At 45.4% G+C, this 144,179-nt stretch overlaps 1 protein-coding gene and 1 pseudogene across 1 annotated transcript; both read right to left on the bottom strand.

The window, feature by feature from the left end:
- Positions 1-20,389: 20,389 nt before the first annotated feature.
- LOC147448378 (25S ribosomal RNA) lies at positions 20,390-23,042 on the bottom strand (annotated as a pseudogene).
- An 18,535-nt stretch (positions 23,043-41,577) lies between these two features.
- LOC147448377 (chloroplast envelope quinone oxidoreductase homolog) lies at positions 41,578-122,662 on the bottom strand. Its single transcript, XM_086521016.1, has 5 exons — positions 122,439-122,662; positions 74,876-75,017; positions 73,644-73,735; positions 73,341-73,559; positions 41,578-42,204 (listed from the first exon to the last, which is right to left on the bottom strand). Exons 1-5 carry the CDS (start codon positions 122,511-122,513, stop codon positions 41,737-41,739), a joined length of 996 nt encoding a protein of 331 aa, XP_086377142.1. The 5' UTR covers positions 122,514-122,662; the 3' UTR covers positions 41,578-41,736.
- Between the last annotated feature and the right edge of the window lie 21,517 nt (positions 122,663-144,179).

The raw sequence follows: 144,179 nt of genomic DNA, 5'->3' as shown, positions 1-144,179 counted from the left end.
GTGAGGCGTTGTACCATGTGCATGGCCTTTTCTTTGCCTTGCAAAAGAGGACATTCTTTCTTGTTATGTTGGTCCAAAAGACATCTAAACACAAATTGTGTTTCTTTGCACGCTCAAAATCAGCAGTGCTGAGAGACCCATGCGGAGTATCTCATGATTGCTTAAGCTTCTTAGCCTCTTGTGGGCGTGGAGAGGTAGATTGTCTCTTATTCCTCTTGGAACGTGTGGGAGATCTACCTTGCCATTGGCTCTTAGTTACATTGCTCTTAGCTAAGTATTCTTAGAGTAGGGAACATTTCCTTTCCTCTCTTGGTCATCATATCTTTGTGCATGACTAATGGCTTCTTCCAAAGTTTTGGATGTTGGGTCTTAACATAAAGACGATAGTCTTTGTCAAGACCCCTATTAAAACCCCGTATCTTTTGGAATTCATCTAGACCTTCTAGTTTTAATATGATTTCCCGATACTTTGAAAGGTACTGTGTGAGAGAGAGGTCAGACATGCAGCATGCATCCCATGCTAACCAATTCTTATCTTCTTCATTGGAGTCCAAAAACTCTTTGGAGAAAGAATATTGAAACGCAGCACAAGACGGATGACGAGCATCTATTGGAAATGTCATCCATCACTTATAGGCCTTGCCTTTAAGAGATAGACTTGTTTCCATAGCCGTCTTTATATCCGGGGTGTGTCTCAATCTATGAATATCACTCCATTTGTGTAAGAACGTATTGACCGCATCCTTGTTGCGATCACGCTCTTCCCCGTGAAACTCAGGAATGGTGATATTCTTAAGTAATGCATTGCTACCTTCTGCATCTTTTGCAGCACTTGTGTCTTGGACTCCTTGAGTCGTGCGGGCTCGGTTCCCTGAAACCGTGCCACTTGTGGCTCCTTGAGTTGTCTGTGAATTCATTAATTTCACAAGTAACTCTGTAAGATTGGTAACATTTGCATTGAGTGTAGAGAGGTTTCTTTCAAGTACGCTTTGACGATGTTCCAAAGTCTTGAAAGAAGCCATATCTACAAGCCCATGATCTCCTAGATCATCATCATCGTGCATATTAGTGTCAGCAGCACCCGTGGTGCCCTGATTTTGATCTACGTGCTCAAAATCATATGTGTGTGTAGGTGGGATATCCTCACTGGCAATGGTAAACACACTCTAATGCAAAGAGAGAAAAAGAAAAGACAACTTGTACCTTGAGAAAATGAAGTCTTTGTATTTTGTATGCTCTGCGATTTGTGTTGCATGCGAACCTCGCCTTGCGGGAAGTTGATCGCTTTACTTGTCGTTCCTTGTAAGAACACCTTTGATGATTCTTCACAAAAACTCGTCGTTTTTGTGAAGGTTTTTTTTCAATTTGAAGCTACCTCCTTGAGGAAAAAAGAATTTTTGGAGAAAAATTTACCTTCCTCCAAGAAGTGAAAAGGAAGGGTAAAGCTACTTCCTTGAAGTTTGAAACTTTCTCTTTCCTTCTAGTTTTCTTTTCAACACAAGTAGACTATCTTTCCATGTTATACACAACAAGGGCCAATAGCGTGGCAATAAGGATACTTCAGGGAGAGATGTACGTGTAGCGGGAAGAGATATACCTTGTACACTATTTTTTCTTCTCAAGAAGGTTGTTGATAGAGCGTTGTTGCTTGAATGCCTTCAAGAGAAACAATTAGGACACAAGAGAGATGGAGGTAGAAGGAATAAAAGACATGGATATATAGGTTGGGTTTGGAGATGAAAAACAAAATAACAAAGCAAAAAGCACCTTACTTATCAACCCCTTTGCCAATTTCATGAAGATGGCAAGAGATAGAAGACTTCTGCCTTGATTGATTGGAATTGATAGTTATAAAGATGCTTTCAAGTTTAGTTAGCCTTCCTCAAAGGCAAGTGTAGGGCTAAAGGCTAATTTGGCATGAGTTCTCTCACTCCCTCTTGAATGATTTTCAAGGAAGAAGAGGTCCCCTTTTATAGGTGAAGGGAATCCCCAAGGATTACACAAGAAAGAGAGAAGCCAGTGTGAAAAGGAGCTGACAAAGTTTGAAATGGTCTAACCTTGCATGGTGTGGGCAGATTGGGGTTCACCATTTATATCATATCTCCTCAACCGTGGCTCCAAATAAAAAAATAAAATAGGGGAAATAAATTCAGTTTATGAGCTAAAACTCCCATTTCATACACATTTTTCAATTTGGATTGGAACACTGGGTCAAAATTTCACCAATCTAGGGTATCTTTCTGGCAAAAAAAGTCTTCTTGTGGTCCCCTTAGCTTAGACTTCCACTTGATTCCAATGAACACCTCATGCAATATGAAATTATGACATTTCTCCTTCACAAAGGTTTTTAAGCATCCTCTTAATTAATAATTCATTAGAATGAGTGAATCTTCAAAAATCATGCAAGGTAGTGTCCCACTAGGATTTGATTCCTTCTTAGTAGCTATTAAAAATAAATATAAGAAAAATATCTAAAAATATATTTATTGAAAATCACACTAGCTATAGGATCTAGCTAGAGTGTGGGGTGATAATGGGATAGTAGAAAAACAGAACCAATGCTTTTTGCCCCAAGTTAAAGAGGCAGAGCTATTAACGCTTTTTTTCCATAGTACTTTCTAATGGTAAAGTAAGAATATGTTACCTTTGAGATAAATAACAGGATGAGATAGAAAGCTTATTACTATACTTAGATATGCATATGTAGCTTATGGAAAATATACTTATGTATCTAAAAAGTTGCAAGATAGATAATGTAGCATTTGTTTCCACTATGTACGTGTCATAGCACGACACCATGCTACTCTGACTCGATGGACACCATGCTTGGGTATCCATATCGGGCTATTACCATTTTAGAAGCTTTGCTTTATTAGTGGAAGATGAGGTATCCATCTAGAGGTTGTATTACCTTGGTCTTAATTGGATTTTGTTGGCTCTTGTTTGTGATTGGTTGCCTTTGGGCGGAGCCTTGTGATACATGACCGATCTTTTTTGTTCCAGGTTGAGCTTCTATGCTTGATAACCATATTTGAGTGTTACCTTCATAAAATCTTGGTGCTTCGAGTAGCTTGACTGCAATCATTTGATGCTTCACCTGTATTTGTTGGGTAGCTTGGTAGAAGTATGACTTCGGTACCCATACGTATTTGACTGCTTTTTTTTGTGAAGGTCGTTTCTTTTGCCCCTTGCAGTTGTTCTTTTGAGGTGTTGGTCTTTCGTTGATAGCTTGGCTTGATCTTTGTAGGACATTTTGATTGAGGTGAGTAAGTTCAGGCTGTTACTTTAGGCTTTTTGGTCCAAACATTCTGGTTTCCTTGAAAGTAGCCTTGAGCAGTGATTGACTCATTTGATGCTACCCACCTGATAACCTTTTTCTATTGAGGTTGAACCTGTGCTTAGTGTATCCAAACTATAACTTCAACTTTGATGTGCTCTTTGGGTACTAACACTTGGTTGACTCTTCTTATCTTCTTTTGGAGGCTTTGTCATGATGGAAAATTTGGTTGATAAACTTTTTCTTAGGTTCCCATTGCATTTTCAATGATTTGGCTTTTGATGTAGAGGCTATTTTAAGAATCTAAGTGGAGATTTGTTAAAGGTAAATTTGAATTGTGAGATTGATCTGCTTCAATGTTTGCTTTAGTTTTACCTTTTATTGTATGAATGATTTTTTCTTCTCTTCAACGATGTGAGATTCTTCTAGGACTATTGGTGCTGTTTTGTTTGAGACTTTTGGTGGTTGTCAAAAGAAGATGTTTATCCAACTTTTTTCCAAGATTAGACTCTCTTTGATATGATGGGAGTCGATTCTGTGGAAGGTTTCCTTGAACTCCCCAATACTCAACTTGAGTATGGATTTGCCACGTCAAAGCGAAGAACTGGCATTTTTGAACTTGTGTACACCGTTTCTTCTAGCTCTTTGATTGACGTCTTTCCCATCATTAACCACACACCAAGAGACATTAGATTCCTTGTTACACAAGGATCAATGACAATTGAACATGTGATGTTGTGTCTTGTTTCTCCACATATATTGAATTTGATTGCCATAGAAGACAATCAATCTTTTGTCATATTCTTGTCCTTCTCTTGATTTTGAGTTTTTTGAACATCTGATGTGGAATTGTTTTTTTAACCTGATTTCAGTTGTGCTTTTTGTGGAGTGGGATTCTTTGAAATAACTGTTGTTGAATCTTCAAGCATATCAATGATGACATATTTGCATGGTTGCTCTTCTTCCTTTGTTTGCACTTTGGTTCATGACATTGTTTGTCTCACCTATTCTGCTTTCATGCTCACAAGTTTCATTAGATTCTTTCAAAACCTTTATCATAAAACAGGGAGCTATTTCATAACCATCCTCATCACAAAACTTTGTGGGTGTTATTTCATTTACGCACACATCTAAGATGTCCAAAATTTGATTCCACTCTAGGGGTTCCATTCTTTTGTCTGGGAAGGTTCAGGTATATAGTTAGGATCTTCAAATGACCTACCCCATTTACAATCCTGTTTTGCAGGACTATCACAGAAGCTCCACACATCTAGAGTTCAACCATGCTACTATTTCAGATTCTACAGCTGTAACCAAATCAGAATTCCCTACCGAAGTCCTCCGTACGTCTTTGTAGCTATGGTATCTTAAATTGATGTGAGTGGTGGTTTCCATGTGGTGCAAGTAGATATAGTCATAGCCCCAACCTTGAACCATTTTCAACTGGCTCAGGAATGGTCTTCCTAGAATAACATCATAGTTATTCTCAGTACCAAAATCTACTACTGCAAATATATGTTCATACTCAATTCTAGAAGGAGTCATCACCACTTGCTCTAGGATACCAAAAGGCATTGCAATGTAGCCATCAGCTAACAAAAATTTCATCCTTATCTTCCTAAGGGCCCCATTTTTTCCAAATTACTTTAGTGGCAATGGAAACTCCTGCACCATTGTTCAAAATAGCAATAACTTATACTCCTTGATGCTCTATGGGCAGTGTGGTGCTCCCCTCTTCACCTTTGCAATTATCATCAACTCTGTTTATAGGAACTGTCTTCACATCCTTTTTTGGTTAGTTACACTCCTCCAGTTCTGGACCTATTGTAAAGTGTTGGCCTCTTACCCTCATGGGGTGGGTTCAACCCTCCTTCATGCAAGGTTTAAGCGGGCCTTCCTACGCGCGCAACAAACGGTGCCAACGGAAGCCTTTGAAGCCTCGATGTCGTCGAGTTGCCGGTCGAGTTTGCCTTGGTCGCCCGCCTTGGTCGTGTGCTGTGGAGGGCGTAGATGGGGCGGCCGCGGTCGGCTGTTGCTGTTTGTCCACGCGCTGCTCGCACAAAAAACTGTTCCTGTCTTATTTTTGTTGCACAGCGGAGACATCGCTGTCTGCGGAACGTGGGGGAGAAGCAGGGCATTGCACGCACATGCAAGCCGCTTTTAGCCTCCTCCCAAAAATAGCTCGGATACCAGTGAAAGGGCGGTGGTAATGCGTGTGCTAGTCTCCACCCAACCGTGCTATCTTATAGCCTCCCCCTAGCGTACACACTGTCCGGCCGTTGCTAATGGCCTTGCCCATAGGACCCATGTCCTTACAGTGTACATCATGCGGAGATAGCACAAGTCGACGTCGCCTGTGAATCCGAGGTCGGAGCGCGGAGAAATGATCAATCAAAGTTGACACTGGATAGTGCAAGGGCAACTACAGATGATTTTCTCGTTTTTTGGCGGCCTCAAATAGCCAGTTCAAAAGGGTCCAAAGGCAGGGAGATTTTCCCATCCTCGGGACCGGCAGGCAAAGGTTCGGCATGGCTTAGCGGCTCGAGTTTCCGACCACTGAGCAGAATATGGAGACCGAGAGAAGGAAGGCAAAAAAGGGTTTTTTTTAATTGAAGTGGTGAGTTATTTAAAGGCCTTGGAGGACATTGTAAGAAGGAGTGCCTCAAAAACTGCCATGTGGCATGGGGTTAGTCCCATATGCGCAAAAAGGGCACAAGATCATGCGGTATATATACTACAAGTGGCGCCTTAATGGGCATCCAAAAGGGGGCGAGATCTCTTGTGGTGCTTGGCGATGGCAGCCCAAATGGGGACGCTACGTAGGCGGGCGTGGCCCTACAAGGCGGAGATGAACGCGGCGTTTTGGCCGAGGGCAACGCACCTGAGTGGAGGTGAGGAGGGTCGGTGCCTGTGGGGTTGACTGCTGATGTGGCAGGTGCCATTGAGGAGGCCATTCACACAGCCCTCGGGGCCCGAGCTTTTAAGAGAAGGGGTCACCCCCCCCCCCAATAGCGACCTCGCTATTGCGAGTCTAGGGGAGGAGTTCCATAGAAAAATGAGGCAGCGGGACAATGAGCATAGAGAGAAAGAAAGATAGAGCCCGAGGGCAGAAAGGAGCCCACTTGAAGGGTCGTCCAGGCAAAGCAAAGGCCAAACCGAAGCAAAGGGCAAAAGGGCCATTCAAGCAGGAGGCAAGCCAAGGCAAGGGCAAGGTAAGAGCCGGGGCCAAAAGGGAGCAAAGGAGGAGAGAGAAAAGAAGAGAGAGGTGATAGAGGAGTCGGATAGAGAGAGGGAAAGAGTCAAAGTCAAGCCAATACAGTAGTGCAAGGCTGAGCCCACAAAGGGGTAAAAAATGAAAGATAAAAATAAAAAATGAAAAAAAGCCAAGGGGCAATAGCGACATCGCTAATGCCCCCCCAAGTGCAAAAGAGAGAAGAAGAGAGCAGATAGAGCAAGGTGGTGCTCCCTTCCCAAAAAATGCCAAATTAGGGCACCAGACGGACCAATAAGAGGGCAATTTTTCAAAATTAAGAGTCCCCCATATAAATGTCAAAATTGAATAAAATTGGGGGCTTTTTCCTGGCTTTTTGGATGCCATTTCAAGCCTGCAAAGTGGAGTTCTCTAGCAAGCTAGCCCCTTTGTAACTTTTTCTTGAAAATGGCCATGGTGATGGAAGTGCAAACCAGTGTATATGCTTTTTGAAGTGCAATCAAGCCACTGTTGCCTCCTCTTGCTATTGTTTCCCCTTCCCCCCTTCTCTTTATCCTTCTTCCATGTTTCTCCTCGGTACCGGCTGTGTGGATGTGTGTGCCCCCCCCGGACCGACGGTGTTTGTGTGAGAGAGTGAGATAGACTGTATCGGGCGTGTTCCCCCATTCCCCCTCTCCAACATCATCAAAACATTTTGGTTGAGATTTGAGAATTACATAGCTGGTATCATTTGGAGCAACTTTCCCAAAAGAACTATATGCAAAAAAGTTGCAACAAGTGCTCAAAAGAGCCAAAAACAGTTCATTGTCAAAATTGTCACAGCAAATTGTAGAAGTCAGTTTTGGTAGGGCAAAACTGATCCAAACCCAAAAATTCTTTGTGGAGCAAGCTACAAACATCACAAGCTATCAGTACACCAAAGTTCAGATCCAAAAGTGGTGGAACATGGATCATAATCCATGTACCCCTCAAAATTTTTTGGGCAGATACTTCTCCATCCTGTAGCAGAGACCATTGTGAACAAAAGTCCCCGAAGAAGCATTGTCAAAAAAGTTCAAAAAGTGGGTGAAAAGAGCCAAAAAAATAGCTTATGATAAAACCCCTAAAATAGACCCAAGGATTGACTTTTGTCACACCTAAACAAGTCCAAATCTCACAAAAAACATATAGCAGGGATCAGGAGACCAAGGGAAAGCTGTGCGCCAAGTTTCATTACCATCTAACACATGGGTACATGGATCTCGATCCATGTTCCTTTGTCACAGACTAAGACCAAACTTGCACCATAGAAGCTAGAGGACATCCCAAGGAATCTAGTGGTCTTTTCAAAACTGAATTTGGAGATAAAAAACCAAACCAAAAGCCTTGAACTACCAAGTACTCTGACAAAGTGCCATACTGACCTAACTTTCAATCTAGAGGTTCATTTTCAAAAAAATTGATACCATAGGACTCACTAATCATCATGCTGAATCTGATGGTTCCAGATCATTAGTGCACACAAAGGAAACTTATCCCCAAGTACAATTTTGGGAAAATTTAAGCAAATTTTGGGTCAAAAGGGTGCAAAATAGGTGACAGACTGAAAACCGCACTGCAAACCTAGTGTTGGCTATTTGACCTATAAAATCAAGTCCAAATCCAAAAAGATTTGAGATTTAGCTTGTGGACATAGAGTGCAACAAGTTGCCAAGAGGTCAAGTCCAGATGTGGCTAAACATGGATCACGATCCATGTACCTCAAGCTGAGAATTTGATGAAAATTGGTACAGAGCCTGCATATTACCTTGTCTACACACAGTCAAAATTTGGAGGAAAAATTTTGACAAGGGAACATGGATCGCGATCCATGTACCTCAGCATAATTGGGGTATCTGAGTTGATGCTCTTGTAGACATACTGGAGGACATTCCAAATCTCAAGTTTGAGCTAAAAATATCTTTTGGAGACCAAGATACAAGCCAAAGTTCCTGTGTTCCAGTCCTGAAACTGTTTTGAGTGTTGTTTCAAGTGCAGTTTACTAAAAGTGCTCTAACTTTTGATAGACAACTCCAGTTTGAGTTAGATATAGCCAGGAAGAAAGCTTGTGGGCAATAGGACTGGTTTCCTAAATCCAAATTTTTTCCAGGTTTCCTAAATTCAAACTTTTAGGGTACCCAAAACTATTTTCCAGAGACCAAAAAGTCACAAATCTTAACTTATGAGAGACCTAACCAGTGGCAAGGGATAAGTGCAAAGTGGTATTGTAAGAGAGTATCTTGAGGGTTTTGAGTGAACCTTTTATTATGAAAAATCATCCACCAGGGTTCTCTACTCCACTCAGAGACATGAAAAACATCGCAATGCTGACAACAGGGAGATTGGGAGAAAACCTAGAGGACAAGCATCCTCTAATCAGCAAACTGAATGTAGGATTCATTAGAACCAATGAATCCATGAGAGTGCTTACAGATTATGCTCATTAGGGCTTTTATAGATTCACAAACGGGGATCCATATCTCTTCTACAAGTGTGTAGAGCCCTATGCTAGAGAGTTAACCACCCATAAGAACCAATATGCATTCATGCATACAGATGCCCACGGAGTGTAAGTTTTGATCGTAGATAAGTATGGACGTGCGTACAAACTTGTCAATCCAATTGACTTAGAACGATACACATACAAGGGTACTGTGACCTCTACTTACTTTCAGACAAAAATGATGCCATAGTATATATTAGAGAGGATTCCACCGGGATTTTCTCCAAGATGAGAGCATAGAACGAGAGATGCCTTTCCAAGAGACCACGAATTGGTTAGATTAGTGACTGAACCACAAAGATTAAGACCATATCAAGTGGCTCAATGTGTTAAAACCAAATACAATGGGTCAAGGGATCCATATGCTCATGTCTTACTCTTCAAACAAGTTTTGGGAGCTAAATATATTGCAGATTTCCATACTCAGTATGAGGGATTTTGATTGACTTTAGAAGGGATGGCTTTGAGGTGGTTCCAACCTCTAAACAAAGATAAATTTTTCCAAATATAGCACAACTCTTTACAAGAGTTTGTAGAGGAGTTCTCAAAAAGGGGAATCAAACACAACACAATCACAGATCTACACTTTCAAACAAAAAAAGGACAAAAGAGAAAAGGAAGCTTTGCTTCACTTTAAACAGTACATAGATAGATATCCTGGGAGAGAGCTATTGCAAGATGAGAGATTGTCAATTCTCTTCATTGAGGGCTTGGTGAATGAAACTCTCAAAAAGGACCTACATTTGAAAGGATGCACAACATTTGAGCAAGTCACTAGAGAAGCTATATATCTAGTTGATAATTGTAAGGCCTACGGAGAGGTGGCTGAAGATACAGACAACACGACCAGTAGTACCTCATCTCCAAAGAGCGAATCAACAACAAAGAGAGATTTTTAAACTCCTTGGGAACCAATCATTGATCAAGTGATTGAGAGGGTTATTAGAAGAATAAACCAAGGCTACAAACAAAACTTGAATGCACGACAGCATCAATTGAGGATATGTAATACTTGTGGAGGGGATCACCCCACTCCATGGTGTATCACTCAGCCAAAGCCACAACGTGTGCTAGGGCAACAACCACCTCTTCAAAATTATGGTAGAGTAGTAGTCAACTACACTCAACCAACACATGTTCCAAAAACCGTGAAAAAATAGTAGTCCATGGATGCGAGTACTCTCATGTTCATAGAAAATCAAGAGTATGGTTCAAAGACCATCTTCACCAGGCAAGAACAACCATTGGGTAGATCATCAGCTATGAAATAAGAAGGTCCATGCTATGAGTGTGGAGGTGATCATTGGGCACGATGTTGTTCAAACAAGGGTCCACAAATAGAATTATTTGTATTCTGTGAACATTGTGGAAGATACCATTCATGCCAACACTATGCTAAGAATCCAGACTATAGGGGAAAATCAATAATTGAACGTTGTAGGCATGATGCCTTCTTCAAGCGGATCCGAGGTCAAACCCAAAATACCTTTAAGCGTGATCACTCGAGCTCAAGCTGAAGAAGCTACCAAAAATGCAAGCTTTGAGGAGGAAGACACATTGCCTATTCAAATTGAAATCGAAAACATTCGGTGAGAACATGAAGAAAATCATGGAAATCCAAACGAGAAAAAATGAAAGCGAAGAGGCTACAAGAGAAAGGTGCCTTAGAAACTGAATTGAATAAAAAAAAAGAACAACTTAGACGAGAGAAATAAAGCAACAAAAACACAAAGGGACCTAAAGAGTCAAAGACTAACTCGGGAGGTTCAGTCTTGGTCGACAAAGTCTTTGAACCTTTAGATGCAATTTTGAAGGCCTATGATGCTAGGTTAAAGCCCAACCAAACCCAGAAGGATAGGTGGCTAAAGTACCCTCACCCGGGTGAGGTTAAAGATATGCAAGGAGCTCATCTAGACCACTCAAGCTCTTATGGAACCACGAGTTCCAATGCTCCAAGGACAGAGGTGTTCATCCGCGAAAAAAAAGAGTTAAAGAAGCAAGGGATTGAAGATGGAGACCAAAAATATTATGTAGATGAAACACCTTTGTATACAAGAATGGCAGCCAATACAACAGATGGAATGTACACACAAGCACCCATGCCAATTCCTGAAGTGGAAGAACAATGGCCACAAGATCTGCGGATGCATATCCAAAATAGAAAAGATGGAAGCACAACACTTCAGCCAGCCCCTATCACGGAGATCCACTTCGAACATGATCTCTACCCAAATGATATCCGATCACTGTATGGTGACTCAAGTACGGAGATATTGGAAGATAGCAAAGGGCAGTCGTTGAAGATGTTACCTTCATTCATAGGCAACCATGAAACCAGATCAGAAGTTTAAAAAGTACCATCTCAATAAAAGGCTGATCCTAAGATGATGGAAACCAAAACTCTTCATGAGTTGATGTCGTCCCCTATCTATTGTATGCTAACTCTATCGAAGTTACTGCATATAAGACCTCATCTTTGGGAAGAGCTGAAAAAAAACTTGGAGAAAGTAGGGCTGGTGATTCCGCCACTAAATGTTTCTCCAAAAACACTAAATAATCAAAGCTCAAAACAAACTAAACATGAGCTGGTACGAGTGAACAAGGCATGAGACTATTGTGAAAGGAAAGAAGGAAATACGACCTTGCCTGTGGAATACAAAGAAGTAAAATAGATAACGATATTGGATAGTGGAGCCGAAATTGCCATAGCCACCAAAGCAATGTGGGAAAAATGGGCAAAGCCTGCTCGAAGGAAAACTAGAATGAAACTTCAGTTAGTGGATGGGTACCTGGAAAGACCTATTGGCATTTCAAAGTAAATCGTAGTAACCTCTTTTGGAATCGTATATGCACACACATTCGTTATTATGAATTTTTGATGAGAGCAACAATTTCAATATCATATTGGGCAAACCGTTTATGGGTCAGCTCAAAATGGTACAAGATTGGGGTTACGACTATATCTACCTAAGAAACAAGGATGTCACTACGAAGATCAGTGTCACGGACCATAGTTATAAAGATGTGGAACGAACCCCTAGAGAGGAATTAAACTCCACAACTGACCAAGAAGGAGAAATAGTTGCTTGGTTGCAAAACAAAGCTTACCATTGGACATGTGGAGCCTCTTAGGGTGGTAGTTTGAAAAAATAAGATTGCATTCATGATAGGTCAATACAAGACGAGGCATATGTACCAGAGCCATTTCCAAAGGAGTTATTTGAACCCTTTGGATGGGATCAAATATTGGCTACTCTTGATGTATGCATAAATGAGGTGACCAACACCAAATTTTGCGATGAAGATGGCTATGATATAACTCCCTTATTTACAATAAAGGTGTTGAAGGAAGCTACTGAAGTTTGTGAGTGTTAAAGCAAAAACGGTGAGATAGATGGCTACATCATGGATCATGAAGCCAAAGTGCAAATGAAAGAAGCAGAGAAACCACGAGAATATGTCATCATTGACCTACCTGAAAAATAAACAAAAGATGTTTCAAAGAAGCCAACTCCAAAAAAAGCGCAAATGAAAGCAGATGAAGAAGAAAATTTTCCAAGCTCAACATCAAATGTTCAACAAACGCAAGATCAAAAGAAGGATAAGGATGCGACAAAAGATCGAGTGTCTCCAATGTTGATCAAATTCAGCATATGCGAATAAACGGGACTCAAAATCACATCTTTAGCAGTGATAGATCCAGGAGCGACAAAGAATCTAATGACTTATGGAACGTGGATCATGATGGGAAAGCCACCAATCACCGAGCTAGAGGAGATAGCGTACACAAGTTCTAAAATGTTAATTCCTAGCTTTGGCATGGCAAAAGTCGTACACAAATTGAGTACCAGGGAGTACAATGGTACTTTCCAAATAATTGAATCCCATCACATCAAGGAGAGCCTAGTCCTTACAAAAAGTTGGAGGAACATCTTCTTTCGACAACAATTAAAAGCCTTAACAATGACAACAGTAACACTCCATGAAGCTTCTCAAAACCATGCAAAGAAGAAATTGCCAACCATCATGGAAAAAGGTAAAGCAAAGGTAAACACTAAAGTATATCAACCTCACAAGACAACTTTACCCTCAAAGAGCTTCGATCAAAATTCTCGTAAAGCCTCTACATCAAGAGCCAAACCATCAACAATGCAATGGAAACCGAAACAAAAAGTCTATCGACCAAAGTTTCCATCACAAAAAACAATCAAGAAGAAGACGAAGAGAATCAATCACGTACTAGTATCCAAAGAGCACATCAAGTTAAAGACCCAGTTTTGATACATGAAGCACAAGTTCACCCTCAACAACATAAAGTGACAAGGTGGGTAGCATCAAACGAGTCAATCACTGCTCAGGGCTACTTCCAAGGAACATTAATGTTTGGGCCAAAAAGCCTAAAGTAATACCTTGGACCTACCCACATCAACCAACGTGCTCTACAAAGAACAAGATGCGCTATAAACGAAAGACAAACAACTCAAATAGGAGGAAGAAAAACCACAAAAGGCAGAAGAAAAGACCTTTCAAGCAAGAAATGTGACAAGTTTGGGTAGCAAAGTCAGATGCTAGTCAAGTTACCGAAGAAAAACAGGTGAAATAGCAGATGATTCCAGTCAAGCTACTCTAAGCACAAGGATTTTATGTAGGTAGCAATCAAATATGGTTACCAAAAGTTGTAGCTCGATCTAAAACAACCAGGAGAAATCAGGTAGCACAAGCTTCTACCCAAAGGCAAGCAATGACAACCAAGAGCCAACAAAATCCAATTGCAACCAAGGTTGTTGCAATCTAGAAATAGATATCTCGTTATCAACTGCAGAACCACGGCTTTTACAATGGAAACAATTAGTTATGGCTACCAAAGCCTAGTGTCCATCAAGTCATTGAGCAAAAGAAGCAAATACAAAAGACGGTCACACAAGGACCAAAGACAAGATGGGTTCAAAAATTGCTAGTAGAAAATCAATCACAAAGAATCCGCAACAGATTCAACCGCTTCTCATGCGAGATAAAGCAAAGACTACATCAGGCACTCGACAAGCACGTCAAGAGGAGCCAAAATATTCCAACCTACTCGACAAAATGGTGGCATACAATGACCAACTCAATGGAAGAGGCGTAAATTTCCAAAACTTATGGAATTGTGTTTTTGGCATTGAAAAGGTAAGTCCAAGTCGCCATTAAACATACATGGCATAAAAGTTAGAGTCGAGCATCTAAGACACTAAATGAGCAAGGCATTAGTCCCAAACCCTCATGTAATTCTCTGTGGTCTAAGTGTCTTAGTTATTCTAGGTACTGCTCAAGCTGGAAGAGTTGAGCATAATTATGTTGTGTTGCTCATGATGGCATAGGTGAGCATAAGAGTCGAAGTCATTGTAGTATAGTGGTAAGTGAAGGAGGAAGTCCAAAAGACACTCATGCACTCAACATAATGAGGAATGAGTGGAGAAGCTTCTACATCCAAAACCCTTCTTGGAAACATAAAAGCTATTGAGACGTCCTTTGATGTCACATGTGCTACATTTGTTCCTTGAAGCACCCATCAACTCTATCTCTTACACTACATCCTTTTGTTTGAAAAATTTCTTGTATGCATATACAGTGTCCCATAATTGGAACTTGCATTAGACACTTTCCTTTATTTCTCCCAAGCACTCACCTTGCATGATAGGTACTTGAAGTCCAAATGCTCAACTCCAATAAGAGCGTATACCAAAGGCACTTTTTTTCCATTGGGTTTTTTCTCTTCGGTCATCCAGGTTTAAAGACCCTAATCTAGAAACCCACATCATCAGCTTCTTGTATATATCCTTTCTACATCAACAATAAGAAAATGGCTACCCAAGTCATTTGTAAAAGAGAGAAATAGTTGTTTGCAGGTCTCCATATGCTTATCAAGAGTGTAACATTTAATGGCTTAGTAACTTGTGTGTAGTGGAAAATAGCATGAACATAGTGAGCATTTCATTAGAATAGATTCCTAATGAGCATAACAAGAGTGCTTGGGTGGAGAGAGCAACAAAAAGCATAGCACCTAGTTAGATAGCATGAACAACACTTCAAAAGAGAGAGAAATTAATCTATTTACAAGAGTTGAGGACCGGATTTACATGGAGCCGGTCCCCCCTCCAAAAGGCTTTGTATTATAGGTTTCTCCCATCAAGAGAGACATTTTACAATACAATTCTTTGTGTTTCTTCAATACTAGCTAGTGCAATGAAGATGGAAGCTTCAAGCACTAAGCAAAACACTTATAAAACACAACATCAATTCCCTCACGGTCTCAGACCCAAGCCCTCACACACCTTCAAAGATGGTGAGAGCTAGCGGGGTATGAGAGTAGATTGAGAGGAAGGAGTAGTCTTACGAGAAAGATGTACATCTCCTCACATAATCACTCATATTAGCATAGCATAGCTTAGTAATTAGCATGGTAGAGGAGATGAGCATGCATTGAAGCTTGGCTCTTGGTTGGATTTGCATCACAAAGCCAAGAGTTGTTGGTGTAGGCTTCCCTTCTCACAAGCCTGCAGTAGGTGATAAACTTTCCATTAAAGCTTGATAAGGAGACAGAGAGTCTTCTTGCTCCACACATAAGATTGTGTGAGTGTGTGTGTGTGTGATAATCACTTGAAAAATTCAGACCCCTCTCTCTCTTGGTCGACCCCTCTTGCATTTTACTCATGCTGACACCCCATTGGACCTCTCCTAGCTTAGCCAATGAAATTTAAGCAGCCTAAGTGATAGCCTTCTGACATGTTTCCCCCTTTACCCTTTTGTGAGAGCTTTAGGTAATTAATCAATGCAACTAAACTCTCATTGGACCCCTTTGTCTCCTGGCCAATAGGAATCAGGCAAGCCATTGGGTTGTTGAATGCTTATTGGACCCCTTGGGAGACTCTCTGATAATCTTCTAGAGAGCTTGATTCTTATTGGTTCTTTTATTAAGTGTTTTTAAATTAATTAAACTAGATTTACTCTAGCCTAATTCTCATTGGTCCACCTCCATGGCCATCCAATAGGATCTGAGTACACCTTGTGGGCATCTAGGCTAGGGAGCTGACATGTGTCCCTCATTCCCTTTGTGTAAAGGAAGCTTGTGTGTGTGTGTGTGTGTGTTTCTCTCTCATCCCCTACTTGCAAGGCTCACCCCCTCCTTTGTAGGATTTGTGAAGACTTTTTTGGTACACACACAAAGCATCCAACTTCCCTAGTGATCACCTTTGGACACAACCTTTGAATTTTGGAACCTTAGCAGGAAGTCTTAATGGGCTGAACCTTAGGGTCTTTAAAGCCCATTGTTGCACATTGCTCTTTTGCAGATGACCCCCCTTTTAACTCCCTATTTTTTCTCATGTGGGTCCCTACTGTGGCCGATCTGCTAGCTTAACCAATATTCTAGCTTTTCCTCCCCTGGCACTTCCCCATATGAAATGATCAGTTTTACATAAGAAAATCATTTAGGAGAATTAGATATTAGCTATTATGACAAAGAGCATCTCTTATCTTCAAGGGCAACAACAAAGCTCCTTAAAAACATAGCAAGTTAACGAATGGCCTACAATGACAAGCAATCATGACATCATTAAGAGATCTCTCAACAACAAAACATAAGGAGATCAACAATGTTGAAGCTAATGAAGTATTTCAAGTCAACCACAAAGGCAGACACATCAAGGATATCTTCACGGCCAAAAAGGCACCGACAAGAAGAATGAGCAACAGATGCAAAATTCCCTCGACAATTGAAGTCCAATCACACGCATCAAAAAGAACACAACAGATATGAAGAACTCAAGGAAGGGGGAGCATCATCAACGACAACGCACTTTCCAACATGAAGACAACCCTATGACAAATCTGCACAAGGTTGTGTCAAGGGACGACATGATTTAGGAAGGGGAGAATGTTAAGAGACAGATCGAAGGGGTGCTCACCTGGCCGGACACGTAGCCGGACACCACATTTGTACTCTATTAGTTTTTCGAGCTAGTGTAGTGATACTCTATGTAAATCCTAATTCCAGAGTAACAGGTCAATTCCATGAGTTGTAATGCTATCCTGACATTTGTAAAAGTCCATGTAAACTGGCCACTGGCCATTTAGAAATCCCTAGGTATAAAGGTCAATAACTTTAATGTGAAAGGAGGCTTATCTTTCAAAGAGAAAGAGCTCTGTTGTATGTACGCTCAAGCTACAAAGCTGCTCCAACTTGTAATCAACACAACTAATGATTGGGTAATCCATTTTCAGTTTGTAAACTTGCATTATGTTCCTCTCTCTTTGCTCTTTCATTTAAGTGTAAGCATTGTTAGTTTTACTGTGGTTCGGGACTACGCCTCTGTGAGTCTTAATTGCAAATTTGAGTGCTTAAATCACTGTTTATAGTCATTTTGACCATAGGAGAGTGTTCTCAGACCATAGGGGGACATTCTTGGTATGCTCTGTTACAGTTTTTTTAGGACCTTTTTTATGATGAATCGTGATTTTGTACCTTATTGGATTGCAACCGGACTTGGTAGGATAGTTCCCCTAGGTGTCCTAGACTCCTCCTAAAGTTTCATTGCATTTCAAGTCCGTTCGAGTGCCAAAATGGCGTGATGATCTAGAGCTATCAGAAAGGACATAGGCAGATTTCCTTGATCATTAAGTGTTGGCTTGCTTGTAGAGTTGTTGTGTTTGCTTGTTAAGGTTCACTTCTTGATATTGACGATCTCAAAGAGTCTGTGCACCATCCAAGTCACTTCCCTGAGTATCTATATTATGTTAGTGCCGATAGCTATGCTACAGACGTCCGTCGAGGTGACCCGCTAGCAACCATGTTAGTAGCAAGCTAACACGGACACCATTTTTTGGGGTTCTCTTTGTAAAACATTTATTATTTTGATAAATCGGGAATAATGTAACTCCTATTTTTTTGATAAACTTTGTAATTAATGAGCCGGGGCTACAATCTTCCAGATTGTATTAGCCAGTCATTTCCCAGCTTTGGTAGAACTCCAGAATATTAGTTTTGACCACCCAAAAACCTTGGCTAAGGTATAAAAACCACTTTTTGTAAGTTTTTTATAAGTTTTTGGATAAGAAATATATAGCGTGAGCTAACGGCGCTCACTTCTCTCCTTCTCGTGCTTCCTACTCCCTCTTTGGTTGTCACATTGCGATTGTGTTTGTTGCATTGCAACCGCAGGTAAGAGCTCTATGCATTGGCGTAAGCCATTCACAATATTTTGTAGCTTTTGGCGTCGCCAACCCATGGCCTAATTTCATCATAACTAAGAATTTACACTTTTAAATCAAAAACGAAGCATAGGCGGGATATTGAGGCATCATTTCTAAGCATTTAGATGCATTCTGGGTCGAAAACAACTAGGTAAAAAATCCACTGCTGTTAATAATCGCAATTTTGGAACTTGACCTAAAGTGGGATTTGAGACGATAGGCATGTGTGCTTAGGTCTTATAAACTTTTCCTAAAAGTTTGGTTAAGTTTAGATGTCATTTGATGCTGTAACGGATGTGATTTGCTTGTCGATGAGCGATTGGCTTTTGGTGATTTCAGTCACTTGAGTGTAGCTTGAGTTAGATACGAGTTGTTAGTTGTTTTGCGAGAGATTGACAACCTCTTGTAGCCTCCATGCACTAGTCGAGTCAGCTTTGTCCCATGGTTTGACAAATTAATCGTGATTCTCGCTAATACTGCAATAAGATAGGATGGTGAGGTTAGACATGCGTCCTACATTTTGCGCCGCTACCGGGGATCGAAGAGACCTAAACTAGGAAAAAACACGAGCGTCTTGTGTAGTTGTCTTTTAACTTCCTCTAGGTTCACCTAGAGTTCAAAACCTTCTTTTAGAAACCGCATAGCTTAAGATTGTCGTCTTTTGCTGTGTAGAGGTAGCTTGGAAGTAATTGTATTTGCTGAGTACCTTTAGGATTGTAGCACTGTAGATTTAGATTAGGATTTGGAGAATGATCGGTAGACGAGACAAGTCTTAAGATCAAGGCTCTGAAAAACATAAAAAACACAAGAAAACAAGCGTTTGTGGACACTTTCCACAACACCATTGCATTAGAATCTAGGAGTAGGGTAAGTAGGATCCGAGGTGGATTTCAGAACATTGCTCTCTCTGAAAGAATCAAGTGTGAGTTGTTATTGAAAGTTGCAGAATTTCAAGCCTACGGCTAGAAATAGCTCAAAAAGACTCGAATCCACTCAATCCGATTGGAGAGTAAGCCTAAGAGTTGTCTGAACCAGTTGGTAAGCTCAAAGACACTTCGAGGTAAAAATTTCAAGAGTTGGTCAAAACTCACATTATTTACTTTTTCTTGACATTTTAGGCCAAATTAAGTTTTGACTTGATTCATAGGCTTAAAATACATCATATAAAGACTGTCCTGGAGAAAATTGCAAAAAAGTGCTCATTTTAAGCCTAAAGTTAATAATCACGATTATTAACTTTCTACTCTAAATTGGCCAAGGTTCATACCATTGACTCATTGCATGTGTACAAACAACTTTTGTAAAGGCCCAAGACATTTGGATCACTAAACTGGAAAAAAACTAGGTAAAAACTAAAGTTTGTACTGACTTTTTGAATCTCGAGTAGAAATTGGGGAAAATTTATCCAAACTTGTTGAAATTTGATTCATAGGCTTATGTTAATGTGATAAACAATGTGTATATGCTCAATTGACCAAAAATTTGTAAAAATTTGTCAGAAGTAAATAATCACGATTATTTACATCTGTCCAATTTTTCAAATTTTTTGACCAAGTCAGCATACCACTAGCTTCACCATGTTGTAATAAGCCCACAAACCAAATTTAGTAAGATTTGGACCACTGGAGTGAAATTTGTGACTAAAACTGTAAAGTTACAGATAATTGATGACCATTTGACCAAAAATTGTCCAAACTTAATGAAAATTGGGGCATCCCGCTTTTTTTTTTTTTAATCTTGGTGTCGAGCTATTTTTCCATAGGGCCCCCCCTGCAGTATTGTTACCGCGGTAGAATTTCACCACCGAGTTCGAGATGGATCAGTGTGGTTCCTCTACGCCTAGGACACCAGGATATCAATCTCTGAGAGTGGAGGGGATACGCATAGATTAGGAAATAACTCACTAGTTCGAGTCTACGAATCCAGTCCGGAAGGACCACACGTCAGAGAGGAGAGGGGAGGGTGCACCTCCCAAACAATCTCTTTCTTGGACTGCTTCTCCGTTCATCCTTTGGATGGAGAAGCTTTACGAAATCTCATTTCAGACCCCTAAGCTAAGGGTAAGTAGTTTTGAGACTGATGTTGTCACACAATCAAAATAATAGGGGTGGCATTGCCTGATCGATTTGATCAAGTTCTACAGAAACAAAGTTCAGACCTCTCGGTCTATTAGGATGCCTCAACTGCATACATTATTGCACTTCTACTTAGCACCTATCGTAGTGAGAAACGGCTCGTCTTGCCGTGACCTTACCTCGGGTTCTCGAATTAGAGACTTTTGTTGCGTTTCGCGGGGTTGTCGTTGCCTCGGCTTTTTTCGCTCCGCGCCCAAAGCCTCCCAAACAAGTACGAGTGGGAGAGCACTCATCCTGAGGTGGGCTTCCTACTTAGATGCTTTTAGTAGTTATCCGCTCCGTACTTGGCTACCCAGCGTTTGCCGCAGGCACAACAACTGGCACACCATAGGTGTGTCCTTCCCGGTCCTCTTGTACTAGGGAAAGGTCCCCTCAATGCTCTATCGCCCGCACCGGATATGGACTGAACTGTCTCACGATGTTCTGAACCCAGCTCACGTACCGCTTTAATGGGCGAACAGCCCAACCCTTGGAACGTAGTACCGTCCCAGGTGGCGAAGAGCCGACATCGAGGTGCCAAACCTTCCCTTCGATGTGAACTCTTGGGGAAGATCAGCCTGTTATCCCTAGAAAAATTTTATCCGTTGAGCAACGGCCCTTCCACTTGGAACCGTCGGATCACTGAGGCCGACTTTCGTCCCTGCTCGACTGGTAGGTCTCGCAGTCAAACTCCCTTCTGGCTTTGCACTCGTAGGCTAATTTTCGTCCAGCCTGAGGAAACCTTTGCGCGCCTCCGTTACTCTTTGGGAGGCCTACGCCCCATAGAAACTGTCTACCTGGGATTGTCTCTTGGTCCGTAATCCTTGAAACAAGGTTATAATTCTAGTTCTTCTAGAGTGGTATCTCACTGATGGCTCAGGACCTTCTGGAAAGGAGCCCTCTTTGCCTTCCACCTAAGCTGCACAAGAAGAGTCCGAATCCAATCGTAGGGAACAGTGAAGCTTCATAGGGTCTTTCTATCCAGGTGCGGGTAGTCCGCATCTTCACAGACATGTCTATTTCAGCGAGACAGCGCCCAAATCGTTACGCCTTTCGTGTGGATCGGAACTTACCCGACAAGGAATTTCGCTACCATAGGACCGTTATAGTTACGGTCGCCGTTCACCGGGGCTTTGGTTTCCGGCTTATCCGTCAGCAGGTCACCAACTTCCTTAACCTTCCAACATTGGGCAGGCGTCAACCCCCATACATGGTCTTACGACTTTGTGGAGACCTGTGTTTTTGGTAAACAGTCGCCTAGGCCTGGTCGCTGCGACCTCCCGTGTGAGGAGGCACCCCTTCTCCCGAAGTTACGGGGCCATTTTGTCGAGTTCCTTACAGAAAGTTGTCTCGCGCCCCTAGGTATTCTCTACCTACCCACCTGTGTTGGTTTCGGGTACAGGTACCCACTTGTCAAAGGTCCTTCGAGCTTTTCTTGGGAGTGTGGCATGGGTTACTTCGGCGCCGTAGCGCCTAGTACTCGGACGTTGGCTCGAGGCATTTTCTCTACCCCTCAGGTTTATTAGCTTTGCGTCCTTGAACCGATAACCACCTTTCGGCTAACCTAGCCTCCTCCGTCCCTCGGGACCAACAAGGGGCAGTACGGGAATATTAACCCGTTGTCCATCAACTACTCCTCTCGACCTGATCTTAGGACCTGACTCACCCTCCGTGGACGAACCTTGCGGAGGTTTTCGGGGCATTGGATTCTCACCAATGTTTTCGTTACTCAAGCCGACATTCTCGCTTCCGCTTCGTCCACACTTGCGCGCACTGGTGCTTCCATCTGGGGCGGAACGCTCCCCTACCGATGTTTTTTGACATCCCACAGCTTCGGCAGACCACTTAGTCCCGCTCATCTTCGGCGCAAGAGCTCTTGATCAGTGAGCTATTACACACTCTTTCAAGGGTGGCTGCTTATAAGCAAAACTCCTGGCTGTCTTTGCACTCCTACCTCCTTTACCACTGAGCGGTCATTTAGGGGCCTTAGCTGGTGATCTAGGTTGTTCCCCTCTCGACGGTGAAGCTTATCCCTCATCGTCTCACTGGTTGACCCTTTTCCTTCGTTCCTTGTACTTGAACGTTACATCTAGTATTCAGAGTTTGCCTCAATTTGGTACCGCTCTCGCAGCCCGCACCGGAATGGTGCTGTACCCCTAGATGGTCTAGTCAACTGCTGCACCTCAACGCATTTTGGGGAGAACCAGCTAGCTCTGGGTTCAAGTGGCATTTCACCCCTAACCACAACTCATCCTCTGATTTTTCAACATCAGTCACTTCGGACCTTCACTTAGTTTCACCCAAGCTTCATCCTGATCATGGATAGATCACCCAGGTTCGGGTTTATAAGCGGTGACAATTGCCCCAGCAAGACTCGCTTTTGCTACGACTCCGAGGGTTCTCCCCCTTAACTGGGCCACCGCCTACAAGTCGTCGGCTCATTCTTCAACAGGCACGCGGTTACAGATCTCATTCTCCTCCCACTGCTTGGGAGCTCGCGATTTCATGTTCTATTTCACTTCCCGACGAGGGTTCTTTTCACCTTTCCCTCACGGTACTACTTCGCTATCGGTCACTCGGGAATATTTAGCCTTACAAGGTGGTCCTCGCTGATTCACACGGGATTTTGCGTGCCCCATGCTACTTGGGTTTGAGCGTGAGCTAGCTGTACTTCCGGCTTGTTGGGGTATAGGCGTCTGTGTCTTGCCCGGCCGCCCAGAGTCTGGGCACCCACTGACTTGTATACCTTATACATAGCATAAGTGTATAGGGGGCTGCTCACTCTTTGAGTCTCCCCACCCACATCATGTTGTGTGTCTCCTTCTCTCTCTCTCTCTCACTCTCCGTCTGTGGTGCTCCCCAATCCCCTTCAATTGGTATCAGAGCGTAGGTGCAGAGGGAGCGCGTGTGTGCATAGTCACGACGACAGCGTAGAGCCACTTTCATTCCCGAAATCGCGTCCGTGCGCGCGCGCACTTTTAAGAGTGCAAACAGGGTTTCGACTTCGGCATTGGCAAGTTCAGCTTTCCGAGAGCGTTTTCAGCAGGTGTCCTGCCGTTTTACCCCCCTTTCGAAGCCATTCGAGCCATCAGAAACCTCATTCGAGCTACGGTTGAGGAGCTGCATTTTCAGCCCTCTTTTGGCAGTTTTTGTTGCGTTTTTGGGCCGAAAACAGTGTTTTTGGCATATTTTGCACACCCGGACTCGGATACATGTGATCCAGGAGTCTACCTTGGGGTTTTGGCACGCTCCGGACGCGCTCGTCATATCAGAATTTTAAAATTCTGAACGTTGAATTTTTTGCAGCAGTAGTTGTTTATTGTGTGTCGAGGATTCCACACATGGTTTGCTCTCGGATGTGAGAGTGATATTTGCTGCAAGTTTCCTCACAGGTGGGAGGATACGATGTATGCCTTATGTGGTTTGATGCTAAGGGAGACTAATGTGATTGCATTTTGAGCTCGGCAATGTATGCCTCGAGCATGTTTTTTGGCAGTCACAGGTAGAACAGATATTTGTGTACTAGATTTGCAGGTGTTTGCAATGATGTATGCAAAGTGTGGAGATTGGTGCATGCATTTGGAGTGCGGTTTGATGTGCTTTGGTTGCTCATGGTTTTGAGCGTGCAGTCAGTTTGGTTACTGGTTTTGTGGTCGTTTTATTGACGAAACTCTGGCAAAATTTTCCCGAGAGTTTTATGCGCATCATTTGCGATCTAGGTAGAGATTGCGGGTTGCACTCAGCATTTGCGTGCGGTGTTCTCTGCAGGTGGGAGATTTGTGCGTGTGTATGCATCGATACCGCACAGTGTGGGCTTGGTGATTCGCTCACGGTTTGACAGGCGTACAGTTATCTTGACACACTCACAAGAGTGAATGTTGTGATGTATGCTTGTGTGGCTACAAGTTAGGTAGTTGGATTCGAGCACTAATATTAGGCTTGAGGTTTTTTAGCAGGTTTTATAGGTGTACAAGTTTACAAGCAGGTTTGAGGGCTTATTTGGGCGCTGAATTTTCAGCCATTGTTTCCTCTTTGCAGGTGTCCATGAATGGCTCAGTTGTAGGCTGATCTGGGACACGTTTGTGACTTGTTTATGCAGCTGTTTAAGAGCTGAATTTTGGGGCTGATTTGCAGCCATATTTTACAGCCATATTTGCAGACTTTTGTTGATGCGATTCGAGCCAGTTTAGGGCTGATTTGGTTGACATTTGCTACTCATTGTTGGTTGCTCTTTTGCGAGCATTATGGCTGATTTTTCATTTGACTTCCAGCGTTATGGTCTGACACAGTTTGATGGTGCAGATTTTGTTGCTTGGAAGGAGCATATGCTTGTTGCATTGGCGGATTTGGGGCAGGATAAACCCTTGTGTGGTTTATCGGCGAAGCCCAAGTCTATGCATGATGATGATTGGCAGGATCTTGATGAGTTAGCAATGTCTACGATTCGTTTGCATCTGGTTGAGTCTGTTGACTGGCAGGTCTCGAGGGAGACTACAACTCATGCTTTATGGCAGAGTTTACATGCTATGTACGCGACATCCATGTCTACAGGGGAGTCTAGTCCCACTTCTATGTCCATGGGAGAGATTGGTCCCACACGCAAGTCTCGACGGCATAGAGACTTGACATGTTGGCATTGTGGACATAGAGGGCACATTAGGCGTCGATGTTTCAGGCATTTGAGACAACGGAGGCGACAGATGCGTGATGCAGACTTGGACATGACAGATGCTAGTGAGATCAGTACGGTGGTTATTGAGTATGTTTGTGATGGTGATGTCACATTTACATCTAGCTTGTCTTCAGACGATCTTATGTCTACGGATTGCATATCGGATTGCACATTGTCTTCACATTGGTTACTAGATTCAGATGCTACTTTCCATGTCACGTCGCATCATGAGTGGTTTAGCACGTTTTCTAGTGGGAGACTTGGTTGTGTGCACATGGCTAATGGTGCTGTGTATGACATTGAGGATACAGGAGACGTATGTTTGTCCTTGCCCAGTGGTATGAGATTTACCCTGCGTCATGTGCGTTATGTGCCAGATCTGAGACGGGATTTGATCTCAGTCAGACAGTTACAGGATAGTGGATGTCAGATTTCGCTACGAGAGCGAGATTTTGTGATGCATTTGGGTTCGCTAGTGATTGCGAGAGGTGCCAGGAGTGGTACAGGTTACCCATTGCATGTGGATCACGCGAGAGACGGTGTTGTCTCTGTGATCATGCAGCCAGGTAGACAGCGAGAGAGCAGGCGAGTCTCTTTTGCTTGTGGGTTGCAAGATGCTTTGCATGGAGTGCAGAGTAGTGAGCTCGTTGTGCACACAGTTGGGGCACAACTTGAGCAGTCACACAGAGAGGTGACAGAGTCAGACATGCATGCTGTGCTAGTGACTGAGCAAAGCAGAGAGTCAGTTGTGCAAGATACTTCTATGCAGGATAGACAGGTAGAGCGGTCTTGCTCTAGTGAGTCACGACAGGTGGACGTTGTGCAAGAGTCTATGCATACGGAGTTAGAGCATGAGAGCTCTAGTGAGTCACAGCAGATTGAGTGGTCATGTTTATAGTGGATGATTGCAGAGGAGGCTGAGATGTCAGCGATTATGCAGTCATTCCTTTCTATGCTCGACAGTGAGCATGAGGATATAGTTGTGCAGGATATGTCTTCCAGCAGACACCTAGAGTAGCTGGTTTGCTCTGAGGTTGCACGATAGGGTGATGCGTCTTTTGCGGACAGTCAGGAGATGCATGTGGCTGACACGCCTTGTCAGTCAGAGATGCCTATTGCCAGGGATATATATGTTGATGCATGCTCCGTAGAGCTAGCAGGGCCTGCTAGCATTGTGTCGGCATTAGGTGGTCTCATGTATGAGATGCTGATCTTGAGACCAGATATCGCAACTGCAGTGGGAGCATTTGCAGTTGGGGTTGTCAGTCGTCTGTTGACTGATGATGGCATAGTGCACGAGGGAGATATGCAGGTATTGCGTACATACTTGCAGTACGTGTGCGGTACGTCTGGTGGTGTATGGACTTACACGGGAGCAGGACAGCCGGATGCACACGATCACAACCAGCCAGTGGGCATCGGTTGAGAGCGGTTTTCTCTCGCCTTTTGTAGTCTTTAGACTAGGTTCTCTTGCTTAAAGGCACAGTCACCTTTAAGTGGGAGGTTGTTGGGGTATAGGCGTCTGTGCCTTGCCCGGCCGCCCAGAGTCTGGGCACCCACTGACTTGTATACCTTATACATAGCATAAGTGTATAGGGGGCTGCTCACTCTTTGAGTCTCCCCACCCACATCGTGTTGTGTGTCTCCTTCTCTCTCTCTCTCACTCTCCGTCTGTGGTGCTCCTCGATCCCCTTCACGGCTACTCGACTATCACCATGTGGGGTGCAGCAATCAACTGCTTCGCCTAGTAAAACGAAGCCTTCATCACTCTCCCACAACCCCGTCTTCACGGTTTAGGCTCTTCCCGTTTCACTCGCTGTTACTAGGGGAATCGCTTTTGCTTTTTCCTCCTCCGGCTACTAAGATGTTTCAGTTCGCCGGTTGTCTCTTGTCTGCTTCTGAATTCAGCACGCAATTTGGAAGGTTAACCTACTTGGGAATCTCCGGATCTATACCTATTTTTGGCTCCCCAAAGCATTTCGTCGTTTGCCACGCCCTTCTTCATCTCTGGGTGCCTAGGTATCCACTGCAAGCCTTTTGTTGTTTGAACTTCGTCGTCGAATCCTCCGCCACCTCGATGCGCTACTCTCCCTGCGATGCGAGGATTTTATCAACGTTCATAGGGAATTGGTTGTGGGCCAAAGTGCCCCGCTCACCTCACTGGCGTATCAAGTTTCTTCCGTAATACTAATACTAGTGTGTGAGATTCCATCGACTTGAATCACAGGTTGGAGATAAGCGGACTCGAACCGCTGGCATCCGCCACGGGGTAAGCTACCGTCTTTCAGTCCTACCCAAGAGATTCTACCACGCAGGCCGGCGATAGACAATGACTTCCCCCCCGAACACGGCCTACGACTTTTATCGTACCGTGCTCTCTGAGGGAACTACTACCCCCGAGTAAAGTAAAGAGGAGCGGGACAGAATTTAGCTCGGGTCTCTTTTAGCTGGGTACCCCCAAATTGGGGGGGGGGGGTGAAAAACAAGGGAGGCGCTTTCCTTCCCCTCCCTCTCTCGCTCGATTTTAGTTTCAATACCAAGTAGTTGATCCCCTCCAACCCTTCCCACCAATGTAACGAGGCAGCTCGTTCCACTTGTCAAATTTGGTTTGGTTATATGGTCGGTCTGCAACCCTCGGATGCCTTTATCATCCATCTGAGCGATCTCGTAGTTCCTACGGGATGGGATCAATGGGGTCGGTCCATGGGTCCCGATTCCTTCTCCTACATCGTGCTCAAAGAGTTGAGGAGAGGTAGTTCATTAAGCTGTTTGCAAGGGCCAGCTCAATTCTCTTCCCCAGGGATCCGCCAAGTGAGGTAGCCCTGCGGGAGTCGCGGACTCCAACTACCGCCCATGTACAATCCATAATAGATCTAACCAACGACCCATCTTACCCTGCCCTACACGACAGCCCTTTCGTGTCCCAATAGAGTCTCTCAGTGGCATGTTTTGTTCCTCCTCCCACATTCCCTCCCAGGAGAGACGTTAGCCACCGGTTCAGGTGGGAAATACTACCGTTTGTTACCGCCTAAGCAATTAGGCATCCAACCCGTAAGCGCAACGACCCACTTGCAGGGTGGTGCTCTACCAATTGAGCTATATCCCCTATGCTTGGTACAAGTAAAGCATACGTGAACTGACCGGACGCTTCTTCCGATTTCCTTTGGCGAAACTAGGCCATCCTGGGTTTGAACCAGAGACCTCGCCCGTGAAGTGAATAATCGCACCTATACTATTTAGTATCTCACTCAAGTGGAGAATTAATAGACTTTTTTTTTTAGAGGCGACTCATCCTTCCCGAACGCAGCATACAACTCCCCGTCGTACTGTGCTCTCCAAGTGTCTATGTTCCATCTCTTTGCCGAGGGCAATGATAATACCTTCGCAGAAATAGACTTCATTTGATGGAATGGAGGGAAACAGAGGCCCACAGTTCATCTCTAGCTTTCGAAAAAGCTTATTCAAGATACTCGGAGTAAAAATCAACCTCTCTTCAGCCAATCACCCACAAAGTGATGGACAAACAGAGAGAGTAAATCAAGTTTTGGAACAGTACCTCCGTTGTACTATCAATTATCACCAGGATAATTGGGTTGAGCTCCTACCGCTAGCAGAATTCTCCTATAATAACAATTTTCATGCCTCCACCCGTCACACTCCATTCTTTGCTAATTATGGTCAACATCCCAAACAAGATATTCACAGACACTATCAAGTCAAGAATCCAGCTGCTATTCATCTTACACAACAATTATCTGCAATTCACAAAGAACTTACAGTTCATATCAAAGAAGCTCAATTCAAGTATAAAGAAAGTGCAGATCTCCATCGCATGCAATATCCAAAATACAAAGAAGGGGATAAAGTGTGGCTTCTCCAACGTGATCTGCGTTCATCTCGTCCTTGTCAAAAGCTTGACTATCGAAGGTTTGGCCCGTTTAAAATTATCCGTCAAGTCAATCCAGTCACCTGTCGACTCCGATTGCCCTCATCCATGAAAATCCATCCGGTCTTTCATGTCTCAGTCCTAGAACCTTGTCACACATCTAAAATCCCAGGAAGAGCCCTACAACCACCTCCTCCGGTTGAGATTCAAGGACATGACGAATATGAGGTCGAGAAAGTCCTAGATTCTCAATTTTCGCGTGGCAGGTTACAGTACTTGGTGCATTGGATTACATTAACAGTCTTGTATCTAGCTCTCTTAATAAAGTATTAAGTCTTGTAATCAAAATTAAGCTTATCATCAAGTCCGAAGTTCTCGTATATTGTGAGCGCCTCCTCTCGCTCTCTTCTAGCTCTATTCGCACTCATAACAATCGGGGCCTAAACAAGATCACCGTCAAGAATCGCTATCCCCTTCCCTTGATCCCAGAGCTTCTTGAGCGCCTTGGCAAAGCAAGAATATTTACAAAAATAGATATTCATGGTGCTTACAACCTAGTCAGAATCAAAGAAGGTGATGAATGAAAAACAGCCTTTCGGACAAGGTATGGACACTTTGAATATACCGTCATGCCATTTGGTTATACCTTGTGAGTGTTGTAACCACCTTGGCGACGATTCAAGACGCGGGATGTCATGAAGTATTCCAAATTCTTGTGATCTGTATAGACAGTGATCTTATGAGGAGCTCCTTCACGTAGGTGACGTGAAGTGTCGAAGGAGTCGATGATTGCTAAGAGCTCTTTGTCATGGATTTCATAATTTATTTTTGCAACTGAGAACTTGCGGGAATGAAAAGCCACTGGATGTACTCGACCACCCTCTCCTACTTGGGATAGAATAGCGTCAAGGGCAAAATTTGAAGCGTCTGTTTCTAGGATGAAAAGCTTTGTAGGATCTGCGTGAATTAGAAGGGGTGCGGTCGTGAAAGGTTGCTTGAGAGTCTGAAATGCTTTCGCAGCCTCTGAGTCCCAAACAAACTTTATGTTTTAAAAGTAGTACATCTAGTTATCAGGCGCATGCAAACTTGCAATTCAAATTTTGAATTTGAGGAGGCGTTTGTTGCAATATGTGTGTCGCCTTTCCCCTGCTCTTGTTGTTGCTAATGTCGTTTTTGCAAAGCTTGCTTGCGTTGTCGTGCTCACTTGCTATTTCTATCCTTGAAAATAGCATCCGATCTCAAACTTGAAATTTGTAATGAAGATGTCAAGTACGCATGACAAGTTATGGCACGAACAAGTGTGTGTGATTTTCTTGAGATGAACGAAAGTGTGAGTGTGTGTCTGTGCATTTGAGAGAGAGAAAGAAAGAAAGAAAGAAAGAAAGAAAGATTTTTAACGTCTATGTCAGGCCGAAATCGGCCTATGAGACAAATCAAATGTACATGGTGTGTATGTCATCCGTCTATCGGAAAGACAAATGAAACAAAACTGATACAAAACTGAACTGAATGTAGGTAGGTAGGGGAGTATCTGAGGAGGGATGGAGCTCTATCTCTAGGGGTATATGCATGTCTATATGCTCAAGGTAGTACAATCATGAGAATGAGAATGCATCAAGCTATCTAGCTCCATCCTGTACAAATTGGGGGATGTAAGATGTGGTACATGGGCGGGGCTGGTGCCAAGGCTACCCGGATGAAAGCTTTCGGGTCGGCCCTCATCTGAGCTACTCGCTCCTCAGTGGCACGGCGCTCCCGGGCTCGGATCTCCTCGATCTGTCAGTGGTGGGAGCTCGCGCCCCTGTAGCCTGTGACTCGTGGTCGTCGTCTAGCTCGGCTCACCTCCGCATGTGGGAGTGTCACTCCCCTCTGAGTGTCTGGTGAGGGAGGGGCGGCAATCCTTTGAAAGAAGTCTGTGAGCTACGACTGTCTCCCCTCTGTCTGTGTAGCTGTGCGTGGCTGTAGTAGTGTGTCCCGATGGCTCTGTTTCTCTAGTAAGAAGCGTCCGAGCTGTCTCTGATCTCGAGAGTCCATGATCTCTCGGAGAGTGGGCTGTCCTCTGAATAAGGCCTCATACCTGCCTCTGATCTCAGTGTATGCTCTGCATCTACATACAAAGTGCTCCTCACTCTCCACCTCCTCTGTGCAAGCTCTGCAGACTCGCTCCTCCCTGGGAACACCAGTATGTCTCCCGATCTCAATCTCTAACCTGTGTGAAGCCACTCTCAGCTGACCAATCGCCACCCGTGAGCTATGTGGCATATATGTGTCCATATAGCGTGGTCTCTGTATGAACCCCCCAGACAGTATGGTGAGAAACTGGTCTCTGTAATCTGACATCCTCGTCCCCAAGCCAGGTGACTCCCAGACTCTCCTGGTGTATAGCTGCCACAGATCCTGTCTCAATACCAAGTTCCTCTCACTGCGAGAGAGGTGAACAGATGGTGAGTGGGGGTCGTACTGGAATGGTGGTAGTCTCTCCATGTCAAGACCGTGTCCCTCAAACAATGCTCTGACCTGTGAGTACCATGCTCTCTCATGCCCACTCTCTGATAGCTGTATAGCTGCCTCAAATGCTCTACGAGTAAGTCTGTTAGGAGGTAGCTCTCTCATCCTCTGGATGAAGCAGACTGTCTGGAATAGTGCCTCTACAGCCATAGGTGGTGTGGCGAGCTCGGCTCTAATAATGTCATGTGGCACTGTCTTCTTGTTGCGGAGCAAGCGTGAGATCATACATACCTGTGGCCTCTCAAGCTGTGTCCACTGGTCAGTTGTCAATCCTGGTGCCCATACTGCCGCCGAGTACATCAAGGCCGGGGTGACTAAGGTGTCGAAAAGCCACCCCTTCGTGCGGGGCTCCTGAAAGTGTGCCTGGTGGCATCTCCGCTCTAGCATGGTCAGAGCTGCATATCCTCGGGTGAGCCTGTCAGCAGCAGCCTGCCTCATAGTGAAGGGTCCTGGTAGGCTGGTGAATGTGATGCCAAGGTAGACATAGGAGGTGACTACATCAACCTGTCCTCCTGCTGCTGTGAATGTGGCAGCGCTCCTCACTGCACTGGATGTGTGAAAGATCATGACCTTGGTTTTGCCAAGGTTCACAGTCAACCCCCTGTGTGTGTTGAATTCGTCCAAGGCCTCAAGATGGCGTTGCAAGCCCTCGGGTGACTCTGAAATCAACACAATATCATCAGCATATAACATGATGTGGACCGGAGTACCTGCCAAGTCGCTTTCCTCTCCCCCTGCTCGTAGTATGTAGTCGGAGATCTCGTCGATGTAGAGCCCAAAGAGTGTCGGGGAGAGTGGGCATCCTTGCTTAACACCAATGGTGCTAGCAATGGTCTCTGAAAAGCCGCCTGGGCAACGAACTCGACCCGTCACCCTCTCATAGAGAGTATATATGGCCCAAATCATCTCTGTTGGTACCCCAATGCTGTGAAGGCGCTGGAAGAGTCTCTCGCGTGGGACTGTGTCAAAGGCCTTGCGGAAATCCACAAAGCAGCAGTCAAGCCTCTTCTTCCGCGCCTTTGCCCCATCAATGAGGCAGCGCAGAACGAAGATGTGATCAGTGGTGGAGAAAGATCGTCTGAAACCTGCCTGGCCTGGAGCTCGTAAACCCTCGGTCTCTGCGTAGCAGCTGAGCTGTGCCTCAAGTACTGCTCCATATAGCTTGGCCATCGTGTGGCCAATCATGATAGTCCTGTAGTTCCCTGGGGCCAGGGTGTCGCCAGATTTGTGGATAGGCACTATGGTGTACTGTGTCCACTCCTCTGGGAAGCCCTCCCCTATAGCCCGGTTGAAGACATGTGCAATCAACGGGGCTATAGTGGAGGCCGCATAAATGATGTGCTCACTCTGTAATCCAGTATGGTCAGCTGATCGTCTGTGCTGCATGAGGCGTATGGCCCTCTCTACCATCTCTGCTGTAAAGAAGGAGGAGCACGTGGGGCGTGGCCCGTGTGGCTGTGGGATAGGAGGCTGCCCTGGCACCTCATAAAGGCGCTCTGCATAATCATGCCATATTTGTGGATCCTCAATAGCTGTAGTCGGACGTGGCTCGCGCAGGGTGCGCCAAGCCGTCGCGCTATCTATGCTCATGAATAGGCGGTATAGCTCAAGCTCCTGTGCCTCTTCGAATGCTCGCCGCTTTTGGCGTGTCAGCGTCTTCATATGTCGTCTGGCCTCTCTCTCTGTGATCTCTCCTAAGGCTCGCCGTGCACGGAGGCGTCGGTATAACTCTCTGCACTCATCATCATACCAGCGGTTTTGAGGCATAGTCCCGGGGGGGGGAGTGCGTCCTGTGTGAGTGGTGTGTGGAAAAGAGCTAATAGCTGAAGTGTGGAGAACGGAAGAGATATGTGATGTCTGAGAGTGGTGTGGATGGGTGGAGGAGGCATAGGCCATGCTCGACCTCGGCCGAGTAAAGAGAGGCTAGCTCATGTGTGAAATGGATGGTGGTGTGTGGAGTGTGTGCTGTGGAGCTGTGTGGGATGGTATCTCCGGTGATGGAGAAAGAGAGGTATGTGTGGTCGGCTCCGATGGGTATGGGTGGAATGGTGAAGGATGTGATAAGGTGTGTAGCCTCCCTGGGTCCCAGAATATAGTCGACTGTACTCCCCCCTCCCTCTGTAACTCCATGTGGCATACAAGTCAGGCCCCCTGAGGTGGGCCACTGGGCCATCCCGTTATAAATAACGAGACGGTGTTGGGAGCCAAGTCGAAGTAGGTGTCGTCCGTAGGCTGTGACTGGAGCTCTGTCTGCTGTATCTCTCATAGTAGCCTCCTCATCTAGAGTGTGTAGTGCCTCTGGGTCCTCGTGGTCATATGCCTCACACTGCTCACTGCGCGTACGAGCATTGAAGTCTCCCATAAGGAAGACTTCACCCAGTGTAGAGTACTCCATAATCTCCTCCGTGAGGCATGCGTACGGTGACTCCTGCTCAATAGGGGCGAATCTGGAGCCTGTGGGAGCAAAGTAGCAAAGAGCAATGTAGACGATCCTGTCTCGTGAGAGCTCGAGGCGAATCCACATGTATCGGGCCTGTGGGTCCCGGGAAACAATCTGTAGTCTGCTGTGAAGCCCCTGTCTAAAGAGTATGGCCACTCCTCCTGAACCGCGAGTGGTGTGCTGGCGCATACATCCCCGATGTAGAGACTCCCATTGGAATCCATGTATCCGTGGTAACCCTCTCTCTGGGCTCTCGTGTGTCTCTGTAAGTAGAATCATGTCTCGACCTCTCATCACCTCCTCAAGTCTCTCTGGGTGTGTCCATAGGTCTCCATTGCAATTCCAAACCGTGACATGAATCTCCTCGTGTGTCCCACAGGCCGTGAGTCCCTATGCGATGGTCTTGCCATCAATGATAACCCTACCATCTCGATATACTGCCTTCTTCCCTTCTTTGCGGGCTTGGTGGACTCTAGGCATGCACGCGCGGCGGTGATCTTGTTGCATCTTTGTGAGGTCATCATCAAGATAAATCGGGGGGCCTTCTAGCCCTCTCAAGATGACCCTCTTTCGGAGGAAAGAAGTTCGAGACTCCTCGGAGGCGAATTGGAGGATGAGAGCTCTCTTCTTTGGATCTTTGCCGGCTCTCCAAACTTTGGAGAAAGGGATCTCTTCTTCCTTGTATCCCACTTTCTTGCATAAGGCTTTCCCATCGCTCTCGGGTGTAGACCCTTCTTCTTCTTTGATGCCGGTCACTCGCACATTGAGACGGCGAGCTTGTCGCATCTTCTCCTCTTCGATGGTTGTGTGTACGATGAGTACCTCATCTTTTTGGGCTTCCTCTCTTGCTACCTTCTTGATGTTCTTTTTGACCACTTCGACCCATCCTTCTTTGGTGGCCTCTAATTTGTCCTCAATGCTTGCGGTGAGGGCTTTGGTGATCTCCTCCTTGAGGGCTTCCTTAGCCTCCCCTTTAATCTCTCCTTCCTCGGGGGTGAGGGATGTGAGGGAAGCATGAAGGAGATGGATTTGTGCCTTCATCTCTACTTGCTCTTTCCTCCATCTCTCCCTCTCCTTCTCGTTCTCCCGTTCCCTTCTCTCCTTCTCCTCTTTGAGATTTTGGATTTCCGCTCTCATGTCCTCCTTCTCTTTGTTCCATAGCTTGATGAAGTTGGCTTTCTCCTCCTTCCATATTTCTCTCTCCATCCGCCATTCCTTCATGTCCTTCTCCAATTGTGCAAGCCTCTTATTCGTGAGCATGAAGGACGTTGTCTTCGTTGTCGGTGTCGGCGTCTTGATGATGGGGGAAGACATGGTTGTCTTCGTAGCTACCCTCTCTTCATATTGTGAAGAAGAGGGGAGAAGGGGAAGAGAACACTCGGCTTGTGTGTATGCAGGGGGCAGCGGGCAGGGGATGGGGATGGGGTGTGTGTGTTCAGTGGATGAGCTGGTTGTCTTGACGTGCAGGGAGCAGCGCACGGGGGGGGGGGGGGGGGGGGGGCAGCGCGCGGGAGGGAGCAACACACAGGGGTGGGACAGCGCGCAGGGGAGGCAGCGCGCAGGAGGGAGCCACGCGCAGGGAGCAGTGCGCAGGGGAGGCAGCGCGCAGGGAGAGAGAGGGGAGGCGAGGGCTGGCAGCGCGCAGGGGAGAGGGCTGGCAGCGCGCACAGAGAGAGAGAGAGAGAGAGAGAGAGAGAGAGAGAGAACAAGGGCTTGATCATGAAGGCAGCCATTAAAGCTTGACGGTCTGATGCTAAGTTCAATGTCGTGCTACTTATGCTTCTTGTAGAACATGGAGAATCAACAGGAGGAGGTAGCTACAGGGCTTGGCGCAGTGGTAGATGCAGCAGGTATGTGGTGACGTGATGGCCACACTAGGAGGAGCAACCAGTGGCAACTTGTATTGTCCCCGCCCTCCTCTTCCTCTGTTCAATCCAATTTCAGCTATATTCATCTAGATCACAAGAAGATTTATTTTCTTACGTTGGCAACTTGACTCTTTCTTATATTTTTTTCAAAGAGTGCTATCATGAGCTTCCGCTCCAAAGCGCCCCATACCCTCAGGAGTCAGCTAGGTGCAGATGGGGAAAAGGGACCAAGATAGTCACAAAAGGGAAATAATGGTGGAAATTTGTCCAAAAGTTCTTGTGTTTATAAGCAGCCTATTCCTAACCTTTCTTCTATGTTTTTAAGTACTGTGTATTGAAAGAGTAGTGTGGAGAGCTTTAACCTATTCCTAGCCTTCCTTATATGTTTCTAAGTAGTGTGTATTGAAAGAGTAGTGTGGAGGTTTGAACTTAAGCTCGAGCCTCTCTCCCAACCAAGTGGAAATAAAAGGCTTAAAATTCATTGTAGCCTTAGCTTTCCACATAGATGGACAATTTCAACCTCCCATTGTAGCCTTGGCTTTCCACATAGATGGACAATTTCAACCTCCCATTTCCCATCTAGTTGCACATCTAGTTGCAGTGGAGGCTTGAACTTAACTTTGAACCTCCATACAAAGCACATAGAGAATTGGAGGCTTAAATTTTAGATCTAACAAGCTAAGAAACAAGAGGATAAAAATTGATTCTAGGTTTGAGTTTTCCACCTAGGTGGGTAGTTGCAGCTGCATATTTTGATTTCCATTAGTTAGTTGGTGAGAAGGCTCAAACTTAACTCGAGCTTAAGTTTGAGCCATAAGCCCACCTCGGTGGAAAGCACGACATTAAGGCTTTGAGCCTTGATCCAACCAGGTGGAAAACATGGCATTGAGGCTCGAACTTAAGTTCGAGCCACTCCACTCACCTTAGTGGGAAACAACATATTAAGGACCACTTTTCCCACCATTAGGGGGCTCAAACTTAAGCTTAAGCCCCGCATCATAGATGTCAACTCTAAAATTTTGACACCTATTAGGTAGAACCTTATGCCTCTTGCAAGGTGTGATGGTAAAAATCAAAAGAATTGTTTATGACAAAACTCTAGTCAAAATTCATCAGCTAGAACCTAGTACTAGTACTCTAAAGGTTCTCTACTACCTTGTCGAAATTTGAACCTGATTATACTCCCGAAGCTCTAAATATGTTTAGGCCAACACTAATCTAGTGAGTGCAAGCTCAAACATAGGTATTATCTCCATTTGAGCAACACAATGAGGATCAAACACTAGCCTCCACCCCACCTAGGCGAAGTTCAAAGAGACACATATATCCTTTCAATTTTCTATCTATTTTAGTAGGTTCAAGTTTCGAGGTAGTAATAGAGTTGTCCTATCAAGCTGACAAAACCCTTTCCTCTTTCTTGGCATAAACCAAGCTTAGATAAGGCTCAATGAAAACTTATAATTAGGCTTCACGTTGTAAAAAATTCTCTAGAGAAGGCTCAAATACAATCAACACTTGGTGGATTTTGCTAGGTTTTTCGTTAACCATTGTTGTTAATCCACTCAAAAACCATGTTTCACAAACCACCACCCGAACTTGCTATTGTAAGTCTCATTAGCATCCTATTTTTAGAGTTACCCTTATTGTCCATACAAAACAACAAACAAAACATGTGGGACGTTCATGGACTAGCAGTCGAGTACATCAAATTTAAATATTTAAGATTTAATGTGACTAAAAAATCTCGTCCTCATTCTGAAAAGCTAAATTTTTTATCGAGTAAAGTGGCAAATTTCATACATTATAATATGGTATTATCGAATGATTGATAACAAGTTGAAATGCTCAAAATATTTAAAATCATGGGCCTGGATCAGTCCATATGTCCTACATGGCTCTTAAATGGGACTTAAAGGGCCGGCTTAAGCTATTGCAATGTTTCAAGAACATAATACGGTGTTGCAAATCGTGTCTCACAAAAGATCTGCAAATTCTTGCCAGGTGATTTAGTTCTAAAAAGAGCATAAGTAAAGGCATGTTGTCTAATAAACTTGACGATATGATTAGCGTCTATTAAAGTCTGTCTCACTGACAACACTTTTCCAAGTCTTTGAGAAGCAAATTCAAAGTGTGGGCAACACATGGAGCCCAGGTAAGCTCAGGATACTTGATTTCGTTTGCGCATTCTGCACCTTTATAGTTAGATGCATTGTCTGTGATGATGACAATAATATTTTTGAGACCACCAGCTTTCGAAATTGCACGTTCATAGATGCCTGCTAAAAAATTGCTTGCTTTTTCTTTCAAGGATGTATCAATTGCTTCAATGAAAATGGATCCCCTAGGACAAATCAACATCACATTTATCAAGGGGTTTTTTTTAAAATTGTCCATCCATCAAGGGAAATTGTACATGGGTACTGTGGCACGTACTCAAACACTGTGCGCTTCAAAATACTCTCAGATGAAGCTTTGACTTTATATATTATGTACGCATCTTGTTGTAATCAAGTACCACAAATCCTTTCTTCACTGTGCTCATCAAAGCATCTTTGAAGATAAGATTATGGATTACATTAAAAGGGATTCCGCAAGCGACAAAGTCTCGAGTCCACTTGAGATGTAGCTCAAGCAACCATTGCTTGTCAAATGCTTGATGCAAAGTAGAAGTACTATACGCTTGTTGACCACCAACTAATGCTACATTACATCCTTTTCAATGGGAAGTGATAGGTGTGGGATGTGAACCACCAAATGCTTGATTGTATGTAGTAGTAGTAGCAAGAGAGGATTGTTCACCCTCTTTGGCACACACAGAAAGCTAGCTTACTTCATATTTGAAAGTTATCTCCACATCCTCTCGCTCAATGTACTAAGTACTTTTGCACCGACCTTCTTTTCTCCTTTTGCAGGCATTCTCTGTGCCTTGAGCACCCATTCAGGAATAGTTTGTATTGGTTTTGAATTCATGTGTGAAAAGTATCACATTTTGAATCTCAACTCAATAGTATTGCAACATCTCTCTCTCTCTCTCTCTCTCTCTCTCTCTCTCTCTCTCTCTCTCTCTCTCTCTCTCTCTCTCTCTCTCTCTCCCGCAACATATATGAGTTGTTGCGAGAAGTGTTGCTAGACAGATGTATACATACATATATATATATATATATGAGAGAGATAGATAGATAGATAGATAGATAGATAGAGAGAGAGAGAGAGAGAGAGAGTATATTTGAGTTGTTCTCGAAGGGGGTTGCTAGAGGGAGAGACTATATATACGAGTTGTCGCAAAAATGTTTTGCTAAAGCGAGAGAATATATATATATTTTTCCTACCAAAGTCTCTCTCTCTCTCTCTCTCTCTCTCTCTCTCTCTCTCTCTCTCTCTCTCAATCAACACATTTCCACACTTGCTACTAGAGGGAGAGCATATATGAGATGTTGCGGAAGTGTGTTACGAGAGAGAGAGAGAGAGAGAGAGAGAGACCTTTTAATCAAAATCTTGATCTAAATCACAAAAAAGACTTGAAAAATGACTTGCCATAACTGCTTGTGAGTAGTTCTTGTATATTAATCAGTATTTTCTAGAAGTCCCTTTCTTGCTCTACCACGATCCACCTTTGTATACTCCACCACCCTGTGCTAGATACCCACCACTTCACACCTTGGCTTGAAACAAGGGATGATCGTGGGCTCTCTTCTTTCTATGTTTGCATGTTCGAGGTACTCCATGTTGCCTTGAATATGCCACATTGCCTCCCTCACGGATATAGGATGCTTATGTGTAAATGCAAGAGATTATGAATGTGTCTTAGGTTATACATTAGAATAGGGAATGAAAGTGCTTTGTCAAGGAATGAAAGTGCTCTACCACGATCCACCTTTCTTGCTCTACCACGATCCACCTTTGTATACTCCACCAAAACAAAAGAAATGTTTGCAAGGCCAAAACAAGTGATTAACTTTTAGAAAAAAAACAAGTGATTAACCTTTAGAAAAAAAAGGTGTACTGTATTATAGTAAGCACTAAAACAAAGATAATCATATTACATAGTGTAAAAAGGGTATAATTTATTATATTGAAAAAAAAATCTATAGATGAAAAGAAAAAATATTACATGAGAATTTTTTCCAACATGTGAAAAATAAAATATCTCGTGTGAGAAAAGAAATATCAAACTTTCTAATGTGAGAATGTTTTATTCTCATATATGAAAAAGAGTCATAGTAGTTTTCTCATCTAAGAAACTATTCTCACATGTATTACAACTTTATAAAAATTTTCTCTCTTATTTTTTCTTCTTAAACATTGGAAAAATTGTGTGAATTCATCTCTTTTTAGACACGAGAGTTGTTCTAAAAGTTCTTATATCCCTCTGCCACTATTTTTTGCGGAATGTACCACATGCTGAGGCACTCCCTCAAGCCTCCACACATGCTCCATGTTGGCACATCTCTCCGCCACCGTGGTTGTGTGAACACAACTATTTTCCAAGCTTCCAAGCTTTCACCCGTTGGCATCCTGCCAGCCACCAATGTCAACCCTGCCTTGAACTAAAGACTCCCAAGATTGTGAAGTCCAGTTTAGCTCCTCTCTCTCTCTCTCTCTCTCTCTCTCTCTCTCTCTCTCTCTCGGCATGGGTACGAAACAGACAAGGCTTGTGGAAAGCTACTTCTCTGTCCATCCTCCCCGAATCCGCCTATTCTCTGTTATTGACATCGTAGGTGATTGCAAGCTTGCACATTAAACATTCTCTTAACAAGCGCTCACGACAGTCAATATGTGTGGGTTACGTTATAGTTTGCAAGCATGTTTAGTTTCTTTGCAAAGGAGAGCTCTCTTTTTCTCCGTATGTTTGCAGATCAGTCCATGGGAGTATCAATGCTATTGAACTTCCTACGACATTAAAATAAGTCTCTTCCTCTCTCTCTCTTTCTCTCTCTCTCCCCCCCCCATTTCGTAGGTGCATTCAAGTTCATGTAATGCCATGCTAAGAGTTAGCTTCATACGCATGTGTTTAAGTCCAATGAGCATGGCTCCTGATGTTATCACTTACTGATTTGTCTTTCCAATATTGAGCGTACAAAAGGTCATAGCTTAGGCCACCAATTGCTGGTGCAAACAAATATAATTGCTAAAGAAGATGTTTTCCATACATGAGGTGCCACTGCGTGTCTTTTGAGGTTAGTTGGACACCTTGCATCAAGAGTCACAAAAGGTTGTAATGGCAACTTCTTCAGATCAAGGAAATTCACAGAAATTGATGGCTCCTTGCTAGGTGCAACCACTCAAGTTGTAGTGCCAATACATGGGCTACAGAGCAACCATTCCAATTGTGTTTAGAGCACATGTGTAGTCACTTACCTTTGATGGATGAGGGACAAATGTATCTTGATGATGTATTTCGTATGCGTCTCTCTCTCTCTCTCTCTCTCTCTCTCTCTCTCTCTCTCTCTCTCTTCGGTGGCACTGCCGCTGGAGGCGACGACGAGAATCTCACTCATTTTACTAAACCGAGTGTGTCTTGCCATCAAGTAAACACTTCCTTATAATGAGAATACTAGGTACAATGGACTGCCATATAGTGTCATGATCTTGGTGCGTCTCATAGTATTAATTTCTTTTTCAACCTCCCGAAAGAGCAAAATCTATAATGATCTGTGATTTCTTTGCTAACACAATTTGTTTAGCATTTCAAAAGTCGAGAGAATTTTGAGTTTGTCGTTAGGAATATTGACCATTCCTTTGATGTGCTACTCTTGGTATGATGAACCTCTTGTGGGAAGGAGTAGTTTGTGAGTTTCAAACTATCAAGCCTTGCTACCGCATTTTATAGTGGTCAAAAGAAGAATGCCACATAGCAATTGTGTTTTATTTCAAGCGCTCAGTATAATAGGTACATTGGCCACATAAAAATAAGTAAAGTGGGTAGGCTTAGTGATAGTATCACTTCTTATATTACAAAGCAATATTGGCTTGTATTAATGTGTATGGATGGATTGAGACACCAGTGTCTACTAGGCAGTGACCACAATTTTCCCAGTTGCATGCCCTTCTATACTTCTTGCCCATGCCTCTTCAGCTCTTGACAACGGATGCTGGGAGTCTATGATCGTTCTCAATTTTCCACCTCTCGCAAGCTCTGCAAGAAGATCAAGGTCTTCAGCCTTCGCAGACAATACATACGGTACCAGCTCCTGCTGACACATGGCAAGTTTCTTCAAAGCAGTTGTTGCAAGAGACTTGATATTTGGCGTGAGATCTATTACTTTGGCAACAGGCTTCAGATTAGCACTAAAAGTAGACCAAGGAATTCCGCTAGTACAGTGGATAACTGCATCATAGGCACGCCCCGAAGGACTTCGCAGCTCTGCCCCCTCGGCGCTCTTGTAGTCCACAACTTCATCAGCACCTAAATTTTTTATCAACTCCATGTTTCGAGCTCCACATGTAGCCGTGACGTGTGCTCCACACAATTTTGCAATCTGCAGCAGTGACACAAGCTTAACATTTCATTGATTGTTTTAGCACCTCCTAGTAACGCATAAGCGTGAAAGGGATGATGCCCATTTATGGCTAGAAAACCCCAAATGTCCTAACCTTTCCAGCCATGAACCGCACCTGACTTACACAAAGGTCTGTGAATTGTGTTGTGTTGCGGTACTCACTCTACAGTAATCCTTTTCCAATTTTGGGATACAAGCAACCAGATTCAGCAGTAGACTCAACAAAGTCCCGAGCCAAATACTGAGGTCTAGAACTTGGCTAGTGTATGGCCTCGTGCTTGTCGCAGGCATGAATTGGATTTGGGTTTTTCCTATTTCTCTACAGTCCCAAACTTTCTCAAGCTTAAAGACTTTCACAGAAGCTTTTGATGTAAGCTATAAAGAGAACAGGATAACACAGCACATTAATGTCACTCACCAGAGTCTGTGAGCAGCCTTTAAATGTCAATTTCCCTTTCTGATTCCTAGATGGGCCTACGGGATATGTTTGATAACTCTCAACCTTCAAGTGAGAGATTGTGAAGCACAGGCAGTAATCATTAGACAAGGAGAATGTGTAAATCTAGAATTTATTTTTCACTTTTGTTATCATCATTAGTTTTGTGTTGGCCACACAGGCTTCAGATGAAGCTTTTGATGTAAGCTATAAAGAGAACAGGATAACACAGCACATTAATGTCACTCACCAGAGTCTGAGAGCAGCCTTTGAATGTCAATTTCCCTTTCTGATTCCTAGATGGGCCAATGGGATATGTTTGATAACTCTCAACCTTCAAGTGAGAGATTGTACAGCACATGCAGTAACCATTAGACAAGGAGAATGTGTAAATCTAAAATTTATGTTTCACTTTTGTTACACTTTCTGATGAGAGTTATCATCATTAGTTTTGTGTTGGTCACACGGGCTTCCTAGGCAAGGTATTTAATTCACGAACTTTGATAGTAGGAGAAAGGCATTCTTCAGCTGCTCTTTTGTCCCCTCTATGTGCAATAAGAAGTCCACTAATTTGGCCCCCGCAGCCTCTTCCACACTGGAGTTTCCTCTGTTGTTTCGGTCGCCACCCACGCCAGTAGGGAAACGCCTAACCCCGACCTCCTCGCAGTAGTAGACACAGATGGAGGCTCATGCTCCGCCACAGAGGGACTCAGATGAAGCCCCCTTGCCTGACCCGCCGAGCCCACAACTTGCTCTGGCGCCAGCAGAGCAAGCGAGCTGTAAGGTGCAGCGGAAGTGAATGTTGAACTTTGCTCAAGATGAGTGCTCTGAACTGTGCTCAAGGTTCCTTTTACTTACGGAAGGGAGAGCCTTCCGTTCCATTAGTGAGAGAGTGTAAGTGGTCACAAACAAAGTGGGTAAACACTGTGAATGAAGGTGCTGAGACTGAGACATAGAGAGACAGGAATACGACATCAGAATGTTGTTAAACCCTCCTCCGAAGGCCCCACTCTCTATGGCGAGAGCGGTCTACTATTGATTGCACAAATCTCTACAATGCAAAGGACTAGCCGACGATGTCGACGATGACAAGATGGGCTGAGATCTGAAAACGCTAATGGCTGAAATCTGCAAATCTTTATCTGCTGAAGTCTGACTCTATGTCGGTGACAATGGCGATGGCGACGATGCGATGACGACACGCTGAAAACGCAGATGCTGAAATCTGCGTCTTCCGGGCTGAATCTACAAACTTCGGTGGATCTGACCGTGCGGCGAGGATCTGCTGCGGGAAGGTGAGATCCGCGCGGTTTGGGGGTTCTACTCTGGTGTCTCTATGCTGAAAACTGAAAACGCTGGTCTATTTGCTGATCCTTTCGCGGAGAAACTGCAAAACGCTAGGTTGCTTGCTGTTCCAAAAACGCTAAGGCTGATCTGGGGTCTGCTGCAAAAAACGCTAGGTAAACTGTTGGGAATCTGCTAGTGCTTGGTGATCTTGCTTGTCCAAAAAAGCTGAGGCTCGAAGGTGATCTGCAAGCTGAAAACGTTGGACTTCTTATTGGCTGAAAACGCTCGGTGATCATGCCGGGGGAGGGGGGTCTTGCTAAGAAGGTGCACTGTTGGATATCTGGTCCCTGCTGCCTCTTCTGCCAGAAAGTGCTAGCGCTAGGTTTTCTTATATACTTGCTGAGTCAAATTGCCCTACCCAGTTTTCCGACAAAGTCACTTAAAAATAATAGGTGAAAAATGGCAAAAATAGGGAAATTAGGTTTTCTGCAATGTAAAATGCTCCTAATGGAATCTACTGGTAATGCTAATGATCATGCTGTGTGCAACCAGAGGATATGCATCTACTCTTAAGTGTCTGGACATGCACGGTCTGCGAACAGACTGACAAAGGTGCCAGAACACTTCCTAGGCTAGACTGATTGAACTGAACTGAACCCATGTCATGAAGTAGCTTGTCCACGTACACATAGGGTTAGATGTGCACGTGCCATCCCCTCCTTTTCAAAGTGACGTACTGGTACCGAACTGTATGGCGTTGAGGGAGATCGCCAACAATGTTTGGAATCCTGGAAAGGACTCTTCGCCGGCCCACTCTAATGCGTGGGCCATGCGACACTTGAACTTCATAAAGGTCTGCAACGCTTGCTTCTTTGGGCCGCGCCGAAAGCGACCCAAAGTCATCTGTGGCTCCTTCAATGCTTCAACTTTGTCTAGAGTCATGCGTCTACCTTCTTCAAGAATCTCGGAGGATGAAAATTCCTGAAACCACTTCCGACACAAAAACATGAACATACCCATTCCATGTAAAGTGACTAGAAAAAGATTTTTCTTTCGAAAAAACTGTGCATGCAATGCAGATGAACAAAGTGACCAAGTGGCAAACTGTTCATCAAACACACGCAAAAAATGGGGTCGAATCTTGACTTTCTGATCTACTGATCTAAATCAATCAACAATGGCAAACCACAATGGAAATGCCGATGCTTGATGCTCAATCCTTCTTGTGCTCTTTCGGATACTGTGTCATGCCAAGGAAGAGACATGGATTGTGAATTCCTTGAATGCAAATATTTCATCTTTTCATGAGTAATCCGCATACATCCGTGCTCATTCATGAGTGAATCGTGTTCATCGTGCAATACGGCATGCCTGTGAAAAGGGATCACATAAAGACGGTGACTAAAATATAGGAAAGCATCACGAATGAAACACTCGAACAATGAGTACCGACTAATCATTCGAACACATAATACTTCCTGTGGGGGTTCTTGGGACCTCGACTCGAGAGCCAAGATCGGTTCTTCGTGACTGATCGAATCTACAATGAGGTTAGCTTCACTAGACAAAGTATCAACTAAACCATCATCCTTGTGAACAATCACATCACTATCTTGTAAATCATCATGCTTATTATTATTATGCAATTCATCATGCTCTTGAGTAATCACACCTTGATCATGCAAATCATGTGTGTCGTGCTTTGGAGAAGACGAGACTCAGAGAGTCTCCTTCTCCTCATTATTTTCAATCTTCGCCTGCACATTAGAAATGAGAGATGAAGAATGAACAACTTGCTCCCCACGAATGACAATGGGAGAGTCACTTTTAGCATCGAAAGTGAACGTATTAGCTGCCCAATCAATGAGAGGGTTATGCTCACGAAACCATCGAATGCCTAAAAGCATATCACATCCTGAGAGAGGAGAGACTACAAATTTTCTGCTGAAGGACGCTTGTTGAACAATGAACAAAACATCAAGGCACTCTTGTGTGATGAGAGTGTCCATACCGGGAGCGAAGCCCGACACCTCGAAAGGAGATGTCTTGCTAACCTCCAAGCGGACTCTTTCGACAAGAGAGTCACTAATCACATCATGTATACTTCTTAGGTCAAACAATATGACAAAACCCTGACCCTTCACATGAGCATAACACTTAATGAGAGACTCATCAATGGGAGGATCATGACAAACTTGGGTCACACTCGTGTTCTCATTTATTGCATTGACAGAGGAAGTGGGTTCTGTGGGTTCTTTAGATTCATTAGAGTCAAGCTTAGGACATGTTCTTTTTATGTGACCCTTGATGTGACAATGATAACAACGACCTTCCTTAGAATAAATGCTTTGTTCTTCCGACGTGATGTATCCTCCTAAAATTCCTTTTTCTACCTTTTCATCTGGAGTGAGCTTACGTGTAGCAATTGTGTTAGCTTTATCCTTAGGTTCATTTTGAGTGTTCTTTTCTGAGAGACTAGAGGAAGATTGGTTAGAAGAGTTACCGTTCTTACCGTTTTGAGAAGTCTGAGTGATACTTGGAGAAGTCTTGTTTTCCTAGGGTTTCCCTTGTTGTGCTTCATCTCCTATGCGAGAGCAATCGCCACCGCTTTGTTGAGATCGATTGGATCAAGTACCTCGACATCAAACTTGATATACTCATCCAATCCATAAAGGAATGCCTCCTTGCGCTCATCATCCGATTTGCGTAATTGCGTGCCGAGCTGCAAAACACGATTAGAGAAAGACATAACGAGCATACCATTTAGCTTGAGACTGCGCCAATCGTCCTTCAATCGTGCGAGGTACTGTGGTGGCATAAACCGCGCCTTGAGCTTGTCTTGGAAGTCGACCAAATTAAAGGAAAGGGGCGTGTCTTCATCGGCTACCTCTAGGTGCGCGGCGAATTGTGCCTCTTGCCATGCATGGTACCAATTAATGGCATCACCGGAAAGGTACATAGCTACCGTCAAAAACCTTGCTATTTTGTCTACTTAGTTGTCGCAAAATAAGCATTAAATTGATGCAACCAAGAATGAATAATAGTAGCATCCATCTTACCATCCTACTTACTGAACGTCAACTTCTCGATGAGGGGGTGGTTGGAGTCGGAATCGCGGCTTGCGCCACTGGATGAACCACCAACCTCTTTGGTCGGCTCGGGTTTCGAGGTAAGTACCTGTAGGACCAACTCTTGGATGCGTTGGTGTCACGTGACACATCTAACCCTATGTGTCCGTGGACAAGCTACAACACGACAAGGGTTCAGTCAGTCCAGTCAGTCTAGATTTAGAAGTGATCTGGCACTTTTGTGAGTCTGTTCGCAGACCGTGTATGTCCAATCACTTAGTGTAGATGCATATCCTCTGGTTCCACACAGCATGATCATAAGCATTCCCATCAGAATCCATCAAAATCCTTCAGGGAAACTTTCCAGTGCATTTAGCCTATTTTCCCTATTTTTGACATTTTTCACTTATTATTTTTAAGTGACTTTTGTTGGAAAGTAAGTAGGGCAAATTGCGTAAGTTTGTATATAAGCAAACCTAGGCTAGCACTAATCGGCAGAAGAGGCAGCAGAAGCACCAGTGCTCAACAGGCAACTTCTCAAGCAAGAACCCCTTGGTGGCGACATCCCTCCAAGCAAGAACATCCCCAGTCCTAGCGTTTTTCCTCAAGAAGCCATCGCCACAAATTTCCTCTTGGCTAGCATTTCCTCAGCAAGAAGTCATCGCCAGCAGATCCCAGCATCTAGCGTTTTTCCAAATATGTAGCCCTAGAGCTCTAGCGTTTTCTAGATCTGCAGCATTAGCGTTTTCAGCATGACAGAATCGCCCTCATAGCAGCAGATTTTCAGCAGGTAAAGATCATCATTTTTCAGCCCTAAGAACCATCAGATTTCAGCAGATAAGCACCGACAGTTTCTAGCCATAAAGACCAGCAAAATCAGCGTTTTCCATAGCGTATTCGACAACAGCAGAATTCAGCCAGCAGCGTTTTTGGACAGCAGATTAGAAGTTGCAGATTTCAGCCATAGAGTCAGTCTCGCCATCACCGTCGTCGACACCGACATAGCCTAGACTTGCATCAGTCACATGCATTCAGTTTGTACCAGTTTGTGCAATCAATAGTAGACCACTCTCGCCGACGAGAGTGGGGCCTTCGGAGGAGGGTTTTACAACATCTCTGGTGTCATATCTCTCTTCTCTCTCTATCTCTCAATCTCATACACTTGCACGCACAGTGTCCATTCACTTTGTTGTGATCATTGCACTCTCTCATTAAGAACGGAAAGCTCTCCCTTCCATAAGAACAAAAAGGAACCTTGAGCACAGTTCGGAGCACTCATCTTGAGCAAAGTTCAAACATTCATTCCGCTGCACCTAACAGTTGGTCTCTCAACGCGTCATGCTCTAACTCCAAGGCCACTCTTTTTTTCTTCGCGCTCGCGATCCAAGTTTGCCTTTCTTTCTTTGCGCGCGCGCGGCGCACGCTCCAAGGCAACGTAATTCGCTTCTTGTTGTGACATCATGTCCATCATCGACTTGACCAAAGCCTCCATCGGATTTGGTACAATCCTTGGCGTAGGTGGAGAAGGGGGAGGGTCGGAAAAACCTCGTGGTGGGGAAAGCTCTTCTTCGCCACTCCCATGCTCGCCACCTCCATGCGAAGTATCCATTCTGCTTCGGGTGATGACCATACACTTGAAGTCTTGGGTTCTTAAGTTCACGAGGAACTTGGGTTCTTGTGGGTCTTGGTTCTTGAGGTTCTTGAGGGTCTTGAGTCTTGAGGTTCTTCTTTAGCTTGCAATCTGTGTTAGAGAAGGATCTTCTCTTTACTCGAGCTCTTCTCTTTTCCACGGGTGCACCCCTTGGCGGCCTTGCGCTCACACCAACGTTGCTTTTTCCCACCTCACCTCGATTGGGCGGCCGCTAAGTGCACGGTCCGCTCTCAATGAGTGAAAAGAGGCACAAGGGGAGGCTGGACAAGCCCTTTTTTCTTGGGTTTCCTGTCACGCTTCAAAAACACGATTAGGAATCGACACGCCCAAGAGGACTTGGGTTACGTGCGACCGCAACAAGCAAAAAAAATATTCTTGTGGTTCTTTCCTTGAGTGATACAGAACACTACCATAGCTCTGATACCAATGTAAGGTGCAACGGAAGTGAATGTTGAACTTTGCTCAAGATGAGTGCTCCGAACTGTGCTCAAGGTTCCTTTTACTTACTAAAGGGAGAGCCTTCTGTTCCATTAGTGAGAGAGTGCAAGTGGGCACAAACAAAGTGGATAAACACTGTGAATGAACGTGCTGAGACTAAGAGATAGAGAGAGAAGAATACGACACCAGAATGTTGTCAAACCCTCTTCCAAAAAGGCCCCATTCTATATGGCGAGAGCAGTCTACTATTGATTGCACAAATCTCTACAATGCAATGGACTTGCGGAGGATGTCGACGACGACGAGAAGGGCTGAAATCTGAAAACGCTAATGGCTGAAATGTGCAAATCTTTATTTGCTGAATTTTGACTCTATGTCGGTGACAATGGTGATGGTGACGATGCGACCACGACACACTGAAAACGCAGATGCTGAAATCTGCGTTTTCCGGGCTGCATCTGTAAACTTCGGTGGATCTGACCGTGCGGCGAGGATCTGCTGCAGGAAGGTGAGATTTGCGAGGTTTGGGGGTTCTACTGCGGTGTCTCTATGCTGAAAATTGAAAACGCTGGTCTATCAGCTAATCCTGTCACAGAGAAACTGCAAAACGCTAGGTTGCCTGCTGCTCCAAAAACGCTAGGGCTGATCTAGGGTCTGCTGCAAAAAATGCTAGGTAAACTGCTGGGAATCTGCTAGTGCTTGGTGATCTTGCTTGTCCAAAAACGTTGAGGTTTGAAGGTGATTTGCAAGCTGACAATGCTGGACTTCTTATTGGTTGAAAACGCTAGGTGATCATGCCGGGGGGGGGGGGTTTCTCGTTGAGAAGGTGCACTGCTGGATGTCTGGTCCCTCCTGCCTCTTCTGCCAAAAAATGCTAGCGCTAGGTTTTCTTATATACTTGTTGAGTCAAATTTCCCTACCCAGTTTCCCAATAAGTGAAATATGGTAAAAATAGGAAAAATAGATATTTTGCACTGTAAAATGCTCCTGATGGAATCTGATGGTAATGCTGATGATCATGCTGTGTGTAACCATAGGATATGCATCTACTCTAAGTGTCTGGACATGCACGGTCTGCGAACACACTCACAAAGGTGCCAGAACACTTCCTAGGCTAGACTGATTGAACTGAATTGAACCCATGTCATGAAGTAGCTTGTCCACGTCTACATAGCGTTAGATGTGCACGTGACACGAGCCTTGTAGCAGAGGTGGAGCGCCTTTAGGCCATCTTTGTTATCTGCAAGATCATTGGCAATCGTCCCGGTAGAGATGAGGTACTCGACGACCTCCAGGCCCGCCTTCTAGCAGAGGTGGAAAAGATTATTGACATCCAGCCTTTTGGGCGAGGACACTACTAGATTGAGTTTCAGACTCCCGTGATGGTTGCCAAGGTCATTTCAATGAGCTCGTTGGCCATCCGAGCAGTCAGAGCTCATCTTAGATTGTGGCTACATGGTTTCGATCCAGCTTTGGATGTTCTTGTCGAGGAGGCAGATCTGCCCATTTCGGTCTACTTCCCCACACTGAGAAAAAAGTACTTATCGCTTCTTTCCAAGATTGGTTCCGAGATCGGGACAGTCATGGAGACCCCACGCACGGCAGCTCTAGTTGCAGCCAAGGCTGTTGGTGTGCCTTCTATACGTTATGGTTCGTGACACTTGGTTCTCCTACCTAGGGTGAGTGGGCAGTGGTTACGCCAGAGGTTAGAGTATTTGAGACTCCCGAACCAATGCTTCATTTGCAAGCAGATGGGCCACTTAGCGAAGGCCTGTCCTCGCAGGAGATCTCAACCCACAACGCATGGCTGAACATTCCCAACAAACAGGTACCCAGGACACACAGATTGGCACTTAGGCAAACGATTAACCAACTGATGGTTGGTAGCAGGTACCCGACAGCCGTCGACAAGGACGGGCTTGTCGCACTGCCCCCTTGGTGGCCGAGCTCCTCTAGTTCAGCAATATTGGGTTTTGACAGGGAGCCGTTTTGACCCCCCTGCAGCAGGAGTCCTCTGAGGAATCGCCCCTCCACCTCAGCCTCACCACCGCCACCACCTCCCTTCCCTCCATCCTCAACCTCCTTTGATCCGCCAACCCCTCCCCCTCCTCCACACCCACCTCACGCTCCCCTCTTTCACCTGCTAGGTCCTCAGCCTCATGACCTGACCCTTCCTACACTCCTCCGACACAAGGGACTAGACACTCATCTGCAGCTAGACGCTCCCTTGGAAGTACTTTTGCTTTGAGCCGAACGAATGGCTCGAGAGGGACAGCCCTACTTGAGGACGCAATTTTTGGTTCAGGACTCCCTTTTTGCAGGAATCCCTCGTGGGCTGACCAGTTTTGATATTGACAGACGCTAGGATTTTTCCGACTACAGCTTCACCCGTTTCCTTGGTGACCCTTCTCCCGACCTTGAGGCAGCTTGCTTTCGAGTGCACGTTCTCTTTCTGGCAGCCAGGGGCACCAAGGCTTTGGATACAGTAGGTTTCTCCTTTCCGTTGTGCGGCTGGGATCACACAGAGTGGACCTTGCACACAGTTCTTGACTAGCTCCAGGTTCAGGCTGTTGAGTTCTCACACCACACAGGGGGCCTAGGGGTGATAGATTTGGTACAAACACTTTGGCCTCAAGCCAAGTTCAGTGTGATGCCACCGGATGCAACAGGATGTAGACACCCTGTGATTCACTTGTTTGCAGACACTCAGAGCCCCCCTTGCTATGTATTTGTACATGAGGATTCTTCGGCAGAGGATATAGCCCTACGGACTGTGCGCTCTGGTTGGGTCTAGGTGTGACGGTCACTTCAGATGCATTTTTATAGAGGTTGCTCGGATGCGGATTATTCCATCCAAACCAGCCTCGAAGATAGAGAGATTGGCTGATATAGCAGCATTGGTCTTTTCTCACTGATCCCATGAGGATTGTCTCAGAGGCATTCAAGGAGGGGTATGTATGACTATTGTGAACTCATGGTAGCAGGCCCCTATGGGCAGAGGTATTATTGTGCCAAGTAGGACCCAGTGGATTACTATGCAGGTTCATGGTTGCCTCATGGGCTTCTTGAACATCTATGCACCCAATGTGGGAAGTATACAAGCTGAGTTTTTGGTCACATATTGTAGAGTCTTTGTCGCACGCACAGTAGTGGTGTGTTGGGGGAGACTTCAACATGTTGGAGGACCCTCAGACAGGATTGGAGGTAGTCATTCTACTATGCACAGGGCTGAGTTAGCAGCTTGGGAGCGGTTATGCATGACCTTGACGATTTCAGATGTTTGGCAGCATGCAGGTTTTGTGCGGTCTCCAGACATTTTACCTTTTTCTTGCTCTAGCCGTAGAGTCGGAGGAGTGAATCTATCTTGGATAGATCGCTTCTACGCGAGAATCCGTCTCTTTGACATGGGAGGATCTGTTTGCATTCTTGCGGGGACTTCTTTCTCGGATCATGCGCCAGTGATTCTTACTATGACTGACAGACAGAGGAGTGGGAGTGTGATGATGCGCATCCTCGAGAGGATCTTGCTAGATATAGAGCTCACAAAGAGGGTGGCAGCACTTTGGACAAAGAGCTTGGACACTCAGGGCTCCCCTACTAATAGAGTGGCAACTGGACTTGTTGAGCGTAGCCACTTCTTCCTTCAAGAGGCTACACTCGTTTGGTTGCATCCAAGGAGGAGGAACAGTAGCTTAGACGAGGCATTGCTTCCCTACAATGGATGCAGGAGCGCCACCCTGACAATCCTTGGTTAGAGGAGTAGATGCAGTAGGCTCCATAGGAGCTGACCACCATTGAGGAGCAGCGCCGTGAGTTTGCCTTTTATCGACAGGCATCTCAATGGACCCAGGTGGGCGACAGAGTAACTAGTGACTTCTGTGAGACTGTGAGGACTCGCCATGTTAGCCAGTTGAGTCAAAGCTTGCGAGTATGCATGTGGTTGCTACTAACGTTTACCGTGAGTTGCTTTCAACTGAGCCTCTGTCAGAGCGTCAGGGAGTATGCAAAGAGCAGGTTTGGGCACAGATGCCTTGCCTAGTTACTAAGGAGTTGTGTCAGAGACTAGAGATGCCTCTCCAGCTAGAGGAGCTACATGAGGCCCTCAGAGCACTTCCCCAAGGTAGTTGCCCAGGGGGACAATGTTTTGACACCCAATTTTTCTCGGAGTACTGCGAGCTGCTTAGTTCGGATCTATGTAGCGCCTATCAGCACATCTTGCACATTAGAGAGATGCCTGATAACTTGAGTAAGGGAAGGGGCTTATTCCCAAGGAGGGGGGCTCCTTGGATGAAATTCGGTAATGGGCGACCCATCACTATTCTCAACTTAGCCTATAAATCTTAGCGAAGGCTCTGAGTTTGAGAATTCAGCCACTACTTGAGAGCATTATATATGAGACTCAGACAGGTTTTGTCAAGGAGCACAGTATCCTTGACAACATCTTTATCTTCTGGGAGGCGTCGGCCCTCGCACGTCTCCGACGAGAGGATCTTGTGATACTCTTTCTCGACTTTGAGAAGGCTTATGATAGAGTTGACTGGGATTTCTTGGAGGGCACTCCACGAAGGATGGGCTTCTCTGATGTTTGGATCAGAGGGATGTCAGCTCTCTACAGATGTGCGCACAGTCATGTCACGTGACACATCCAACCCTATCTGTCCGTGGACAAGCCACAGCATGACCAGGGTTTAGTTCAGTCAAGTTAGTCTAGAATAGGAAGTGATCTGGCACTTTTGTGAGTCTGTTCGCAGACCGTGAATGACCAGTCACTTAGATTAGATGCATATCCTCCGGTTGCACACAGCATGATCATCACCATTCCCATTAAAATCCATCAGAATCCATCCGGGAATTTTCTAGTGCATTAAACCTATTTTTCCTTTCTTTTTTCCGAGAAAAAGATCCTTCTATTAGTTAATGAAAACTGCCCATAGGGCTACAACCACCTCTGCAAGAGAGGGCTACAACAAGCATGATGGGGAGACTCTCCCAATGAAAAAAAAAACAGCATATATACAATGAGGTTAAATCAAGAGATGGGAGGAGGGAAGAGCCACACAGGTGGACAGTAGTGCCATCTGAGCACCCCATGGACTATGGTGTAGAAAGGCCCAGGGCGCCAGAGTCGAAGGAAAGCCTCGCGGCGCTCTCGCATGCAGTCGGAGCTGCCCTGTAGTCCCTCAAGCTGTCCTCTGAAAGTATGGATCAGCTCTAGCCAGAAGTCACGAACAGTCTCTGTTGGTGGCATAGGGCGAGCCTCAAAGATGCGGAAACAGCGGGCCCGCCAGATGAACCAAAGTGTCAAGCCACGGATGAGCTCCCAACACTCCTCTCTCTCACTGCACCACTCCTGTGGAGTAAGCTCTGTAGCAGGCTGAAGTGTAGGACGTCCCCCCTGCATCACTATCATCCTGTTGGTGGAAGATAGCTCAAACGGAAGTGCCGAGCCCGTGAGGGTGGACCAAGCCGCTGCCCCCCAAGTGTACTGTCGAGCCGTGGAGAGAGCAGGCATCAGCCGAAGAACTCGTAGCCACACCTGCTGGGCCGAGGGACAGTCCCAAAGACAGTGACGCTGACTCTCCACTAAATGGTCGCAAGCTGCACATGTGGCCGAGAGACCACTATGCACTAGCCAGCTCCCTACTGCTGTGGCTCTATGTGCGACCAGCCACTGAAACAAGGTGACTCGCCTCGGCTGTCTGGAGTCCCACAACCTCTCCCAAAAGTCTGCCAAGAATTCGACTATGAGACCCTCCTCCTGCCAATGACGTGTTGCAGCGGGGAGGGCCTCTCTCTGTGCTGCTAGTATATGCCGTCCAAGCCGAACAGTGTACTGAAAGAAGGGGACTCCTGCGTGGTCTGCAAAAGAGAAGGGGTCCCTCCATAGCCACTCACCAGGATCCCACTGTACTCGTGCCAGTGGACAGCACTCCCAAGCCCAAAGCCTCCAGTGTCCAATCTGAAGGGCTGTTGGGTCAGGGTCTATGACACAAGTCCTCCCACAGATGCCCACAACTCGGATCCTCTGGAAACAGCACTTTGCTACCTACGGGGCCTCTACTGCAACTCGTTGTAATCGTCCCCCACCCTGAAGCTCGAAGAACAGGGCTGGGACAGTCTCTGAGCAGGCCATGACTGAAATGAGAACCTCCGGTCGTGTGAAGGCTCCCATCCACCGGGGTGCTACTGGCTCGAGAGGCGTGAGCCACTCAGCTGGAACTGACTCTGAGATGTCCTGACACATGCTCTGCACCCCTCTCATGTTCTGCAGCTGGAAACCCTGTACCTCCTCTGACAAACCTGTGAACTCTAGCCAGTCACCTAGAGAGCGTGCTGGACCTGTTGCCATGGGACCCCAGGAAACATGAGGTCGACTACCAACCAAGTGGCCTCTCTGAGTGCTAACCATGGGGTTCCAGACGAGGGGCTGCCGTAGGTGCTCCTCCGTGCACATCGGCTGTCGCTGCTCTAGGCCACGCCGTAGGAGCTCCCAAGAACGAAGAAAACTCACAGCGAAACGGTCCTCTAATCTCCTGCTCAAACCAACTCAGCGCATCTCTGTAAAGATCCATCTGGTCGAAGGTTGCCAAGGGCCTCCTGACTGAGGCACCCTGGCACGAAGCCTCTGCAACAAGAACTCCTTCCAGGGCTCCTCACCTGGAAGAAGTCCTCTGACTATGAACTTCCCTAGAAGGGCTCTGCTCTGCTGTGCTGGATCAATGATCCCAAGCCCTCCCTGAGAACAAGGAAGCGTGATGACCGACCAAGCCACCTTGGCTCGAGCCATCTGAGTGTCACGTCCTGACCAAAGGAAGTTCCTAATCAGCCTCTCTACCTAGCTGATACAAGAACTCGAGAAGATCCAACAGGAGGTGATGTACCACATAGTCGCCAACAGCACCTGGTTGGCAACTACTACTCTACCAGCCAGCGACAGACGTGCTGAGCTCCAATGTAACAGCTTTCTCCTGATGGACAGGAGAAGAGGAGCAATCTGCTGCTCGGGAGACAAGTCCAGACCAACCTGACAACCCAAGTATCGAACTGCAGTCCCCGGGAGAATCCACCTGAAACCCTCTACTGGCATCCAATCTGGCATAGGAGCACTACCAACCGAGAAAGCCACTGTCTTTCTCCAGTTGATCAGTGCGCTCGATGCACAACAGAAGGTCTCCAGAGCCTGCTCACATCTGTGAAGATTGGCCTCCTTGCCATCTAAGTACAAAGCTGAGTCATCGGCAAACTCAGCATCCAGTAGCTCCTCTCCCCGAATAGGGAGTGCTAAGCCCCGGAGACCAACCTGCTGTGACACCAAAAATCTGCTCATCGCCTCCGCATAGAACAGAAAGAGAAAGGGGGCAAGAGGACAGCCCTGTCTGACCGAGCGTGTGAGCATGAAGCGCTCACCTCTCCCCCTTGCCAAAAGCACCGGACTATGAGCCTGTCTGTACAAAGCTGACACCCCTCTGATCCAAGCATCTGAGAATCCCATCCTGCGAAGAGTGCCCTCTAGAAAGTCCCACTCAACTCGGTCGTAGGCCTTCTCAAAATCGAGAAGAAGAATCACAAGGTCCTCACCACGGAGCAGTGCCAGGGCAGAAGCCTCCCAAAAAGTAAAGATAATGTCAAGGATACTGCGTTCCTTGACAAAACCTGTCTGAGTCCCATGTATAAGGCTCTCTAAAAGTGGCTGAATCCTCAAACTCAGAGCCTTGGCAAGAATTTTGTAGGCTGAGTTGAGGATGGTGATGGGGCACCACTGTCGAATCTCATCCAAGGAGCCACCCTCCTTGGGAATGAGGTAGATCAGGCCCTCACTCATGCTGTCAGGCATCACTCCTGTGTGCAAAATGTACTGAAAAGCACTACAAAGATCTAGGCCAAGTAGGTCCCAGTACTCCAAGAAAAGCTGGGAGTCAACCCATCCTCACCAGGACAGCTACCACGAGGGAGCGCCCTCAGAGCTGTGTGCAGCTCCTCAAGCTGAAGTGGCATCTCTAGCCTCTGGCGCATCTCCTCTGTCACAAGACATGGCATCTGTGCCCAAACCTGCTCCCTGCATGCATCCTTCCGCTCTGACTGAGGCTCACCCGACAGTAACTCACGGTAAAAGTCAGTAGCGACTGCACGCATATCCTCGGGCTCACAAGCAACTGACCCATCGGGTCTCCTCAGCTGACTGACCTTGGCATGCGAATGCCGAGGCCCCAATGTCTCAAAAAAAGCACCAGTCACTCTATCACCCACCTGAGTCCACCGAGATGCCTGTCGGTGGAAGGCAAACTCATGACGCCTCTCCTCTGTGCTAGCAAGCTCCTGTCGAGCCTGCTGTAACTGCTCCTCCAACCATTGACTGTCTGGATGCTGCTCCTGCATCCTCTGCAGTGAAGCAATGCCCCGTCTGAGACGCTGCTCCGCCTCTCTCGCTGCAGCCCGGCGAGCCAGAGACTCCTGAAGAAAAAAGTGGCTAAGCTGAGCTAGGCCTGAGGCCACTCTGTCTGCAGGTGAATCATGTATGTCCATACCCTCTGTCCAGAGAGCCTCTACCCTCTCTCTGAGTGCTGAGTCCAACAAGACCCTCTCTGGGATGCGGAGCATCGTGCTCCCACTCCTCTGCCTGTCTGCCACTGTGAGGATCACTGGTGCATGGTCCAAGAAGGAAGTCCCTACCAGGATGCCCACTGTACCCCCCAAGTCACTGAAGTGGTCACTAGTGTAGAAGCGATCTGTCCGCGATAGATTCACTCCTCCCACTCTGCGGTCCGATCTAGAGAAGGCAAGACTGTCTGGGGGCCTCACAAAACCTGAGTGTTGCCATGTATCCGAGACTCTCAAAGTCATACAAAACCTCTCCCAAGCTACCAACTCGACTCCATGCACAGTAGCATGGCTGCCACCAATCCTGTCAGAAGGGTCCTCCAACATGTTGAAGTCCCCTCCTATACACCAATGATCGGCCTGCAGCAAAGACTCAACAATCTGTGAACAAAACTCTACACGAGCACTCGCCACATTGGGCGCATAGATGTTCAGGAAGCCCACAAGGCCACCCTGAACCTGCATAGTAGTCCACTGAGCCCTACCTGGCACAATAATCCCTCTGCCAACAATGGCCTGCTGCAATGAGTACGCAATAGTCATACATACCCCTCCCTGGATGCCTCCAGGTCCAAAAGCAACTGACCAAAAGGTATCATACCATCCACGCAAAATCTGACCACAACGCCGAATGCGGCTCTCACACAAATGGTGCTCCTGAAGCATAAGGAGATCAATCACTCCTCCCACAAGGCAACGCTGAAGCTCCTGACGCAATCGGCCCCGCTGTCGCTGAAACTGGGACCCACCTAGTCCCTGCACGTTCCATGAGACGATCCTCATGGGTAGCGAGAGAGAACAGATGCTGCCGCAGCAGCAAGACGGGCTATCTTCGAGGCAGGCTTGGATGGGGAGTAATCCGCATCCGAGCGTCCTCTAGATAGGCGAAACTGCAGTGAGTACCTAGCCCAAGCCCAAGCAGAGCGAGCCGTACGTAACGCAACCTTCTCTGTCCATAAGTCCTCATGAATGTATACATAGCAAGGCAAACACTGCGTATCAGCAAAGAAGTACACCACAATGTGCCTACATCCTGCTGAGTCTGGGGGTGTCACCGCAAACTTGGCCAATGGTCACAAAGTCTGCAGCATATCTGTAACTCCAAGTTCTCCCATGTGGTGAGAGAACTCTAAGACCTGTGTATGCAACCATCCCACCACTGAGTCAAGGGACCACTCTGTCTCGGTCCTACCATAGAGGGGGAAGGAGAAACCAACTGCTGAGTCCAGGGCCTCTGTCCCCCTAGCGGCGAGGAACAAAACATAGACCTTGAAACAGGCTGCCTCATGGTCTGTTGCGGAGTCGCCGAGAAAACGAGTGAACCCGTAGTCGAAGAAGTCCCAGCGGCATCTGATGTCAATGCTCGTCAGCCCACGAGGGACGGCTGCAAGGGAGGATGTCTGAATCTGCAGAGGGGGCCGCAAGAAGGGCTAACCCTCTCGCGCTAGGCGACTCGTGGCAAAGGCGCTGCCAAGAGATCTCCTAGCCGCCGGAGAGGGACCAGTCGCCTGAGCCGACTGAGGAACTGGAGCACGAGGAGGAGAGGGAGCTGGGGAGGGTGGAGGAGAAGAGGGGAAGGGATGGGGCGACAGAGGTAGAGGGACGGGGTGGAGAAGCGACGGGAGCAGAAGGCGGGGAGGATGAGGCAAAGGGAGGGAACTCTGGGGGGGGGAGCGGCTGTTGAGGGAGAAGTGGAGGTGGAGGCTGGCGTAGGGATCTCCTCCTGCTCGAGAGGACCAAAACGGTTCCCCGTGGGAACCCACTGCTGCTGAGTAGGCACCTGAGGGCCACTCTGAGTGCCAGGCTGACGCTGTAGCCCCTGGCGTCGGCGGCCACGGGCCTGCTGCCACCCCTCCTCCACTGAAGCCCCAGGCTCGGAGGGTGGCTCTGCATCTGAACGCTGTGCCGCTGGCTGTGGCTGTGGGCCAGCCTTGGCAGGCTCGGACTGAGGCTATGGTGCAGGTCGCGGCCTCCTCCGTGGACAGGCCTTCGCTAGATGGCCCATCTGGCGGCAAATGAAGCACTAGTTCGGGAGGCCCGAGTACTCCACACTCTGTCGAAACCAACCCCCACTCACCCGAGGTAGAAGGATAACCTTCGGGAGCGTGTGGGTATCTCTGACCAAAACTCGAACTGAGGGAATGCCAGCCGCCTTGGCAGCTACTGATGCTGCCGTGCGAGGTGTCTCCAGGACAGTCCCAATGGCGGAACCGATCCTGGAAAGAAGTGGTAGGTACTCCCTCCGTAAACCCGGAAAGCAGACTGAGATGGGGATGTCTGCCTCCTCTACTAGAACATCTGAAGCTGGGTCAAAACCATGTCGCCACTATCGAAAGTGGGCACGTGAAGCTCGGATGGCCAGTGGACTCATAGCTATGACCTTGGACGCCATCTCGGAGAACTCAAACTCGATTTGATAGTAACCCCATCCGAGAATCTGGACATCCAAAATCTTTCCCACCTCTGCAAGAAGGTGGGCCTGGAGAAGGTCTCGCAGCTCTCCTCTGCTAGGTCAGGTGCCGAGAATCTTGCAGATGACCGAGGTCGCCTGCAATCGCTCTACCTCGGCGGCAAGGCTCGCTTGCTCTGTAGGCGAGAGAGCAAGTCGAATGGTGGGCTCAGCAGGGTCGGGCGAGGGGGCTTCTAGCGAGTCCCTCTGTGGCAAAGCTGGAGCCTCCATCTATGTCTACTGTTGTGGCGTAAGAAGAGGACAACGGGAGGGTGCTGCAAAAGGGCGCGCCAACACTGCTCCAAGGAGTTGAAACAGATGCCGAAAGTGCCGAATTCTGCAAGGAGTAACCGAGGGGGAGGGCCCAAAATTGATGGGTCAACGGGCCGAGTCGGGAAAGGGGGGGGGAATAAAACGGGTTGGGGCTGAGGGCTGAGGGCGTGCGGCGGCAGCAGGGGCTGAGGGCGGGCGGATTGGCTGGAACAGGGCAGCGTGAGGGGGTGTAGCGGGGGCTGAGGGCAGGCGGGAGGGGACAGGCGAGCGGGGGGCAGCGGGGGCTGAGGGCAGCGCGAGGGAGGTCAGCGGGCAGCACGCGGGGGGGGGGGGGGGGGGGGGGGGGGGAGGGGGGAGGCTATGGCGATGGCGCAGCGGGAGTGGACAACAGCAGCGAGCAAGCTAAACCTATTTTTCCTATTTTTGACATTTTTCACTTATTTATTAAGTGACTTTTGTTGGGAACTAGTTAGGGCAATTTTGTTAAGATAATATATAAGCAAACCAGAGTTAGCACTTTCTGGCAAAAGAGGCAGCATGAGCATTGCTCAACAGGTCACTTCTCAGTAAGAACAAGAACCCTTCAATGTGGCGTTTTTGGAGCCAAACACACCAGCGTTTTCTCTCCAACAGCCTCAGCATTTTCAGCCCCTTTCATTGGCGGTTCCAGCCCCTTGCATTGCCCTTTTCCAACCAGAAAATTCAGCAAGGAATAGCCTCTGCACATAGCGTTTTCAGCCTTGCATTGGAGTCTCCAGTAGCAGTGTTGCATCAGCAAATTCACAGCCACAGCCAGCGTTTTTTAACAGCAGCTAATCAGCGTTTTTGGCCAACTATAATCAGCATTTGGGGCTGCCATATTCAGCGTTTTGAAGCAGCAGATTTCAGCCACTCTTAGCGATTTGGACAGTTTTCAGCCATACAACAGTCCATATTTTACGGATTTTGACCTCAGAACAGTCAGCGTTTTTGCATGCATTTACCGCCGTTGGCGACGGCAGCAGATCAGCCCTGTCTTGGTGCGACAGTTGCAGATTCGCAACATTCAGTTTTCAGCCATAGTCTCGTCCTCATCGTCCACACCGTCGACATCGACATAGCAAGCATTTAGAATCATGGCATCAGCCATTGTATCAGATTGTGCAATCAATAGTAGACCACTTTCGCCATCGAGAGTGGGGCCCTTGGAGGAGGGTTTGACAACATCTCTGGTGTCGTATTCTCTTCTCTCTCTATCTCTCAGCCTCAGCACCTTCACTCACAGCGTCCATTCACTTTGTTTGTGTCCATTGCACTCTTTCACTAAAGGAACGGAAGGCTCTCCCTTCCGTAAGTAAAACGGAACCCTTGAGCACAGTTCGGAGCACTCATCTTGAGCAAAGTTCAACATTCACTTCTGTTGCACCTTACATTGGTATCAGAGCTTTGGCAGTTGTTCTGTATCACTCAAGGAAAGAACCACAAGAACCACATAAATTTTGTTTTGTTTGTTGAGGTCACACGTAACCCAAGTCATCTTGGGCGTGTCGATTCCTAATCTTGTTTTTGAAGAGTGACAAGTAACCCGAGAAAGAAGGGCTTGTCCAGCCTCCCCTTGTGCCTCTTTTCACTCATTGAGAGCGGACCGTGCACTTAGCGGCCGGCCAATCGACGTGAGGTGGGAAAAAGCAACCTTGGTGTGAGCGCAAGGCCGCCAAAGGGTGCGCCCGCGGAAAAGAGCAAAACTCGGGTGAAGAGAAGATCCTTCCCTAGCACAGATTGCAAGCGAAAGAAGAACCGCAAGAACCTCGAGAACCGCAAAAACTCAAATACCAAGACCCCCAAGAACCCAAGTTCCTCGTGAACTTAAGAAGCCAAGACCGCAAGAACCCACAAGAACCCAAGACTTCAGTGGATGGTCATCACTCGAAGCGGAATGGATACTTCGCTTGGAGGTGATGAGCATGAGAGAGGCGAAGAAGAATTTTCCCCACCAGGAGGTTTTTCCGACCCTCCCCCTTCCCCATCTACGCCAAAGATTGCACCAAATCCTATGGCAGCTTTCGACAAGATAATGATGGACAGTAAGCTAGAAAGCGACGCAGAAATGGCGGCCATAGAACGTAAATACGAAGAACGAATGGCAGCCATAGCACGTGAACGCGAAGAAAGATTGGCAGCCATCGAGCGTAAGTACGAGCAAGCCTGCTTGGAAGACAAAGCAAGAGAAGCAGAATTTGATCGCGAGAACAAAGCAAGAAAAGAGAAGAGCGACCAACACATGAAAGAGTTCTTGCAACTCTTTTCTATTGTGCAGGCGCAGTTTGAACACAATCAGGAGAAGGAGACTCTTTCTGTCTCGTCTTCTCCAAAGCAAGACACACAGGAATTGCATGATGATGAGCATGATGATTTGCATAATCAAGATGTGATTTCTCACAAGCATGATGGTTTGCATGAAGATGATGTGATTGTTCACAAGGATGATGTGTTAGTTAATACTTTCTCTAGTGAAGCTAACTTCATTGCAGAGTTGATCAATCACGAAGAACCGACCTTGGCTCTCAAATCTAGGACCAAAGAACCCCCTCAGGATGCACCAATCATGGCTCTCGAGCCTAGGTCCAAGGAACCCTCACAGGAAGTATTATCTGTTCACATGATTAGTCAGCACACATTGTTCGAGTGTTTCATTCGTGATCATTTTCTATATTTTATTCAGCGTCTTTATGTGATCCCTTTTCCTAGGCATGACATATTGTACGTTGAGCACGTTTCACTCATGGATGAGCACGGATGTATGCGGATGATTTATGAAAAGATAAAATGTTTCCACCCAAGGAAATCACATTCCATGTCTCTCTCTTGGCACGACACAGGTGTAGAGAGAGCACAAGAAAGTATGAGCACCAAGCATGGGCATTTCCATTGTGTTCTGCCACAGTTGATTGATTTAGATCAGCACGACAAGATTCGATCTCATTGTTTGCGTGTGTGTGGTGAACGGTTTGGCACTCCGTCTCTTTCTTCATCTACATTGCATGCACAGTCTTTGAGGAAGACAAGATTTTTTCAGTCACTTTACACGGAATAGGTATGTTCATGTTTTTGTGTTGAAAGTGATTTCAGGACTTTTCAGCGATGGAGATTCTTGAAGAAGAAAGAAGCATGACTCCAGACGAAGTTGAAGCATCGACGGAGCCACAGAAGACTGTGTCGCTTTCGGCACGGCCCAAAGAAGCAAGCGTTGCAGACCTTTATGAAGTTCAAGTACCACACGACCCACACATCAGAGTGGGCCGGCGAAGAGTCCCTTCCAAGATTCCGGATGCTATTGGCGATCTCCCTCGACGCCATACAATTTGGTACAAGTACCTCACTTTGAAAAGGAGGGGATGTCACGTGACACATCCAACCCTATGTGTCTGTGGACAAGCTACAGCATGATCAGGGTTCAGTTCAGTCAAGTCAATTTAGAATATGAAGTGATCTGGCACTTTTGTGAGTCTATTCGCAAACCTTGCATGTCCAGGCACTTAGATTAGATGCATATCCTCTAGTTGCACACAGGATGATCATCAGATATCCATCAGAACCCATCAGGAGCATTTTTACAGTGCATAGACCTATTTTTCCTATTTTTGACATTTTTCACTTATTATTTTTAAGTGACTTTTGTTGGAAAGTAGGTAAGGCAATTTTGTTAAGTTTGTATATATAGAAACCCAGCACTAGCACTTTCTGGCAGAAGAGGTAGCAGGAGCGCTTGCTCACAAGAAACTTCTCAGCAGGACCCCAAGTTTCTCTAGTGTTTTTGAATCACAGCAGAAGAGTTCCTCTTGCGGTTCTTTCGCTTGCGGCCTATTTTTAAAGAAGAGTTCCCACCAACTTATGGGACCCCGTCCGATGGGGCCTAAGTAACCTAAAGAGATTAAATAAAGCCAAGCCCACACACATACACACACACACACACACACACACACACTCAATTGTGTGGAGCCATGATGACGTGCAGTTGTATGGATAGTCCGGAATTTACACTTTCATGTTGAAGTGGCAGACAATACGGAATACCGCATTTTACGCTGCAGGTGCAGACATGGCAGCTGTATGGATTTCCATATTTTGCGCTCGCAGCTTTTTAGCTTTTGGGCCAGATGCTTTTAGAGTTTAATGATTTTCATTTAACTGCTTTTCAAGGCCAAGGGCCTTTAAATATGTGTAGAGGGCTCATTCTCTGGCATGCTTCTACGGGAAGGTACAAAGGATGCAGTACTGGTATTGTACTAAGTTCAAGAAATATTGCATCTCTTTCAGTTCAGTGTTACGTGAAGTGCTTAAAGTTTTTCAGTCTGTTCTTTCCCGTTGACACATGGTGTTTTAGGTGCAGCGGAATGAATGTATTTTCTCAAGATTAGTGATCTTTATTGCTCAAGGTTCCTTTTAGTTCTTAGGGAAAGAGAGAGCTTTCCGTCTTGTAGAGTGCTGTGGTCACGAACAAAGTGAGTGGATATTGTGCGTGCAAGTGAATAAGACTGAGAGAAGGAGAGAGAAGAGATACGACACCCGAGAGGTTGTAAAACCCTCCTCCAAAGGCCCACTCTCATCGGCCAGAGTGGTCTAACTTGATTGCACAAAGGTGTACAATGCGTATGCAAAGGACTGATGCGATGGGACTATGCCGATAACAACGACGGTGGTGACGACGACGACTTGATGGCTGAAATCTGGGATGTTCTAATCGCTAAATTCGGGGACTGTTTGGTGGTTGAAAATGACTGTTTTGGCTGCGTTTTTATGGCTGAAAATGGGGGAACATCTGCAACCGTCTAGGGGGAGTTCTGCTACTGTGTCTTAGGGCTGAAACCGTGGGCATCTGTGGCGGTTAAGTGCTGAAACCAAAAACGCTGGCTGAATTTGTACCTTGCCAAAAACGCTAGCCTGTTGAAGACAAAAACGCTAATGGCTGAAGTAGCAAAAAACGCTGATGCTGATGAATCTGTTGGCGATCACAAGGATCTGCAAATCGCTAGGGTGCTGGCGATCAAGTACTCCTAGAAACGCCAGGTCTTGGAGGGTAGGCGAGGATGGGGAAATCCAAAACGCCAGAGGTTCTGGGGGTTACTGTTGAGAAGTTGCCTGTTGAGCGGGAAGCTCCTGCTGCCTCTTCTGCCAACAAGTGCTAACTTGGGTTTGCTTATATATTAACTTAGCAAAATTGCCCTACCTACTTTTGGTGGAAAGTCACTTAAAAATAATAAGTGAAAATACCAATAAATAGGAAAATAGGCTAAATGCACTGGAAAATTCCCCTAACTGATGCTAATGGATTCTGATGGGAATTCCGATGATCATGCTGTGTGCAACCGGAGGATATGCATCTATGCTAAGTGACTGGCATGTACGGTCTACGAATAGACTCACAAAAGTGCCATATCACTGCTATTCTAAACTGATCGGACTGACTGAACCCTGTTGTGGTGTAGCTTGTCCACGGACACATAGGGTTGGGATGTGTCACGTGACATCGTAGCTTGTCCACGGACACATAGGGTTGGGATGTGTCACGTGACATCCCCTCCTTTTCAAAGTGAGGTACTAGTACCGAACTGTATGGCGTCGAGGGAGATCGCCAACAGCATCCGGAATCCTGGAAGGGACTCTTCGCCGGCCCACTCTGATGCGTGGGTCGTGCGGTACTTGAACTTCATAAAGGTCTGCAACGCTTGCTTCTTTGGGCCGTGCCGAAAGCGACACAAAATCTTCTGAATCTCCTTCCTTGCTTCAACTTTGTCTAGAGTCCTGCGTCTTTCGTCTTCAAGAATCTCCATGGCTGAAAATTCCTGAAAGTATCTCCAACACAAAACCATGAACATACCCATTCCATGTAAAGTGAAGGAAAAAAAATTTGGTCTTCTCTAAAGACTGTATGCAATGTAGATGAACATAGAGACGGAGTGACAACCCGTTCATCAAACACATACAAACAATGAGGTCGAATCTTTTCTATTTGATCGAAATCAATCAACTGTGGCAAATCACAATGGAAATGCCCATGCTTTGTGCTCGTACTATCATGCGCTCGTTCAGAAACTGTCTCATGCCAAGGAAGAGACATGGAATGCCCACTAACACATCATCCTTGTGAACAATCACATCATCTTCATGCAACTCATCATGCTTGTGACAAATCACATCTTGATCATGCAAATCATCATGCTTGTCTTTGTCATCCAAATCATTATGCAAATCATTGGCATCCAAATCATCATGCTTATCATTGTGCTTCAAATCATCATGCAAGTCATTGTCAATCAAACCATCATCATGCTTCACACAATCATGCAAATCCTGTGTGTCATGCTGTGGAGACAGTAAGAATGAGAAAGTCTCCTTTTCCCGATTCTGTTGCATCTGTGCCTGAACTTGAGAAAAGAATCGGAACAAGGCGGCTTTCCTTTCTTTGTACTCATGCTTTATGGCTGCCATTCTTTCTTCGTGTTCACGCTTTCTTTCTGCATTTCTTGCTTCTCGTTCTAACTTCTGTTTCAGAAAAAATTGTTACAAAGCCTCCATCGGAGTTAGTGCAATCTTTGTCGTAGATGGGGAAGGGTCGGAAAAACCTCCTGGTGGGGAAAATTCTTCTTCACCTCTCTCATGCTCATCACCTCCAAGCGAAGTATCCATTCCGCTTCGAGTGAAGATCATCCTACAATCGTGGGTTCTTGTGGGTTCTTGGTTCTGAAGTTCATGAGGAACTTGGGTTCTTGCGGGTCTTGGGTTCTTAAGGAACTTGGGTTCTTGAGGGTCTTGAGGTTCTTGAGGTCCTTGATTCGTGAGAATCTTGGGTTCTTGAGGTGTTCTTTCGCTTGCAAATCGCGTTGGAGAAGGATCTTCTCTTCACCCGAGTTCTACTCCTTTCTGCAGGGGCACCCCTTGGCGGCCTTGCGCTCACACCAAGGTTGCTTTTTCCCACCTCATGTCGATTGGCCAGCCGCTAAGTGCACGGTCCGCTCTCAATGAGTGAAAAGAGACACAAGGGGAGGCTGGACAAGCCCTTCTTTCTTGGGATTCCTGTCACTCTTCAACAAAACACGATTAGGAATCGCCACATAAACTTGGGTTCGTGCGACCGTAACAAGCAAAAAAATTCTTGTGGTTCTTTCCTTAAGTAATGCAGAACACTTCCAAAGCTCTAATACCAATGTTAGGTGCAGCGGAATGAATGTTGTATTTTCTCAAGATTAGTGATCTTTATTGCTCAAGGTTCCTTTTAGTTCTTAGGGAAAGAGAGAGCTTTCCGTCTTGTAGAGTGCTGTGGTCACGAACAAAGTGAGTGGATATTGTGTGTGCAAGTGAATGAGACTGAGAGAAGGAGAGAGAAGAGATACGACACCCGAGAGGTTGTAAAACCCTCCTCCGAAGGCCCCACTCTCGTCGGTGAGAGTGGTCTAACTTGATTGCACAAAGGTGTACAATGCGTATGCAAAGGACTGATGCAATGGGACTATGCCGATGACGACGACGGTGGTGACGGCGACAACTTGATGGCTGAAATCTGGGATCTTCTAATCGCTGAATTCGGGGACTGTTTGGTGGCTGAAAATGATTGTTTTGGCTGTGTTTTTATGGCTGAAAATGGGGGAACATCTGCAACTGTCTAGGGGGAGTTCTGCTACTGTGTCTTAGGGCTGAAACCATGGGCATCTGTGGCAGTTAGGTGCTGAAACCAAAAACGCTGGCGGAATTTGTACCTTGCCAAAAACGCTAGCCTGTTGAAGACAAAAACGCTAATGGCTGAAGTAGCAAAAAACGCTGATGCTGATGAATCAGCTGGCGATGACAGGGATCTGCAATCGCTAGGGTGCTGGGAGGCTGGCGATCAAGTATTGCTAGAAACGCCAGGTCTTGGAGGGTAGGCGAGGATGGGGAAATCCAAAACGCCAGAGGTTCTGGGGGTTACTTCTGAGAAGTTGCCTTTTGAGCGGGAAGCTCCTGCTGCCTCTTCTGCCAAAAAGTGCTAACTTGGGTTGCAATTATATATTAACTTAGCAAAATTGCCCTACCTACTTTTGTTGGAAAGTCGCTTAAAAATAATAAGTGAAAATACCAATAAATAGGAAAATACGCTAAATGCACTGGAAAATTCCCCTAACTGATGCCAATGGATTCTGATGGGAATTCCGATGATCATGCTGTGTGCAACCGGAGGATATGCATCTATGCTAAGTGACTGGCATGTACGGTCTACGAATAGACTCACAAAAGTACCAGATCACTGCTATTCTAAACTAATCGGACTGATTGAACCCTGCTGTGGTGTAGCTTGTCCACGGACACATAGGGTTGGGATGTGTCACGTGACATGGTGCCCGTCCTTGTTACAGCAGAGAGTCCAACCTGCACGTTTGGTGATTGGCTACAACTTTCATACCTTCCCGAGGAGGTTGAGAGCATCCAGTTACGAGGCATACGGGGGGTTCAGAGCATGTGTCGGGATATATTACAGAGTCTATACCAGTTGAGTGGCACACCCCTCTTGAGACAGCAAGTCCTAGATGGTTGGGGGCCTTCACGCGCTTGGAGGTCCTCATTACAATTAGGGCTTGCTTTGAGACAGTGGCCCACATGTTTTTCGAGATTCATGGGAAGGGGTAGCTTCATAGAGTCTCAATAGAGCCACCACAGGTTGCGGAGTGCTGTTTTTAGAGGATTAGAGTTGTGGGCCTTTGTGGGAGGACCTGTGTCATCGATCCTGACCTAGCAAATCTTGAGTCGGGACACTTGCGGCTTTGGGCTTGGGAAAGCCGTCCTCTAGTACGAGTACAGTGGGACCCGGGAGAGTGGTTCTGGCGGGATCCCTTCACTAAAACTGATCACCCAGGGGTTCCTTTCTTCCAGTACACAACGCGTCTGGGGCGACACATTCTGACAGCACAAAGAGAGGCTCGCCCAGCTGCAACACTTCACTGGAAGCAGGAGAGTCTCACAACTGAGTTCTTGACAAGTTTTTGGGAGCGATTGTGGGACAGAAGGCAGCCAAGGAGAGATACTATGTTTCAGTGGTTGGTAGCGCACAAGGCTACAGCAGTTGGGAGCTGGTTAGTACACAGCGGCTTTTTGGCAACATGTACAGCTTGTGCCCATCTTGTGGAGAGTCGACGATATTTGTTTGTGGGACTGCCCCATGGCACAACAGGTCTGGCTTCGGGTTCTTCGGTTGATGCCAGCCCTTTCTACACCCTGACAATACACTTGGAGTGTTGCATCTTGGTCCACTGTCACGGGCCGAGTACTCCATTTTGAGTTGGCTTCCACCAGCAGGATGATAGTGATCCAGGAGAGTCGACCTACACTGCAACTTGCCACAGAGCTCATCCCTCAGGAGTGGTTCAATGACAGAGAGTGGTGTTGGGAGCTCATCTGCGGCCTAACAGTCTTGTTCATTTGGCAGGCCTGTTGCTTCCGCATCTTCGAGGCTCGGATTGTTCCACCGGCAGAGACTGTTCGGGACATTTGGCTGGAGCTGATACACACTTTTCTGTAAATCTTGTTGATGTAAATTACAAGTGGAAAACCTCAAAGCAAGGATAACCCACCAAGCAGAAAAGATACAAAAAGTGGAGAAACATGGGGCTCCAAGGGCTAGAAACAGTCAAAATAAATCCTATAGGCATCAAGAGTGATGTCCCCAGCATCATAGGCAAAATGCAACGCCTAACCCAACAAAAATTTGAAGTAGGGAAATGGTCAACAGAAATGCTTTGAAACATTAAGGAGTTGCGATGGTGTCAAATGGTCCACAAAACCCAAAATCTGACCCAACCAGAAAAGACTGTAAACTGGGACTCTAGAGACTGAAGCACCCCAAAAATCCAAAACCGTCTGTGAAAAGTGGCAGAAGGAAAACGCAACCGAAGAGCAGCCGACTTCTGTCGAATGAAGGACCGGGAGAAGCAACAGGCCCACAATAAGTGCGGCACAATCTCCTCACCATCATGACATTTGAAGCAACGAGAGGGTGCAATATGCCGAGCACGCAACAAGCTGCCAGGCGGTAAAACTCCCACCAAGCAGCACCACAAGAAAATATGTTCCTTCAAAGGTAGATGATTCTGCTAGATACTAGCCAAGGTTCACTTCCACCACAAGGCTGACCTCGAGAGGGACCACACAGCAGATTGCAATAGAGCATAAACATTGACAGAAGAAATGCAATCTAGCCTCAAGTCAGCAACCTTCCAATCAGAAAAACGTGAGTCCACATTCAAAGGAGGAATAGAGGAAAATCAGCAAGCATCCTCTAAATCTCGCGCCACAGAGAAGAGTAATGGTGCCCCAAGCAAAAGCGAGATATTGCATTAGCATGAAAGAACATGTCCAATATCATCCACCACATGATGCACTTGGCATATTCCTTTTTGCAAAAGAAAATAGGCATGGCGAGGAGACCGCTAAGAAAAGTCGATGAGAAAGCCTTGCTCCAATGCAAACTCTTTAATTGAAGGGAATTGCCACGAAGGTGTTGGCGACCATGCCATTGCATATGCGAGGTGATAACCTGCCAGTCAACAATGAGAGAAGAAGCAAAGGGGCATCTTGGAATGTGTCCTTCAAGCTGCCCAAAAATAACCTCCCGATATGTCGGCTGCCAATGACCAAAGGATGGCATAACAATATGCTCACACATGTGTGACACCATAAATGTCCAGGGCTGTTGATGTTGCACCAAGATTGGTAACAACGTAGCTTTCCGAGCCAAAACATGAGTGCACAAATCCAAAATATTCAACCCGACAAGGTGCTTGGGAGAACACTTCTCTAGAGACAAAAGTCGGAGACCTTTTTTGTGAAATGAAGTGCGCAAGAAGTGCTCCAAAAAAGAAGACATAAGGGACTGCAAGCGCAACCGAGTTAAAGATAACAAGGGTAAGAAAATATGCACATAGGCCATGAGAATGCACTGGAAAACCCTGAGACATACATGTAGTGGCCAAGTGGACAATTTCCAATAATGACTTAGAATTCAGACGCTAAAGCACCCAGTCCGATTTATGCGCAGCCGATACATTCCAAGCCAACGGATAACCCAGATTGCGAACTATGACATGCGGAGGGACAATCTCCCCCGCCATAATAGCTTATGCCAATCATACTCATTCAAAGGCAATAACTTGGATTCGCAAAAATTGACTTTGAGACCCGCCGCCAATCCAAACAAGTGAAGAGAATGCATAATCAGTTCCACATCATCATAGTGATTGCGAGGCATAAACAAAAAGTCATCCGCTTAGGCTTGACCAACAAAATACTTCCCAGATGAAAGCGCAAGACCATGCAATCACCAAAAGAAGTCAAGAAATCCAGATACACAAGCAGGGGGTGAGTAGAGATCGCATAGAGCAAAGCACTGAGAGGACAACCTTGCCTTACCCAATCGTCCCATAGGCCAAGGGTCTGTGAAAAAACCATCCAACAAACCCGCAAAAGAACTATGTGCATACAAGAAAAAGACTAGGCAGGAAAGCTTGGGCCCAAAGCCCAACTGTTTTGTAGTATCTGCAATGTAGTCCCAAAGAATAGTATCAAAAGCCTTTTCAAAGTCAACCTGCATGACCAATACATCCTGTTGAGTATATTTCGAATATTACATGCCTATGATGATATTGGCAAGGTTATTAGTAATTTGACGGCGCGGAATGAAGCCATATTGAGATTGATGTAGACCTTCATGCAGAAAGCCCTTGAGACAATTAACGATCATTTTAGTCATCAGTTTGTATTCCACAGGCATTAGCGTAAGTGGTCTCCAATGAGAGAACTCTTCACATAGTGCTTGCTTAGGTATCAACTTAAGGAGGCCTTCTTTCCAAGAGGAGGGCAACTGTTACTGCTCCCAGGCCGTATTCATCATTATGAACAATGGCAACTTTAAAATCATTTCAGAAAGACAAGAAGAATTCCACAATAAGACCATCCCAACCAGGAGCTTTCCAAGTTCCAACGGCCCAAATCAAGCAAGCTGGCATATAATTCCGACTCAGTAAAAGCAACCTCCAAGTCTTGAGCCTATTGTATCGAAAGAATGGAAGTAACATGCGAAAGAAACAAGTGACGTGCTTGGCAGGCTTCCTGTGTGGGAGGTAAAGGAGCCTCAAAGATCTTGCCATAATGTGACTGTAGAACCCAAGCTTGCTCCGGCAAGGAGGAGGTCCCCCCGATGGAAGTTTGATTCTCACACACTCAGGGGTCAGTTTGAGAGACTTCAGGGCAGCTCCGACCGCGTGCGGGAGCGCCGAGAGGCTTTCTTGCGACTATGGCACCCAAGGCCTTTCTTCACCATGGTTCAAGGTGCGCCTAGATGGCACTACCGGCCACCAGTGTGGCTTTTTCCTCCTCCCATCTCGTGATCTAGCTCTCATTGTACATACTTTTTCTCACTGGGAGAGTCTCCCCATGTTTTCTATTGTAGCCCTCTCATAGAGGTGGTTTGTAGCCTTCGGGGAAGTTACCATTAACTAATGGAAGGATCTCTTTTCTTGCAAAACAAAGAAATCCACTAATTTGGCTGGCCAGGCATAGAAATCATGCAGGTTCTCGCTTGTTGATGCAGACGAGCATTAGCAGTTCACTTGCTTTCCCATGTCTAAGAGGTGTTGAAGGATATTTACCAGATTTTTCATACTTTGTTCAGACATTGCTCTCTATGATGCCTGAACATCATTGAAGAACAGTGCACGTTTCAGCATGCCAATAACGCATGATGAGGAATTCTACTCAAAATTCTTTCTCCATTACATTGGGTATTCTTTGAATTTTATACTCTCGTGTCCGATCATGAGAGGGAGAGTGGCTATATATGGTGGACTGTTTGTTTGGCTCATTGAGTGCTATTCAACAGAAAAATGACAAAAAAGAGAGAGAAAATGCAGATACCTGAACAGCATACAGCCCAACCCCCCCTGAAGCACCTGTAATAAGCAGATTAGCTTGACTATTACCATCAACTTTTATCCCAGCATAATCCCGTATGGATTGAAGAGCTGTTAGCCCAGCAACAGGCAAACAGCATGCTTCAATGGATGCAATCTCTTGTGGCTTTTGCACTGTGCTTTTGGCAGGAGCAATAGCAAACTCTGCCAGAGAACCCCCAGCCTGCCAAAAGATCTTTCCTTCCTTAGTTTCCAAGACCAACAATCAGACCATGATTCGAATCTGAAAAGCTACTAGACAGATTACCCCCAGACCAAGCCAACTGAAGACTTTATCCCCTTTCTTGAGTGTAGTGACCCCAGATCCCACAGCCACAACTTCACCTGCAATGTCCGTTCCTGAAATATCATATCACAGCGAAGTCACTCTTTCTGTTTGAGAAAAAAAATATCAACGCAACAATAGAAAACTTTGTGCAGAAAAAAATCCTGCTAGTGTGCAGAAAAAGGTGAAGTATAAATTTCTGCTTGTAATAAGTTGCAGTCTCTATGCATAAGGGCAAACCAATTTCAACGAAATTGACCAAGCTCATTGTTTCTGTAAATGTTTGGAACACCAACTTTGTGTATTTCGCAAGCTCTCAAACCTCTATCCATGAAGGGCCCATAGAAACACTCCACTCATGTATCGCAACAATAGAGCTACAAAAACAAACTGGCAGGCTTCTTAACTACACCAAGCCCAGGTGTAACTCGGACATGAAGTACAACTGCATTCAACGAAGGCAGAAAACTGCCAAGGCTATCTGACTTTCACTTGGTCTTAAATCTTGACAGATCAGGCTAGCCAGAATTCTGTCGATCACCTCCATAAATCTCATAATCTGGACTAAAGCCCACCTTCGATATTCAGGAAAGCACGAATGCTGTGTTGTATGTGAAGAACTTAGGCAATAAGAATTTCAGAAGCCCTTACCCTCACACACCTCATTTACATATATCACTTTCTGTACACCATTAACCACCACCCATGTGCATGGCTGCCCACCCTGTCCTGCCATACATGATAAGACTCCTTTTTGAAACAGGCCTAAACACGGTCACGTACCCCATTTTCAATAAATAATGTTGGTAATGACCTGGTAATTGGTTATACTGAATCAGAGAGTCCTACATTTATTCTAGTACTCCCCTTGTCAGAAAGTGTAGGAAGACGACAATTGGCACTAATGATGACATCCTCCAAGGGATTTTGAGCAATCATGGTGCCTATGGAGTTCTTCATCTGACAAGGTATCTATTCTGGTACGGTCTACAATCACGGAAAAGATTTCTCAATGTGCAAGGGGATTTAACAGCCTTCACTCCAAGGGACTATCTACCTCACCAAGACCATACCCTTGCATTAAGAGAGTTTTCTTTTTGCATGCTCAAGGTGCATGGCTCTTCTAACATAACTTCATCGCTTGATCATCATAACAAAGCCGTGAACTTATAAAAAGAAGCTATTAAGATTTTCTTAGTAGTAGGAAAGGGAACCTGGTATATATGGGAATTTTGATGGCAAGAACGGCTTCAAGGCACCACTCTGTACCTTCCAGTCTATAGGATTCACACTTGCACTCTCAACCTTGACCAGCACTTCTCCTCTTTGTGGAACTGGAATTGGCAACTGCACATGCTGTATACAAAAGAAAGTATCATTATACAAAATAATTCATGTGGTTAAAACTTGTCAAAAGTATTGTGTGTCAAAACTTCTTAGGGTTTCCTGCCCTTAATAAGGACTTGTATATGGAACATAAATTTTATGTTGGCATGCACAAATAAGGTAGATGAAACTAAAAGGAACCTTCAACTGAAAGACTGCGCAATAAATGACTGAAAATACTGATGCTATGAATACAAAATACACAAAATCAGAATAATTGCGCTAGATAATGGTCATGGTGTCTTTCAAAATCATCGTAAACATTAAGCACTCGCTACTTTTGCTTCCCCGATCTGAGAGAGATACCTCCCGCTTCTATCCAGGATTGCTTCCGAGTTTGGGACTATCTTGGAGACCCCACTCACGTTGGCTTCAGTTGCTGCCAGGGCAGCAAACATACCTACGGTACATGTTCTGGCTCAAGGCTACCTCGGGTGAATGGTGGGCTCCGCTATCAGAATAATTGCACTAGATAATGGTCATGGTGTCTTTCAAAATCATCTAAATATTAAGCACTCGCTACTTTTGCTTCCCCAATCTGAGAGAGATAACTCCCGCTTCTATCCAGGATTGCTTCCGAGTTTGGGACTATCTTGGAGACCCCACTCACGTTGGCTTCAGTTGCTGCCAGGGCAGCAAACATACCTACGGACATGTTCTGGCTCAAGGCTACCTCGGGTGAATGGTGGGCTCCAGTAGAGCGTGGAGTATTTGAGGCTCCCGAATCAGTGTTTCATTTGCAGACAGATGGGCCATCTTGCGAAGGCCTGTCCACGGAGGAGGATCGGACCTCGACACAAACGCAGCCTACCAAGGCTGGCCAGGCTCGACAGGAAGAGATGCAAGGAGCACAGGCAGGTACCTCTTCTGAGACAGTGCCCAAGCAAATGATGGCTGGCAGCAGGTTCGTGGTTCTCGTCATCAGTGACATGCACACCAGTCTTTGGCGCCCCCGGTGGTCAGCCTGCACCAGACCAATAGCAATGGGTTCCCACAAGGAACCATTTTGACCCTCTACAACAAGATGAGCCACCGAGTCTCCCTTCCACCTCAGCTTCGCCACCGCCAACCCCTCCACCCCACCTCCTATCCCCACTTCTCCACCTCCACCCGCCCCCTCCGCCTCCCCCATCCCTCCAGCTAGTCCTTCCGCCTCGTCTTCTGACCCCTCCCATGCCCTGACGCCGGCCCAAGGGACAAGCCACTCTTAGGAAACTCGGAGGTCTCTTGGCACTGCATTTTCCATGAGCCGCCTAGCGAGAAAGGAACATCCCTACTTGCAGACGCCCCTCTTGGTGCATGTCACGTGACACATCCAATCCTATGTGTCCGTGGACAAGCGATAGCATGACCAGGGTTCAGTTCAGTCAAGTCAGTCTAAAATAGGAAGTGATCTGGCACTTTTATGAGTTTGTTCGCAGACCGTGCATGTCCAACACTTAGATTAGATGCATATCCTCTGGTTGCACACAGCATGATCATCAGATTTCCATCAGAACCCATCAGAAGCATTTTTAGAGTGCATAGACCTATTTTCCCTATTGTTGACATTTTTCGTTTATTATTTTTAAGTGACTTTTGTTGGAAAGTAGGTAGGGATATTTTGCTAAGTTTGTATATATAGAAACCCAGCGCTAGCACTTTCTGGGAGAAGAGGCAGCAGGAGCGCTTGCTCACAGGCAAGTTTCTCTAGCGTTTTTGCATCATAGCAGAAGAGCTAGCATTTTTGGACAAGAACCCATATCATCCAGCGTTTTTGCATCTGCATCAACCTGGCGACAGCAAAGGACAGATCAGCACTAGCGTTAGTGGTTTGCACCAGCAGATCCACAGTGTGTTTGCAGCAGGACCCATTTTCAGCCCTAGCATTTTTGGTTTGCAGATCAGCCTTAGCGTTTTTGCAGATCTTCGAGACGGAATCAGCCCTAGACTCAGCGTTTTCAGTTTTCAGCAGTCAGGCATCGCAGTAGCAGTCCCGAACCTCGCAGATCTCACCTCCCGCAGCAGATCCTCGCCGCACGGTCAGATCCAGCGAAGTTTGGAGTTTCAGCCCGGAAAACGCAGATTTCAGCATCTGCCTTTTCAGCGCGTCATCGTTGCATCGTCGTCATCGACATCGTCACGACATATAGTCAGAATTCAGCAGATAAAGATTTGCAGATTTCAGCCATTAGTGTTCTCAGATTCCAGCCCATCTCGTCGTCCTCCTCATTGTCGTCGACATCGTCGGCAAGTCCAAGCATTGTAGTGATTTGTGCAATCATAAGTAGATTGCTCTCGCCATAGAGAGTGGGGCCTTTGGAGGAGGGTTTGACAACATTCTGGTGTCGTATTCTTCTCTCTCTATCTCTCAATCTCAAGCACCTTCATTCACAGTGTTCACCACTTTGTTTGTGTCCATTGCACTCTCTCATTAAAGGAACGGAAGGCTCTCCCTTCCGTAAGTAAAAGGAACCTTGAGCACAGTTCGGAGCACTATCTTGAGCAAAGTTCAACATTCACTTCCGCTGCACCTTACATTGGTATCAGAGCTTTGGCAGTGTTCTGTATCACTCAAGGAAAGAACCACATAATTTTTTTTTGCTTGTTGCGGTCGCACGCAACCTAAGATTTCTCGGGCGTGTCGATTCCTAATCGTGTTTTTGAAGAGTGACAAGCAACCCAAGAAAGAAGGGCTTGTCCAACCTCCCCTTGTTCTCTTTTCACTCATTGAGAGCGGACCATCCACTTAGCGGCCAGCCAATCGACGTGAGGTGGGAAAAAGAAACCTTGGTGTGAGCGCAAGGCCGCCAAGGGGTGCGCCCGTGGAAAAGAGCAGAACTCGGAGAAGATCCTTCTCTAACACAGATTGCAAGCGAAAGAAGAACCTGAAGAACCTCAAGACCCTCAATGTCACGATTGTGACTATGTTGCAGTATTACATCTACTCGTAGTTGCAGATATGCGAAGTGCCATGCCAAGGAGGACCCTTGCGCTTGGATGGTCACACCCCTTCGCCCAAGAAACGTGCCTCTTCGCCAAAAGCCACACTCCTTCGACGACTGGTCACATCTCTTTGCTCTACGGGTGCAACTCTTCACCGAATAGATTGCAGCTCTTCGCCAAAAGGATATCTTTACATCTAAAGTCGTGTCTTTTCATTTGTGTCTTTTCATCTCCTATATAAGGAGCCCTTGTAGCAGTCATTCAATCAATCAAACACAGAGTCTTTTGAGTCTTGTTTCTGAGTACAGTTCAAGTTTCTTAAGTCTTAATCATGAGTTTAAGTACTTAAGAGTTTAAGTACTTAAGAGTTTAAGTACTTAATTAAGGATTAGTACCTAGAATCCTTAGAGTGATATCAGAGCAAAAAAAAATTCGGGACCCTAAGGTTGTGAGCCTCTCACCCTCGCCGCTACACTCTACCCCCTTCCCAGAGTTGTATGGAAGCAGAGGAAAGATGGCATACTAGCTACCAACTTATTCCTAAACTCTACCATTTACATATTTAATACAGATATATGTACGGAGGGATGGCATATCCAATGTACGTGTGAAAATTTCCTGATGGAAGCCTCGCGATGCACCTCTTCATCGGCACCCTTTCATCGGGCTATGCCTCTTGGTAGCCGTTTGTGCCTCCTCGAGGTGCCTCTTCACCGATTGCGTCTTGCGGTGCCTCTCTTGCCATGCCCCTTCACCATATGTGGATGCACCTCTTCGCAAGAGACATGTCCCTTCACGCCATTTGCTGGGCTGAATCGCGTGGCTGCCGCACCCTTTCCCAAGCATCACCCCGCTTCACCAAGCGCTGGGCTGAAACATTTCGTTGGCTGCTGGTTGCCCCTTCGTAAAAGCATTAAAAAACTCTTCACTGGGCTGTGGCTCAAAAACATCCCACGCTGGCACCTGAATCTGGTCGCTTGTCTTTTATTTTATGTAAGAGCATTAGCAATGTAAAACATTTAAAACGCAACCAAAGGTTTATTACATTGGCCGGCCTCTCCCAAATAAACCCAAATTTTTTAAAGCCCATGTGAACTCACTCACTTGATCAAAATAAACTCCAGCGAATGGCAATCCTTCATGCTCAACCAGCCAACCCGCATGTGCTACTTCGTTTCTCCAGTGCTGAACTTGTTGGAACTCTCCCTTTATGCGCAACATGGCTGATGTCGGACTTCCTGGACAAAAGTGGTAGGTACTCCCTCCGCAAACCCGGAAAGTAGACTGAGATGGGGATGTCTGCCTCCTCTATTAGAACATCTGAAGCAGGGTCAAAACCATGTCTCCACTGTCGAAAGTGGGCACGTGCTGCTCGAATGGTCAGTGGACTCATGGCAATGACCTTGGACGCCATCTCGGAGGTCTCAAACTTGATCTACTAGTAGCCTCGTCCGCGTATCTGCACGTCCAGGATCTTGCCCACCTCTGCGAGAAGGCTGGCTTGGAGAAGGTCACGCAGCTCTCCTCTGCTAGGTCAGGTGCCGAGAATCTTGCAGATGACAGAAGTCGCCTGCAATCACTCTACCTCTGTGGCAAGGCTCACTTGCTCTGTCGGCGAAAGAGCAAGCCGAATGGTGGGCTTAGCGGGGTCGGGCGAGGGAGATTCGGGCGAGTCCCTCTGAGGCGGAGCTGGAGCCTCCATCTGTGTCTACTGCTGTGGCGAAGCGAACGAGCGGAGGAGAGAGACTGCAGACGAGCGCCGAGCACTGCCCAAAAAGAACAGTGCTACACGAGCCAATGTGCAGGAAGGGTGGTGGGGGAGGGGGGGGGAGCAGACGGATAATGTGCGCAAGCGGGATGGGGGGGGGGGGGGGGGGGGGGGGGGGGGGGGGGGGGGGGGGGGGGGGGGTTTAAAGGCAGCCGCCGGGCAGCGCGAAACCAGGAGGGGAGACACGGGCGGTTGTGGGGCAGCGCTCAGGAGCGGCGGGGAATAGGGGGCAGCGTAGGGGCAGCAGGGGGGGGGGGGGGGGGAGCAGTAGGGAGCGCGTTTTTTTTTTTCTGCACATGTGTTGTTCTTTGATGGCTCATAAAAGGATTCAACCCCATTGCTTGCGTGTGTTTGATGAACGGTTTGGCACTCCGTCATTTTGTTCATTTGCATCGTAGGTACAGTTTGTTCGAAGGAATAGTATTTCTCCAGTCACTTTACATGGAATGGGTATGTTCATGGCTTTGTGTTGGAAGTGGTTTCATGAATTTTCAGCCTCGGAGATTCTTGAAGAAGGTAGACGCATGACTATAGACGAAGTGGAAGCATTCAAGATGACTTTGTGTCGCTTTCGGCGCGGCCCAAAGAACAAGGCATTGCAGACCTTTATGAAGTTCAAGTATCGCACGACTTACACCTCAGAGTGGGCTGGCGAATAGTCCTTTCCAGGATTCCAGACACTGTTGGCGATCTCCCTCGACGACATACAGTTTGGTACCAGTACCTCACTTTGAAAAGGAGGGGATGTCACGTGACACATCCAACCTTATGTGTCCGTGGACAAGCTACAGCGTGACCAAGGTTCAGTTCAATCAAGTCAGTCTAGAATAGAAAGTGATCTGGCACTTTTGTGAGTTTGTTCACAGACCATGCATGTCCAGACACTTAGATTAGATGTATATCCTCTGGTTGCACACAGCATGATCATCAGATTTCAATCAGAACCAATCAAGAGAATTTTTACAGTGCATAGACCTATTTTCCCTATTTTTGACACTTTTCACTTATTATTTTTAAGTGACTTTTGTTGGGAAGTAGGTAGGGCAACTTTGCTAAGTTTGTATATATAGAAACCTAGCGCTAGCACTTTCTGGCAGAAGAGGCAGCAGGAGTGCTTTCTCACAGGCAACCTCTCAGCAGGACCCAAGTTTCTCTAGCGTTTTTGCATCACAGCAGAAGAGCTAGCGTTTTTGGACAAGAACCCAGCTCATCCAGCGTTTTTGCATCTACATCAGCCTGGCGACGGCAAAGGACAGATCAACACTAGCGTTAGTGGTTTGCACCAGCAGATCCACAGCGTGTTTGCAACAGGACCCATTTTCAGCCCTAGCGTTTTTGGTTTGCAAATCAGCCTCAGTGTTTTTGCAGATCTTCGCGACAGAATCAACCCTAGACTCAGCGTTTTCAGTTTTCAGCAGTCATGCATCACAGTAACAGTCCCGAACCTCGCAGATCTCACCTTCCCGCAACAGATCCTCGCCGCACGGTCAGATCCAGTGAAGTTTGCAGTTTCAGCCCGGAAAACGCAGATTTCAGCATTTGCGTTTTCAGCGTGTCGTCGTTGCATCGTCGTCATCGACATTGTCACCGACATAGAGTCAAAATTCAGCAGATAAAGATTTGCAGATTTCAACCATTAGTGTTCTCAGATTTCAGACCGTCTCGTCGTCGTCCTCATCGTCGTCGACATCGTCGGCAAGTCCAAGCATTGTAGTGATTTGTGCAATCATAAGTAGACCGCTGCCGCCATAGAGAGTGGGGCCTTCGGAGGAGGGTTTGACAACATTCTGGTGTCATATTCTTCTCTCTCTATCTCTCAGTCTCAGGCACCTTCATTCACAATGTTCACCACTTTGTTTGTGTCCATGGCACTCTCTCATTAAAGGAACGGAAGGCTCTCCCTTCCGTAATGTTAGGTGCAGCGGAATGAATGTTTGAACTTTGCTAAAGATGAGTGCTCCATATTGTGCTCAAGGTTCCTTTTACTTACGGAAGGGAGAGCCTTCCGTTCCTTTAGTGAGAGAGTGCAATGGACACAAACAAAGTGAACGAACACAGTGAATGGAAGTGCTTGAGACTAAGAGATAGAGAAGAGAATACGACACCAGATACATTGTAAAACCCTCCTCCGAAGGCCCCACTCTCTATGGCGAGAGCGGTCTACTTATGATTGCACAAATCTCTACAATGCTTGGACTTGCCGACGATGAGGACGATGACGAGACAGGCTGAAATCTGAAAACGCTAAGGGCTGAAATCTGCAAATCTTGTATCTGCTGAATTCTGACTCTATGTCGATGACGACGATGCGACGACGACGCACTGAAAACGCCGATGCTGAAATCTGCGTTTTCTGGGCTGAAACTGTAAACCTTGCAGAAACTGACCGTGCGGCGAGGAAATGCTGCGGGAAGGTGAGATCTGCGGTGTCTAAGGGCTGAAAACTGAAAACGCTGGTGGTTATTGATGTTCCGTCGCGATGATCTGCAAAAACCAGAGGATATGCATCTACACTAAGTGTCCGGACATGCACGGTCTGCGAACAGACTCACAAAAGTGCCAGATCCCTTCCTATTCTAGAATTACTTGATTGAACTGAACCCTGGTCATGTTGTAGCTTGTCCACGGACACATAGGGTTGAATGTGTCACGTGACATCCCCTCCTTTTCAAAGGGAGGTACTGGTACCGAACTGTATGGCGTCGAGGGAGATCGCCAGTAGCATCCGGAATCCTCGAAAGGACTCTTCGTCGGCCCACTCTGAGGTGTGTGTCGTGCGATACTTGAACTTCATAAAGGTCTGCAATGCCTTCTTCTTTGGGCCGCGCCAAAAGCGACACAAAGTCTTCTGAGTCTCCTTCAATGGTTCAACTTCGTCTAGAGTCATGCTTCTTTCTTCTTCAAGAATTTCCATGGCTGAAAATTCCTGAAACCAACACAAAACCATGAACATACCTATTCCATGTAAAGTGACTGGAAAAAATTTTGTCTTCCTAAAAGACTGTGCATGCAATGTCGATGAACATAGAGACGGAGTGCCAAACCGTTCATCACATACACGCAAACAATGAGATCGAATCTTGTATTTCTGATCTAAATCAATCAACTGTGGCAATTCACAACTGAAATGCCCATGCTTGGTGCTCATACTTTCATGTGCTCTTTCTACAATTGTGTCGTCGCAAGGAAGAGACATGGAATGTGACTTCCGTGAATGCATACTTTTCAGCTTTTCATGAAAAATCTGCATACATTTGTGCTCATTCATGAGTAAAACGTGCTCAACATACAATATGGCATGCCTAGGAAAAGGGATCACATAAAGACGCTGACAAAAATACAGGAAACGATCACGAATGAAACACTCGTACAATGCGTGTTGACTAATCATGCGAACACATAATACTTCCTGTAAGGGTTCTTTGGACCTAGGCTCGAGAGCCAAGATCGGTTCTTCCTGTGGGAGTTCTGTGGACCTCGACTTGAGAGCCAAGATTGGTTTTTCATGCAACTCATCATGCTTGTGAGAAATCACATCTTGATCATGCAAATCATCATGCTTGTCATTGTCATCCAAATCATCATGCTCATCATTAGCAATCAAATCATCACGCTTATGATCATGCAAATCCTGTGTCATGCTTTGAAGAAGAAGAGACTGAGAGAGTCTCCTTCTCCTGAATCCGTTCAAACTGCGCCTGCACAATTGAAAAGAGTCGCAAGAACTCTTTCATGCGTTGGTCGCTCTCCTTTTTTCTTGCTTTGTGCTCGCGATCAAATTCTTCTGCTCTTGCTTTGTTCTCGCGATCAAATTTGGCTCGTCTTTCTTTGACTTCCAAGCGTGCTTGCTCGTACTTATGCTCGATGGCTGCCAATCTTTCTTCGCGTTCATGTGCTATGGCTGCCATTCGTTCTTCGTATTTCAGTTCTATGGCTGCCATTTTTTCGTCGCTTTCTAGCTGACTGTCCATCATCATCTGCGACAACTCCTTCATAGGAGTTAGTGCAATCCTTGGCTTAGATGGGGAAGGGTCGGAAAAACCTCCTGGTGAGGAAAACTCTTCTTCGCCACTCCCATGCTCACCACCTCCAAGCAAAGTATCCATTCCGCTTCGAGTGATGACCATCCATTGAAGTCTGGGGTTCTTGTAGGTTCTTGTGGTCTTGGGTTCTTAAGTTCATGAGGAACTTGGGTTCTTGGGGATCTTGGTTCTTCGGGTTCTTGAGTTCTTGAGGTTCTTGCGAGTCTTGAGGTTCTTCTTTAGCTTGAAATCTGTGTTAGAGAAGGATCTTCTCTTCACCCAAGTTTTGCTCTTTTCCGCGGGCGCACCCCTTAGTGGCCTTGCGCTCACACTAAGGTTGCTTTTTCCCACCTCACATCGATTGGCCGGCGGCTAAGTGCACGGTCCGCTCTCAATGAGTGAAAAGAGGTACAAGGGGAGGCTGGACAAGCCCTTCTTTCCTGGGATTCCTGTCACTCTTCAAAAACACGATTAGAAATCGACACGCCCAAGCGAACTTGGGTTCGTGCGACCGCAACAAGCAAAAAACTTATGTGGTTCCTGTGGTTCTTTCCTTGAGTGATACAGAACACTGCCAAAGCTTTGATACCAATGTAAGTTGCAGCGGAATGAATGTTTGAACTTTGCTCAAGATGAGTGCTCCGAATTGTGCTCAAGGTTCCTTTTACTTACGGAAGGGAGAGCCTTCCGTTCCTTTAGTGAGAGAGTGCAATGGACACAAACAAAGTGAATGGACACAGTGAATGGAAGTGCATGAGACTGAGAGATAGAGAAGAGAATACGACACCAGAGACGTTGTAGAACCCTCCTTCGAAGGCCTCACTCTCTATGGCGAGAGCGGTCTACTTATGATTGCACAAATCTCTACAATGCTTGGACTTGCCGACGATGTTGTGACGACAATGAGGACGACGATGAGACGGGTTGAAATCTGAAAACGCTAAGGGCTGAAATCTGCAAATCTTGTATCTGTTGAATTCTGACTCTATGTCGATGACAATGTCGATGCGACGACGACACGCTGAAAACGCAGATGCTGAAATCTGCATTTTCCGGGCTGGAACTGTAAACATTGCGGAAACTGACCGTGCGGCGAGGAACTGTTGCGGGAAGGTGAGATCTGCGAGGTTTGGGACTTGATCTGCGGTGTCTAAGGGCTGAAAACTGAAAACGCTGGTGGTTCTTGATGTTCCGTCGCGATGATTTGCAAAAACGCTGAGGTTGTGATGCAAACCAAAAACACTAGGGCTGAAATTGTCTTCTGCTGTCGCCGGATGTCCTGCAAATGCAAAACGCTAGGCTGATCTGCTGTGTCGTGTTGACGCCGGGCTGATCTGCTGTGCACAAATCGCCAAGGCTGGTCTTGTAGATGAAAAATGCTAGGGTTGTCCTGCTGATGCAGAAAACGCTAGGCCTCTTGGGTTCTGCTGAGAAGTTGCCTGTTGAGCGAGTGCTCCTGCTGCCTCTTCTGCCAGAAAGTGCTAGCGCTAGGTTTGCTTATATACAAACTTAGCAAAATTGTACTTCCCAACAAAAGTCACTTAATAAATAAGTGAAAAATGTCAAAAATAGAAAAAATAGGTTTAATGCACTGGAAAATTCCCCAAATGGATTCTGATGGGAATGCTGATGATCATGATGTGTGCAACCAGAGGATATGCATCTACACTAAGTGTCTGGACATGCACGGTCTGCGAACAGACTCACAAAAGTGCCACATCACTTCTTATTCTAGACTGACTTGACTGAACTGAACCCTGGTCATGCTGTAGCTTGTCCACGGACACATAGGGTTGGATGTGTCACGTGACACGTAAGTAAAAGGAACCTTGAGCACAATTCGGAGCACTCATCTTGAGCAAAGTTCAACATTCACTTCCGCTGCACCTTACAGTGCAAGCATCACCTTTTGCGGAAATCCCTTGCAGGTCGACGAGTTTGATATCCGCCACCGCTGCGATTTCTTTGAGTGCGACTTTATACGTTTTCTCGGCGACTCTTCTCTAGACCTCAAAGTGGCTTGTTTCACAGTACATGTTTTGTTTCTGGTAGCCGGAGGGGCAAAGGCCCTAGACACAACGGTTGGTTTTTCCTTCCCATTGTGTGGCAGGGATCGGACAGAGTGGACTATGCATACAATGATGGGCTGGCTCCATGTTCGGGCTCTCGAGTTCTCTCACTACACGGGAGACCTCGGGGTGACAGACATAATACAGACTTTGTGGCCGTTGGCCAAGTTCTTTGTCTCTGGCAGCCAGAGGAGCAAAGGCCCTAGACACAGCGGTTGGTTTTTCCTTCCCGTTGTGTGGCAGCGATCAGCAGACATAGTGGACTATGCATACAATGATGAACTGGCTCCATGTTCAAGCTCTCGAGTTCTCTCACCACACGGGAGACCTGGGGGTGATAGACTTGATACAGACTCTGTGGCCGTCGGCCAAGTTCTCTATGACACCACCACATGGCATATGCAACAAGATGTATACACATTGTGGTATATATCTTTGCAGAAATTCAGAGTGCACCCTGTTATGTATATGTTCGTGAGGACTCTTGGACAGAGAATGTAGCTGTACGGACTCACATGTTTGTGTGCCATGTGGAAATGCTTCATCAATTTCTAGAGCTAGTTGGCTGCACTGAAGGCCTCTCTCTGCAGCCAACACAAAGTGGAGGTTTCTCTTTGTAGGCAGCACGAAGTGAAGGCCTCTCAGATGTCACAGCCAGCGGGCAACACACAAGCAACGTGGAGCGGGCAGCGTGTGGGTGCAGAAGTGCTAAGGGCATAGAGGCAAGGGAGGTTCTTGCTGGCTAGCACATGTTCTATAGGTTGCACATATCATAGATAATGGACAAACCATACAATACTTTTGATCCGGATGCATTTCAAACACCGCCCAAAGCGAAGGTCACATTTAGGCGGAAAAGTCGAGACAGCACACTATCGCCTGGTTCTCTTAGAGTAGGAAAACCATCCAAGGTAAAGGATGACGTAATATTTGAGAAGGTACAAACGATGATTAAGACGGAGTTGAACCTTATGAGGGGAGACTTGGAGAAAGAGATGTATGCAACTGTGGAGAATTATAGAAATGCTATGTATGCACATACGAGGAAAGAGATGCTTGGTAAGCGTGATGAGATGTACATGGCACTGAAAGGGGAGAGGCAAGCCATTGTGAGGGGAGAGGTGCTGCTAATAGAAGCTGCAATGTAAAAAAAGGTTACATGAGGCTTTAGCCGCTAATGAGACCTGGAAATTGAATATGGAAAAACGCTCAAGTGCAAAAGATACATTGATTGAAAACTGAAGGGAGAACTAGCAGCTTGTAAGAGTGAAAATATTACAGGTAAGGAGGCAAAAATTCAGCCCTCAGTGATCAAGGAACTCAAGAAGATCAGAGAACACGTGAAAACACTCCAAGAAGAGGAAGAGCAGAAGTCGAGAACAACCACTTCATGGGTGGATGTCCTCATCAAAACGCAAAAGAAGGCTGCTGAAGCTGAAGAATGGATTGAGGTTGCAAAGAAGGGGAAAGCCAAGATGGTTGAAGCTACCCCGATAGCCACCATTATCAATATGACCATTGAGGAAGAGCTGAAGAGGAAGACTAGAGCTCTCCACGTGCATGTCACACAACTTGAGGACATTGGAAATGTAGAACAGGGAGTGAGAGAACTCTTGAAACGCATGAGAATTTATGAAGCTACACATACAGGTGCATGGAGAGTGGGGAAGAAAGGAAAAGGTGAGGAAGGAAGTTCCAAGGAAAGAGCATGCGTTTTACGTTTCCCTCCTGGGAAACTAGGAAACTAGGAGAGAGTTTTTGAAGAAGAAGCCAACCCTTAAACAAACGGGATATTTCTAGGCGATGACCTCACTTTAGCGCAAATTGCACACATGCAAGAGCTAATGCCAAAAATCAAGACTGCGAGGGAGAAGGGAAAAGTTGCTTTCTGTAGAGGGGGGAGAGTGGTGATCTTGGAAAGATGCACTGCATGACGGTGCAAGACCTCTGGCACCAGCCTCAAAACGGTAGTATGGAACTGTAATGGATCAATGAAGCTAGATGTTGGTGCATTTGAGGATAGCTTTGGGGGAAACATCAAATTCCCGTTGTCACATTGTCTAGAGTGAGGAGATACCATTGGGAGACATTATTTTCTACTCGGAGAAACATCAAATACCCGATGTCACATTACCTAGAGTGATGGGATACCATTGGGAGACCACTTGTAGACAAGAGGTGAGATCAGAGCATAGAGGACGTGGGTCGGAAGGTGTAGCAGTTTTATTCAAGGAAGAGTTGCATCCTCTCATTCGTATTGTTTGCAGAGATGAGCATGCTAGATATATGTGGGTCGGGGTGAGAGTAGAAACGAGAAGGCAACTTTATATTGCAATATGCTATTGCCCCTTGAGCACATCTCTCTATGCACCACCCAAGGGGCAATCACGATTCACCATACATGATTTTAGATGAGAACATATGGGAGTTCTCTAGAGATGGGATGTCATCCTCCTAGGGGACTTCAATGCCAGGACGGGCCACCCTCAAACAACCTTCTATGATACATGAGAGGAGATGTTAAGAGAGCTAGATGTCAGTGATATGGGATTGGCCAGGTGCTCACAGGATGTGGTGCATAATCAATATGTGAAATATTTGACATACATGGGGACTGCACATGGATTGGCCATCCTGAATGGCCTACAAAGATTTCCAGCAGCAAGTGGGTTCACTTGTTTTCCTCACGGACATGGGGCTAGCACGGTGCTCTATGTTATGGCTCGGCCCAATTTAATATCATCTATTCAGCATGTTACAGTTGGCCCCACGCCTATTGGTGTAGCAATAGATCACACCCTCCTCACATTTAAAGTTTCACTCTAGTTTAGTAAAGGGAAGGTGGCCCAGCCATCTACGCATACTAGATACACTTTTACATCAGAGACTGATTGTCTACATGGATAGTATTTACCAACGCCTGGCCACAGAGGAGCCGGGACACCCATTAGAGGAGCTTATCCAGACATTGACACAGACTTTACATGATGTAGCAATAGAGGCATACCCACACCCAACCCGGGCATAGATGGCGTTTTGGGAGTATGCCCCTGAAATAATTGGTACGATGAGGAGTGTAGAGAGAAAAGAGCCACACTTCACAGAGAGGTGCTCTTGGGAACCATTACTCATAGACGGAAGAAGAGGACTAGAGGAGTTGTACAAGCTATTCATGAGCCAGGAGTCAAGCAAGGCATGGAGATTTTTTTCGTGAGCATTCCTCCCCACCAGCTATCACATCAGCCAAGATTTGAAGTGCATATGCAGCATCTCTTTACACAATTCCAAGACAACAATCTCTACTTGATCCTCTGCAGCCATGCCAACAAACATGCAGTGTCTTTATTGCTGAGATGCTAAAGAAATTCATTGACAGGATGAAGACAAGGAGAGCATATGATCATGATGGATTGATAGCGGAGCACTTTATACATGCTAGAGATATGCTTGCAGAGCTTCTTGCAGTAATCATGTGTGAGGGCTTTTCGGATACTTGGAGCATGTCTACTATCGTTCCTATCTTCAAGAGAGGAGACCCCATGATACCACAGAATTACCATACTATCATGATTGGGCACCACAGTTACCGGGGAACGCATTCCTAGGAGCTTGGAACGCCGGTGATGCTTGGGTGCACGAAACGTCTCAGAATGTTTGGGCATTCCGGATGGGTGTTTGATACCGGAACGGGACTGTCAGAACGCGGGGGAACGACCACAATGGCCAGAACTCGGGAACTGTCGGAACGATCGGAGGATGGCCAGACGACCGGATTTTGTTCAATGGCCAGTTTTCCGGTCAACAGTAAAAAACGGGAAGTTTGTTGAGATTTTGAGGAGGGCAATTTTCAGCTCCCCCTTATAAAATGCAACCTGCCCCCCACCCCTTACCTTCACAATCGACACAAGGCTCTCTCTCCCTTGCTCTCAAGCTCACCCTCAATCTCTCGAGCTCTCTCTCACTTGCTCTCAAGGAGCGAAGCCTCTCTCTCAAGCTCTTGAGGAGTGAAGCCTTTCTCTCAAGCCCTCTCTCTCAAGCTCTCTCTCAAACCCTCAAGGCTCAAAACTCTCTCTCTCTCTCTCTCTCTCTCTCTCTCTCTCTCTCTCTCAAGATACCTACACCACCCCAAAAAAAACAACAGCTACATTTAAGCGGAGAAACAAAGATATTGTACTATCACCAGGATCATTACGAGTGGGGAAAACGTCCAAGATACATGATGAACTAATGATGGAGAAGGTCCAGATGATGCTCAAATCAGAGCTAAACTACATGAGAGATGACATCAAGAAGGAAATGCACGCGAGCGCTAAGAGCTACAGGAACTCCATGTATGGAGACATGATGAGAGAACTAAGGAGAGAGATCTAGGGGATACAGAATGAGGAGATTCAGATCTTGAAAACAGAATTACGAAACCTAATCAAGGCCGAAGTAAATGTAACAGAATGCGTTATGCAAAAGAAACTCGATGAGGTAGTAGCAAGTTTTGAAGCATGGAGAACAAATATGGAAAAACACATGGGGGAAAAGGATGCAATAATCGCGGAGCTAAAAGGAGAACTTGCGGCTTGCAAATCTGCAACTAAGGAGAAGGGAGACGACCAACCTTTGGTGCTGAAGGAGCTCGAGGACATGAAGGATCAGATGAAAGCTCTACGGGAAGGAGATGAACAAAAATCGAAAACGGCATCTTCATGGGCGGAACGTCTTGTGAAGACACAAGAAAAGGTTGATGAAGCAGAGAAATGGATTGAGGATGCGAAGAAAGGGAAGGCCCAGATGCTCGAGACCACACCTACTTCTACCATCATTAATATGACCATTGAGGAAGAGCAGAAAAGGAAGACTCGGGCTCTGCATGTGCGGGTCACAGGAGTCAAAGACAAAGAGAATGTAGATGAAGAAGTGAAGGAACTGCTACAACGCATGGGCATCACAGAGCCTACTCACACAAGTGCATGGAGAGTGCGCACGAAAGGAATCGATGAGAAGGGAAACGTAAAGGATAGGGCACTTATTCTCCGATTCCCGAATATAGAAATAAGGAAAGAATTTCTAAAAAAGAGGCCAACTCTTAAGAAAACCGGTATTTTCCTGGGAGATGACCTTACATTGGCACAAGTGGCACACATGCAAGAGTTGATGCCAGAGATCAGGGCAGCAAGAGAAAAGGGGAAAATCGCCTTTTACAGAGGAGGGAAAGTAGTGGTTCTGGAAAAGCGCTCAGCATGACGGTGCGAGACCTATGGGGCGACGCTCCGGATAGCGGCATGGAATTGTAATGGATCATATAGGCTAGATGTAGGTGCCTTTGAAGACAGCTTTAGGGACAGGAACATAGTTTTCTACTCAGAGACACACCAGATACCGGGACAGCATATGCCACATGTGAAGGGTTATTTATGCGAAACAGCTGGTCGACCAGACAAGAGATCTCTACAGGGTAGCCGGGGTTCAGTAGGAGTAGCAGTCTTATTTAAAGAGGAGCTGAAACCACTACTACAGATTATCAGGAAAGATAAGCAAGCAAGGTATATGTGGGTGAGAATGAGAGCCGAGACAGGTAGATTTCTATATATCGCTATATGCTACTTCCCTCCAAGTACCTCAGTCTACTCCTCACCTAAAGGACAATCCCCTTTCTCCATATTGAATAATGATATATGGGAGTTCTCTAGAGATGGAGACATCGTTCTCTTAGGAGACTTTAATGCCAGAACGGCCAACTCTCAAGCAGTATTCTATGATACTTCAAAGGAAATGCTCAGAGAAGTGGATTTATCACAGAGGGGGCTTACTAGAAACTCATAGGATAAAGAACACACTGAATATGGGAGACATCTCATGGAGATGGAAACTATACATGGTTTGGCCATACTTAATGGTCTAGAGAATTTCCCGTTATCTGGGGGATTCACATGCTTCCCGCACAGGCATGGGGCCAGTATAGTGGATTATGTCATGACGTCACCAAGCTTTATTTCTAGTATCAAGGACTTTAAGGTGGGACCCAAACCGGTTGGGATTGCAGTGGATCATGCTCTCTTGACCTTATCAATCTCCTTCCAATACAATGCCTCTCAAATACAAAGGAAGAAGACACACACAAGATATACTTTCACGCCAGAAACTGATTCAGTCTATGTGGAAAAGATCTATAATAGGATGTGGGCAGCCGAGCCAGTATATACTGTAGAGGAGATTACTTCTCAGTTAACAGAGATACTACATGGAGCAGCACAAGAGGCATACCCACATACTCAACCTGATCAGAAGAGAGGAGCTTGGAACATGCCTCAAAACAGTTGGTATGACGAGGAATGCAAAGAGACGAGAACCCAGGTCCAGAAAGAGCTTACACTTGGGATCATCACATATAAGCAGTCTCGGATTGCTCTTCTGCGTATAGTACGTCGCAAGAAAAGGGCATTTTTAGCCAAACTGGAGAAGGATTTATATCAGCTCTTCTTGAGTCAGGACTCACATGAGGCATGGCGCTTATTTCAAGAGCACTCACCACCTCTGACGATTACTTCTCCTGAGATCTGGGGTCAATATGTAACATCATTATATATGGTATCTGGACAGCCTCCATTACCAGATCCGCTAGAGCCATGCCCTGCTACTAGTACTTTCTTTACTACGGAAATGGTGGAAAAAGCCATTGAAAAGATGAAGACAAGAAGAGCATATGATCATGATGGTTTAGTAGCAGAACATCTGATCCATGCCAGGGATCTACTTTCAAAAGTCCTTGCTCGTCTCTTTAATCGGGTCATGTGTGAAGGATTACCTGAATCTTGGAAATTATCTACTATCGTACCTATTTTCAAGTCAGGGGATCCTATGATACCCAAGAACTACCGTACCATTATGGTAGGTCACACTTTGACCCGACTGTACGCATCCATTCTTGAACAAAAATTGAGTAGATGGGCAGAGAATGAGGGCATAAGAGCAACAGAACAAGCTGGATTCAGAAGGGGTTATTCCACTTTAGATCATATTCTTACGCTCAGAGCCATTATTGAGGAAGGAAGAGTAAATGGGAGAAGGATGTATTGTTGCTTTGTGGATTTTCGGAAAGCTTTTGATACAGTACCAAGGGCCAGATTGATGCGCAGGATGCAAGAGTTAGGGGTCCCCAAAGAGATTATTTGGGGGATCATGGCCTCATACGGGTCAGTAACTGGTTATGTACGTACTCCAGAAGGGGATTCACACATTGTTCATTCCACCGTTGGAGTAAAGTAGGGATGCCCACTATCCCCTACTTTATTTGGTATGTACATAGATGAGGTATCAGATTACATTGATAGAGAGGGTGACAGAGGGGCTCAACTTGCAGGGTCATGGATCCCTTTGTTGTTGTATGCAGATGATATTGTATTGATAGCAGAATCACCAGATGGAATGCAGAGGCAGCCAGATGCATTACATAAATTCGCGGAGGACAGTGGACTGTCGGTAAACTTGGGTAAAACCAAAGTTATGGTGTTTAACACCACACCGCAGTGGGTTAGGAGATCGGCACCTACATTTGCATATGGCCAGGATACAGTAGAGTACACAGATGCATACACATACCTTGGGGTGGTATTTGCAGGACCGAAGTTTACTCTTAAGAAAGCAGCGGATGCTAGATTATCCAGAGCCTCTGCGGCCCTGGGAGGGTTGGAGAGGATGTGTTCACAAGTGCAGTTTCAGGAACCACGAACAAAACTTTGGCTCTTTGATATTGTGGTGGCTTCGGCTATGCTTTATGGGGTCCAGATTTGGGGACCATCTGTGGATCAGGATAATTGGAAGTCAATGGAGAGACCTTTGGTATCTATGATTTCCCGAATGATTAGAGCCAAGGCCTCCGTACCACACGCGATTACCCGAGCGGAACTAGCGGCCCCTCCGATAGAAATTGAAGCTCTTACCAGATCAGTGTCCTTTATACATGGTTTGTGGGATACAAATAATGACCGATATACTAGACTAGCCCTCGAATCCTCTCGACAATTGGCAATGAAAGGGGATACATCATGCTGGTATGCGCAACTGTCCTCCTGGTTTCAGAGACACGGGTTCAGTATGGAAAGATTACCCCCCTTCCAATACTCTCTTGAGGCTCCATCACTGGCAATTATACGAACGGAGATTAATAAAATCATCCGACAGGATCTTATACAGTTGGATACTATGAGGACATGGGTAGACCCTACACAAGAATTGGGCACGAAGATGGCCGACTACAAAGAAAACTTCCTACAACTATCTGAAGATGGATTTGTGATTCGCCCGAGTTACATAGATACCCACCTGTCTCATGGTTTGAGATGTGCTATTGGTCAGATTCGTACATCCTCACACCATTTGAAATTGAATTTGGCAGATTTAGAAGAATCCCACCTGAGAGCAGAATTTGCAAGTTATGCGAAATGGAGCCGGAGACAGAATTACACTATATATGCCACTGCACAGTATACTATGAGATACGTGGGCGTTTTCATTGCCTCTTTAAAGAAGGCTTTGGACCTCTAGATAGAATCATGCAATACCAAGATCAAAGATGCTTAGGCTTGTACCTATTGGAACTACATCGGCACAGGGATAATCTAATGAGAAGGCAAAGAGCACTACAGCCTCAGAGGCAGATCACAGATTTCTTCGGATCAAGAGAAGCAGGAGTGGAAGGGGAAGCAAGAGGCCAGCAGCCAACACAAAGGAGTGCCCACATTCATACCAAAGGCACCCTAATTGACAGAGCGATTGAGCTTAGGAAATCGAGACGACCACAACCAAGATGCAGAGGCACACTTCACCGGAGGAGACTACAACAAAGGATTAGAAGCATTCTAGCCAGACACCCAAAATGCTCCTAAGAAGTTTATTTAATACTTTGTATTTAGTTTTTCACATTTACTTTCACACTTAGTACTTTAGTACTAAGGTACCCAGACATTGTAACAGATTCACCACTTTTGTATCAGTTTGGTCTCATAGGTCATTCTGGCCTTTTGAAGACGTTAATATAACATTTCATTTCTCTCTCTCTCTCTCTCTCTCTCTCTCTCTCTCTCTCTCTCTCTCTCTCTCTCTCTCTCTCTCTCTCTCTCTCTCTTCCCAATATTACGCACCATTGGAAACTAAATGGGAAGCTTTCAAGAAAGTTATTTGTTTGTGTGCCGAAGAATGCTTTTCCATAAAGCATCTCCATGGTATCAACAAAGATAGATCACGCAAAAGGTGGTTTGATAAAGAATGTCAAGATGCTCGAAAGTCCTTGATAAAGCTTGATGAAACTACGAACAAAGACAACTATCAAAGTCATTTGCATATATACAAGGCATTGATTCAAAAGAGAGAAGAAGATGGGAAGTAAAGCAACAAATTTTTCAAATCCAAGAAAAGGCGCATGCATGTGGAAGATTTTGGAGAAACATGAGGGGCAGCAGAACTTGAGTCTTGTGGATATGTACATGCATTGTAGGCAATTATATGAGCAAGCAAATGCTGAAAAAATGTCACTTTATGGTTCACTCCCATGTATGCCCTCTTTTTTTGCTATCGAGAATGTATGCGGTGGACTTGAAAAGTTTGCCACTCGCAAAGCGGGATATCTTCAAGGTATCAAGCAAGAGATGATCAAATGGACGGGAGCTTTTACCCATGAGCGGATATGTGATATGTTCAACCTTGCACTTCAACATGATATGCCTTATGATTGGAGTATTAATTGGGTTAAACCTTTGCATAAAGGAGGGGATGTAAAGAATGTAAACAACTATTGGACTACAATGATTGGGTCTCTTATGGCAAAGTTGTTTGGGTGCATAATGGAGATGAAATTGAGTGATTGGGCTGAAGAGAATGATAAGTGTGCAAAAGAACAAGCGGGTTTTTGTCGATGCCATAGCACCATTGATCATCTTGTCACTCTTCGTGTTCTCATGCAGGAAAGTCGGTTGAAAGGTAAGCGATTATATTGTTGTTTTGTGGACTTTAAGAAAGCCTTTGATATGATTCCACGTAACAATTTGTGGAGAAGGATGGAAGAACTTCAAGTGCCAAGTAAGTTTATGCTTGCGGTTTCTCAAATATATGAGAAGGTGATTTGTCAATTGCGCATGGGAAGAGAGTTTTCAAAAAAAAACAAAAAAGCACTATTGGGGTTAAACAAGGATGTCCGTTGTCATCAACTCTCTTTGGTCTATGCATCGATCAACTGGAACAAGTGGTACTTGACTTTATGCAAGAAGAAGGCATTGAAGAGGTCACTATTTGCAATGCGGTAATAATGCTTTTGTTGTATGCGGATGATGTAGTGCTTCTAGCACACACTTTAGAAGATGCACAAAAGCTTATGGTTGTCCTTGAGAACTTTTACTTGCACAGTGGGCTGATTGTGAATGAATCCAAAACAAAGGTTATGCTTGTGAAAACCAACCATAAGGGGCTGCTGCTCCCGCACGGCCCCCCCCCTCACCTGCACTTGCCGCCCCCCTCTCGCCATCGCTAGCTCTCCCTCCCCCGCCCTCGCGCTGCAAGCCTACCCTACTGCGCGCTGCCCCCCGCTGCCCCCCTTGCGCTGCCCCTCCCTGTCGCCAGCCTCTCGCCCTCTGCGCCTGTCGCCCTCAGCCTTGCCCCGCTTCGTGCTGCCCTCACTGCCCACTGCCCGCACGCTGCCCTCTGTCATTTTCAGCCCGCCACGCGCTGCCCTCGCCCTCTGCCATTTCCAGCCTACCATGTGCTGCCCTCGCTTCCAGCCCGCCACGCACTGCCCGCCCCCCCCGTTTTGTTCATTGCCATCCTCTCCCTGAAGGCTTCTTTCGACTTGCTCCGACAGTTCTGGATTCTTGAAAGTGCTAGTCAAGGTTTTTTGGAAAGGAACTTCTTCTTCCACTCCTTTTCCGCCACAGCAGTAGATACAGATGGAGGTTCAAGCTCTGCCACAGAGGGACTCCGATCAAGTCCCCTCGCCCGGGCACGCTGAGCTCACCATTCAACTTGCTCTCACTCCGACAGAGCAAGCGAGCCTAGCCGCAGAGGTGGAACGCCTTCAGGCGACTTCCGTCATCTGTAAGATTCTCGGCACCAGACCCAGCAGAGGAGAGCCGCGTGATCTTCTCCAGGCCCGCCTTCTCGTGGAGGTGGGTAAGATCTTGGATGTTCAGTTCCTCAGACGCGGCTACTATCAGATAAGAGTTTGAGACCTCCGAGATGGCGTCCAAGGTCATCGCAATGAGCCCCTTGACCATTCGAGAAGTTCGAGCCCACTTTCAACAGTGGAGACATGGTTTTGACCCAGCTTCAAATGTTCTGGTAGAGGAGGCAGACCTCCCCATCTCCGTCTGCTTTCCTAGTTTGAGAAGGAAGTACCTACCACTTTTGTCCAGGATAGGCTCAGAGATTGGGACTGTGCTGGAGACACCTCGCACGGCAGCCTCAGTAGCTGCCAAGGCGGCCGGCATTCCCTCAGTACAGGTTCCGGTTAGGGACACCCACACTCTCCCAAAGGTCATCCTACTTCCTCGGGTGAGTGGGGGTTGGTTCTGACAGAGCGTTGAGTATTCGGGTCTCCCGAAATAGTGTTTCATTTGTCGACAGATGGGCCATCTTACAAAGGCTTGTCCACGGAGGAGACCTCGACCTACACCACAGGCCCAGCCCCCATAGTCACAAGGGACGCATTCCGGGACGGGGGAGCGGGGGACGGGGGACGGGGCTGAAATGGATTTTTAGTGTAAAAAAGAGAGCGGGACGGCAAGTGGGGACGGAAAAGTGGGGACGGGAAGCCCGAAAAAGGGCGTCCCCTGTTACTATGCCAGCCCCAGCCCTCAAGGGCTAGCCAGCAACAAAGCAGGCAGAGTCACAGAGTACGCAGGCAGAGACACCCTCCGAGCCTGGGGCTCAAGCGGAATGACAGCAGGTTCGTGGTCGACGTCGGCAGGGGCCACCACGCCAGCCTGGCACTCAGAGTGGTCCTCAGGCTCCTGCCCAACAGCAGTGGGTTCCCACGGGGAACCGTTTCGACCCTCTTCAGCAGGACGAGGTCCCTGCTCCAGCCTCCACCTCAGTCTCACCCTCGACAACCCCCCCCCCCCCCCGAGTTCCCCCCCTCTTCCGCCCCCCTACCTCCTCCTTCTCCCTCTACCTCTCCATCTCGCCCTCCTATCTTTGCCGATCCCCCTCGCCCCCCCTTCTCCGCCTGCTCCCTCACCTCCTCCCGCTCCAGTCCCACAGCTGTCCAAGGAGGCAGGGCCTTCCTGGTGGGCTGCTAGGAGATCTCTTGGCAGTGTCTTTGCCACGAGTCGCTTGGCGAGCGAGGGACAACCTTTCTTGCGACTTCCTCTTCCGGTGCACACGTCTCCCTTTGCAGCAATTCCTCGTGGTCTGACGAGTTTCAACATTCGTCGTCGTTGGGATTTATTTGCCTACGACTTTACACGGTTTCTCGACGATCCCTCACTAGACCTTGAGGCAGCCTACTTCAGAGTTCATGTATTGTTCCTTGCAACTAGGGGGATAAAGGCCTTGGACTCAGCGGTTGGCTTCTCTTTTCCCCTATGCGGCAGGGACCAGGCTGAGTGGACTATAGACTCAGTGTTGGAGTGGCTGCAGACACAGACCTAAAGTTCTCTCATCACATGGGAGACCTAGGGGTTACAGACTTGCTTCAAACTCTGTGGCCATTGGCCAAGTTTGTTGTGACACCTCCAGACGCATCAGGATGTAGACACATTGTGGTTCATTTTTTTGCTGACAGGCAGAGCCCGCCATGCTATATACACATATATGAGGACTCCTGGACAGAGGAGGTTGCTTTACGCACGGCTCGGTCTACTTGGGCTTGGGCTAGACACTCTTTGCAGTCATGCCTATCTCGAGGACGCTAGGATGTGAATTACTCCCCATCCAAGCCTGCCTCGAAGATAGCACGGTTAGCTGCTGCGGCAGCATCAACTCTTTCTCGCTCCCCATGAGGATCGTCTCATGGAACGTACAGGGATTAGGTGGGTCCCAGTTTTAGCGTCAGAGGGGCCGACTCCGTCAAGAGCTTCAGTGATGCCTTGTGGGAGGAGAGATTGACCTACTTATGCCACAGGAGCATCACATGTGTGAGAGCCGCATTAGACATTGTGGTCAGCTTTTGCATGGATGATATGAGACTTTTTGGTCAGCTGCATTTGGACCTGGAGCATCCAGGGCGGGGTATGTATGACTATTGCGGATTCTTTGCAGCAGGCCATTGTGGGCAGAGGGATTATTGTGCCAGGCAGGGCTCAGTGGATCACTATGCAGGTTCAGGGTTGTCTCGTGGGCTTCCTAAACATCTATGCGCCCAATGTGGCAAGTGCATGTGTAGAGTTTTGGTCTCAGATTGTTGAGTCTCTGCCGTAGGCAGAGCAATGGTGCATAGGGGGTGACTTCAACATGTTGGAGGACCCCTCTGACAGGATTGGTGGTAGCCATACTATTGGTGGTAGCCATACTATTGTGCATGGAGTTGACTGGGTTTCAGATGTGTGGCGGCATTCTAGCTTTGTGAGGCCCCCAGACAGCCTGTGGCCTTCTCTCGTTCGGACCGCAGAGTGCGAGGCGTGAATCTATCTCGGATAGATCGCTTCTACACTAGTGACCACTTCTGTGACTTGGGTGGGACAGTTGGCATTCTGGCAAGGACTTCCTTTTCGGACCATGCACCACTGATCGTTACAGTGACAGATAGACAGAGGAGGGGGAGCACGATGCTACGCATCCCTGAAAGGGTCTTGCTGGACTCTGCGCTCAGAGAGCGAGTGCCGGCTCTTTGGACAAAGAGCTTAGACATGCAGGATTCTTCTGCTCACAGAGTGGCCTCGAGACTTGCTCAGCTTAGTAGATTCTTTCTTCAGGAGTCTTCAACTCGCCTGGCTGCAGCGAGAAAGGAGCAGCAGCGTCTCCGACGGGGCGTTGCTTCCTTGCAGAGGATGCAGGAGCAGCATCCAGACAGTCCTTGGTTGGAGGAGCAGTTACAGCAGGCTCGCCAGGAGCTCGTCAGCACAGAGGAGAGGCGCCATGAGTTTGCTTTCCATTGACAGGCATCTCAGTGGACCCAGGTGGGTGACAGAGTGATAGGCGCTTTCTTTGAGGCAGTGGGACCCCAGCATACGCATGCCAAAGTCAGCCAGTTGAGGAGGCCCAACAGGTCAGTTGCTTTAGAGTTAGAGGACATGCGTGCAGTTTCTACTGACTTCTACCGTGATCTGTTGTCTGCAGAGCCTCAATCAGAGTGTCAGGATGCATGCAGAGAGGAGGTGTGGGCACAAATGCCTTGTCTTGTGACTGAGGAGATGCGCCAGAAGCTTGAGCTTCCTCTTCAGCTAGAGGAGCTACACACGGCTCTTAGAGCACTCCCCCTGTGGTAGCTGTCCAAGTGAGGATGGCTTGACTCACAGCTTTTTCGTGGAGTACTGGGACTTGCTTGACACAGATCTTTGTAGTGCTTTTCAGTTCATCTACACACAGGAGAGATGCCTCGCAGCATGAGCGAGGGCCTGATTTACCTCATTCCCAAGGAGGGTGGCTTCTTGGATGAGATTCAACAATGGTGCCCCATCACCATCCTCAACTCAGCCTACAAAATTCTTGCCAAGGCTCTGAGTTTGAGGATTCAGCCACTTCTAGAGAGTATTATACATGGGACATAGACAGGTTTTGTCAAGGAGCGTAGTATCCTTGACAACATCTTTACTTTTTGGGAGGCTTCTGTCCTCGCGCAGCTCCATGGTGAGGATCTGGCGATTCTTCTTCTCGATTTTGAGAAGGCCTACGACAGAGTTGACTGGGACATTTTGTAGGGCGCTCTACGCAGGATGGGCTTCTCAGATGCTTGGATCAGAGGGGTGTCAGCTTTGTACAGACGGGCACACAGTCAGGTACTTTTGTCAGGAGGTAGAGGGGATCGTTTCATGCTCACACGCTCGGTCAGACAGGGCTGCCCTCTTGCCCCCTTCCTCTTTCTATTCTATGCTGAGGCGATGAGCAGGTTTTTGGTTTCACAGCAGGTTGGTTTACGTGGCTTAGCGCTCCCTACTTGGGGAGATGAGCTACTGGACGCTGAGTTTGCATATGACTCAGCTTTGTACTTGGATGGCCAGGAGGCCAACCTTCACATGTGTGAGCACGCTCTTGAGACTTTTTGTTGTGCGTCAGGCGCACTGATCAATCATCAACTGGAGAAAGACAATGGATTTCTCGGTTGGTAGTGCTCCTACGCATGATTGGATGCCAGGTGAGGGTTTCAAGTGGACTCCCCCAGGGACTGCACTTCGGTACTTGGGCTATCAGGTTGGTTTGGACTTGTTTCCCGAGCAGCAGATTGCTCCCCTCCTCCTGTCTATCAGGAGAAGTTGTTACATTGGAGCTCCGCACGACTTTCTTTGGCATGCAAAATTGTAGTGGCCCAACCAAGTGTTGTTGGCAACTATGTGGTACATCACTTCTTGTTGGATATTTTCGAGTTCTTGTATCAGCCAGGTAGAGAGGCTAATCAAGAACTTCCTTTGGTCAAGGCGTGACACTCAGATAGCCCGGGCCAAAGTGGCATGGCAGGTCATAATTCTTCCTTCTGAAAGCGACACAAAGTGATCTGTGGCTGCTTCAATGGTCCAACTGTGTCTATGGACATAGGTCCACCTTCTTCAAGAATCTCCAAGGAGGAAAATTCATGAAACCACTTCCAACATAAACTCATAATCATACCCATTCCATGTAGAGTGAGTGGAAAAATACTATTCTTCGTTAAAGACTGTGCATGCAATTGTGATAACCCAAGTGACGGAGTGTCAAACCGTTCACCAAAAACACGCAAAAAATGGGGTCAAAACTTGACTTTCTGATCTAAATCTATCAACTGTGCAAATCACAACGGAAATGCCGATGCTTGATTGACAATCTTTCTTGCGCTCTTTCAAAGACTGTGTCATGCTGTAAGGTGGGGTACTCTCATTGACCAAGCATTGGAGCTAGGGACATCGAGACACTCACGACTAAGGAGAGGAGCTTCACAGTATCGACGGAGACTACAACAGAGGATTCGAGCCATATTGGCTCAGCATCCAAAGTGCATATGAGGATGGATTCACCACCCATTATATCACCCTCTTATTTTGGGCACGCACATATACCCCACACGGGTCCAGCTAGTAGTTTGAGATTCATCTTAGTATCTCTAGCACTTTGAGATTCATCGTAGTATCTCTTTTATGTACCTCTTTTGTTGTACCTAGACATGGTATCATATTTACTAGTTTGTAACGGATTGGTCTCATAGGTCATTTTGGCCTCTTAATTGCGGAATGAATGTTGAACTTTGCTCAAGATGAGTGCTCCATAATGTGCTCAAGGTTCCTTTTGTTCTTAGGGAAGGGAGAGCCTTCCGTTCTTAATAAGAGAGTGCAATGATCACTAACAAAGTGAATGGACACTGTGCATGAGAGTGTATGAGACTGAGAGATAGAGAGAGAAGAGAAATACGACACTAGAGACGTTGTAAAACCCTCCTCCGAAGGCCCCACTCTCGTCGGCGAGAGTGGTCTACTATTGATTGCACAAACTGGTACAAAGTGGATGCATGTGACTGATGCAAGTCTAGGCTAGATCGATGACGACGACGGGGATGGCGAGACCGATCTAAGGCTGAAATCTGATGCGTCCTATCTGTTGTCCAAAAAAGCTAATGGCTAAATTCTGTCGCTGATTCGCTGCTGTCCCAAAAATGCTGATGGCTGAAATGGTTTGGCACCAAAAACGCTGTTATGGGCTGGTCCTTGCGGGCTGAAAACTGCTGGTCTTAGGCTGAAATCTGTTGGTCTTTATCTGCTCAAAAACGCCATGGGCTGAGGCTGCAAATCTGGAAACGCTAGGGCTTCTGGCGATGGTTTGCTGAGCTTGATGGCGATGGCCTGCTGAGTGCTGAAAATGCCAGCAAAGGGGGGACTTTTGGCGATGGGGCTTCTTGATGAAAAACGCTAGGCGATCTGAGTGCTTGCTTGGAGGAAAAACCCCACCAAGGAAGGTTCTTGCTGAGAAGTTGCCTGTTGAGCGATGGTACTCCTGCTGCCTCTTCTGCCAATTAGTGCTAGTCTAGGTTTGCTTATATACAAACTTATGTATGTACCTTCATAAGTTCAGAAAAGTCTGAACTCGCGAATTATAAGAGGGAATAAAGCACTCATAGAACTATAGAAGCAAGGGATACAAGAAAAGAAAAAAAAAACAAAAACAAACAAACAAACTAACTAAATCACTTTGTTTGCTACTAAATAAAACAAAACATTATTAACTTAAAAATGATTTTAGAAAAGGCATGTGTAAAATAAGTTGAAGCAACTTACTTGGCTTAAAACAAGTACTCAACTTTAAGCAAAAAGAATAAGACATCTTAAAAACTTAATCCTAGAAATCAAACTTCACAGAACAACTTCTAACTGAACACATTCTTAAGTCCTCAGGTAAGCTAAATACGAAATCGAAAAAGAATACTACTACAAACCTACGAAGAGCAAAGAACCAAACTTGACAATATGTGATCTCAACTTCGCTGCTTGTTCAAACAGGAAGAATAAAATAATCACCTTTATCATGCATAGCTTGGACAACAGCTATGACATCCCTACTCACGTCGTCAGTGCCCAAGAGTAGGTGCAGGTTTATATAGAGGTCATTCATACTTTGAACGTACTCTACAAAACCAATGAGCTGAGTTTTTATCACCCTCCGGAGGTGATGGGCATACTCAGCCATGATAAAGGCTAGCATTTGTCAAGCTATAATAAAAATACTAGAAGCGCTAAAGATCAAAACAACAACATAAGGTGTTATTAAGTCAAACAATAAATGGGCTTTTTAGCTCTCCACTTCTATTGAATTTACTACTGATTATCTTGAACATTCCAAAGGAAGAAACATTAAAAATAAACTTACTACGATGCAAAAATGAACGAACATTTTTCATGATTCTTTTGAATGAGTATTCTTTTTCAACTAGTAAAGAAATAAGATGGCAAGATTGAACAACAAAAGCAGATTTACTAGAACAAAGACAAGAAAATCTAAATAGTTGAGAGCAAATGACACTGTACTTAGCTAAAAGAGAAATGTTCAAAGAAATGTGAGGCATACGGATGATATTTAGATTGGCATATTCTAGTTCAAGGCGCTTATCATAGATATCTACTTCTAATCCCAAGGGAGTCTGAAAAATCTTAAGGTCTAAAAAGGCACAACAATCACTATTTGTGGTACAGTTGAGTTCACAAAACTCCTTGGGATAAATTCCTCCGCCTACAGAACTCGAATTCAAGTACATAAAATCTTGAAAAGAAGGAACGTCGGGGACAAAAAGATCATCTACAAAGCGTCTTACATTGCATAACTTGTGCAAAAATAATGGACAAGTGTTAGCAAGGACAAGACGCTCCATAAAATCAAACTCATAAGTAAAAAGATAGAAATTAGCAAGAAAAACAGTACAATTGGTGCCCATAGGGATACCAATTGTTTGATTGAAAAGAGAATCGCCGATGGTTATATATAAATTGTCCAAAAGGAAATCTAACCAAGATATGATGTCAATGTCATCTACAATCCTGGTGAATCTCTTTTTTCCTTTGTCTACATCTACATTCTTACTTTTTAACCATAAGAAGTCAAAGTTCAAGGCTGACTTTTCTACTAGCAATGCCTTGTACCTATCCTTCTCAAGCTTGTACGCAAAAACTTTTGAAATAAGAGACTTGACTCTAAGTTTAAGGTCCTCCAAATTTAGCTTCGTGTATAGCGTAGTGAAGTCAAAAGTTTGGAGACATAAAGGAGAAGATTCCTCCTTAAGGCTTCTTGAAGAGTTCAAAAACTTTAAAACAGGAATCACACCTACTGAATCATTTAAAATCCAACTTGAATTGGTAGGTACGTCTGCTTCCTTTAGCATATTTTTCCACAATTCATTTAAGCTAGGTAAAATAGCTTTGAAACAATAACTAAGCCATTTGGAAACCTCGGTCAAAGAGGTGTTACAAGAAGCAGCTATAAATCTAGGCTATATAGGGTTCTTGTGGAACTTCCAAACAGTATATAAAAAAGGTAATTTAGGCTGGCCTACCTACTTTCCAACAAAAGTCACTTACATTAATAAGTGAAAAATGTCAAAAATAGGGAAAATAGGTTACATGCACTGGAAAATTTCCCTGAAGGATTCTGATGGGAATGCTTATAATCATGCTGTGCGCAACCAGAGGATATGTATCTACACTAAGTGTCTGGACATGCACGGTCTACGAACAGACTCACAAAAGTGCCAGATCACTTCTAAATCTAGGCTGACTTGATTGAACTGAACCCTTGTCGTGCTATAGCATGTCCACGGACACATAGGGTTGGATGTGTCACGTGACATCCCCTCCTTTTCAAAGTGAGGTACTGGTATCGAACTGTATGGTGTCGAGAGAGATCGCCAATAGCATCCGGAATCCTGGAAGGGACTCTTCGCCAGCCCACTTTGATGTGTGGGTCGTGCGGTACTTGAACTTCATAAAGGTCTGCAACGCTTGCTTCTTTGGGCCGCGCCGAAAGCGACACAAAGTCTTCTGAGTTTCCTTCAATGCTTTCACTTCTTCTATGGACGTAGGTCCACCTTCTTCAAGAATCTCCGAGGATGAAAATTCTTGAAACCATTTCCAACACAAAACCATGAACATACCTATTCCATGTAAAGTGACTGGAAAAGATCTCGTCTTCCTAAAAGACTGTGCATGCAACGTAGATGAACAAAGAGACGGAGTGCCAAACCGTTCACCACAGACACGCAAACAATGAGATCGAATCTTTCTCTTCTGATCTAAAGCAATCAACTATGGCAATTCACAACGGAAATGCCCATGCTTGGTGCTCATACTTTCTTGTGCTCTTGCTACAACTGTGTCATGCCAAGAAAGAGACATGGAATGTAAATTCCTTACATACATACTTTTCAGCTTTTCATGAACAATCCGCATATATGCGTGCTCATTCATGAGTGAAACGTGCTCAACGTACAATATGTCATGCCTAGGAAAAGGGATCACACATAAAGACGCTGACTAAAATACAGGAAATGATCACGAATGAAACACTTGAACAATGCATGCTGACTAATCATGCGAACACATAGTACTTCTTGTAAAGGTTCTTTGGACCTAGGCTCGAGAGCCAAGATCGGTTCTTTCTGAGGGGGTTCTTTGGACCTAAGCTCAAGAGCCAAGATCGATCCTTCGTGATTGATCGAATCTGCAACGAGGTTAGCTTCGCTAGAAAAAGCATCAACTAACCCATCATCCTTGTGAACAATCACATCATCTTCATGCAAATCATCATGATTGTGAGAAATCACATCTTGATCATGCAAATCATCATGCTTGTGAGAAATCACATCTTGATCATGCAAATCATCGTGCTCATCATTATCATCCAAATCATCATGCAAATCCTGTGTGTCATGCTTGGGAGAAGAAAAGACTGAGAGAGTCTCCATCTCCTGAATCTCTTGCATCTGTGCCTGCACTTGAGAAAAGAGTCGCAAGAACTCGTTCAGGTGTTTGTTGCTCTTCTCTTGTCTTGCTTTGTTCTCGCGGTCAAATTTTGCTTGTCTTTCATTGTTCTCACGATCAAATTGTGCTTCTCTTTCTTGGTTCTCGCGATCCAATTTGGCTTGACTTTCTTTGGCTTCCAAGTCGTACTTACGCTCTATGACTGCCACACTTTCTTAATAGTCGCAATCTATGGCTTCCATTTCTTCTTCGTAGGCCTTTCTTTCTGCTTCTCTTTCTGCTTTTCGTGCTTCGCGTTCTAACTGCATGTCCATCACCATCTTATCGAAAGCCTCCATAGGAGTTAGTGAAATCCTTGACGTAGATGGGGAAGGGGGAGGGTCGAAAAAACCTCCTGGTGGGAAAAATTCTTCTTCACCTCTCTCATGCTCATCACCTCCAAGTGAAGTATCCATTCCGCTTCGAGTAATGACCATTCTGAAGTCGTGGGTTCTTGTAGATTCTTGTGGTCTTGGGTTCTTAAGTTCACGAGGAACTTGGGTTCTTGGGGTCTTGGTTCTTGGGGTTCTTGAGGGTCTTGAGGTTCTTCTTGAGGGTTTTCTTTTGCTTGCAATCTGTGTTAGAGAAGGATCTTCTCTTCACCCGAGTTCTTTTCTTTCCTGCGGGCGCACCCCTTGGCGGCCTTGCGCTCACACCACGGTTGCTTTTTTCCACCTCACGTCGATTGGCCGGTCACTAAGTGCACGGTCCGCTCTCAATGAGTGAAAAGAGGCACAAGGGGAGACTGGACAAGCCCTTCTTTCTTGCGATTCCTGTCACTCTTCAAAAACACGATTAGGAATCAACACGCCTAAGCGAACTTGGATTCGTGCGACCGCAACAAGCAAAAAGAAAAAAATCTTGTGGTTCTTGTGGTTCTTTCCTTGAGTGATACAGAACACTGCCAAAGCTCTGATACCAATGTAAGGTGCAGCGGAATGAATGTTGAACTTTGCTCAAGATGAGTGCTCCATAATGTGCTCAAGGTTCCTTTTGTTCTTAGGGAAGGGAGAGCCTTTCGTTCTTAATGAGAGAGTGCAATGATCACTAACAAAGTGAATGGATACTGTGCATGAGAGTGTATGAGACTGAGAGATAGAGAGAGAAGAGAACTACGACACCAGAGACGTTGTAAAACCCTCCTCCGAAAGCCCCACTCTCGTCGGCGAGAGTGGTCTACTATTGATTGCACAAACTGGTACAAAGTGGATGCATGTGACTGATGCAAGTCTAGGCTAGATCGATGACGACGGGGATGGCGAGACCGATCTAAGGGCTGAAATCTAATGCTTCCTATCTGCTGTCCAAAAACGCTAATGGCTGAATTCTATCGTTGATTCGCTGCTGTCCCAAAAACGTTGATGGCTGAAATGGTCTGGCACCAAAAACGCTGATATGGGCTGGTCCTTGCGAGCTGAAAACTGCTGGTCTTAGACTGAAATCTGTTGGTCTTTATCTGCTCAAAAACGCCATGGGCTGAGGCTGCAAATCTGGAAACGCTAGGGCTTCTGGCGATGGTTTGCTGAGCTTGATGGCGATGGCCTGCTGAGTGATGAAAACGCCAGCAAAGGGGGGACTTTTGGCGATGGGGCTTCTTGATGAAAAACGCTAGGGGATCTGAGTGCTTGCTTGGAGGAAAAACGCCACCAAGGGAGGTGCTTGCTGAGAAGTTGCCTGTTGAGCGATGGTGCTCCTGCTGTCTCTTCTGCCAATTAGTGCTACTCTAGGTTTTCTTATATACAAACTTACTCAATTTGCCCTACCTACTTTCCAACAAAAGTCACTTAAATTAATTAGTGATAAATGTCAAAAATAGGGAAAATAGGTTAAATGCACTGAAAAATTCCCCTGAAGGATTCTGATGGATTCTGATGGGAATGCTTATGATCATGCTGTATGCAACCAGAGGATATGCATCTAAACTAAGTGTCTGGACATGCACGATCTGCGAACAGACTCACAAAAGTGCCAGATCACTTCTAAATCTAGACTGACTTAACTGAATTGAACCCTTGTGGTGTTGTAGCTTGTCCACGGACACATAGGGTTGGATGTGTCACGTGACACATGCCAAGGAAGAGACATGGAATGTGAATTCCTTGAATGCAAACATTTCTTCTTTTCGATAGTGATCCGCATAGTCCATGCTCATTCATGAGTGAATCATGTGCATCGTACAATACGGCATGCCTGTGGAAAGGGAACACATAAAGAGGTGACGAAAATACAAGAAACAGTCACGAATGAAACACTCGAACAATGCGTGTTGACTAATCATGCGAACACATAATACTTCCTGAGTGGGTTCTTTGGACCTCGACATGAGAACCAAGATCGGTTCTTCATGACTGATCGTATCTGCAATGAGGTTAGCTTCCTTGGAAAAACCATCATCTAAACCATCATCCTTGTAAACAATCACATCTTTATCATGCAAATCATCATCCTTGTGAATGATCACATCTGTATCATGCAAAACATGTGTGTCGTGCTTTGGAGAAGTAAAGACTGAGAGAGTCTCCTTCTCCTGTTTCTTTTCAAGCTTCACCTGCACATTAGAAATGAGCGGTAAAGAATGAACAACTTCCTCCCCACGAATGACAATGGGAGAGTCACTTTTGGCATTGAAAGTGAGAGTATTGTCTGCCAATCAATGAGAGGGTTATGCTCACAAAACCATCAAATGCCGAGAATCATATCATATCCTAAAAGAGGAGACACTACAAATTTTCTGCGGAAAGACACTTGTTGAACAGTGAATAACACATCAAGGCACTCTCGTGTAATGAGAGAGTCCATATCGGGAGCGAAGCCCGACACCTCGAGAGGAGATTTCTTGCTAACCTCCAAGCGGGCTCTTTCAACAAGAGAGTCACCAATCACATCATGCATATTACCAGAATCAAACAAGGCCACCATGTGTTGACCATTCACATGACCATAACACTTCATGAGAGACTCATCAACGAGAGGATAATGAGAAACTTCGGACACACTAGTGTGCTCATTTATGGCATTAACAGAGGATGTGGGCTCTATGGATTCTTTAGATTCAATCTTAGGACATGTTTTCTTTATACGACCCTTCACGTGACAATGATAACATCGACCTTCCTTAGAATAAATGACTTGTTCTTCTGCCGTGATGTATCCTCCTATGATTCCTTGTGCAACTTTTTCATCTGGGGTGAGCTTAGGTTTAGCAGGTGTGTTAGCTTTACTCTTAGATTCATTTTGAGTGTTCTTTTTTGAAAGACTATTGGAAGATTGGCTACAAGAGTTATCATTCTTACGTTCTGAGGGTCCTGAGGAGTCTGAGAGGTACTTTGAGAAGACTTGTTCTCCTTAGGCTTTCCCTTATTGTGCTTCGTCTCCTGTGCGAGAGCAATCACTACCGCCTTGTTGAAATCTACGGGATCGAAGACTTCTACATCAAACTTAATATACTCGTCCAACCAGAAAAGGAATGCCTCTTTGCGCTCATCATCCGATTTGCATAATTGGGTGCCGAGCTGCAAAACACGGTTAGAAAAAGACATGACTGGCATACCATTTTGCTTGAGATTACGCCAATCTTCTTTCAACCGTGCCAGGTACTGAGGAGGCATAAACCGCGCCTTGAGCTTGTCTTGAAAGTCGGCCCAATTGAAGGAAAGGGGCATGCCTTCTTCGGCTTCCTCTAGGTGCACGGTCAACTGTGCCTCTTGCCATGCGTGATACCAATTAATGGCATCATCGGCAAGGTATATGGCTGCCGTCAAAACCTTGCTATTTCTTGTCTTCTTAGTTGTCGCAAAATAAGCATTAAATTGATGCAACCAAGAATGAATAATAGTAGTGTCACGTGCACATCTAACCCTATGTGCATGTGGACAAGCTACTTCAAGTCCAGGGTTCATGTCGTCTTAGGAAGTGTTATGGAACCTTCGTGAGCCTGTGCGCAGGCCGTGCATGTCCAGACACTTAAAATAGTTGCATTTCCTTTGGTTGCACACAGCATGATCATCAGTGCTACAGTCAGTTATCACATGCATATCTAACCCTATGTGTACGTGGACAAGCTACTTCATGACAAGGGTTCAGTTCAATTCAGTTAGCTTAGGAAGTGTTCTGGCACTTTTGTGAGTCTGTTCGCAGACCATGCATGTCCAGGCACTTAGAGTAGATGCATATCCTTTGGTTGCACACAGCATGATCATCAGATTACCATCAGAACCCATCAGGAGCATTTTTACAGTGCACGGATCTATTTTCCCTATTTTAGCCATTTTTCACTTATTATTAATAAGTGACTTCATTGGGAAACTGGGTAGGGCAATTTTGACAAGCAAGTATAAAGAAACCCTAGCGCTGGCACTTTCTGGCAGAAGAGGCAGAAGAGACCCAGTGTGTGACAGGCATCTTCTCGACAAGATCCCAACAGGAAGACCTAACGTTTTTGTAGCAGATGGCCATAGCGTTTTCTGCATCAACAATAGCTAGCTTTTTTCAGCAAGATCAGCCCCAGCGTTTTGCAGTTGCAAATCAGCCGGCAGTAGCAGATACACAGCAATTATCATAGCGTTTTTGCAACATATTAATTTCAGCCCTAGCGTTTTGCAGATTCTTCGCGACAGATTCAGCCTTTGCATCAATGTTTTGCATTTTCAGCAGATAGACACCACATAAGAGCCCCCAAACCTCGCAGATCTCACCTTCCCGGAGTAGATCCTCGCCACACGGTTAGATCAGCCAGCATTTGCAGATTCAGCCCGGAAAACGCAGATTTCAGCATTTGCGTTTTCAGCGCTTTGTCATCGCCGTCGCCACCGACATAGAGTCAAAATTCAGCAGATACAAGATTTGCAGATTTCAGCCATTAGCGGTTTCAGTTTTCAGCCCGTCTCGTCGTCGTCCTCATCGTCGTCAACATCATCGGCAAGTCCATTGCATTCTAGAGATTTGTGCAATCAATAGTAGACCGCTCTCACCATAGAGAGTGGGGCCTTCGGAGGAGGGTTTGACAACATTCTGGTGTCGTATTCTTCTCTCTCTATCTCTCAGTCTCAACACTTTCATTCACGGTGTTTATCCACTTTGTTTGTGATCATTTGCACTCTCTCACTAAAGGAACGGGAGGCTCTCCCTTCCGTAAGTAAAAGGAACCCTAGAGCACAGTTCGGAGCACTCATCTTGAGCAAAGTTCAACATTCACATCCGCTGCACCTTACATTGGTATCAGAGCTTTGGCAGTGTTCTGTATCACTCAAGGAAAGAACCACAAGATATCTTTTTGCTTGTTGGGGTCACACGTAACCCAAGTCCTCTTGGGCGTGTCGATTCCTAATCGTGTTTTTGAAGAGTGACAAGAAACCAAAGAAAGAAGGGCTTGTCCAGCCTCCCCTTGTTTCTCTTTTCACTCATTGAGTGCACTTAGCGGCCGGCCAATCGACGTGAGGTGGGAAAAAGCAACCTTGGTGTGAGCGCAAGGCCGCCAAGGGGTACGCCCGCAGGAAAGAGAAGAGCTCGGGTAAGAGAAGATCCTTCTCTAACACAGATTGCAAGCTAAAGAAGACCCTCAAGAACTCAAGACCCTCAAGAATCCAAGAACCACCAAAACCTAAGTTCCTCATGAACTTAAGAACCCAAGACTTCAGTGTATGGTCATCACCCGAAGCGGAATGGATACTTTGCATGGAAATGGTGAGCATGAGAGTGGCGAAGAAGAGTTTTCCCCACCACAGGAGGTTTTTCCGACCCTCCCCCTTCCCCATCTACGCCAAGGATTGTACCAAATCCAATGGAGGCTTTGGTCAAGTCGATGATAGACATGATGTCACAACAAGAAGCGAATCACGTTGCCTTGGAGCGTGAGCGCGAAGAAAGAAAGGCAATCTTGGATCGCGAGCACGAAGAAAGAAAAGTAGAATTGGATCGCGAATGCGAAGAGAAAAGAGCAGCCTTGGAGTTAGAGCGTGATGCACTGCGAGACCAACGCATGCAAGAGTTTGTCCTACAAGTACTCACCTCGAAACCCGAGCCGGCCAAAGAGGTTGGTGGTTCATCCAGTGGCGCAAGCCGCAATTCTGACTCCAACAACCCCGTCACCGAGAAGTTGACGTTCAGTAAGTATGACGGTAAGATGGATGCTACTATTGTTCATTCTTGGTTGCATCAATTTAATGCTTACTTTGCGACAACTAAGAAGACAACAAATAGCAAGGTTTTGATGGCAGCTATGTACCTTGCCGGTGATGCCATTAATTGGTACCACGCATGGCAAGAGGCACAGTTGGCCGTGCACCTAGAGGCAGCCAAAGAAGACGCGCCCCTTTCCTTCAATTAGGCCGACTTCCAAGACAAGCTCAAGGCGCGGTTTATGCCACCAGAGTACCTAGCACGGTTGAAAGACGATTGGTGCGATCTCAAGCAAAATGGTATACCCGTTATGTCTTTCTCTAATCATGTTTTGCAGCTCGGCACCCAATTACGCAAATCAGATGACGAGCGCAAGGAGGCATTTCTTTATGGATTGAACGAGTATATCAAGTTTGATGTTGAGGTACTCGATCTAATCGATCTCAACAAGGCGGTAGCGATTGCTCTCGCACAAGAGATGAAGCACAACAAGGGAAAGCCTAAGGAAAGTAAGACTTCCCCAAGTACCACTCAAACTTCTTAGAACCCTCAGAATGGTAAGAACGTTAAGAATGGTAACCCTTCTAACCAATCTTCCTCTAGTCTCTCAGAAAAGAACACTCAAAATGAACCTAAGGGTAAAGCAAACATAATTGCTAAACCTAAGCTCACTCCATATGAAAAGGCAGAACAAGGAATTTTAAGAGGATACATCACGTCGAAAGAGCAAAGCATTTATTCTAGGGAAGGTTGTTGTTATCATTGTCACATAAAGGGTCACATAAAAAGAACATGTCCTAAGCTTGACTCTAATGAATCTAAAGAATCCACAGAACCCACTTCCTCTATCAATGCAATGAATGAGAACACGAGTGTGACCCAAGTTTCTCATGATCCTCCCATTTATGAGTCTCTCATTAAGTGTTATGGTCATGTAAAGGATCAGTGTTTTGTCATATTGTTTGACCCAGGCAGTATGCATGATGTGATTAGTGACTCTCTTGTCGAAAGAGTTCGCTTGCCTTGATCTTTTGTTCACTGTTCAACAAGCGTCCTTCTGCAGAAAATTTGTAGTCTCTCCTCTTTCAAGATGTGATATGCTTTTGGGCATTCGATGGTTTTGTGAGCATAACCCTCTCATTGATTGAGCGGAAAATACGTTCACTTTCAATGCCAAAAATGACTCTCCCATTGTCATTCGTGGAGAGCAAGTTGTTCATTCTTCATCTCTCATTTCTAATGTGCAGGCAAAGATTGAAAAGAATCAGGAGAAGGAGACTCTCTTAGTCTCTTCTTTTCCAAAGCACGACACACATGATTTGTATGATCAAGATGTGATTATTCACAAGCATGATGAATTGCATGATAATGATAAACATGATGAATTGCATGATAAAAATGTGATTGTTCACAAGAATGATGGTTTAATTGATACTTTGTCTAGTGAAGCTAACCTCATTGCAGATTCAATCAATCATGAAGACCCGATCTTGGCTCTCGAGTCGAGGTCCCAAGAACCCTCACAAGAAGTATTATGTGTTCGCATGATTAGTCAGCACGCATTGTTCGAGTGTTTCGTTCGTGATGCTTTCCTGTATTATAGTCACCGTCCTTATGTGATCCCTTTTCATAGGCATGACATATTGCACAATGAACACGATTCACTCATGAATGAGCACGGATGTATGCGGATTACTCATGAAAAGATGAATTGTTTGCACCAAAGGAATTCGCATTCCATATCTCTTCCTTGGCATGACACAGTATCCGAAAGAGCACAAGAAGGATTGAGCATCAGGCTTCGGCATTTCCATTGTGATTTGCCACAGTCGATAGATTTAGATCAGAAATACAAGTTTCGAATCCATTCTTTGCGTGTGTATGATGACGGTTTGGCACTCCGTCTCTATGTTCATCTACATTGCATGCACAGTCTTTAAAGAAGACTAGAATTTTTCCAATCACTTTACATGTAATAGGTATGTTCATGTTTTTGTGTTGGAAGTGGTTTCAGGAATTTTCATCCTCGGAGATTCTTGAAGAAGGTAGACGCATGACTATAGACGAAGTTGAAGCATCGAAGGAGCCACAGATGACTTTGTGTCGCTTTCGGCGCAGCCCAAAGAAGCAAGCGTTGCAGATCTTTATGAAGTTCAAGTATCGCACGATCCACGCATCAGAGTGTGTGAGGATTCTAGGTACTAATCCTTTATTAAGTACTTAAACTCATGATTAAGACTTAAGAAACTTAAACTGTACTCGAGACAAGACTTAGAAGACTCTGTGTTTGATTGATTGAATGTGTGATACAAGGGCTCCTTATATAGGAGACGAAGAGACATAAATGAAAAGACACGTCTCTTGGTGAAGAGACACGACTTTAGACGTAAAGACACATCCTTTCGGCGAAGAGTTGCAACCATTGGGCGAAGAGTCGCACCCGTAGAGCGAAGGGGTGTGACCAGTCGTCGAAGGAGTGTGGCTTTTGGCGAAGAGACACGTCCTTTGGGTGAAGGGGTGTGACCATCCAAGCGCAGGGATCCTCCTTGGCATGGCACTTCGCGTATCTGCAACTAGGAGTAGATGTATTGCTGTTAACATAGTCACAATCGTGACATTCCCTCCCATTTAAAATGAGAGCTCGTGTCAAAGAAATGACTTCTGATGTTGATAGAACTCTGGAAAAGCATTGAATCTTTGAAAATCTTTAGTCTTTGAGTTATCTGAAACCTTTGTCTTTAACCTTTGCCTCTTGCGAAACCTTTTTGCTTTGACTGCCAAGTCCCATATCATTGCATTGTTCAAAGACTTTTTAGAGGAATCTGGCGTAATCAGGTTGGCTGCAACAAGAGATTGATCTTCAAAATTCTTCATGCGATGTAAGATTTCTGGTTCAAAATCTTCCAGTAACTGTGAAATATTTGGCAAAGAGGAAATCTTCTCAAGGTACTCTTCAGATGGCGTAACTTCAACTTTATGAATCACTGGAGAGGATTTTGACTTGAGACTGTAATCATCTTCCAATAACGAATCCCAAAATTCTTCAGAATCATCTATTGGAACTGTAACTTCATGACTTGTAATTGGCATATCATCATCCAGTAAGGAATCAAAGAAAGCATAGTCGTCTTCAGACTCGGAATCTGCAACTATATTTTTATCTTTGTCTTCATCAATTGATTCAAGAGAAGTTAATGAATTCAAAAATTCATCAATAATAATATCTGCATCTGTATCGAAAATCATATTCTCTTCATAATCCACTGTATCATGTCGCTTGACTAGTACACGTGAGGCTTGAATCACTCTTTCCGCATGAGAAATCCCGTGTAAAGTCAATTCACGTCCATCTTTGAACAAATTGATAGCATGTTCTCGAAAGCTAATTGCTGGATCATATTGAAATAACCAATGCTGACCAAGAATCATGTCATAATAAGGTAAAGGCATGACTTCAAAATCCAGTTGATCTGCATAAGTTTGAATCTCGAACCGCAACTGTCGAACTGTCTGATCACAAGTCAAAATTGATCCATCTGCTAATTCCACATCATATAAGTGAGATGTCTTCTGAGTTGGTAAGCCAAGCTGTTGAACTATCTGAGTGCTGACGAAATTATTCGAGTATCCGCTGTCCACCAAAATATTGATGGAGCGACCATTGAGTAGTCCAAGAAGGCTCAAAACTTGCTTTGAGAGAGGCTCCAAAACTGAAGAATTGCACTGAGCATGCTTCATAAGAATAGTCGTATCCTCTGAGATATGAATCGTATTGATCACAGATTTTCCTTTATCCTTAGCAGAATCTGGTTATTCAGAGTTCGATGATGTTTCCGCGTTGGAGTTTCTTTTCAAATTAGACGGATTTGGTCTCTTTGGACATTGATACCATCTATGGTCACCACTGCAAATTGTACATAATCCTTCCTTCTTTGAAGTCGAAGATCCATTTGACGAAGAGCCTTGCTGAGTATTGGAATGCCGATCTTGAGAAAAATCACGTCCTTTACCACGATCGAGTGGAGGAACATGTGAAGAAGATCTGCTTTCAGATTGTCGATCTTGAGAATAGAACCTTGAAGTTGAATAAGGTTGCGTTGCTTGCTGTCTGAATTGAGACTGATGTTGCTGACTTTGGCTATAGTTGTCTCTGCGATCGCGCTCTGAAAAGTGAGCCCTATTTGAAGATCTGTTACCAGGGAGAAAATTCCGTGTAGGGCACCAGTTATCGCCAAGACGCTCCACATAGGCAATTGCAGTATCCAAGGTGGTAGGGTTGTATTTGTGCACATCATCCTTCAGGTTGGGTTCGAGTCCATCGATAAAGCTGTGAAGTTTATCAGAGGGACTAAGGGTCTCTATCTCCAGAGTTAGCCTTTGGAACTCTGTGATGTACGCGGCCAAGGAACCTGTCCGGCTCAGGCGGCAAAGAGAGGACCGGGCATGAACATCCGCATTGGCAAGTTCGAACGCCTTGCGAATAGCACGCCGGAATTTATCCCAAGAAGGTGTGTTTTTACCATCAGCAACCCATCGTTGCCACCAAAGAAATGATGTGTCCTTGAGCAGAGAACTAGCAAGTGCAACTTTTTACTCTCGACCAAGTCTGTGTTCGATAAGTAAATCTCCATTTTGAACAGCCATTGGTCCAGCACGCGCTTGTCGCGGCGACCAGTGTATGGTTCCGGCAGTTTAACATCAAGCTTCTTCTTCTGTGCAGCATTAAAAATTTTATAAAGTAATTGAAGTTCGCGATTGTCTACCTCATCAGTTGGATCTTGTTCGTTCGGTTCATCCACTGAAGCTTCAGATGAAGGTGTCGAATCAGCATGTGTAGTCCAAGAAGCAGCACGTCGACTTCGAGAAGTGTTTTCCGTGAGTGCTCCGAACTGTACAAGGTTCCTTTTAGTTCTTATGGAAGGGAGAGCCTTCCGTTCTTAATGGAAAGTGCTATGATCACAAACAAAGTGAATGGACACTGTGCGTGCAAGTGTATGAGACTGAGAGATAGAGAGAGAAGAGAGATACGACACCAGAGACGTTGTAAAACCCTCCTCCGAAGGCCCCACTCTCGTCGAATGTTAGGTGCAGTGGAATGAATGTTGTATTTTCTCAAGATTAGTGATCTTTATTTGCTCAAGGTTCCTTTTAGTTCTTAGGGAAAGAGAGAGCTTTCCGTCTCATGGAGAATGCTATGATCACGAACAAAGTGAATGGATATTGTGCGTGCAAGTGAATGAGACTGAGAGAAGGAGAGAGAAGAGATACGACACCCGAGAGGTTGTAAAACCCTCCTCCGAAGGCCCCACTCTCGTCGACGAGAGTGGTCTACTTGATTGCACAAAGGTGTACAATGCGTATGCAATAGACTGATGCAATGGACTATGCCGATGACGACGACGGTGATGACGACGACAACTTGGTGGCTGAAATCTGAGATCTTCAAATCGCTGAATTTCGGGACTGTTTCGGTGGCTGAAAATGACTGTTTTGGCTGCATTTCCTTGGGCTAAAGATGGGGGGACTTCTGCAACCGATCTGGGATGTATCTACTACCTTGCTAAAGGCTGAAAATGCTGTGTATCTGCGGCAGGTTGGGGCTGAAAGTCAAAACGCTGCAGCAAGGCAAAAAAACCGAGACGCAGATTTCAGCATCTGCGATTTTCAGCGTGTCGTCATCGTCGTCGTCACCGACATAGAGTCAGAATTCAGCAGATACAAGATTTGCAAATTTCAGCCATTGGCGGTTTCAGTTTTCAACCCGTCTCGTCGTCGTCCTCATCGTCGTCAACATCGTCGGCAAGTCCATTGCATTGTAGAGATTTGTGCAATCAATAGTAGACACGCTCTCGCCATTGAGAGTGGGGCCTTCGGAGGAGGGTTTGAAAACATTCTAGTGTCGTATTCTTCTCTCTATTTCTCAGTCTCAGCACCTTCATTCACAATGTTTATCCACTTGGTTTGTGATCATTTGCACTCTCTCACTAAAGAAACGGAAGGCTCTCCCTTTCGTAAGTAAAAGGAACCCTTGAGCACAGTTCGGAGCACTCATCTTGAGCAAAGTTCAACATTCACTTCCGCTGCACCTTACATCAGTAGCCATCAGGAGCATTTTACAGTGCACAAAACCTATTTTCCCTATTTTAGCCATTTTTCACTTATTATTATTAGGTGACTTTGTTGGGAAACTGGGTAGGGCAATTTTGTTAAGTTAATATAAAAGAAAACTGGTAGTCACTCTGAAGAAGAAGCAAGCAGAGCACAGGCAACCTCTTGCAGTAGGCCCTCTAGCACTTCTTCTCAAGCAAGAACCCTCAGCAAACCTAGCGTTTTTCTGCCTATAGACCAGCGTTTTCAGCAGATCAACTTCAGCGTTTCCAGCCTACAACACTAGCGTTTTTCAGCCCCTACTGTCCAGCGTTTTTAAAGCAAGACAAATCAGCGTTTTAGCCAGTTGTATTAGCGTTTTCAACAATCTACAATCAGCATTTCAGCAGGTTAAAATCAGCGTTTTCCAGCCAGGAATAGCAGTGTTTCCAGCCCTGCTACATAAGCATATTCAGCTATACAAGACAGCGTTTTTCCAGCCGTCATCGTCATCGTCGCCGCCCTCATCGTCTCCGACCTAGATCCTCATTGCATCATTGTGTCAAGAACTTGCATCAGCACCTTGTATCAGATTTGTGCAATCAATAGCATAGACTTCTCTCGCCATTGAGAGAGGAGCCCCTTGAACGGAAGGCTCTCCCTTCCGTAAGTAAAAGGAACCCTTGAGCACTCATCTTAAGCAAAGTTCAACATTCACTTCCGCTGCACCTTACATTGGTAATAGAGCTTTGGCAGTGTTCTATATCACTCAAGGAAAGAGCCACAATAATTATTTTTTTGCTTGTTGCGGTCGCACGTAACCCAAGTCCTGTTGGGCGTGTCGATTCCTAATCGTGTTTTTGAAGAGTGACAGGAAACCCAAGAAAGAAGGGCTTGTCCGGCCTCCCCTCGTTCCTCTTTTCACTCATTGAGAGCGGACCGTGCACTTAGCGGCCGGCCAATCGACGTGAGGTGGGAAAAAGCAACCTTGGTGTGAGCCCAAGGCTGCCAAGGGGTGCGCCCGCAAGGTACAAAAATGGTTACCTGACTAGAGTGCCAATGCATTGACTGAATCTCATTTTGATCCTTGAAGGCGTAATTCTCGGCAAAATCAACAACTGAGACAACGACATCATCCAGATATCCAAGTAGACCATCCTTGAATTGTTGTCCTTGCCATCAAGCTACATAGGCTACATAGTTATAAGTGATGAAGAGCTTCAACTTGGTCTTCAAGAGTTAAAGAAACTCGCAGCACTGCATTTCTATATGGAAAAGATCTTTTCTTTTTTTACCGTTTCCATGCTTGTCTTTTGCTTCTACATATGCAAATACTTTCTCAGTATAGTCTTACCTGGCTTTGTTGTCTCCAAGCAACATAATTCTAACCTCTCGACTCCACATATCTTACAATCTCCCATTAGGCATTTTCTTCTATGGAAAACTACATTTGCTGGCTTTGGAGAAAATAGACTACCACATTTGTGTAACACCTTTGAATGTGTGATGTGAAGCCAAGCAACCCTTTCTAATGTACTCCCTTCTGGCAAAGATATTGCATATACAGTTGCAACTCGCATCATGCAGCCCAAAAGTACGAGAGCGCATGTGGTTCAGTGTGTTCTTTAAAAAAGGACATATCCCATTCAACATTCGATTCACCCTTTCCGCTACCACTTTGACAGCAATTTCATTGCTTGCATGAGGGATTCACTCAGCCTGCATGTATGCTTGGTTTTTAAAACGGGCTTACTTTTCTATCATGTATTTTTGCATTGCATCGGTTGGTATTGGCCAATCAAGGACAATTGGCTGTTTCAAGAATGACGCGGGGGGGGTGGGCCCGGTTGGGGGGGGGGGGGCAGGAGGGTAATGTGATTCAGTGCACCGCTAAATGTTTCTGCCAAGTTTCATGCAGGGCAATTCAGCACCACCTGAAACATTTTGGAAAAATTCAAGCTTTCAACCTTTCATGTCGCAAACTGCTGACGTGTCAAGCCACTGAAGAACAGAGCCAACATGCAAATTTCGGCTTAAGAGCCTAAACCCTAGAGACAGAAGAAGAAGTTTCACCAACAGGCAAAGCCTTGACGAGTGGCCTATTTTTAAACAGGAGTTCCCACCAACTTATGGGACCGCATCCAATGGGGCCGCAGTGACTAAAGGCATTAAAATAAAGCACCGAGACGACTTGCGTGAAGAACCGATTATGTGGCAACAGCTGACAGCGTGCAATTCACACTCAACTACTAACGTGGTAGACGGTATGGAATTCCAAGTTTTACGCTGACTGTGTTGAGGTGGCACTTGTATAGATTTCTGTAATTTGCGTTGGCTAATTTTCAACGCCAGATTTCGGGCCAGATGCTTTTAAAATTTGATGCTTTTTCATGTAACTGCTTTTCATAGGCCAAGGGCCTTTAAATATGTGCAGAGGGCTCATACTCTGGCACTCTTCCGGGTGAAGGTGCAGAGCGCGAGTACCGGCATTGTATTGAGTTCAAGCAATATAAAGAAATACCAAGGTTTGGGGCCAGTGCTCTCTTGGGGTGGAACTCCGCCACTCCCCGTCTTGTGTGTCCTGCATCTCTTTCAGTTCAATTGTTATTCGAAGTGCTTGAAGTTGTTCAATCTGTTCTTTTCCATTGGCACCCAGTGCCCGTTCCTATGACATTTCACCCCTACCGAAGCGTGCTTCATGGTGACCATGGGTATGTCACCACATGGCGATGTGGTACAGTGACATGGCAGACAGAGATACTTGACAATGTCATCTCAGCTAGGTGGCACGTGGGCAACCTAGAAAAAAGGACGACTACAGATCAAGTGACAATCAGCACTAATGTAGCAGGATGGCATGGGTCTCCAGAGGATGGACATGGGAGATCACCGGATTTAGCAATTGGGTTGAACTGGTAACACATTAGAATTGGCAGTTAAGGAGGTAGCCAGATAACAGTTGATGAAAACAGCTTCTTTATGCTGAGGAGTTTTGCAGTCAACATTGCTCCAAAACGTGAAGAAAATCTTTAATGATCCAGTCTCTTTGAATGCCAAAAGCATGCCCAAAGTCATCGTTTAGGCAATCCTCATGCTAAAGGATCTCACGGAAACCATCATATCTCATATCTAAGTGTGTATAGGATGAACCTTCTCTACCTCGTCATTACTAGCGGTTGATATCTCTACCACTTTTAACCCTCACTGAAGAGAAGTAAAATGTGCCCACAGGAAAATCTCAATCTCACAAGGCCTTAGCCAGGTGACAAGAGTCAGCTCCCCAAATGAACCTTCATTGCTCCCCAATAAACACATAAAGTACCTTGTAGTACCCTACTGATGTTGAAGTCCTCAGGATTATGGATGTCTGTTGACCCACCACTGACCCAGCTAGTACCAAGAATATTCATGACATTGCCTTTTGAATGGCACGAATCATATGCAACACCCTCTGCTCAAAGTCGCTACAAACAGGAAAAATGTCGAAGAGAACACACCGAAAACCAGAGGTCTTCCACACGCTTATTAACTTTTAAAACTGCTGCTTTTATATGGTGTAGCTACATCTCCTACAGGCATCTTACACTAAAACAAAAAGCCACAGCGTGCTGAAGAGTCAAGACTGATACTGTGCGATCAAGTTGAAGTCTTCGTGAATGAAGGCTTGCATCGGACTAAACACATAAAATCAACCAACAAAAGACCTCTCCACAAAAGCCATTTAACGAGCAATTACAGCTAATAGAACTGAGGAGTCCCAAGAGACAATTATTGTCGCCTAAAGTCGAATTAAAAAGAGGTACCTTGAGAGCAGAGACACCTCCGCCATAAGAGGAGCATTGCAGTGCGCGCATTCCATTGAGCTGTTCATGAGACATGGCGTCGGAATTAAATTTGCCGTCGATGGCGACGATGGTCTTGCCAAGTAGCAGTCAACATTGTCAAACAATATGCCCACTCCCACGTAAAGCGCGCAGATGACGTATGTGTCCATTATCCATCTAAGGGACCCCCACACGCAAGAAACTGTCCAGTGTTGGCAGAAACTGTTTTGACCTCCCCCCTCCACTAAAGGTGTAGTTGCCAAACGGTGATTTTACCCCCCACCCTCTACGTTTGTACGTGACATAAAACAGGTAACATCAGTCCCTGGGTACCTAAGAAGTGTTTCGCAAGAAGGGGTTTGCCATTTTAGTGGCAAACCCTTGCTAACCCTTGTTGACCCAATAACACAACCCCCTACACATATTGACAACGGGTTCACGTGCTATTGAACCCCCACTCTTCACTGGGCATGCCTCCTTCACTAGCACAGTTTGGTAACTCTGCCCATTTAGAAGGAGTTTCAAAGCTTGACTACAGTTGACTCCCGCCCTTTCGTGTGAATGCCAACTTTGCCAATAGGCTGGGATAACCCCACGTGTCTGAAATGCCTCTAACCTTGTCCTTGAAGGAAAGCTCGCTCTCGCTTCCACGCTTGCACGCACACACACTGAGAGAGGTGGAAACTTCATGCTTAATCGTTCCAATAGAGACAAATATTTTGGCTACAAATAGGACCTCCTTGAAGAGATGCCAAGAATAAATTTCAAAAGATCCCACCACCCAAATAAAGAAAGAGATCAGTACCATCCATACCAAACATCATCAAGCCTAGCTATAGTTCAAAAGCTAGCCTAAAAGTTTTCATTAAGGTCGAAAGTGAACCTTGCGACTGACACTTGTTCGCAATCGTAGCACCAACATGGAAAAAGAGATTAGCAAAAGAAAATATTGTGCTAGTTCCCACTGCCTTTCAATACCTTCTCCTCTCAAATACAAATCAGCATATACATACAATGGCACCATAGAGACTAATCCTACACAATAGCCATGAGCAATATCTATTATCTAGCATAGAAACCGATTTGGAGCACCATTTTCTAGAATTCATAAAAACATCAAGACTTGTGGAGCATTCATGTGTAAAATTGAAGTTATTTTTTATTTTCTCTTTTGTTGCTCTCTCTCTCTCTCTCTCTCTCTCTCTCTCTCTCTCTCAGATGAGGATGGATTCTAGTAGTAGCAGCATTTTGTTATAGTTCTTTTGTACCATTACATGGTATCAGATTCACTATTTTGTAACAAATTGGTCTCATAGGTCGTTTTGGCCTTTTGAAGACGTTAATATAACATTTCATTTCATTTCTCTCTCTCTCTCTCTCTCTCTCTCTCTCTCTCTCTCTCTCTCTCTCTCTCTCTCTCTCTCTCTCTCTCTCTCTCTCTCTCAACATGAAGTCCAAAAACTTCGCAAGGAAAACGACTCTTTGAAGGAAAGACTCGCAGCCATTGAGTCTTGCCTTACCACAGCGGAGAACTCCAACAAGGGAAAGATGGAACAAAAGGAAATCAAGCTCAATACGGAGGCAGAAATCACCCTCACCGAGAAGGTCAAGACTCAAGTGCAGGATGTCATCCTTCGCAAAGTAGAAGATCGTGTGATGTCTACGCTACGCGAACAACACCAACAAGATGCTATTGCTCTCAATGTTCGCATTGGCGGGCTCTTGAGTGATTGGCAAGGAAAGGAGGACCCCAAATTCCACGAGTCTTTTGCTCGCATCCGAACAACAACCCCCATGATACAATGAGATCCAACGACAATCACCACTCTCGCTCACGAGCATCGCACCAACCATGCAATTCTTACCTTCAAGACCAAAGCAGATCGAGCCAAGCTCCTTGAGCAATCGAAGCTTCTCAAGGACACAAAAAATTGGTTTGCTGAAGATCTCACACCCACCCAACTCGAACAGAAGAAGGCCGAACTCCAAAAGATGCGAGAAGCGCGCATAGCAGGGACATGGGCAGTGTACCGAGGAGGTAAAGCCTCATCCAAGAGTTTCGAACTCCCAAACCGGCTCCCCCCTCCTCACCTATCTCATCTTAGCTTTTTGTTCATCCCACCTTATCTTTTTTTTCCACTACTCGATGGACCCTCAGTCCTTAACTGATATGTATCAGACGGAATCCTTTGTACTATTTTGTTTCTGGTCCCATACGTCATATATGACCTCCTTGGACGATAATTTAATCTCTCTCTCTCTCTCTCTCTCTCTCTCTCTCTCACACACACACACACACACACACATACTCCCACATCACATAATTAACTCCTAAAAAATCCCAACTCATCTCTGTGTTCATTGGTTAGCCTTGGAGATTTGATTTGCATGGCATCCTTCGTTTGCGATGTTAGTGGGCATACCTTCTACATAACAAAAGGGAGCTCTCCATCAAATCTTCTCTCTTTTGCCAAAAGTCAGCAAAGAACATCTTTTGTAACCAGAGAATGTAAGGACACACTTCATACTCTCTCGGCTAAAGGTCAATTATCCCTTATGTACCTTGGAACTTGCAGCCTGTTATAGTTCCAAAGACTCATTTGTCAAAACCTTAGACATGACAATCTACGATAACAAAAACACAACCAGAAGTAAGAAGTATATTGTGTCACCTTCTTGAGGTAGCTTGTAGAATCTAAGCATAACTTGTTGGTGCCTTTTGATGTCCACAACCATATTGTTCCACATTGTGTAAGGGAAGCCCTTCTCCGAAGATCTTATGGAGTTTTGCTCTCTTGCATTTCTTGTTGGAGAGTTGCACCCTCCCTCTACGAAGAGTTAATTCTTTCTTGTAAGGCCAATGTGTTGATTTGAAGAGCTTGACATTGGTGCATCCAACACGAATGCAAAGAAGCACTTGCACCCATAGACAATCGCTTACAATAACCTAACAAGACTGCTCCTCCCCTCCCAAGATATTGAAGAAATGTCAAAGGCTATTAAATGGTGGATGGAAGCGGCTTATGGGATTGTACATGTACAAATGGCCATCCACCCAAATGTCGACATTAGTCTCACCAGCGGCGCGATGTTCTTGTGATGATCTCTGCTCACCCACACATGTAGACTTCGGTGTAAACTCTATGGGCAAGCGAATAGGTATGCTTGTGGTGTGTGGAGTACGTCGTGGTGGAGGAACATGATTAGTAATGGCATTGAGCACCATGGGTTGATGTGTGATCTAGCAAAGGATGAAAAGAGGGAGAGAGGGAGAGGAAAGAGGGGGGGGGAGGGGATTTTGAAAAATTGGACTTTTAGTGCTTGCAGGTCAAAAAAGGGTTTTCTTGACATGCATATATTTTGGGACGGAGATCTAAGTAAAAAATAAGTGAATATAAAAGTCAAATTTTGGCCCTTAGTTATGTATGTTTTTTTATGATGTGGCCACACTCCTTTACTCCCTTCACTTTCAAAAGGCTAGGGAGAGAAAGAGACCTCTTAGATCCACATCCTACATGTGCCTTAAAAAAAGGTTAGAAAAGCTTATTCAAAACTAGCTTCTTGAATGTCCTTGGCCCCTTAACTCTACACAACATTAGCCTTAATCCTTAAAAGTTAGGCTTCCTTACAAGGCCCATGCAAAGTTTATATTTTTCCTAATGAAAGGAGTAGGTCTTGCAATTCAAGCAAAGTATCCGAAATTAACATGGGTAGCATGTGGTGCACTTATTACAATTTTCTTTTAAAAGATGTTAACAAAGTTGATAAAATAAAAAGCACTATGTTAGAAGCAAACACAATAGTAAATATGCCCTATTTAGAACAAATTTGCCTAACAAGGCATTACAAATCTTGTGTATGGTTAGGTTTGTTACTACATATTATGTGTTGTCAATGTTGAAAGAGGTTTAACGCGCATTGGTGGCAGAGATAGTTATCGACAGGCGATTGGATGCATAGCTTAGTAAATATCCAGCTATCAAGCTACAATATTTAGGGTCAATCAACTCGTCAATTTTCTAGTGTTTTGGAGAAATGTGAGAAGGTTTTCAATGTTACTAAACCATTTGCTGACTTACTGCGCCACTTGGTAGATAAATGCTCTATTGTTTTTGGGAAGGTGTATTGGTATATGTCAGAAGCCATTGATAAGCTTAAGGAATTTCAAGGCTATATTGCAAGGGATAAAACATTTCTGGTTTCATGTGCAGAATCCTGATGGGTGCAAATGCACACACCCTTACATAGTGAAGCATTTGCTTTGGATCCAAAAATTCAACTCCATGAACAATCCTCCAATTCTGAAGTGATGCGTGGTTTCAAAATTGTGTGCATGCAGCTCTTAGGGTATGATGGAGGCAAGGATGCATTTCACCAAAGTGTTGACTATGCAAATAGGTTGGTGTGTTTTGTGATCCTTGACTCATTTACGCCATCAAAAAAATCAGGGCGCCTATGTGGTGGAAAGGATATGGTCGAGAGAAGATAGAATTGCAACACGTTGAAGTGTGCGATGTGGTGTGTGTGCGGGGAGAGAGAGAGAGAGAGAGAGAGAGAGAGAGAGAGAACATAGGATGTAGGTGGAGCAGCTCAACACAATGTGTGTGAGAGAGACCCTTGTTCTTCTATTATATAATGAATAAGGTAACGTTAATAATGGGCGATGCCTGGACAGTATGGCCTGCACCCTTACATTCTCCCACTTGAAGGCCATAGTGGCTCAAGTTGCCTATGTTAGTACAAATCTGTACAAATGTGAAGCATCATAAGGCTTCACCCTATGCCCATCATCTCAATGCAATGTGCAAACTGCTATGAGGCTAATCTCTTTGTAAGAGCATCTGCATGGTCGTCATCCGTGTGAACTTTGGCTAACTCAATGCGTTTGCTAGCCAAAATATCCCATATCACATGATACATGACAGCGGCTTTTTATAGGAGTGGGTGGATAGGTTAAACCAGGATAAAGATAGAAACATTAAAGGAATGATGGTAATCCAATATGGGGAGAATGATAGGGTTCGGGGAATTGAGGATTTCTCCTAGTACCGCCGCACCGAATAGGTGTAGGATCTTCTGTTGGTAAAAGACTTTCCTATCTACATAGATGTTCACATGCATATGTTGCAGGAATCTGAACGGGTATGCCGTCGGCCCGTTTTCCATCATGCACAGAGGGTGGAATAATTACTTATACTCTTACCGTGCCAGTGTTGATGAGTCGGCACATCCACAAGAGGTCGTCGCCTTTCATGGGCTCTACCTTTCCTTCGTCGCTCAGCACGTACGGAGTGATGGCGACGCGTCTGACCACTCCCAACGTCTTGGCTAATAGTAATTGCAAGTAATTTCCGTAGTCGGCGTGTTGCATGAATTCTACTCCATTCAGTTGCAACTCGTCCCCGGCCCACTGGGTTTCACCCGTGGTAGAGAGCTTCTTCAAGATAAGTTGTACAGGGAGAGGAGGAAGATCCTCAACTGGTTTTCCAAAATAGCGAGAGCAGTAGCCGAACCACTCTTCCCTAGGACATGGGAATCTTCTTACCACTTCTTCTTTAGGATTATCGAAGTGGATTGGTAGCACTCACATGTGTCGTGCAAATCGGTAGGCGACCTTCCGCCGCTTAGCTTCGGATGACTTCCTCTTTGGCAAGCTGGGCACAACCCGGCTTTCTGAGCTTGAAGCACTTGCTTGGCCAGATGCTTCTCCCTTCGGGGTCATGTGTTTCCAGACTGGCTTATCTTCTTCTTACCTTTGGCTCGCGCAGCACCTTTAGGCCACTTTGGAGTTATAACTTTGACTGCAGTTTCTTTAGGGAAAAGAGGCCTCACCATTTTCTTTCTTTCCTTGATGTGAATGACTTCTTCGCGATGGATGTCGATGTAGACGATTTCAGCCCTTTCGCTGCCTTCGTTGCTGGCATTCATTGACAGTGTGTCTTGGTTGACAACAGTGATGGCACTTCACCGACCTTCCACCTGATGCTCTCAACTTATGGTTAGAACGAGCAACACGAGATGGAGAATTTACCTCTTGAATACTGACGACGCTGCAGCCTGGCAGAAGAACTTCAATGAAGGCGGCCAGTGCCCCCTCGTCTCCTCTTCTTTCGTCCTTTAGTTAGAAAATTCCTTCAACCATTCGTCCATGATTGATAGTGGGCGTCACTTTCAGCATTGTAAATTGAAGGGTCTTAGAAAGCCCTCCTCAGAGGGGGCACCAGATGACGGGAGCAAAGCGAACCCTGAGCTCCGCTAGCCTCTAAAACATCGGGGACCGAATGGCGCGCCTCGAGCCTGTCACGGTAAAGCGAACAGGGGGCACCACCTAGCTTTGAGCGGCTAGGATGCAAACCACGATGATATGGACACCACAAACTTACACACCGAGAGAGAGAGAGAGAGAGAGAGAGAGAGAGAGAGAGAGAGAGAGAGAGATTTGCAAATGATGAAAACCCTCGGGGGTGTGAGGGAGAATTATTTATGCAGTATTTACAAATGGCACGCCGTGGTGGTAGAGAGGTAGGGAGAGGAGGTGGTGCAAACTACTTGGTGCGTTCTCTAAGACAACTCAATGATTGTGAAGCTTGCTACCAAGAGCGTGTATACGTGTGTGCATCGACCATTGGAGTCGAGAGATGGACGTGGTTCCCTTCATATGGTGCAATTCCCAAGGCAAACCCAACACACAAGCCCCCATCCCCGTGATGGTGATAGTGTCAACTCTTCCCACTACACTCTACCAAGTGCCGACTTCTCATGGACTGCCCCCCTCCCGATAGTGACCTCTAAGTACCAATTTATAGGTGTTGGCTGCTTGGATTATGGTAATCCCAGTGTGATTAGGGTAAGCTTAATCGGGGAGACAAAGCAAGTGGTGGGCCCGGTGTGGTTGACCCTTGCTTTGTTTTGGGTTAAAAGATGAGAATCTCTAGGTGGGCCTTTGTGACCATCACCTAGAGAGAGGAAATTCACAAAGTGGGATTTTTACAACGGCTTGGTGAAAACTGAAGAAATGATGAAAATAACCTATAAATTACTGAAATTGGAGTCGTGTTTGCGTGTTGCCGGCAAATGGTGTGTTGCCGGTGCGTCGATGTTGAGCGTACTTCTCTTTGGGGTCGTCCGGGGCATGCCTTTGGCGCATTTCCTCTTTTTGTTGTTGGCGGCGTGTGCTTTGGGTCCTCCTTCTTTTTCGTGGTCGTCGTAGTCGTGGAGTCCTTCGTTTTTTTTTCTTGTATTTATGTGTGTATATGCGTGTGTGCGTGTGTGTGTGTGTATGTATGTGCGTTTGGGCAGATGTGTATATAGATATGTATATGGGTGCGCATGCGTGAGTGCGTGTGTGTGTATTTGCATGTGTGCCCAAGCGTGCAGTGGGAACAGGCGCTTATATATATGTGTGTGTGTGTGTATATATATATATATATATATATATATATATATATATATATATATATATATATATATATAATTTTTTCTTTGTGTTGGCGGCAGCTACGCGAAGATGGGGGTGTGGGGGGGGATGGTGTGTGTGTGTGTATTGAGAGAGAGAGAGAGAGAGAGAGAGAGAGAGAGAGAGAGAGAGAGAGAGAGAGAGAGAGAGAGAGAGAGAAGACGTGCGTTGCGCCTGTACAGGCCGAGAGGGAGAGAGAGAGAGATGGCAGGCGGGTTGCTGCCGAAACAGAGCGCGAGAGAGGGAGAGGGGATTGGAGGTGTGTGTGTGAGTGTGAGGGGATGAGGGTGTGAGAGGGTGAGGGTGAGTGAGTGTGTGGTGTGGAGAGCATGGGCCCCGGCTTCTTACGCTGCGCCTTCGGGCTGAAACAGAAGAGAGAGAGAGAGAGAGAGAGAGAGAGAGAGAGAGAGAGAGAGAGAGAGAGAGAGAGAGAGAGAGAGAGAGAGAGAGAGAGAGAGAGAGAGAGAGAGAGAGAGAGAGAGAGAGAGAGAGAGAGAGGAATATTTCATTCAATGCCTGCCGGGGGAATAAACTATGGGGGAAGAGAGAAGGGGTATCTGAAACCGAGGGCGGCCGGCTAGGCTGGATAGACAAGCGGGGGCCTGAGGGTGATAAGGTCGGCCAATCGAAGGGGGGGGGGGGGGTGTGCCATGCTCGTAGAGGTGTCGTGAGGTTTACCAGGCGTTGCCGAGCCTTCCAATAGTGTCGCCAAGGCCCTAGCATAAGAAAATAAGTTTTTTTTTCTTTTTTTTTCTTTGATTTTCAAAAATCAGCCATCACTGTGTGCGAGGCAAGCCTCTAGAACAACACGAATTAGCAAATAAAAAAAAGGTTAGTTATAAAAAAATTATTTGAAAAATGATTTTTACCTGCTTTGCAAGCTCTAGTCGTTGTAGCTGTCAAATCACACAAAGTCAACCCAAGTAATGTGCAGTCTTTCGATCAAACTTGCCTATATATAATAAGGTCTTCGATCGAAAATTTATTGGATCAAAGAAACCTTCAATCAAAACATTTCCCCGATAACATGGCTTAGTTGATATATTTTGGGAACACAGTGTATAATTCCAAATAATACGTATAGTTTTGATTATACGGCCATATAAATGCAACTTAGCCTCCAACTCCACCTCCATTCAAGTCAACTCCTCCACATCCTTACAAATCAAACTTCTTCGCATCTTAGCAAGCAAATAGTATTCAAGCTACTTGTGTTGCTCACACAATTATCTTTCCAAATGCTTCATGATATCAAGAATTGATAACTACTATGATATTAGATGTCACGTCTCCACACACAATCAATCCAAACACAATATAGACTTAAGAGGGGCACAGGTGTAGGTGATGGAGAGCAAGAGACTTTGTCTTGTGGTATGGGTGATTCAAGAGTAGGAGCTGGAGTGGGTTGCCTACTTGGAGCCAATTTTGGCAAACAATGGAGGCAACAAGCGAAGTCCTTGCTCAGAAAGAGGTCTCTTACCACTCTCTTCATTCAAAGAGAAGCATTTCCACCCTCAACATGTACAAAGGCGCAAAACTTTTCCTTGAAAGGAGATATAGGGACAACCAATTACAACCTCCTATTCTACAGCTTGATGCTTCTTTTACCAAGGCACTTCAAGACATTCTATTTTGGAACACCGATGGTTGGCACATAGTAGGGAAGTATAAAAGAATTTCCACATTCATCGCCACAAGAGTGAGCCAAGTGGAGGGCAAGTTGTGGCTCACTATATTTACTTGGGTTGGCCTAAAAGCTTTTTTTGAAAGGAGGGTATAGGATGCTCTACATAGTGTGATACCAAAACGCCACTGTAGATTGCTACTGAGGACACACTTGTGATGAAGGAAGTGATATTTGTGTTAACTCTTGTTTTGTGTGTGACAAAAAGGGCATACACTCACAATAGTGGATGAGTCGACTACACAAGCACGACTCCAGCTCCACGACTCCAGCTCGACAACACTGCGAGGTTCATTATCTGCATCCAATTCTCCATGTCTATGCATTTGCTTGGCACAACACATAAATGCTATGGGGCACGGCCCAGCTTCCGTTTCTTATAATTTTTGGAGAGACCACAGTGCCAACTCTCCACCATACTCTTCTATGGCACTTTTGCATGACGTGCATTATAAAATTAACATTTTCACTTTACGCCTGACTGCAAAACAAAATGTTTAACTATTCACATTGCTTTTATGTAGCTTGACTCAAACCTTGTCCTCCGGCTTGTACAATTCGACAATGCTGTACACGATTACCAGGTTGGTAGTGCAATTCAATTTTTATAGTCTATTGATGCTTTCTGTATTTTTTGAGTTTTTCAAAGATTCCTTAAGTTTAGTTTAGTCACATGTTTTCCTCATCAGTGCATGCTCAATCTCCATCATCGTATCTATATATCAAATAGAAACGCACTTCTTTTTCCACATTTTGGAATTCAAAGTATATATTGGAATACTCGATGCACTCTGTACATGTTTACTTTATTCCTAGGTAGTTGGTGTCAATCTACGTATGTTCTTGTTTGGTTTGGAAATATACCTTAAACAATGCATTCCAACGTTCTCCTCTGCATAACCATTATGTAGCATAAGCACAACCCTTTATCCCAACATTTTCCTCCTGAGATATGTTTCGCACAAGTTCTGTGATCGACAGCCAAGACCTCTCTGATTGTGACAACATGTAATTCTCTCTCTCTCTCTCTCTCTCACTCACTCACACACACACACACACACACACACACACACACACATGTTCTATGAGAATTAAAGGAAAATTAACTATGCTTGATTGAGAATAAGATGGGTGTCTCAAAGATAGAACCACGGTCTAGAGACTAAATGGTCAATATTACTAGGCTGAATGGCAATGTGTAAATAACCACCAAAGTAGATTAAGGAGTAGGTTAAGTTGCAACCCTTTTGCTTGATTCAATTACCCTCTTTAGTAGTACTTTGTTGCATAGGGAGCGCTATGGGACACAACTTTCTTCTTTCCAATGCTCATCAAGTTCCAAGCTAAGCTACTATTGGTGCCTATCATTTGGTTCTACTCATTTGCTTGTGTTCCACAAGAAAACCCGAGCGGACAGCAATCACAACCAACTAACCAACTACACTCAAATATCTATCAGATTATGTACGGCAAAGGCCCACCAAGCAAGACTAGTTATTAGACAAGAATCAGTTACATATCACATAGTAGCTCGTTTTGACAAGATACTCCTTTCCAAGAGCTCTTCCTCTGTCAACCACCCCGAGCTATCTCACTCTCACTCTCAATCTCAATCTCATGGAAATCAAGTTACAAAATCGTCTTCATTCTCTGTGGTCCTATCTAAGGTTCATTTTTGTGTTGCCGTCTCTAGATTATTTTGGTCATAACATCTTCATCCTAATGCTGAACAACGTCAAAACGACATTTCACATTTTCTCAACAAGGTGATGTGGGCAAAATCACAAAATTCTTCATATTTTGCACTCTTGGTTTATGCATAAAAAACTAACAGTTTCGGCAACACATTTGTTTGACAAGGTAACGGGGGTAGCATCACAAAATTATTCTTATTCTAGCTGCATTTTGCACTCTTAGTTTATAAATTGAGGCACTTGGAGGTTGTGTGTGTGTGTGTGTGTGTGTGTGTGTGTGTGTGAGAGAGAGAGAGAGAGAGAGAGAGAGAGAGAGAGAGAGAGAGAGAGAGAGAGAGAGAGAGAGAGAGAGAGAGAGAGAGAGAGAGAGAGAGAGAGAGAGAGAGAGAGAGATAGATAGATAGATTTTATTATCGTCCTCGGAGGTCAAATATGACCTATGGGACCAAAGTTACATGTGATGTAGTATGTGTATGGCTGATGAGTGACTCTCGATGCTCCAAAATTGTAGTGATGAGAGTCGCAATGGAGAGCCCACACTTTGGCTGGGAGAGGAAAGTGTGTAGGTCTAAGTTATGGCTGAAAATGTGAGAGAAGCAAGTTCGGATGTGATCAAAAGCTGAGCACTCTAGTAGTGTGTGGTACTCAGACTCTCGAACTTGCAGTGAGCATAATGTGCACAATCGATTTGACTCTTCTCCATTGCCCCAATGCCCTATCTCGCATCGAAGGAAATGGGAGCTAAGCCGAATTGCTGCGATAGTGCGTATCGCGGACAAGGGAATAGGCTCAAGCATGTAAGTGTGAGTACGGTTTCCTCTCTCAGCGAAGAACATGGTTTTGTAGTTGGGGGCAATATAGGTGGTGTAATGTATGAAGCGTGACCCACCGGATTTCTCCCAAGCCGTAATACATTGGCGTTGTAGAAAAGCTTCATTCACTTGAGAGTCAAATTGAAGCATCATGTAGCAAGTGTAATGCATCCCATCTCCCAAACCACTTCTTTATGTCTTGCATCCATCCCGTGCTCAAGATCTTGCTTTTATGCGTCTTTTGAACTTTTTTGCTTGCTTCCCATGCAATTGTAGGAAGTCGATGTGAGGGGTTTTGACACATCTTTATCATGTACTCCACAACCCTTTCCATGCCCATAACCTCAATTGGAAGAGATCCCGACTCAAGAAGTAGGAGCATATATGGTGTTTGTGTCTTAACTTGGAGAAAGTTTGTAAGAAAACGCTTTTGGACATTCTCAAACTCTTTCCAAGTAGACTTTGAGATGCTCCCGCCCCACACTTCAACTCCATAAAGAAGAACCGGTGTCACCAATGCATCAAAAAGATACTTCTTGAGAACCCAACACTTGATGTTTCCCGCATTGCACATGTTTTCAAATGCATAATATGCTCTTTTTCCCGCTTCCAAACGACGCATAGCACATTCATGCCACTTGTGATTGGATGGAACCTCAAGGCCAAGGTACTTAAAGCTCTCAACAACTTCAAGTGTCTCGTTGTTGTACACAATGCATGGCTTCTCCTTATGGTTGGTTTTCACAAGCATAACCTTTGTTTTGGATTCATTTACAATTAGCCCACTATGCAAGCAAAAGTTCTCAAGGACAACCATAAGCTTTTGTGCATCTTCTAAAGTGTGTGCTAGAAGCACTACATCATCCGCATACAACAAAAGCATGATTACCGCATTGGAAATAGTGACCTCTTCAATGCCTTCTTCTTGCATAAAGTCAAGTACCATTTGTTCCAATTGATCGATGCATAGACCAAAGAGAGTTGGTGACAATGGACATCCTTGTTTAACCCCAATAGTGCTTACAAAAATTTCTGAAATTTCTCTTCCCATGCGCAATTGACAAATCACCTTCTCATAGATTCGAGAAACCGCAAGCATAAACTCACTTGGCACTTGGAGTTCTTCCATCCTTCTCCACAAATTGTTACATGGAATCATATCAAAGGCTTTCTTAAAGTCCACAAAACAACAATACAATCGCTTGCCTTTCAACCTACTTTCCTCCATGAGAACACGAAGAGTGACAAGATGATCAATGGTGCTATGGCATCGACGAAAACCCGCTTGTCCCTTTGCACACTTGTCATTCTCTTCAGCCCAATCACTCAATTTCATCTCCATTATGCACCCAAACAACTTTGCCATAAGAGACCCAATCATTATAGTCCGGTAGTTGCTTACATTGTTTACATCCCCTCCTTTATGCAAAGGCTTAACCCAATTAGTACTCCAATCATAAGGCATACCATGTTGAAGTGCAAGGTTGAACATATCACACATCCACTCATGGGTAAAATCTCCTGTCCATTTGATCATCTCCGGCTTGATACCTTGAAGATCTCCCGCTTTGCGAGTGGCCAACTTTTCAAGCCCACCGCATACATCCTCAATAGTAAAAAAAGACGGCATACATGGGAGTGAACCATAAAATGGCATTTTTTCAGTATTTTCTTGCTCATATAATTGCCTACAATGTGTGTACATATCCACTAGACTCAAGTTACCAAAATTCTCAACCCGCTTGCCTCTCAAGTTTCTCCAAAATCTTCCACATGCATGTGCCTTTTCTTGGGCTTGAAATTCTTGTTGCTTTACTTCCCATCTTCTTCTCTTCTTTTGAATCAATGCCTTGTATGTATGCAAATGACTTTTATAGTTGTCTTTGTCCATAGTTGCATCAAGCTTTATCAAGGACTTTCAAGCATCTTGACATTCTTTATCAAACCACCTTTTGCGTGATCTATCTTTGTTGATACCATGGAGATGCTTTATGGCAAAGCATTCTTCCGCACAAGAACAAATAGCTTTCTTGAAAGCTTCCCATTTAGTTTCCAATGGTGCATCACATTGAAGCTTTGTCATCCATAATTTTTGCTCAACCATTTCAATGTACATTGGTGCCCGTTTGAAATCCATACATAGTGATAACTTCTCTTTCCTTTGGCTGAGATTATCATGCTTAGTTGCTTCTCCACATGAAAGGTCAATACATAAGGTGCGATGGTCGGATTCCGGGGTCCATTGACCAAACATAAAACTCTTTATGTGATACATGATGGCTTCAGAGAGTAGCATATAGTCAATCACACTATCCCCATTATGTCTTCTACATGTAAATCCATTGGTTCCACTCCACAAAGATACACCATTGGCAATGAGCATACCCATGCTATTACACATGTGTAAAAGTAACTTTCCATAGTGATCCGGCTCTTTCTCATCCATTGAAGTACGATCATACAAGTGAACTTCCTCCAACTCCCTTGAAATGTATGGCATATCAAATTGTTGAGTATCATGTTGCAATATTTTTGTGCGAGCATTCATATCCCCAAATACAATAACATCACCTTCACCTTTGAAATAAGCAATGTCCTCTTCCAAATCAGAAAATGGTTGATCTCTATCCATGCAAGCATAAAAGGGAGAATCATGATGAGGAATGTAGCAACCGGCTACAAAAATGGGTGCTCTTTTTGGTGTCATAATTTTCAGCCATACATAACGTTTGTACTTGTCATCTTTCACAATTGATACAAAATCTTCCAATCCTTTCTTAACCATACATGCTAACCCTCCTTGTCCTCTTCGTTGCTTGAGATTCTTTGACCACATCAATGAATGTACATTGTAATCCTCCAAGCCGTTAATCCTTTGTGTATCATGCTCCCAAGTTTCAACAAGAAGTACAACATTGGCTTTGCTTGTTAGTTCATCAATGCCAACTCCCGCATTCCATGGGTATCCATTACAATTCCAAAAGCATATTTTCAATTGTAACTCGGTCTCATAGGTCACGCATCCCTATTTGCTTGAGAGACTTGCCTCCTCCTTGGGCACATTTTCTTCATGAGAGATCTCCTTGTTTTTATTATTCTTTTTCTCATATGCCTTGCGACGCATATTTTGTTGCTTAATAGTGCGATCTTCACATACAAAACATTTTGTATCCCTCAAATAGATCCAACTATTATCAAGGATAATCTTTCGCTTGGTCTCATCCGGCATGGTGCATACAATTGGCCGTTCTCCCGAGCGAGGAGCTCCTTGCTTCCCCACTCTATGTGCTCCATAGACCATAACTCCGGACATGCCAAAGTGGGTTTTGAAAAAATCTTCAATAACAATGGCAAGAGAAGGAGGTGTCTCTAACTTCTCTTCGGGAATTCCACGAATAACAATGTTCTTGGAACGTCGCTCCCGTTCCTTCAACTCCTCCACATCCACATTCTCAACATTCTTTGTTTGAACCATAGCTTGCATGAGTGAGGAATTAGAAACCACATTGCTACCACATACATCAGCCCAAGACTTGTTTGTGCATACATTTTTCATGTCGCATACATCCCGGCTCATAGTGTCAAATTTCTCCTCTTTCAATACATGGTCATGCTCTACTTTGCTCATCCGCTCCTTCAAAGCATTCAAGTCCACAAGAGAGCGTTTACATTCCTTGACTTCCTCTTCAAGTTGCATCAAACGTGTTGTTTGCATCTCAAGTGTCCTCTTGAGATTCTCATTCTCAACCACAAGTACCCTTAGTGTGCCATTCTCCATTGCAAGTGCTCGTAAGTCCTCGCCTTGTTTATTTACGGTCTCTTGCAATGATACCAAGTACGCCATGATCATGGTTTCCGATGTCGTTGGTTGGGTGGTTGTGTTGCTATCTCCACACTTAGGAGATTTTGGATCATTTTCCACAATGGTTGTGGACCTTGTTGAAGAAGAAGAACCCTTGCGAGTGCCGGAAGACATTGTATGTAAAATAGGAGAAGAGAATCAATTTTGTTGAACCTGTTCACTTCGGAAATGCTGCTACAGAAACGCCTTCCATAACTCTGAAAATTTATCTCTTTACATCAATGCGTAGAGGACTTTGTGCTCTTCGATTGAGGCTATAGATCACCCAAATCGGAGTTCGGATGAAGAAGTTATGATCAAAAGAGTGGACTGCTGTCTACTAGGTCAAAAAACGGCTGCACAGAGAGAGAGAGAGAGAGAGAGAGAGAGAGAGAGAGAGAGAGAGAGAGAGAGAGAGAGAGAGAGAGAGAGAGAGAGAGAGAGATTATTTTCCGCTCTACCTCTATCGCTATAGAGACTAGCAAGTCATAATTGGATATTTTTAGTCACTAGCAAGTCAAGTCTTGTGGATTTTTTTATTTTTTATTTTTTTGGGGGGGGGGGGGTTGCCTTTGGAATCAAAGGTGTGTCCATGTCCATAGTGGTAGCAACGGAGCGTGCTAAAGACCTCCCTGCAATGGCATTGGAATTTGTCTTTTCAGGTGGCTCATCCAGTGTAATGCTTGCAGCTGGTGGTGTTGACACTGATGATGATTGCTTGCGGATGATGACCACAAGGAAGGAAGGGTTGGAGGAGGATGAGGCATCCATGGAAACCATGTTGCATGTGGATTGGTGGCGTGGAAGTAGGAGAAGCAAAGATTTTCATTCTTGGGGCGGCCATGAAACCAATAGTTGTTTGCACAAAGAGAGGCCATGCTTGGAAATTATTCACTCCATATGCTTGCTACCTTGTCTCATTGCCCCTCTTTCATAGGCAATCCAAAATGCACCCCGGCCAGCTCATTAATTACTTTTGGACACTTTCAAATTTGCATAGAAAGACATGCTAGTACACAAATGTAAGCATTAGTCCATATGTATGTATGTATGTATGTGTATTTGTGCATGGATGTGCATTTGTGTGTGTGTGTGTGTGTGTGTATGCACCTGTGTTATACATAGAATAAGGAGGTAAAATACAATTTTGTGCTTCATGATGCACTCACTACATTTCTTTGAAATAATACATACTTCCCATCACCTCTGATCAATTGCAAGCCACATGTAGTTTATCACATGTCTAATATAAGTTGATGAAGAGACTTGCACCTCTTCATTCATATTAGTTAGGAGGCTTGAAATACAAATAATTCATATACAAAAGTCCTCTAAAATGGTCTATTTTTGTTAATCACCAATCACTACTTCTTTTTAGCAAATTGGGAGGAAATAAGTGTCAAATGTTAAAACTAGTTTGGTTTTTTAATCAAGAAGTATGTACAACCAAACATCGAGCAGTAGCTCAACTGACAGAGTTTTGTGCTAGTTCTCAATCACAATTCCAATAGGTGTCTATAATATCTTATAAATGCCCCACTAGCTTGAAGGAATGTAGTGTAGTGGGTGGTAAGTGAGGATGTAGGTGGAATGGTAAGGGAAATGCCAAATGACCACAATTTTCTCTGATACATATATTGAAGCCTAGAATGAGGGTTGTCCTTTCCTTGGAGCCAAAATACAACAACAATATTAGATGCAAGTGAGTCTTCCCAAGACTAGAGTGATCTAGACAGCTTGCTACAAATAATAATATTTTTTCTCAATCCAAATTTCTATACGTGCCTGCCTCAAAAAAATTTCATGCATTTGAAACCACAGTAGGCCACATATGATCCTTGTCAACTCCTGCTTTTGATATTGAAGCCCAAATTACAAGGATTCATAATGCCATTTATACTCCACAATATCATCCCAGGGTCGTGTAAGAAAAATCATCACAAACATCTTCTCCAAGATTGACCTACTTCTATGAATACAGAGATGCCCGAGGTGGGAAAAAGCCATGCATAGTATGAGCTCATGTATGGTCCAAAAATTAATATGGCCTCTTTACATACACTAATTGTACTTCGTGACTGATCATCCCACCCAATTATTTTGTGAGTCTTCTCGTGATACTAGAACTCTACAAAGATGATAAAAGGATTATAGATCTCAAAGAATCACAACGATCTCAAAACCAAGAGCTATAATATATTGGTACGCTATTAGTGGGTCATCATTTTCTTCACAACATTTGCACTAAAGCCGCCACCTTCTTTTACCTTCCCGATTTGTTGGTGGGATTCTTTGAATCTTCAGTATCGAGATCTATTGATGATCTCTTGTACGTGATGGTTGCATCCAAAGAGTAGATTCCTAATGTCAATGAACACAATGTGTTGACGGGAGCAAAGCGAACCCCGAACCCCGACGGCCTCTAAAACACCGGGGACCGAATGGCGCGCCTCGAACCTGTCATAGTAAAGCAAACAGGGGCACCACCTAGCTTCAGCGGCTAGGACGCAAACAACACACCACCATAACAAAGTTTTCATCCAAGAGAGATGGATGCTTGGGAGTAATGATGAAAAGGAAAGGGAATGAGATCAAGTGAGAGAGAGAGAGAGAGAGAGAGAGAGTGAGAGAGTGAGGGAGGGGGTATAGCAGCTTAGTACTTAGGCATCACAAAAGCATGGCGAATCCGCACACCCTTCACATATACACAAGATCACTCCAAAACACAAGACTAGGTGGCGATTCCGCACACCTCACATGAGCAAAACATTGCAAGAAAACATACTCACAAAACCTCAAGTTTTATTTAGAGAATTAGGCGATGAAATGGGAAGCATAGGGTAGGGGAATGAGAAGGGAGAGAGTGGTAGAGCACATGGCGGATAGGTGGGAGTTGATGGCGAAGACTCGCACGAGGATTATGGCCATCATCCTTCATTTAGTTGCCCTTCATCTTCCATAGCCAAGGGTGTAGAGGTCATGCTCAAGACAAGCATGGTGATTGCGGTGATGGTGATGGTGTGGGTGTGTGTGTGTGCACTAGGCACACACAGTGCATAGTGTGTTCTTTGGTGATGTTGTGTGTTTTTGTGTGATGGTGACCCCTCTTTATATAGGGGAGGAGGGGGGGGAGAAATTCTAGAATTTAGAAATGAAGAAATCATTATCTACATAGGCCATGTGACTGTGGGCCCCACTTGTCTGGCTGTGTGTATATGTGCCAGAACAGCAGTCTCATGAGAGAGAGACTAAGAGAGAGAGATGGGTTAATGAAAAAAAGTGAGAGGTGACATGGAGAATAAAGTAATTACAAAAGGGGAGAGAGAGAAGTGTGTTCAGAGGTGAATCTGTGTGCAGATGTGTGTGAACACAAGAAAAATCAGGTAACCACCGGGTGGGGATGGGTCTGTGGGCACCTTTTTTAGTGAAACTGAGTGTGTGTGAGTGTGGGGGAGGTTATTTAGCTACAAGACAAGAGACATGGCGCCCTTTAGAGAGAGGGGGGGGTATTTGGGTCATGGGATATGATAGGAGAGAGAAAGGGGGGGTGGGGTATACTATTTTGGAAGATAGGGTAAGTTGCATGTGAGTTAGGGTGCATTACTGGTGAGTTAGAATGCATTATTGGTGAGAGGTGGGGTAGCTTGAGGGGAGAGAGAAAGGAGAAAGGACAAGGGGAAGAGAGAGGGGGTTGACCTTTTGAGTGGAGGAGAGGAAAAGGGACACACGGCGGGTTAATAGTGAAGAAAAAGGAGGCAAGGTGGGGATGGGTTGCTCCGCAGGCATGAGGTGGCCTATTTTACCTTTCTCATATATTTACATAATCATACTTTATTTTTTTCTTACTTTTTCCAATGTCTTTTATCACTCCCTCCCTAAGAGGGGGTTTTCATGGGGTAGGGATGAGAGAAGAGGGGTATGGGAGCTTGGCTTGTGAAAAGCCCCCATCATTAGCCCTCCCCTTTTGGCTAGAGGCATTCATGTCTCTAGCTCATCTGTTTGATCATTATCGTCGGAGGTGGCGGCTGATGGTGTGTCCTCATCTGGAATGTCAATAGGTGGAGCCTGGTCAAATCAAAGAAAATAAGGTTTAAGTCGCCAACCATTTACCCTGGTTTTATGAAGTTTTCCATCAGCCTCCATAAGCTGGTAGCTTCCATTGGCATACTTTTTCCTGACGATGAAAGGACCTTCCCATCGGAGTAGGAGTTTCTTATCCTTGCGCGTGTCGAAGCGATTGTCGTAGCGGAGCACCAACATTCCTTTCTTCAATTCTTTTTTCCGGAGATGCTCGTTAAAGCTAAGCCGTCTATGCTCTGCTTGTGCTGCATAATAATTTATTGCTTCTTCTCTGTCCAGCTGCAGTCTTTCCAAGTTGATGATGTGATCTCTCAAATGCATGTTGGGCTGTTGAAGCTGGCTTGCCATTACTCTGAGACTTTGTAGTTGCACTTCAATGGGCAAGATTGCTTCCTTACCAAATACTAGATGATACGGTGTGAATCCAAAGGATGTACGAAATGAAATTTTGTAGGCCCATAAAGCTGGTAGTAGATACTTATCCCAGTCTCCAGGATGATTGTTTACCTGCTTGGTAATAATTTTAGAAACCATTCCATTTACCTTTTCAACTAGGCCATTACATTGAGGGTAATATGGTGAAGAGTGCCTCCTTGTAATGCCCAGTTTCTGCATTAATCCTCCTACCAAGTCTGCTCTGAAACCTGGCCCTCTATTAGAGATGATCTCTAAAGGTGTGCCAAACCTACAGCATATGTGCTCGTAGATAAATTTAGCTACCTCTATCGCTGTGATTCTAGTGGTGGCTGTAGCCTCTGCCCATCTAGTCATGTAGTCGACCCCCATGATAATGTAGAATTTTCCTGAGTTGGCCCTAGGTAATGGCCCAATGGCATCGATACCCCATTTTTCAAATGGGCCATATGAGAGAATAGGTGTCTGTGGTTCAGGCATAAGTGACCTAGTGCCGGCCTTTTGACACAACTTACATGTTTTGCACCAGTGGTGTACATCACGGTTGAGGCTAGGCCATATGAAGCCTGCCTGCAAGATTTTCCTACTTGTTATGTCTAGGGCAAAGTGACCACCACAAACCCCGTCGTGACAGCTAGCAATTACTCCCGTGATTTCCTGAGAGAGAGGGACCTTCCTGAGTATTTGGTCCTTACCCTTATAGTACAAACCTTCATTGATGAGTCGATACCTTGTGGCCTTCCGCGTCAGCCATTGCTTCTGTCCCTTTGTTAAATCTGATGGGCATTCCCCTGTTTCCAAAAAATGCATGATGTCAGGCAAGGCATCACTTCCTTGAAATAGAGGGAGCTTTAGTTTTATTGCTCCAACCACCACTTCCTGTAGTCTTTCACTTGCTAGGGCATCTGCTTCTTGGTTTTGAGCCCTTGAGATATGGTGTATTTGAAATTCTTCAAACTTACCCAACAAGGTTTTTACACCACTTAAGTGAGACCTTAAACTAGGATTCTTGCATGTCCATGCTCCATTTACTTGCCTTACCAGAAGTAGAGCATCCCCAAATACATTAAGGCGTTGTACACCTTGCGAGACGCACCATTGTAGACCCTTGGTTAGTGCTGCATACTCAGCTTCATTGTTAGAATGTGAATCTAACAATTGGCCCAACGAAAATACCTTTGTCCCTTTGTCATCAAAGACCACTATGCCTGCAGCTGCTTTGTCGGACGCTCGCTTGTAGGCTCCATCAAAGTAGAGAGAGTATGCTCCTTCTACCATCGGTGGTACTGGAGGTAATAGGACTTCTCCTTCCTTAGATTGCTTCTCCTTCCTTTCAAAGACTTGGTAGGTCATGAGTCCCCCCAAACTTGCCCTTGTCGTGCTTTCTACCTGTACCGTGTAGTCAAACTCTTGCAGACGAACTAGCCATTTAGTAATCCTAGGAGACACATCCATGTGTTGTACAACATAGGGAAATATTTCATCCGTGGTTAGAATCACAAATTTCTTAGGCAGCAAATATGACCTAAACTTTGTAGTTGCAAATCTAAGAGCTAGGACTAAGTGTTCCACATGGGTGAAACCTTTCTCTCCTGCTGTCATCATTCGACTAGAGAAGTAGATTGGCCTCATGAAAGATGTCGTCGTATCCTTTTGGAGTAGCACAGCCCCCAATGAGTCATCACCAACACTTGAGGTGACATAGAATTTTTCATCCCACTTAGGTGGTGAGATAG

This window comes from Adiantum capillus-veneris, chromosome 10 (genome assembly GCF_014529385.1).
Source record: "Adiantum capillus-veneris isolate H3 chromosome 10, ASM1452938v2, whole genome shotgun sequence".
NCBI lineage: Eukaryota > Viridiplantae > Streptophyta > Polypodiopsida > Polypodiales > Pteridaceae > Adiantum > Adiantum capillus-veneris.
Note: the sequence above shows the minus strand (reverse complement) of the source record. Positions and strands in the feature narration are given on the sequence as shown.

Coding starts and splice junctions, on each gene's coding strand:
- LOC147448377 (XM_086521016.1), bottom strand. CDS start 122,513: ATGTCTCATGAACAGCTCAATGGAATGCGCGCACTGCAATGCTCCTCT. Junction 73,736..74,875: donor AAAATTCCCATATATACCAG/GTTCCCTTTCCT, acceptor ATGATATTTCAG/GAACGGACATTGCAGGTGAA. Junction 42,205..73,340: donor TTGGGCTGTATGCTGTTCAG/GTATCTGCATTT, acceptor TCACTGCTGCAG/ATTGCAAAATTGTGTGGAGC.